Source organism: Daucus carota, chromosome 1 (genome assembly GCF_001625215.2).
Source record: "Daucus carota subsp. sativus chromosome 1, DH1 v3.0, whole genome shotgun sequence".
Classification (NCBI taxonomy): domain Eukaryota; kingdom Viridiplantae; phylum Streptophyta; class Magnoliopsida; order Apiales; family Apiaceae; genus Daucus; species Daucus carota.
In genome coordinates this window covers 50,884,821-51,027,093 of record NC_030381.2, presented here as the reverse complement: position 1 = coordinate 51,027,093, position 142,273 = coordinate 50,884,821, and the positions used below count along the sequence as shown (strand labels likewise).

The following is a 142,273-nucleotide window of genomic DNA, read 5'->3' as shown; positions in this document are numbered from 1 at the left end:
ACCCGCAACCGCTACCCTTCGGATCTCTTTGGGAGTCGAACCTGTGACCATGAGGATACATGTCCTCTCTTTAACCAGCTAAACCAACCCTTGCGGGCTATTTAAATCACACTGTAATATTTCTAATATAAAATACATTTATAAATATAATCTAATAAGAGTTGGCAATAACGTATTCCACTCAAAATATATTAAAATTTGATAGAAAGAATTTAATACTTTGGCAGGGTACATACGAGAAAAGGAATGGTTTCATTACAATAGTTTATTTGAAGCCATTAATGGCTGTGATGATGTATTTACCACAGTTCTAACTTACAAACAAATTATAATTTCGAATTTTATTTTATTATTTATAAACTAAATTTCTTCACACCATTTAAAATATATTTAAGCAATTTATAAATAATTAAAAAGCTCCCGTGCCTTGCACGGGCTATAAGCTAGTATTATAAAAAGCCAACATGGGTATAATTTGTAGTCGTACAAAATTTTGGTTTGGTACTCTCCTCTAAAACTAAAAGTCTACAACATGTAGATATCTATTAAACAGTTACATATACTAAAAACACTCCTTATATATATTAATATCTTTTTAAATATAATTTATAATTAGTTGAAAAAGGTGAAACCACTATTAATAACATATACTAATATTTAAAAAAAAATACTTATATAGATAAATGTATAACTAATTATAAATATACAATTTTGAATATCTTTTGTCTAAAATATATATAAATAATTGGAGACGCTACTTTTTAATTATAACGTATTCTACTCGAAATTTAACTCTAACGTGTTCTATTTCTTTACAAACACGAACCAATACATACCATATGAAGATATATGAAATATGAAAAATTTGATTTAAAATTAATTGAATAATATACTGTCATATATTAATATCAGAAAAATATTTATAGATATATAATAAATTGTGAAAGCCGAATTTCCGTTAGAAGATATAATCAGTTGGTTAATATAATTTAATTAAAATCCAATTCATTAATACTAAAATACTAATAATATGGTGTTAAGATTTAAATTATAATTAATAAATTACGAATTATATAACCGTCCGTGCTTTGCACGGGTTAAAGGCTAGTATTTTATAATTAGCTTACTCCCTCTAGTCCTTATTATAAGGTACAAAGATTTTTTGCATATAATTCTAGGTGCTTTGACCACCTACTTAAGATTATTTTTTTTAAAATTTTCTTTTTCTGAATTAAAATATATATTACATATTTTAATTCAGAAAAAGAAAAATTTAAAAAAAATAATTTTAAGTAGGTGGTCAAAGCACCTAAAAGTGTGTGCAAAAAGTCTTGGTGTCTTATAATAAGGACAAGAGGGAGTAATTATTATAGTACTATCTACAAAACCTCCAAATTAGTGAAAAAAATTTAGTGAAAAATATTTTATCGATTTACCGATTACATTCTGATTTGATAAAAAAAATTCGATTTATCAGAAAATATCCCAATACATCATGAATCACTAGGTCAACCGAACTATCTTTGATAGATCATGCATCAATAGGTCAACTGATTAGTTTCGAAAAATGATTTCTACGACCATGATCTGAATACGTAGATAGCAACCTTAGAAAAGAATACAGAAGCAGCAGTATTCTTTGCTTCTCAATCTCATGAAAACAAACCACTGAAATTAGTATATATCTCATTAAATACATCAAGATCAATATGTAATGTTCCAAGTTTCCGAACACATTACACAATTCACATTTTCAAAAGATTGCGGAAAAAATAAGAATGAAGCAATTACTACAAGAACCTGGGGATCATTACAAATAATACATTATGTGATATGGAAAAGCTTTCTTAATTTTAAAGTATAAATAAACTATATTTCTTTGTAAATGTTACGGCACCTTTCTTCTCTTCTCTATAGTTGATGCAGCCATTCTTCCATGATATTTATCAGTATCAATTGTATTTTGTTTGTTGGTTTATCGAGAGCTTTGTTTAGAGTACCACAGCTTCTTCTGGCAAATCAACACCTTCTCCTTTTCTACTCCGTACTCGTTGTCTTCTTGACGACAGCTCCATTTCATGCCCTTGGCCATGGTTGTAATTGCATCTGTGTAGTAGACTGACTCACGGATTATTGCATATCCGTTAGGTCGAAGAATTCTATCCATTTCTAGTAGCACAAATTTCATATCGCATCTGAACAAGTAACAACAAGCATTAGACAAAGTCAAGAAAACATAATCAAATAAACAGAGTTAATATTCAAAAAGCGCCTGAAATATCGAGGAGATAAAGGAATATGAAGACAGAGAGCTCCTACCTGTGACTTTCGAGGGTAAAGAGACTGTCAGCATGAAGCAGATCGTAAGTCCGAGGGTATGTTGAGAAAGCCTCACACCTGCAAAATAAATGATCAATGTCTCAATATCTGTATAGAGTCTTATTAAAAACTATAATCTTAGAGGGCAAGAAGTGTGCCATTATGCAGACTTTGTAAGCATTAAAAATTACCAGTCATGGTAGGTTCCAATCAGGCCCCTGTCATAGACTACTGGAAGAGTATTTTCAGCATAGGAGGAGACTACATTCATTACCCACAAGGGATCATCGATCACAGAAGCAGCAAATCCCCCGTAAAGTGTATTCATGTCCATTACATTTCTTATCTTATCTGTACCAATTGCCGGAAGCAACTTCTTGTAGTGCTTTGTTCGCACTTTCCATTTACTGTCATCATGATTAAAAGTACCATCACTTCCACCACGAACATCGGCAACACGTTCTGGTGCAGTGTGCAATCTTTCGGGCCATTTGGGAAGGGAAGGTAGTGCTAGCTTCCTCTTCTGGTTTGGAACGACAACACAAGGCCTGAGTGGGGTGTACCATGCTGAATCAGGTTCAGTGCCATCATCACATTTAGGCGGGTATACATCTGGGCTATCAAGTTTCTTATAGCAGCTATTGTCTGAAGACTTCTGCCACACAGCAATGTCATCTTTTTTGTCGAATAATTTAAAGCACATCGATTTAAGTAATTCTTGCAACTTATCATAATCAGATTTTTGGTCTGCAATAGTAGTGTTCCAACCCCTCCAACGGTTCTCGTAGTTCACTGGTGGCCCAGATAGAACCCAAAATCCTCCTGGACGAAGTATACGGTGAACTTCGAGAAGGTAAATTCCACCTAAGAAAATCACAAACATATCAGAAACAAAGAAGAAGAAAAAGAAGTAGCCAACTAATGCAATACCTATGAACGTTGCAGTATAAATGTATTCTAAAAAACAGATTACAAGTAACATACTAACAGTTGCCAATTCATAAATATAAAGCATTGTGTTCATTGTACAGCCCTAAATATTTTTTTGCAGCCGACATATAAACTTACATATGACCAACTTCATCACAAGATATTGCCGTACCAAAATCAAAACATGGAACTGAGTTTATAGTTGTCATGGATTTCTATTATAGTGGATTTTTAAATGCATATTGCAGAGAAACCAAACAAATAAGGTTCAAGATTTTACTGGCAAAGAACTGCAGAGAAATGGAAACTTGGTGATAGTAGAGCTTAGCATCATTATTAAGGAAGGGAACGTCCATTCAAGAAAGCAAGCAAGCCATGTTGTACATGCCTCCTGAATTTTATAAATTTAAGATGCAGGAGTTCACATACCAAATTCTGTCCATGGGATAAGGCATCTTGAGCAGTGAGCCATATCAAATGAGTTTGATGGGAAAGGCAGTCGCTGTGTCGAAATAATTCCCAGGATTGCAGGAATTCCACGTTCCAAAGCAAATTGGACTTGAGCCTCGTGGTTATCTCTTGGAGCAAGTGAAACTGTTAATATCCCTCGATCAAGTAAATCACCTCCCCAGCTAGCAACCTACAACACGTATTATAGTACAAATTACTAGCAAATTACAGGTAATAAATAACCATCAATTACCAGCCTATTAATCTCATCAGCTTTGTTTGCCTAAGATAAATACTAGAAGCAGAACACTGTTTTAAGCAAATTAATACATATTGAAATCCAAAGCATTTTACACATGATTAGACTTACCCCACATCCAGTATCAATGGCAGTCCGGATAGTTCCATCTTTCATTCCAGGGATTAGATCTTGCATCAAATCGACATATGCGCCAACACCATTGGGGAACATAGTGCCTCCACCAGGAAAATGAAACTTCTCCCCTTCTTTCTGCAGCCAGTGCTGATTGGACTTCTGTTTGTTAATCCAATCATATGGTACATTCCTGAAAGATCACCGAAAATTGATTACCAGGAGATTACGATAGAGACAATTAACCCAGTAACTTAACTAAGAGAAAAAAGAGATATATATTATATATATTACCTGTACCAACACTCATTTTTGCTTGTAGGCCACTTGATTGGAACCTTGTAACCATCAGGTGGGGGAACCAAACATTCCTTTCTCTCAAAAAGAGGAGGGCAGTGGCGTTCCATAAATGTAAGACGATGAACACCATACTTCCTCCATCTCTGTGCAAATGAAATTGTTATTTTAATATGTATCATCAAAAATATTCACAATATATTAGACCAAGAAGAGACCTTAACATCACTGGTTTAGTCACAAATTGTACCTTGGGATCTGTGCATGGAGTGTAATCTTGATAATCAACTCCACAATCGGGGAAGGAAACAGATTTCACTTGCATAGAAACGGGAACAACTGCCTTCGATGATGGCACTGCCTTGGCTACGTCATTAGCCACAATTCTGTCTTTCTCAGGACAATAGATTTTACCAAGATAGAAGGAGAATCCACATAACACAACCAGCAGTACTGTCAGGGGGACAATCCTGGGATTTTTGTCATGTATCAGTTTTCCATCCTTGTGCTTCATGGTCGCCCAAGTAATTAAATATCTGGAGGAAAGCAAACGAAGTGCAGAGTCAATACAGCTTCAATAGATCTCTGGAAATCAACAATTGTGATAATTGCTAAAGCTGATTGAACAAGTTTACAAATACCAAGTACTCACAATCAAATATACTACTAAAAGCTACAGAAACTGCACAAGAGACCGGATAAGAGAGGGAGGAATGACTAGACGGCACTTACAGATTCAAGCAATGGCTTATACTAATATAGTAACACCTACTAAACCAGAAAACTTACGATACTGGAATGTTAAATTCGACTAATCAAGTCTGTAGACCATTGTAAGAATACCTCAGAATATATGGAGATCTATCTAGGCACAAGTACTCATGTGTAAGAGAATAATGCAGTTCCAACCCAACCAACCATTACAATTCTCTATGTGCTCAAGTTCTCCCATATAACAACAAGATCTAGTTGCAAATATCCTATTACAATTCACATGACACTGGGCCCCAGGACTACTAGACAATGATAATCAATCGGCCTAACGGGACCCTCCTGCAAATAAGTCTAGGAGTGATGAGAGGAAATCAAAGCAATCAACTTCACTACAACAACCATGCATAAACCGAGAAAGAAACATATGTACTAAACTATTGCATATACAAGCTGGATATGTAGCTAATCACTCAAACTAATGGAAACTCATACTTCTTGCATTATCACTTACTTAGTGCTGAGTCAGCTGTTTTATTTCTCACTAATCAAATACCAATAGCACAAATAACTTAAAAAACAAACAATCCTTCTAGTTCAAGCAACAATAAAAGACCATAGTGTTAAACCAATCCCACCAAAATTATATGCCAACTAAAAGTAAAAGTGGGAAAAAAGATTATCTTTTCTAATACCCATCAACTAATCACCAATTTAACAAAAAATTACACAAACTTCAAGAAGATTGCAAGAAAAATGAATTGCATCACATACAAACTCACACAGAAACCAAAAAAGAATATAAAATCAAACAGAACATACATAGATGAGATCAGATGAAGTACCTCAGTTAAAGATTTGCAAAAGGCCTTCTTTCCAACTTCTAATCTGCAAATAAATTTATTTGTATCTACAAAAACACTCAAAATTTAAGTAGCTCTCTTCTGTAAAGCCTGCAAAGCTCAAGGGGATAATGTGAATAGAAAGAGATAGATTAGTTGGTCTCACATAGAAGCTTATACACACACATATGCAAGTGTGAATATATACAGATAGCAAGCACCTTAAAAAAAAAGTGAACTGGTTCTTTACCTTCTACCTAGCTGTCTTATTCATTGTATTTATATTTTCTTGTTTCTTTGTCTTGATAAATTACCATCTGACATCATTTCAAAGGTTCCTTCCTTGTTTCTTCCTTCTCTTCAGTTCTCTCTCCTCTGTCAAAAATATGGTTTTTATTTTTATTACAATAAAAAAAGGTGGTAATATAAGTTTGTAACTGACACACAGTTTGTAGTTTTGCAATAAATGGTATCCTTGGTTGATTGTTCTGTGCTATGTGCAGTTGTGAACGCACAAAAATAGCTGAAATATTCTTATTGTTTCACGTTTCTTTCTTAAACTAGATTAATTTGAAATATTTTTAAATAGTGTTATTATTGTGCATGTAGGGTCCAATAAAATAATAATAAATTAAATCATAATGTATGATATCTGAAATTCATTTTGAGAATAAATTCGACAATCTAGCAACTTGTTCGCATAAATATTTGATTATATACGCATAAATTGTGTGTATATATCATCGAGCAAATTTTCCATATGTTGCAAATTTGCAATTACAGAAACATTATAGTAGACCAAGTATGTCTCGCTACAAAGAAAGGTTCATTTTTTAGTATAATGGTTTTTTGTCGCCTAGGAATTGGGCAAGATAACCAAAAAATTGATGAATCATTAGTAATTATAATAAATTGGTAACAGACTTTATTTATTAAAAAAAAATTTGAAACCTGTATTCAAAGCTTAAAATCAAGTGTGACGGTGACAGAAAATTACTACAACACAAAATTTAAATACATGTGATGAAACCTTAAATTTATGATTATTTCTGAGCAAGGTAGCTACAGTGCATCAAAGAAAATTCCCACTAAAACGTTGACACCTAATGATGTGCAAAAGTTTCACAAGTCGCAACAAGTAGTATCAAATTATCAATCGGCCAAATCACCGTCAACTCAGCTGTGCATACCTATATGTATAATCTTTGTTTCACCTCTATAATTTTGGGGATTTAATCGAAATAAGAACAAGATATAATAAAATATTATAAAGAAAATATGTATGTGAATATATATGAGAATAAATTTTTTAAGATAAAATTTATAAAGGTAAGTGTGATAAAAAGTTCAAGATGAAAGTAGAAAAAGAAGTCCGAAGCATTGTTGACGGTGGAAACAAACCACGATGACCAATAAATGCATTACCGCATCATATAATATTGCAAAACTGTATGGGTTGGTGTAGTGCAACTAACTTGTTCAATTTTCTATTTCTAACATTCAATTTCAACTCTTCTACTCAACCCAATCTGTTGAATATTAGTAAATTATTTTTGACATAAACTATATAGCTGTTGTACTATGGTCAACATATTAGCTCACCATACAAATGTCAAATGTCTTTAATTCGTTCAAAAAAAAATAAAATAAAGTATAATTAAAACCAAAAATTCCGTACAACCCAAACAGGTTGCAATTTTATACTACTATCATTATATGAGGAGTAATGGAGATGAAGATCAGAAGATACAGGTCTGTTCGACAAGGGGCCGGCACCAGGTTGATGCAGATTCTTACAATATGTGCATTGCTAAGCTGCTCTGGACAATTTTGGATATTTGGATCATGATTAATGAATTGGTTAATAAGAATTGAAAATCATAAATTATATGTTAATATTTGCATTGACAAATTTATTATATGAAATGAGAATCTGATCTACATCTAGTGAGAAAATCATTTGCTTCATATTTATGAAATGTATATTTATCTTTCATTTCTATTCCTGATTTTCATTGTCACTGATGATCCAAAAATCTCTGTATTCATTTGCAGTAGCATTTACTCACTCTTTAGAAAAAAGAAAGAACCCAAAGAATGAATATACAGTAGATATTTTTAGTTTGGTTTCACCGGGTAATCCTGCACTGTTTATGAGGCTCCACTTGCTACATTCCCAGATTTTTTTTCAGTCCTTGCCATGTCCGAATTAGAAACTAAACGTGCTCTCAACTTATCGCAGCAATATATCTTCCCAAATTGGTTGGATGTCGTACAAGATCAGTCAAGCTGTGTGTAAATGGGCCCAGATACCCGATTTAAAAAATTGATAATATTCAGATTAAATTCATATTTATCATACGATGTCTTTTATTATCTAATGAATTATTTTTAAGAACTATAATTTCGACCAGATTAAAACAAGCGTCGTTGAATCATAACGCGCAAATATACAGATATAAAGATAAAAGAAGAATATGACTAAAGGATGTTGAGAGCTTAATCAAACACACCATCTCCCATCTCAATAATTGATATCATGTTCTAAATCGTGCCATATCACATGGAGATAAGACAGCGTGACTCTGATTAATAAATCTCGAAAATGAAATAAAGATTCATCGTCTAGTGATTAAATTGTGCATAAAAACACGGCATGTATATAACAAAAATACATGCACGCACGATGTCGTTTCTAAGCACCACTAGTCTCGCAGCATGCAGATATAATTTATTTCAGTATCGAAAAGGACTGGAGCACCGACAGTATAAATCGGTTTTCAAGGCTTTACTTTATTCTTTACTTGGCATTGTCATATGCAGTGCTATATATCGATTATTGGTGTATAAATATGTGTCGTGTTTGTTTGTTGTGATTAAAGAATCCAGAAAGTTAAAGTGTTTTAGATCTAGTTTTGCAAAAGCTTAACTGACAATCTACTCTTTTTAAAAGGGCCCTTCTAATACAGTATTTTTATTAAAGAGATTATTTATTGAATCATCTCCAGGAGTTGATTAAATCGATAGATTGTTCTAATTTAGCTGATAAAAAGCGATACATGACTAAACCATAATTTTGAAATTAATCTTCTATAAGAGATAAATAAATAAATTCTGCTTTACCACTTGTAAACTTAAATTTGTTATGATAAAAGCAAGTAAGCAGGGTAATCAATGGACTAAGTACAAAACATGGTTTAAATTATACTAATTGTCTGAGTGATTAAGTATCATGCCTGCTCTAGATACACATGAACTTGTACTATAAACAACAATGATGCTGCCAGTATAACAAAGAAACAGACTGTATGCAAGAAACTGTCTGAAGTAAAAAAGAAAAATTAATTTAGAATATAAGATGGTTTTCTGTGACAGCAGACTTGAAAAAATATACGATGTCTACCGACTCCGATGCTTTCTATATCAGTAACACTTGAACATAATTCTTGTGGTGAAGCAGTTCTAACATAAAGCAGCAGCAAGATGTTGCTAAAAACATCTGCCCGTTTTGCCACATTAAGAATTTAACTAAACATTCAATGTCAAGCACACAAGAAAGCCATACATCAGTAAATTTATAAACACATGTAGCAGAAAACAGATAACAAATAATGTACGGGAACACAAGTAAACAAGAAAACAAAGATCTGATCAAAGATAAAAAGGCCAACTAAGTGCCAATTACAGCAAGCTTGGTCATTATAGACAAAAGTAGTTCCAAAAATCTCCAATATCAAAGGTTTGAGCCCAGTGACCAGGATTTTATGATTAGCTGCCAACTGAAAAGCAAAAACAAGAGAAACCATTATCAGCACAATGGTATCATAAATATGATAAGGAAAGAATAAGGCTGCTACCTACAAGCAACCTTGATTTCATATTATTGACTGTTTTTGTCCTAAACTGTAAGTTAGTCTTCATATAGGGTAATATTAACAATGTTACATTATTTAGCTTGCTGATTTTCTTTCTGTATATCACAATAGCAATAGTAAACTCGTTGACACTGATCATCATACCTTTAGCTTGAACTATACTTAGCAAATAACAGGCAACTTCGATATGCAAGCAAGTATCAACAACTTTAAAATTAATAGCAGAAAAAACTTAACTTGCCACTTTCCAGGGTAACAAATGATCAATATCCAGATGTAATTATAATCTTACTAATGCTTCAGCTAATTGGCTTGTAAACAAGCCACACAACCTTTTTCATACAGGTCTTATAGTTCTAGATCTTCATTATTTATGACCTAGATTCTGCATATTAATCATATTCGGACTTTTATCTTGTTAGGTCAGATAACCCTATAACAGGCCTCAAATTAGGCAAGAAAATGGATGTGTGTGTGTGTGTGTGTCTTGAATAACAGCCTACAAGAGTATGTTCGACTATATTACCTGCATAGTCAGTAGCCACCCACATACTGCTTTGAAGCACTTCCGTATCTTCCAGACGAAACATTGCCACTTCCATAACCAGCAGTCGCACCCCCTGCACTGGGACAATCTTTTGCCCAGTGACCACTTTGATGACATTTGAAACACTCACCACCATTGCCACCACCACCAGCAGAAGCAGAAACATTGCCACTCCCATAACCAGAAGTCACACCCCCTGCACTGGGACAATCTTTTGCCCAGTGACCATTTTGATGACATTTGAAACACTCACCACCATTGCCACCACCACCAGCAGAAGTAGAAACATTGCCACTCCCATAACCTGGAAGCCCACTCCTAGCATTGGGACAATTATTAGCCCAGTGACCATGTTCATGACATTTGTAACACTGTCCACTACCACTGCCACCACCCCCAGTGCTGCCACTGCCAGCAGGAATCGTCTGATTATTGAAACCTCCACCATATGAATGCTCTTGAACATCCATAGCAGCTGGACAATTATTACTGCTGTGATCCATTCCACCACAGGTACTACACATCATATATGCATTAGTCGGCCCAGTTGATGCAAGCCTAGAACCAACATTTTGGTTCCCAAACTGACCTACTTGACTTGCTGGCAACCCAATCCCTTGACCAGCAGAACTAACATTTCCCGTATAGTTGACTTTAGGATGTGCAGACTCCTTAATCCCAAAACTACCATATGCAGCATTATTCGTTCCAGTGTTCAGAACAGAATTTTCAGACTTCAAAGCTACTGAACTTGAGTCAACCCCCTGAAGCTTATTAAGTAAATCCAAGAGACCTCTAGTCTCGGATACAAAATTTAGTTTATCTACTTTGACCACAGTGGACTTCACCCGCTGTTCATCACTAAATGTCTCCTCCTTCACTTTCAACTTGAACAAATATTTGTTGAAGAGAATCTTGCGGACGTATTCTGAAAATTTTTCATCATCTTGGTCCTCATTTTTCATCATATACAAATCTTTTGCAGGAATACCAAAAATTTCATCGCCGATTTCCTGAAATCCAGTTACCCATGTTAAGCCAGTATGGTCCTGTATCTGAAACTGGAGTATATATCTATAATCGCATTCCTCAACAGACTGATCACACCTCTCACATCGCCACGTTCCATCTCCATTGTTTATAACTTTTTTGTTGCACTGTCGTTCTCCGATCTTTAGGGGACATGCAGTATAGCAGAAATTGTCCGTTTTAAGATATGATAGAGTAGCAGCTACTGTGATCCAATCTGGCTTCTCAGAAGTCCCTAGTTTTTCGTCTTTGATTTGTGATATAGTCTTCCTAACATCTTGCCTTCCTATTGCTGTCTCCCTGGATATAGAAGATACTTGAGCATTCTTTCCATCAGTCTCCATCCAAGCTTTTAAGTTGTGAGCCTCGGGGATATCTGGCTCTATAATCACCTTACTAGTAGGTATTGTCCCTACAGCCTTCCCATTAAAGTCACTTACTTTAGCAGATTTCACAGCCAAAACAGGAAATACCCCTGAATCACAAATGTTTTGTAGTGTTTGTCCTTCTGCATTGCAAAAATCTCCCCACAAAGTTACTTCAACACTTCTTCCAGACATGTCTTTGATGTGGAGAGCCCTCTTCAGAGTTTCAGTGCCATTTTTCCTCATTATCGGGCTTGATGGACTAATAGAGCAAAGAACACCAATGACATCAATAACGGTATTATTTTCAATACCTTCAATTTCAGCTACAGACCGAAATTGAAATCTCTGTTGCGGGATTGAGTGTTCACCTTCAAAACAAGGCTCCACTGTGGAGGAGCTGTCCAACATAATTTCATGGTCATTAGGGAGATGATTAAAATTTCTTTGGGCAGGTTTCAGCGTGCCTTTAGAAATTAAATATACTTTGCCATCCTCAATCTGGTGGTAGAACTGGTCAGCTGCAGCATTAAAGCAGGTTGCACGTATCTCTCCACCATCAGAATCAAGAAGATCAAAAGAAAATACCTTCCCTTCACCCCGCTGATTACTGTAGCGTTTGAGAGCCCCTTTTGCTGTCACTCTGGCTTTGATTGTCCACCTACCTTGATATGGATTAAGAGCTGCAATAGGAATAATCCTTGGAGGTGCTCCATTTTTTGCGATTGGTCCCCTGTTTCCATACATTGGAGGTACCTGAGGATATGCTGGCTGAATAGGACGCACATGATTATTCATAGGTGATCGTGAAATTCCAGTAGCAGACTCTGTGTTTGAATATCCAAAGCCTGAAGTTGTTTGATTATATTGTCCTGATTCTGCTTTACTGCCAAGAGAGCTATTGTATAAAGGCGGACCAGAACTCCTACCTTGTCCAGGAGCCTGCATATAACTTCCGACACCTACATTTTCATTGTTAGGCATTAACCCAGCACCAACTGAATTTCCATTGTGATATTGAGGATTATTAGAATTTCCGCTGTGACTTATGTTAGAAGCCGGGGAAGGTTTTGCTGGACCGTCAACTATTGGTGGATATGGTTTTGGATCACCAATTGTCTCACACTGCTCTAGTACCAAATCCAGATTGACAATTATAATTATCCTGAATCAAAATTATTGACATCAATAACACAACATCAGAAATGAATAAAGAATTTCATATGGATTCAAATAAGTCATCAGTGATATTTGTTTAGAGGATTGAATCTTAGAGCGTCTCTGAATCAGACATAGTAATATTGAATCCACATAATTGTTTAGAAATACTCCTAGACGAGGATAAAACGATGATAAACATTACTACTCGTAATATTAAGTTTTACAAGTTCAATAAAAGCAAACTAGGGATCTTTCTTATTTAGCTGACAGTACACACATATACAGAAATTTAACAAACTGAAATTTATTTTTATATCTAGTTTTTTTCTAAAAATATAAAATCATATTTGGGTTTCATTCTCCACTTGCAATTCCAACAAAATACTGAACTTTAGCTTTGCATCAAAGTTATCCACCTACTAGTAACGTAAAACCTCAATGTTTTCTACATTTTATTACAATTCAAGTTTGGCTTCCGGTCTCTTCGACTTATTGCACCATTCAATTCCAAGTATTTATAGATCAAATACAAACACATAAGAATAACTGGCCCCGAGACTTCCACAAATAAAAAAGTAAAATAGTCCAAAAATAAGCACTGGAAAACAAGAAACCAATCTCCAAAATCCAATCTTGATGAACCCAATATCAAAAGATACTAAAACCCAAACAGTTCACACTCATAAACAAGAATCAATGTCAAATATCCAGTCTTAAAGAATCCCAATTAAAAACCCAATCAAAATCAAACAATTTCACACACAAGAACAATAACCCATTCTCTAAAATCCAAATTTAAAGAACCCCATATTATATAAAAAAAATCAAAATCAAAACCCAACATTCTCCACACAAGAACGAAAGCCAATCTCCAAAATCCAATATCGAAGAACCCCATATCGAAAACCCAACATTTCCACACAAACAACAACAACAAACCAATCTCCAAAATCCAATCCAATCTTGTAAAACCTTAAATCAAGAAAGCACCAAAAGCCCAACACTTTCACACACATAACCTAAAAAACAAGAACCCACCAAGCAAAAACACAACAAAACCCAAAAAAAACATTCAAAGAGATGAAAAGATACATACACTCGAGTCTGGATGCGATTACAAACAAACTCATTGAGCTTCACCACAGACCCTTTCACCAGCTTATTAGCCTTCACCAGATCATTGTTCTGAGTAGCAAGCATCCCCTGAACAGTGAAAACCCCATCAGACAGCAACAATCTGTACCTCTCAGAAGCTGAATTAGTGGTCTGCACAATCCTCACATCTTGAACTTGAAGTATTGGGTTGATATCCACATGCTTATCTTTGCTGTTGCATATCATATCAACTGACCCTCCTGACAAATTCACCATTTTCAGTGTTTTGATTTGTGAATAAAGATGGGGTTTTGAGAAAATGGGTCTGTTTATATTTGTGTGTTTTACTGTGTAGATGAGATTTGAAACCCTAGGAAATTGGAGAGTGTTGAGGAAGTTTTTGAGATGGGCGCGAAAATACAGGGGTTGTGGGCGGTTTTGAGTTATTTTTGAGTATTTGTATCGTAGAGTTGTGGGCAAAGAGGAAAGTGAATGGTCTTTTTGTAGCAATTAATTTCATTAAATTAAATATTAATTATTAGTAATTTATCGGTGAGGGAGATTCGGAGCTCTTAACGGCCACGTAATATTTTTCGAATTTAAATCAATATTTTTTAAAATTTAGAATAAATCTCAACGAATATGAATCGGTAATTCACCGTGATAATTCTTTCATGCAAGAAAACTTATTATCTAATCGTCGGACATGTAAAATGATCGGAGAAATTTAGACAATAAAACTTTAATATCTGAAAAAAAAACTAGTTTTCTTCCGAGAATCCTGAAAATAAAACAAAGAAAACAAGAAGAATATAAGTCAATATATGTAACAGATTATATATATCCAATAAATAATTATTATTAAAAACACGTGTATGTTGCAAGTGCAGATCAAAATATTCCCACAATCATGATAACTAACAATTGAGACAATTAAGCTCACAATTAAGCCACAATTAATAAAATATTAACTCCCTTAATTAAGACACAATTAACGTCCTCAATTAAGGCACAATTAACGCCCGGAGGCACAATTTACGCTCTTAATTAAGAGGCACAATTAACGCACTCGATTAGGAGGCACACTTAACGCGCTCAATTAAGGCACAATTAACGCCTTCCTTTCTAAAACCGGATCCATACTGATCCCATATAATCCCATATATTTAGATAATATAAAATTTAAATATCTGAAAATCAAAAAAAAAAAATCCTAAAATTAGGGTCCGTTTGGGATTATTGTTAGAAAATGTGGAGGTAAAAAAAATTTTGTTGTAAAAATTAGATACTTCCTATGTCCCAATTAATTGTATACGCTTCATGGAATATCATTTTAAAACTCTTATAAAATATAGTTATGTAATTTATTTTTAAAATTTTCTTATTTTGTATAAAAATTTAAAATCTAAAAAATAAGTTATAGAACTAGATTTTGTGAAAGTATTAAAATTTGTGTCGCATCCCATCCCCCAGTATATACTATTGGTTAGGACGGATGGAGTTTCTGATGATAATTTTTTGATATTTATTTATTTTAAATTATAATTAAAAGGTAATGTTTTCGATGATGTTTGATAGTGATATTTGCAACAATTTTGTGTAAATGAAGAGCAGTTTTTTCTAAAAATATGAGAGATTTGTTTTTTTTTAAAAACAGCTTTTCAGCTAGAAGTTACTGTTTGAAAAAATTATTTTTAGATTTTTCAAACAATTTTTCGCATGTTTTTCAGAAAAAACTGCTACAGAAGACTTATCCTAGACTTCACCTAAACAACTAAAAAGCCGTAACTTATTTCTAAAATTTAAATAAATGGAATATCATCCAGAAACTACAATCTTGCCTAGAAAATTTAGGAATTCAGAATAACAAATCCAACCGAAAAACATATTTGCAGTTGCACATCAAATAGTACTCATATAAACTGATAACTAGGTAAATCAAAAATAAAAAATGAATTTTTCAAAAAAATGTATTTTTTAATTTTCTACTCTAAAAAATGGATATAACATAAGCGAATATTTAAAATAAATAGAAATCCTATCAAATGAAAATCACTAGAAATAACAAGATAAGGATAAAAACACGAAAATCAAACAAAATTACAAATCGAATATAGTAATTCGATAGACGGTAGCCTATAAATTCAGCCTATAAATTTTCAAAGTTAATTCAAAAACACATGTGAGCGATGGATGAGACTCTGTTTCTCTCGCGTTCTCTTTCTCTCTCTCTCGTGCGGATTGGCGATGGTCAGAGATCATGAGAGAGAGAGAAAGAGAAGGGGAGAGGGAGAGAGATGGGGATGATCGATGGCCAAGAAGTGGTAAGTAACCACGTAGTTATTGTTATATTATGCGATCGAGTCTTGCATGCATGTTTAAGAAGTTTAGTATTCTTCTTGTCACTGCCTGCTTTAACACCCAAGAATCTCCAAGAACCTAGTAGTATTCTTCTTCTTTAAGGTATGGGATTTATACTACTGATTATTATTCCAGCCTTTGTTAATATTGTCTCAATTTTGATGATGTTTTATTTAAATATTTTGTGATGCAGTTGAAAGAGGGTTATGATATAGATGTTTATTCAAATACTAAGGCTTCTGAGACAGTACCCCTTATATTGAATGCCTGATCGATGGATGAGAAAGATGTCAAGATTCATCAAGACAGAGGATCTTGAAAAGCTTTCTTCAGACTTGTTCATATACGAGGTCTTTTAATTATCTGTTTTGGTTTACAAGAAAATACTGAGACGCTGATCTCAACTTTTTCCTTAAGAATACAATTCCCTTTTTTTCTTTTTCTTTTTGAATACATTGATAGTTTCTGAAGAGGTCCATATATATTGGTAAATTTCTACATCGTGTGTTCTTTTGCTAGATTTCATGTGATTTCTTGAAAGATTATATTGTTAGTTACTCATCTATGACAACAATGTACTTGTATTATCTGCGAGTCTGGCATGTTTACATAGTTTAGTGTTCTTCTTGGTACTAGCTGCCTGCTTTAACAGCACAAAACTGAATCATGTCTTTACGAGTGGGCCACAGCTCACAAGAATCTCCAAGATTACGGTGAACATAGCAGATAACTTTGATTTCTGAATTTATTTGGAAAACATCAATACTTGTCTGAAATTCACCGTTAAGATGGAGCGTCATAATCAAGAACACCCGACTTGTAATAAAGATATCTAATTTTGATGGTCCCGAAGATCTAACTTGTCTGAAATCCCTAATTCCTTGATCTCATATTGTTGTATTGGATGGGACTTATCCTTGATCTCAAATTGTCATCCGCATAGATTGCTAAAAGAAATTTCCAAACTTAGATTTATTACGCACTTCAGGCGCTAAGTTGATTACTTGATCCTTATAACATAAACATACATTAATTGTAGTATTGTTCCTTAACTATCATATGAAAGAGATTATACTTTAGAATTATTTACTTTGTTGGCTGTTGATTCATAAAATATGTCACTTTCTTACATTATAATGTATTCAACTATGTTTTAATACCTGTTATCATCAAATAAATTACTCATTTAACAGGTGTCAATACGAAAAGAAGGGCATGCCATGAAAATGAATATGATAGATCATTACCGCATCACTTGTAAAGAAATCAAAGAAGGTATAAGCCTAAATTCAGCATACAAACTGATGTTTTTAGTGCTACTGTCTTAGGAACATTTGACCCAACATAGTTGTTAAATCAAGATCGACCATTTGTTCAAGAATATGAATTCAGTCCGGTTAAACATGTCTTAATTACTTGTAGAATGCGATCCTTGTTTAGTAACTTAGTTTGAGGTAATACAAAGTGTTCTAACTAGAAATATCATGATCAAGTCTTACATCTTGCTTGTCTCCGAGTATATCCTTTCGATTTCTTCCAGAAGCCGTTCCTTTTCATTTATCAAATCCTTGTTTTGCTTCTGTAGCTCTTCTATCTGCTTTGTCTGTTCGGAGTCCTTTCTGCAATATTAATAACCAGCATTTATTTGTTACAAGTAGTTCTCTTTTGGACTCTAATCTATCAGAATAATAAGGTACTGGAAAGTTTGGTGATGAAAAGACAAGTAAATTATGTTTTTTGTCACCTATTCATAAAAGACAAGTTTAGCTTCAGTGATCGCACTTCCTTCTCAAGATTTTCGCAGCGCTTTAAAACAGACTGCATATCTGATGGAATTACTGGCGTGAGAACTCTTTCCTTTGCTTCTGCCATCCTGCATCATTCAAAAGTGATTTATGTTAACCTGTTAAAATATATACTTGATGAAAATATGAAATTTAGTTATTAACAATATTAATGAAGGAAAGAAATGGAGTAACATATGCATCTGTCATTTCTTTGCTATTCATTCAAGCAGATAAGTGAACAGAAAATGATATATCAAGATGCATCTTACTTTTAAATTAATTTATGAGCATCATGTTTTTTCCAGCTACTCTCATAGTTGTTTTGGAGTCTCCTTTAACTGATTTGATGATCATTCTGTACATTAAGTTGCAGCAGTTTTTCTTACCTAATTTAGTCTGATGTGGTTTTTCCCTAGGCATCATAGTGTTTGACAGAGCTTTCGACAACTACGTTACTTTACTCTAAGTCCAGGTTACACAATCGGACATGGGAATGGACCAATTCATTTTGGACCAAAACTTGTGTTAATTTAAAATAGAGGTAAAATATGGTTGAGTCAGACATGTGAACATTTATCCATGTCGTCATGTTGGATGTTTCCAGGCACAGGTAACATATAATGATTGAACTCTTGTGCACAAATCAAACACACACTGAACCACCTAATTTCTCTTTTTGCTTATGATTCCTTCAAATAATCAAAAAAACGCACATAAATACTGAATCCACAATAGTTAGAAGTGAATGCAATACTATACTTACTTCCGTGACCGCTCCACTCTGCGTTTCTTTGTTGGATCGGTTTTATCTGCTGCAAAATAATTAATGTTTAAAAAAAATTAAACATATGCATATACTCAGAGAAAATGCCAATGTTATACACTAGTCATAAATGGTATTGGCTGGTCTGTGCACACAATTTGTTATCCTCAGTATACAAAATTCATTTTCTTATGGCATTAAATGACTTGAATAGTATTCTTCAGTCACCTTGTACTAAAGCTACCAGTTCTATTAGGCCTTTCACTTTATGAGCTGCAGCAGGATGATAGTAAGCAAACCTTTACTTGTCTAAGTTTTAGGTTATAGTCTGCATTTGACTCATTTTCCAAGTTTATATTTTCCTCCTTTGGCAACTTTAACAAGTCTAATGTTTGTCATCTAAGAGAGATCCCTACACTTGGCCAAGGGCATGTATCTTCCTTGTAATCACATATTTAGAATTTTCCAAGTGGTTGGCTGTAATTCTGCACTGGACTCTCTTTACAAATTCTTATCTTCCTTTTGCCGTAATAACAAGCTATTGTATAATATCTAAGGAAGAGATTCCTTGAACTCTATCACGAAGGACATATGCATGATTTAGGACATTTCAACGAGATATTAATGACTATATACTACTACCTCCGTCCCTTTTTACTTGTCACTTTGACTTTTTGCACGTAACTTAAGGTGATTAAAGAACATACTTCTACTTATTATTTTAAAAATTTTCTTTTTCTGAATTAAAGTTTATAGTTTATATTTTTATTCACAGAAAGAAAATTTTAAAAATAATGAGCGGAATTATGTTTTTTACTCACCTTAAATTACGTGCAAAAAGTCAAAGTGACAAGTAAAAAGGGACGGAGGTAGTATTACATTTCTTCTTAGACCTTAAGATCACACAGAATACCAGATTTATTGCACAGAGTTATGAATGCTAGATCTCAAACAAAATTAATAACCTGAACCAGCTGATGTTACAGAGCCATATCGCACCAAACCTCCTTTTTGCTGGAAGGGAAATAAAGTGATGAAATACGAATTTAGAATAGCAGTAACAATTTAAAAAACACTGGCACTCTAAGAAATTAAAGGGCTCGTCATAAATACCTGGCGATCGTCTTTTAGGGCATTGTTTATCCGTTCTCTGACATCTGTAATGAAGATGCTTCAGTACTAGAGATATACTTGGAGAAAGAGAAATTGTAGGAGATTTTGGTAGTAGCCAACAAGGCTGCCATATAACTTTTACCAAAATTGTCCTATATTTAAAAAATAATGACCTGAACTCTTCTTCGGATCTAATGCACTCTTAGTTTAGGGGTGTGATAATCTAGTTTGCATCTCCATATATTCAAGTTCAGTGAATCGTGAGAGAGGTAAATTTGATATGAAACCAATGTAACTTTTTACAAAATTACAGGACTGCCCTGATATGCTTGTTTTTCTTTTTCATGAATATATGGTTGCTAACTTTATGATAAAAGCTAGCTAATATTACAGATAAACTTGACAGACAGTAGCTTCCAGCAGATTAAGTTAAACAGGAATATTTTAAAAAACAGTTAAATTTTGTGAGTACTTTCAGATAAGCTTGCTCGGCTGCTCTTACCTTTGGCTTTTATCCCATTTTCTGAAATATTCTCATTTCCAACTTGTTTTTTTGAGCTTTCACAGTGGCTCGGAGCCTGACCTGAGTTGCTGGGACCATCATATGCATCTAAACCAATGGAAACTGCAGGTGTAGCAGCACAAGATTCGCTCTGTGACTGTTCCCGAGATACAGTGTTTATTTGAACTTGATTTGCTGGAGCTAAGATTTCTTCTTCTATATCCATTAATCCATGAACTGTTTGCAGGACCCCAGGACCAAGAGCTTGGTGAGCATGTGTATCTTGAAAACTTCCTTGTGCCTCGTAAATATGTCTTTCTTGTTCTTGAATCAAACTAGGATCACCTACGATCTCTTGAGCATCATAATAGCCTAATGACCGATCTTCACCAGATTTTTCAATCTGGTTATCAAGGCGTTTGCGTTTCAGTGAACCTTTCAGCATGCTCACAACAGAAGACACATTATCTATCGTACCCATATGAGGGGAGTTGAAATTAGACGACGAGGAATTTGATGGAGACATGAACGTATTGAGCGGATTGGGGATGTCAGAAAATAAAGCTTTATTAAATCCATTTGAATTTGTAAGATCCTGCTGCAAATTACCAATACCATGTCCAGAAGCATTAAGATTATTCATAGCTTCGATGCCAAATGCTGTCTGCGAATTTTGTAAAGCAACATATCGTTTCCTGCAAATATTTAGTCGCAGCAAGTATATTTACTTTGCATATATGATCATCATGTGAAGGTTTTGGAAAATGAAAGCTATCACAGGAGTTTACCTTAATTCAGATGAGCGACTTCTCGTCATGGGCTGAGAACTATGGAACCATGCCTAAAAGGTCAGATATAGATATTAAAATGAGTTTCTTATTAATGTGATGCATTTGCATGGCTTAATGTAAACAGACCTTAGCCAAGTAAAGGTTACTAGCTGGTGCCCCTGTCTCCACCACACTGCTGTTAAAAAGGGGATTCATTTGGTTATTCAAGAAGGTGGGCTCATATTGTAAACAAGAAGAGAACTAAAGAGGGGATACATAGATTCAGTCAAAATTGTTGCACTGGTGAAGAATGCATGATGCAGGCCAAGAACAAGCTACCTGGTAGGATGCTGATTGAAATGGTCCAAAGATTCTTCAGCAATGCAAGCGTGTTCCAGTGTTGGGTTCTCATTGCTTCTTTTCTGTGGTATTGCTGCATTGTGCTGATTTGGCAGAATGGGCAATTCAGAGGTAATTCTGCATTATCAAAATCAAAGTCTTCATTCAGCAGTTACTAGTTATTGAAGACTATTAGATCTCCTATCCAGTAATGAAAAACATTTCAATAGAGCGAAACACATGGCACTTACAAAAAAGGGAGTAATAAGCAAACAAAAACAGAAATTTCTGTAGTATCAGAGCTATATAACACATAATCTTATGTTAGCAAATCAGAAAGATTTGAAGGGAATGTGAATGTGGTCATGAAACAGCCTAAATCAGGGGAAAAGTTGAAAACAAAATAAAACAGATAGTGTATATGTCAAGGTGTGGGGGTTTAGCACTGTGAAGGTCAAATACTCTATGCTAAGCGCTGCTGCAAAGTTCATTAAAAAAAATTCTAGACTCTCAAAGTGACAAACCTTCGTGATGCTTGCCGAGTTCGATGAGCTATGCCTGCTGAATTATTGACTTGATTCTGAAAAGGAACAGAAAACAGATCAAGGTCAGTTATGTAATCAAGATAGTCAGATAGACCAAAATATACTAAAGATAATTCAAAATGCATACTAGAGATAATTATATGCACAAGTTCTTGCCTCTCCGTTTGTAAGCCAGCTATTGAAGAGTTCCTCGCTATCTACTCTGAAGTTTTGAGAAAGATTCTTGAAACCTAGCATATCCATTGTTGGCACTGGCATACCAGATGATCCCTCCATCAAGGTCTTTATAAACAACTCTTCAGTTGAGTTTCTATATAAATCGGAGTACCTTCTGTCCTCCATATGTACTTACTAGTTAGAACACTAAAAAAGCGCGAGCTGTTCTACTAAACCCTTATTTTCTGCTGATATAAGAAGCTTATTTCCCTCTTCAAGCAACAGAATAAGGACTCTTTCTTTGCACTCAACTCCACAAGGGCACTTGATCAAGTAACCAAGAATACGGGTCAATAACGTGTGAAAGAATTTTATATTGTCATATAATTTAATCCCACAGATGTGTGTATTTCAGTTGAAATACCTACAAACTTGTTGATATATAGCATAAGATCCACTCGGGGCCTTCCTCTGACACCTTAAGGTTTAGATGGACGGGTTCTCAACATAATATCAGAGCTCTTTCTCTGACATTTTAAGGTTTTAGATGGACTGGTTCTCAACAATCAACTCTTTGGGAGTAGGTGGATTAAGAAAAAGGGAGTGATGGAAGCCATGAGAGGGACTGCTGCAATTTTTTACTTATATGTAAGATTAAATAAAGTAGCTGTTGAGAGGGAGCTTTCACCACATACACACACAAAAATGTGATGTAAGCCTTAAAAATCATTTTAGTCTTCCTATCTGTAGTGTTATTTGGTATCTACATATAAACTATAGTCCTTGCTAAAAAGTAATCCTTTGTCCTGATGTTCACGGAAATGTCATGCTGACAAGTTATGACGATCACCTCCCCTCCACAGACTCCTCAAAGATCACAGTTCACATATAACGAAGGAAAGCATTCTTTAAGGATCGCCTCCCCTCCACTTCTCTCTGTCAATTCTATTTTAAAAGGTGATCATAGGTGAAAGCTCAGGTGCAGGTTCTGGAAAAGGTCATGATGCACTGTGTATGAAATAATAATATCAAATACTAAAGTCCAACCTAACGTGGCTGTGCCGGCACTCAGTAGCAACAAAGGTATTTCTCTGTTTATAATTTCTGAATGACTTAAAATAATGCCAGTATAGTTGGCTTTCATTCCCTTCCCAACCCCAGAGACTCTACAAAAAGAACTTTCCTGCTGTCTCATTAACCTGGAAATTATCCCCATCTAACAACAAAGATCCATCAGCCATCAACAAATATTTCTGCAGACTAAGAAATGCACAAACAACGCACAACGACAACATGTATATTACATTTAGTCTTTCATGAAATTTGAATGAAATAGTAAGTTCCCGGACCCTGCAGGATCCTTGTGTATCGGGTACGAGGTTTAGCTGTCCACGAAGTGAATTTCAGCGGATACCTTTTGCAAAAACTTATGACAGACTAACAGGATGCTAAGTGGTGTGTTGGCCTGACAACATTTTAAAGTACTACTCTGCTAGTGACAACAATCCTTAGTATAGTACCATGTAAACACATCCAAATTATAATCCTTTGTTTATCATCTCAAGATTAAAAAGGCGCAGGGATCTTTGCAGGCGTCTCCACAGCTGACCTGCAGGCTCAGCATTTTAGCACGGTCTTTGCGTTTTTGTGACGCTATAAACATATACAAACATAAAAATTATTATCTATTATTATTATTAAGTCACCGGCCCTCTTAAGAAGTTAAAGACCGACACGTTAAGGCGTTAGGATAACTGTTTCTGATAGTAGACTAGAAACAGTTACTATTTAGTATTTACATGTTCAGTTTTTGCTGAAATATCTCAGTTGATATATTATTCCAGCAACACAAACTTGCAAAGTACCTACAGAATGTTGTGGAGTGACTCTGGTAAATTTACATTTTGAAACAAAAATTTACCCTCATTCTGTGGCAGGAAATTGGGATTGTGGGAGATGTGTGCAAAAAACACGAGGTAAGTCCTGGAGACAACTATTTAACATTTTTGAAAGCTTGACACTCTTGTGATGCTGCAGCAGGGGACTTCCAGGTACCAGCAGAGAAATTGAGCATCTATGGCTTCTGGACAGGTTGTTATCAACTTATCATTACCATAAATTAGTTGAGCTTTTTAATAACAAATAATTGTTTTAAGTAAAACCTGATTAAAAATGTCTGCACTGCGGCATACTGATGTAACTGTTTGTCCTGATATAGTGTTGTATTAATGGCTCTTAAGGTATATAACAAGTATATTATTTGTTGAATTCTTAATAAAATCGTTTATCATGTCCAATTCCTTTACCAGGTAGCAGTTAATAGCATTACAAGGAGCTATTGCACCAAGACCTACTGGAGACAGGGCTGGTACCAGCAAACTTGTACCTAAAGAGATTGAGACCAAGTTCAACTCCACGAGATCCTCCATTTAAATTGGGGGAGAAATGGGATATTGCTTCTGTTCTATATTTAGTTACAAACAACAGCAGAATAGTTTGTGTTGGGAGAAGTTCTAGCTGCAGGTAGTAATGACTTCAAGCAAGAGCTCTTTGATTCTTTCAATTCCTTGCATTCCGTTATCCATAACCTGAAACACAAATATTCATTAATCTAAAACATGGCGGACATTCAGCTCAAATTTGTATTAGTAATTTACTTTACTCTTCAACTAGATATACCTCTACGTGCGAAGTAAGAAGAACAGCTCCTTTTGAGGTAGTAACACTCATATCAGCTGGAACAAATCCAAGCACGGTCATGGCTTCAATTATTCTAGTAAATCCGCCTCTTGTCTTCTGGAAAAGGATCTTTATCCATAGCTTATTCGTGTCGATTTTAGACACCTTCACTTCAGGCTATGTTTTCAACAAAATCAATAACTTAGACCATCCTATTTCTATAGCTTGTGACAAGAACAATAAATATTTACTGCTAAATCCACTAGAAACTTTGTTACCTCAATCCCCCAGTTGTTCATATCTTGTGCAACATCAACCTCAGACCTCTCCATTTGTTGTTCATGCTCATTAATTGTTGCCTCCATTGCAAGAATTTGATCACTAAGCTCTTGCACACGGCTCTTCAGCTCATGAATGTAACTGATGGCATCGGTTATAATGGTTGGCTTCGTCATCTGCAAAATTAAAATCAAGCACTTCAATTTTACTAAACAAAAAAAATCAACATGTTACTGAAAGGGGAATACTTATTACATTTGTGATATTTGGGACCAAAGCTCTTAGCTCCAAGAGCCTTGAACTTAATTTTTCGCGGCGTCTCCTCTCTGCTTGAAGGTTTTTGGATTTGAAGACTTCCGTATCATCATCCGAGTCCCTGCCTCCTCCCATTTTTCTCTCAAAGTCTGCTTCTTCAGCCATTTTAAAAGTACAACAGAATTTGTTTATATAGTACTATCAGCTAGCTAACTATGTTTAATTGATGGTGTTCGTTATTTGTTTTTTTACATTTAGCTCACAAGAAAAACATTTTGCACTAGAGAGAGAGAAGATCTTTTTGTTACAGTTGACAGGCAGTCAACTTTATGCATATTCATCACAATAATTTTGAGATATAATGACATAAGTTGATCGTTTGCTGTTGTAATTCAGTTAAGTTGTTGGCTGTCAACTAGTCATGAAATGGACACTTCAATAAATTTCTTATATCCTCGTAACAATTAAGTGATGTGAATGTATTTTGGCACAAACAATTTCACAGAAGCTTTTTTCTTCAATTTGAATTACAAAAAAGACATTAAAGTGATATTTCCAATATTCTTAAGAGTAAATTATTTTCATGATAAAAAGAGAAAAATTGTATTATATATCCTAAATTTTAATTTTCCTAATTTAATATTTGCGAAAACAAGTCTAAGTAAAAACAAAAGTAAAAAAGAATGTAATAATAAACACCAATGATTATATGCTTGCTCACAAAATATACTGCATCCACATTGTATTGATTATGAGTTGCAAATAATTTAAAGACGCAGCTTTCTTCTAACAAAGGTAAAAACTGTTTCCAGATCTTTGAACAATTTCTTTTCAGAAATTACAACTTTTTTTAATGACAGACATCATGTTCACTCTCAGATTTGAAAGTGATTGACTGATTGTCTTAATTGTTACAGGTACTATAAAAGGCGAAAAGTTCAAAATAATGTATAATCTTAAACAAAATTCAGTGTACCTGCAATATAATCCCTAATATATCTCATCATCGGGAATTTCTGGAGTCAAAAATTTCTTTGGATCTTTGCTCATGTCCTCGTAGTTCAGTGTAGCTCTCACCCTATCTGGCACAGGCTCGAGTGGAATAATGCTATCTCTGTCAATAACACCATCAATTATACCATATTCAACTGCTTCCATCGGGGACATGTACCTGTCCCTATCGATGTCTTTCTGAACCTGTTCAAATGAACGACCTGTGGCTTCTGATATAATTTGTGTGACATTATTCTTGTTATGCATGATTTCATTAGCTTGGATTTCAACATCTATGGCTTGTCCACTTGCACCTCCAAGCGGCTGGTGTATCATAATTCTGGCATTGGGCATAGCTAATCTTTTACCTTTGGTGCCACCAGCAAGGATTACAGAAGCCGTTGATGCTGAGATACCGAGTGCAATAGTGGAGACATCAGCTCTCACTAGCTTTACAACGTCATAGATGGCCATTGTAGCACTGGTAGAATGTTAAGATCACAAATATTAGAAACATAAAAGGAAGCTGAAATATCAACAATGCTGCATCAAGCCAAGGATGTATGCCGATTGAGAAGAGTGCCTGAATCAATGTCTTAAAATTGATAAATCAGAAATGAAAGTAAGTATTATTAAGGATGCGTTGATAACCTAGTTGCAACAAGTCTCTCCCCCCCTCCTCCATCATCAAATTTCGAGTGTTCTAATCTCACACTTTCCTCGTTACATCGAATTAATGAATGAATAGAATTGTGGCATGCCAAGAAAATGGATAATATTTGATGTTTAACTAACTGTGGATAATCCAAATTCCAGCTTTCAGGTAAAGTTGAGGTCTAATTCAAACATTGACGCAGATAGCATAATCCATCGCCAAATTATATCAATGTTTTATCGGAGTATTAGACACAATTTAAACAACTATTTCATATATCTGAAGACACCAAGACCAACTAAAAAGAAAAATATCAAAGATACAAAAATAATGCATTAATCTGTTCTTGGCACATATTTAAATGCGTGCTAAGCACACTTCAACAGTAGCCGCATAAGTAAACAATAAGAACATAGAGGTAGGATAACTGCTAACACATGATATATGAGATAATGGTATTAAGAGATGTCTGTCATACGCAATAGCTTCCTAAGCTTAATTCATATCTAAATTTAGTTATTTATCATTTCAAAATAATCTGAAAAGTAACTGTTTGATGGATAAGCTAACAAAGGTTGCAGTTTTGTTTATGGACCAAATTCTGTGATTTGTTCCACTACTCGAACCCTCTATTTTTTTCCTCATATTCGTGTTGAGCTGACATATAATGTGGGATCCAAGACATATCTTTTAACTTGAAACTGGGCACCTCACCTTACAGTAATCCAGTTCAACATGAAATATAAGCCACCCCCACAACTTGCCTATAAAGAAAAATGTATCTCGAAGTCGTGTATTTATTTAGTCCTTGTGACTTTATGCAATGAATTTGACCTATAAAATTAGGTGTACACAATTTATGATTAGTAGGCACTATTTCATACAATGTAGAATGAACATAAGTTATATAAATTTCATTTACGCATAATTAACATGCGAGTCCTCGTACCCATGTCCAATTTCGCACTTGGATCAGAACCCGTGACAAGTGACACCCATATATGTATCCAAGTAACATAGTTACTTGTCTTCGACATGTATTATCTACTACCTTCTCCATAATTCTTTTTTTCAACTGTTGGAATCTGCAGCCACAACCAATTGGACGTGCACAGATAACCACCAAGGGCATACAATACCCTACTAACTACTTATTAGACAATAGTAATTAGTAACCCATAGTAAAATATGCATGGCTTGTCTTAACAAGATCATAGCCTTTGCCTATAATGGAACTAAAGGCTATGATCCTGAGCTTCTGAAAGCACTGTGCCTTAATATTTTGACGATGTTACAACCTGTAAATTAGTAAACTAGCTGGTAAATTAGTAACATGTATTTGCTTATTTATTTATTTATTTATTTATATGTGTATAATGTTTGATAAAATTAATTTTTAAAAAGGGATCCTTATATCGAGCCGCGAACCCAATCACGACTCCTCAGGTCGTAGCCAATTCATGCAAAGTAACACACGCAATCGACCGACCATCCATCCAACACTAGACAAGAGTTACCCATACTAAATTACGTATGGTGTGTCTTGTGAGGATCACTGCCATGGCACAGTGTTGAGCCTAACCTGTGCCTGAACAAGTACTAAATATGAGGGTAATCAAAGAAAGCTAAGGCCCTATGAAGTTTTGACAATCCAGCCTCTTGACATTATGAATGCAAGAATAAAAAGAAGAGAAACTCTAGCATCGAGAACTGTAGATAGCAATTCGTTGTTTTTAACCTTCCAGATGTTGACCATGTACTCTGAGTAAAAATACTCAAGTAAGTCCATATTACAACTTGTGATTCAAAAGACTCGCAGATTCAAACTTGTCAGCCTATTCTGAATATTAATAGTAAGAAACAAAGGAAGTTTGATTGAATTGGCAAATAATATGAAGGTGAAAAGAATGTAAAGAATTTAAGTCTTCAACCCTGATACCAGAACCTGGAGACAAGTTTTAGGATCTTGTTATCATGTTTTCAATAATTAAAGTTTTCATTTCCTCTGCAAAATTACAAGTTCCAACAAGTTGAATTATTATTCTAGTAGCAGAATTATAAAGTTGATTGCTTGTATGTAATAAATATACCAACTGCCACAAGATATGACGAAGGAAAAATAGTCATATTGGCCCTGTTTGGAAGTTAGAGGTTTGAGGAGAAATTAAAGATTTGGGTCATATTAGAGATTTGACCAAGAGAATCATCTAATTTTGGTGTTTAGTAGTTAGCAGATTGAAATAGTGGTTTAGATTCAAAAAGCTAATTTTCAAAAAGATGCAAAAAACTAAGTGAACGACTATTTACCAAACAGTTGCACACAAACCATCTAATTTAATCTGCTAGTCCAAAGAGCTACCGCAATCACCTAGTCAAAACAGCTCATTCAATCCGGTAATAGCTAACTGCTAACCGCCAATTGCCAAACATGGCCATTATGTACCAACTCTGCATTATTAATAACCAACAAACGCCAAAAAAAGCCTATTCTAGATCTCAAACTAAGATAACACTGGCTAATAAGACAACCAAATGGCATGTCAATATACCTTATAAATGTTATTCTTTATTTCTTCTCAAAATAATCCCACCTGAAAGTTGAAACCCCACCTCCTAGATCTAATGTACCAATCTAAACTTCAGACAAACTTCTTAGCTTTACTGTATTCATCCTCCATTAAAACCAACTACTATGCATTACCATCAGATACACAACCAACTCTTCAGCTTTAATTCAACAACTATCCGAATTTCTAATTCACTAGAAGTTAAGCATCTTCCAGTCTTCTTAATCTTTAGTCTTGATTAGAATTATCTTGCATATCTTACATTTTTATACTCTCATTACAATCTATAACTACTAAATTAAATAATTGATAAAGAACATGAACCTCCATAAAATTACAGGCCTTTCCCCTTTCATTCGCGTATTCAAAATATCTCGCAATCCTACATTTTATCATTGCTTAAAACTCTTCCATATCCAGATTCTTACTTTAGCACAAAGAATGTATGATCAAGAAACAAAAACCTCAATCAAATGAACACTTTTTTCAATTAAGGGTATACTTAACCTCAGAGAAACTATCAAAATTTTCCGGTCTGATGCTATAGACTCAATAAATCCATAAATATTTTACTGAAATAAATATCAAGAACATGAGATAACATCGAAAATACACAAAAACTAAATATATACCTGAGGGATCCACCAACAGAGTTAACAAAAAGCCTGATATCTTTAGTGGGGTCTTGAGCATCCAACAGAAGCAGCTGACTAATAATAGCATCAGCAACAAAGTCATCAATTTGAGAGCCCAAGAAGACAATTCTCTCTTTAAGCAAGAGGCCCATTGCATCTGTGTCTCCGCCCCTCATGGCCTGGGACGGCGGCGCTGATGCCGTGAAGTGGAGAGTGGGGTTGGGCTTGATTGTTTGGAAGCTGAGGGCGTTTGGGGGAGTGGGCTTGGAGGCTAATTGCTGAGAAGACTTGATGGGTGTGAAGGAAACGGAAGGAGATGAAATGGGTTTGAGTCTTTGGGGAGAGAGGGCGGAGAGAGAGTGAGAGGAGAGAGGGGTTGAGAGGGAGAGGAGCTCCATTGCAGAGAGAGGATAGACGAGATGTTTCTAAACTAGCACAAGAATAAGGAGGTGCTGTTGGACCTTTTTAGCACAACCGAAGCGCACAAATAAAACCAATTCAGCTATATATTTCAGAACTCATGGTACACGCCTCATTTCCAATAAGGTGCTGTTTGGAAACATGGATTTCATTTGAAATGTAGGATTTCAAATCCAGAATTTGAAATCCAGAATTTGAAATCCAAATCCATTGTTTGGGAATATTAGAATTTCAAATCCTGGATTTGAAATCCAAATCCACTGTTTGGGATATCTTAGTATTTCAAAAGCTGAATTTGAAATTTAAACAAATTTTTACGTAAAAACTTAATCATAACTCCAAATTTAATCACAAATGCGTACTTGAATATTTATCTAAATAATATTTTGAAGTTGGCGATACATGAAGATAGATATTTAATCTCATTCAAAATTACAAATAAAGTCTAAGATAAAATTCAAACAAAAATACAAAAACTTCACAGAGACATGTATAATTGATCAAACAAAAATACCAAATTCAAGAATCTCAACCTTAACACAAAAATGCTAATCAAGCACTGATAACTATACTGCAGAAACCTGAAATTATATCTGAAATGCTAGCACAATCCGGCGTTACTCACACTACACGCTAGCACAATGGCTTGTTCACCAAATCTCCGGCATTACTCACACTACACGCTAGCACAATGGCTTGTTCACCAAATCTCCGGCATTACTCACACTACACGCTAGCACAATCCCGTTCCCAAAATAGCCCTTCGGCAAGGGAGGATTCACCAATCTTGATCTTCCGTCAACAACAAATAATAGCTTGAGTTGTTGGTCTGGTTTCATCTGAAGAGCTTCAGTTCTTGCCCGCCACACCAAGGCCGTGAGGGCCACAAATGTGGAGCAGTTCTTGATGGTCCCGTCTTCCATGATCAACTTCTTTAACCTCATTAGCTTCTCTTGATCGAAGTTGAATGCTTTGTAAACCATCTCAGATTCTCTTATAACAAGTCCAACACCTTCTGTGTTCTTCTTGTCACCATCAGGCTTAAAACAATACACTGTCTGAATTATTGAAGCAATATTCTGATCGAGATTCGACAAGTAATAGTATTCTGGAATGTGCATAAAGACTTTAGCATGAGGAAAAAGACTGAGAAAGCAGAAAGATTAAAACATGGAGCAAGTATAGGAGTTTCCATCTTTCATAAATTTCCAAGATTTTGATAAAAACAAAAACCCAATAAACAGTTTCGAATTACAAGTTAATATCACAATCAAAATTCAGAAAAGATTCTACCTTATCTTTGAACAAAAAAGTATACCTGAATCAGATGATGACTTCCCAGCAGAAGAGGCCAGTAACATTCTGATTCAAGTGTTTAGGATCAAGTACACCAGACCCTCACACTTTAGATTATGAGCTGTATGTATGTAAATAAATAGAAAGAATGCTGGCATTTCTCAATCAAATGAATCCATTATAAATGCAAGCGAAAATCGTGCTGCACTTTAACATGACAACCCACAGAACCACATAGAAAAAATGTATAAAAGTCATAGAACTCCAGTCCCTCCTACTAGATATTCTTCAAACATTGTTTTGGCAAGTTGATCTCTAAATTCAGTCCACTCATTGGTAGATCGAGCAGTTGAGATGAAATCCTCTTCTTTATCTTCCACATCAATTGCTTCCATAGCTTCTAGCTCTTCTTCAACCTCTTGCATATATGTTGTTTCTTCCATGTTTTCACAGATTATATACACAAATTTAAAATTTTAAAATGAGAGCAGAAATTTAAAATGACAACTACACAGATTATATACACAAAGTTAAACCCTAATCACAAAAATGAGAGCAGTGAAATCATAAATCATAGGCAGACACATAGGCAGACTTCTAAAAATTATTCAATTCACTTTCACAGGTTTTTTATTAAATCATAAATCTTTAAGCACAAAGTCGCAACAGAAATACCACAGGTCTCAACATATTATTTATAATATAAGTCTAAATTATATACTTAGAAAAAACTTCAAATTCAGGAAGAAGGTTACAAAACGACCTAATTATACAGTTCTAGATTTAGAATTCAAAACATCTGCATATAATACAGGCATCTGATGGGCGAAGCCCTGGGGTCTTTGCCAGCCAAGGATCTTAAAGGCCTGGAAACTAAACTACAGAATGGACTTTGCAGAGTCCGCTCCAAAAAGGTCCTTATACATTCATAGAATATGCTGATTATTTCCTAATAAGAATTACTTGTTGAAGTACTGATTCAGAATATATAAACTGCAAAATGAACTTCTATTTGCTGAAATCGAATTCATGCGGAAGAGGGTTAGTGCTCATTTAATTAGTATATATTTCTCTATATTATTCCTTCATTTATTTCCAAAGTGCTCTTTATTTATGAGACTAAAGGTAAGGTTTGCGTGTACTGAGACTCCTTGGATTGTAACTAGTTCTATAGCTCAAATTCCTAATTAAACTGACCAAAAGCACAACTTTCATGTTTCTAGATTTGCCAGTATTGGATTGTATTCGAAACGGAAGGGTCTTTGGAATGGCAGGACTGGAAGGAAGATGTAATTGCTCTGGAGATGCGAAGCTTTAGTCGTTTTGCCATTACGCAAACACTTAAGCTAGCAGTGAAATGATAATTGAGAGGGGTCTATATAACATGGAGAGATGGACGTATTTATGTGAATACAGTGTATGTTACAGTAGCAGATAGTCTGAGCGAAATGTGTACAAATCGGAAATGTGTACCCGAAATATTATATCGAGGCACGCACCTAGTGAGTAGGCTATAATTGAGAATCATTACTCCTCAACTAATTCAAATTTTTACAATATATAACACCCAAACCTGATTTTACCTCGTCTACTGTATAGGCAACAGATTAGGTCTTTGTGATAGAATTCAAATCACCTGCCATCTAGCAGTTCTGGACAATATACATATACACACAGATTATATACAGAAGGTTAAACCCTAATTACAAAAATCAGAGCACTGAAATCAATTACACGCACATATATACATATAAATATCAAATTAAGCAACAAATTGATAACAATATAATCCAATACTGGCAAGAGAGACAGGGAGAAAGAGAGATACAGAGAGGGCGATAGGAAGAGAGAGAGAGGGGGAGAGAGAGGGAGAGAGAGAGAGGCAGAAAGGGAGCGAGAGGGAGCGAGAGGGAGAGGGAGAGAGAGAGGTGGAGAGAGGGAGAATTGCACCTTCGGAGACGGAAGGATGGCCGGAGCGAGCAGCAGCGTGAAAGCAGGGGAGAAGAGGAGCGAGCAGCAGAGTGGATCGGGAAGGAGGAGCTGGAGTGTGCGTTTAGTTTTTTTATTTCAAATGACATGTTTTGGAATGGCATTTCAAATTATTCTATTTTGACTTGTGTTTAAGGTACAGTTTGGGGTTGCTGTTGCAGACAGCAACAGCAGCTTTTTGCTGAAAAGCAGGTGAAAAACTGTTTGGTAAATCTAAAAGCAGCTTTCCCGAACAGCAGCTTTTAGCTGAAAAGCTGCTGTTAGAAAAAGCAGGCCGTCCCATGCTTTTAGAAAAAGCTGCTTTTCAGCTTTTGCAGAATGCTGTTATAGATTTCATTATAAAACCTCACCAAAATCATTATTACTTTTTATATTATAACTCAAAATAAGTAAATATCAAAAAATTACCAAACAGTTATCTGATTTCTACAACAGCACTTATTTTACCAGCACTTTTTCTGACAACACAGCAATTTTTAACAGCACCCCCAAACAGACCCTAAGTTTGGATGGAATTGAACAAATCCAAATTCTGAATTTTTAAAATTTGCCAAACAAGAGATTTGCACAAATCTTGGATTTGAAATCAAATCCATGTTACCAAACAGGGCATAATATGATTTCACGAGTCTGGTAAGAAGCGAGAATCGACTTAATTGGTGAAGCTATGGTGTTCGGTGATTAATTAAATTGCATTGAGATTAATTGGATGATTAATTGATCAATTGAATATTTAATCAGTTCGGTAAGTTATAGAACATGGATTAATAGTGATTAATCATTAACTTTTTGAACAGAATTCCATGATCGTTAATATTGTACTCTATAATATATTTCTATTTTCAATAGTTTATATGTTGAATTTTTGTATATATATAATTTAAATAGTTATCATATGCATATTATCAGTACTCAAATCTAAGATTTAATATACGATAAAAAAATTCATTGAATATATATTCTATTTATTCTTCTCTTGTATAATAACTTACATTAAATCTTAAAAATTTGGGATTGTTCAAAATGTGACATGTAAATATGCAATTCATAATTATTAGATTTATTAGGTGGCACATTTATTTTATAAACAAAATTAATTTTTATAAATTTTTAATTAGTATAATATTTTATATATTTTAATCAATCAATTCCTTTATTAAAATATTTTATTAACAACATAATAAATTTAATAAACTTAAATTATCTGATAAGCTGAACTTATAAAAACAAGACCCAGGGAAAAAATTATTTAACACTGGTAAAGTGTAAAACTAATTATTCCAACTTTCTTTTTCGCTTTTGTGAGAAATAAATCAGAGAACAAGTATAGAAATATGCCCAACTCTGTTCTGATTAGCTTTCACCAAAAACCCTAATTCCCATAGCTATGTTCTATCCGCGCTCCATCTCTCGCTTCTCTGTTCGGGTCGGGTCACTCAATCAAGCTTCTCGGATCCTTGGCTCCAAATCTGAGTCCACCCCTCTTCATCTCAACTCTCCTTCTCAGAACTACAGTGCTTTCTCTGGTAAGTTTATCCAACTTCATTTATATGTGAATTTTTGTATTGTGTATGTATATATCCTGTGTGTATATTTTTATGTGTAATTTTAGTTTTCTTGAATTGGGCGCGTTTTGATTTCTACCCGCATTTCGAAAGTTTGGATCTTGAACTTGTTCATGTTAATCTTGAAATATTGATTATATTTTCAAGTTTTAGCTATGTGCGTGTCTTTGTAGATGGATATAAGAGTTAAGGGCCTTTTAGATGACCCCTTGAAGCCGAAATATCGAGATTTTGAGTGTTGTGAAATATGTATGTGGACAGGTTTTAATCACATGAAATGAAGTTGAAATTGATTAGATTTGTCCATGTGGACTAGTGTGGTGAGATGAGTGTAAATATGGCTTGTCTTTGAATTATATTTCTTGTTAGCAAACGGAGGCTTATAGTGTTAAGCTTAGCTAACCCTGCAGTGTAACTGGGATGCCTTTCTATTATAGTGGTCTGTACTCTGTAGGTACTGGTTATTTACCTAAGTTTTGGCTTCAATGGTGAGAACTGAGAACTTAAAGAGTAAGAAGAAATTAATTCGATGTCTATCAATTTTGTGAATATGCAACTCTTACTTTGATGGGTATTTACAGGTTTTGCGGTTCGCTTGAATATTTATTTTAATTTTATTAAACTATAAATAAGTAATGTATAATTTATGGTCAACTTAAATATAATTATTAACTTTTAAAGTTTTTATACCACACTATTTTTGACAGAGAGAGTATTAAATTTTTTTTAATAAAACTAGTAAATTATAAGATTTATTTGCATGATAGATATATAATTAAGACTTGATCAAAATATTTAATAACCGTCATAATTTATCAATGTCGTCATTTATTTGACTTTTTTTAGTCTTATAGGAGTATTGATTTGTTAAATAAAATGTCTTCAGGAACCGTTGAGCTTCACACATATTTGATTCAATAAAATAGTTTTTATTCAACTGCAAATCTGAAAGTCGACGCAAGTTTTTGGGTTTTTGGGTAATGACGGCTCCTGAAGGCTGAATACTTGGAACATTTTTAATTTTTTATTTCCTTTGGACAGGAATATTTAGTTGTCAGTTAGTCAACTCCTGACTTAGCCAGCAATAATGAATGGATAATGACGATTACACTGAATATAGCGCAGAATTAAACCAAGTAGGCGACTAAAATGAAAAATCATTCTCTTTTCTAACAAAGACAAAACATAGTACTTGCTTGAGAATTGACGTGTGACATATAGACTTTAAGAAAGCAGAGGTCTTAAATGTTAAACCTATAGTCTTTATTCTATCTTGTTGTTTGTAGCAAATAAATATATGTGGTTTCACAGGTTCAAGGAATTCCAAAGATCATGCCCGTACTCTGGCCAATGCATCACCCAACTTCTTGGGATCCTTGGGCATGAAGTGGGGTTTTCTTAAAGTGAATGATAATGCATCTCTACCCAGTGCTTTAAACTTTAGAAGTTACATACATTCTGCTTCTCCAAAGGAGTTTGAGTCGGGGGATGATCCGAGACCAATGAACTTTGCCAGAGGAGTTACTAATGAAAATAGGCCAAATGAGTTTGAGATGGGAAGAAATTTGAGACCGATGAACTTTTTCAGAGGAGTTATGAATGAAAATAGAGCAACTGAGTTTGAGACGGGAAGGCCTTCAAGACCGATGAGCTTTGTCAGAGGAGTTACGAATGAAGGTAGACCAAATGAGTTTGAGTTAGGGAGAGACTCGAGACCTATGAACTTTGTGAGAGGAGTTATGAATGAAAATAGAAGCAATGGATTCCGAGGCCCTCAGTTTTCTCATCAAGAAGTTGAGAAAGAAACTGCTGATATTGTGCATATTAAATTGATTCGAAACAATGCTTTTGTTACTGTAACAGACTCTAAGGGTAACAAAAAAATAGGGGCTTCGTCAGGATCTCTGGGAGGTAAATTTACTCAATATTCTGCTGATACAGCTGCAGAGCATGTCGGGCGACTTGCCAAGAATATGGGATTGAAATCATTCGTGGTTAAAGTGAATGGATCTACCTTTTTCAAGAAAAAGAAGCAAGCAATTTTGAGCTTCAGAGATGGTTATACGAATTCTCGCAATGATCAAAATCCAATTGTCTATATCGAAGATACAACTCGAAAAGCTCATAATGGATGCAGACTTCGAAAGCAGCGTCGTATATGATGATAGCATGATTGCAAGTCAATGCAGGCAATATTGCTTGTGGTGGGGATGAGGCACAGTGTCCGATGGTTCATGAAGAAACTAAACTTTGACAAGGCAGAATGGCAGATGTTGATGCAAATTGATGGCTTGGTATTATTTTGAACAGAATATTAATATTGTACCTGTTGAATTTTTTAAGATAAAGAGGCTACTTAGAACTTGCATTAATATGTTAATGTTTCTTGATATGTTGCTGGTTATATTTTTCTGTGTTCTGTCTACCTGGTGAATTAATGTTTCATGTGATCTTTTTTCACAAGGGAAGCAGCTGCCATGGTATTGATGATACCATCATGTAAAAGTTTCTTGGTAAACTAACTCTAAATGATATTGATCCTTACATTATTATATCCAATCTTGATCTCCAAGATGATATGCAGCACCCTGAGATCTTTTATGCTGAAAACTCGATGAAAATGCTACTTGCAGACTAATTTCAGGTTTATTATTCCCTTTGAGCATAATATTAAACATTATCAGCATGCATGCAGCAATAGCAAGTGTGTTTCCAGTTTTCTGAGAAATAAAGTGAAGCCCCGGAATTGCAGTTCTTGGAGGACAAGCTAATACTTCATACTGGACATATGACTCCAGGATTTTGGAATTTATACACAAATTAACAATTTATAATTAGTATTAGAAATGGACCAACTTGAGGGGGAAACAAACACCTTCGTCAGGATTTTGGAAGCCATGTCAACATCTGACTTAAAGTTGAAACCAGCTCGCACCCAAACTTTAGTGCCCATTCCTTTCTAGTTTCTACCATATCCATTATCCAGTCCAAGATTTCACAATCTCCTGTTCACAAGTCGACGTTTATCCCAAATTATATCCGCCTAATTCTTTAGTTTCGTTATATACTCTGATTTCGTTAAATATTGTAGTCCAAATTAATAAATGAGATATCAAAGTCTTTGCAAGGCAAATTTCAAAACTGAATTTTCTTATTATATTCCTCTGCAAATTCTCATCAAGACTACATTGCAGCAAAGTTGTAGTAATAACTTTGAGAATTTCTAATATAAGATTTGAAATATATATTTTGAAAGAAGGAAACAATTAAGAAATTCCGATAATTTCTGATAACAAATCTTGTTCATGTCGATAAACATGTCGATTTCGGGTTAAGCTAAAATCAATTAAAATTGAATAAAACTAAAATTTGAGTATTTATGTCATTTTTAGATGATTTTTGGATAATTTAGATTTTGTCTCACTAAATTGAATTGCAGAATTGGGCCGTGTCCGGTACAGGACACCTAATCCTCCGGGTATCACAGCAAGTCTACAATTTTTTTTTCTTGAATTCAATATGAACTCGTACAATAAGGTACTGTTCTATATTCATTTCACCAAACTTTTAACAACTTGCAACTTCTTAGATGTCAACTCTGTGGAGAACCTTATAAAAACCCCTTCATACTAAAATTATTTAAATCACCTCTCCTCTCTTTATTTTCTACACTAAACTCTTCAAACTCCCACATCTACATATTCAAAAAGAATGAATCATCTCAAACTCTTCTTTTTCAATGTTCTCTTAGCAACAATATGTACAACATTTACACATGCATCATCAGATCAGACCCATTCGCATAATGTCACCGCGAAAATATCTGATGCCGATGACACTATCATACTACCCGATCTCCACGAGACTACCATGAGTTCCTCCTTACGTAGATCCAGACGCTTTCGAGGAAATAAGCGTCTGCCATCTAGTTACACTTGCAACAAATTCCCAAGAGTCTGTCGAGTGAAGGGCAGTGCCGGGCCGGATTGTTGCAAGAAAAAATGTGTAAATGTCAAGGAGGACAGGCTAAACTGTGGAATGTGTGGGCAAAAATGCAAGTACAGTGAAATATGTTGTAATGGGAAATGTGTAAATGCGTCGTTTGATAGAAAGCATTGTGGTGGGTGTCATAACAAGTGCAAGAAGGGAGATGTTTGTGTGTTTGGAATGTGTAGTTATGCATGAATTCATGCTTTTCGACCGGCAATTTCGAACGTAATTATTTTCGACCGTATACTAGTTGGTCCGCATTATTTTTGTTCGAACTCTAAACGGTTAAATATTGTATTTTGAACTAGTTTTGGGGATCAAAAATAACTATTTTTTTTAATAATGGAAATAGCTAATTGCATGGTCAATATTTCGGGAGAACGTAAATGCTGCATAAAAATACAAAAGAGTCGACATGCTTGTAGATTGTAGAGTGAGATTTAATTGTGTTGATTGTTTGTAGTTATAAGTAATCATATTAACTAATCAACGATTCATTTTAAGCCGAGTTCTTTTCAACACTATAAATTAATGTACCACTAGACACTAGACAGTAGCAAGCTGTACCCGATTTCAAAGAACATTGTTTTATGGCTTAAAAATATATTTAAAATTAAACTATATACACAACTTATTATTAGTTTTATATACGTGAGCTATAAGATTTCAAGTTAGTGGGAGCCAACTAAGTTTACAGCAAAACAAATTAAATCAATATCATACAACACAATCGGATAACTCAAAGTGGTGGGTTTATCTTTCGTTACCCCGGTACACCTAGGTTCGACTTTGACTCACTCCGGGAATTATTAAAATAATAAGGTTGAGCAATCAATGGCTTTTTATTTCTGAGGTTATTAATTTGGATTGTAAAATATATTTCCTCCATTCTTATCGAGTAATAAGGTTGAGCAATCAACGACTTTTTATTTCTGAGGTCATTAATTTGGATTGTAAAATATATTTCCTCCGTTCTAAAATAATATGCACGTTGAATTTTTACCCGTAATTTGAGATGTAAAAAGTATATTCTTATATATTATATATCGATATTATTATTCAATATTCTTTTTATAAAATATTGAGGTTAAAATCTTATTCAAAAAAATAAATCTGAAAAATAATATATAAAAATTTGTGTTTTCTAAATATAAAGCGAACCCTATTTTAAAATGAAAGAAGCATGTTATGCTACCATTGAGTTCTAGGATTATATTCACATTTTGTGTTTGATTAGAAACATGAAAATAAGAAGATGTTGAGTATCAATTAAACTTCAGTGGAAGTATTGTAAACGTAGATATTTATCGTTTATCTCTGTAAAAAAATTATTAACCCGTGACGGAATATGATTGCGACGCTATGAGCTATACGAAATTACGAAAATTTCCGATAATTGCTCAATATTCAAAGACTGTGCATTATATTGGAAATAAACCAAATATTAACAGGACTATATATATACTCGTTGACAAAGATATGGTCAAACGGCCAAATGCTGCAGTCAGGAGAAACGTGAACGCTAGTCGCTTACTACTCCGTAGTATTTTCGTTGGCAACACTGCTTCAGTGCTTATGTAACTGATTCGGGTGGGAATTTTATAATCGACGAAGAAATATGCAAATATGTTAAAGAAGCAAGTCAATGTTTTCTTTATATTATAACGCGGGGTTTAAGAGTTGGTGAACCTAAATTCACAATTATAAATTCCGGCACCTGGGTTCTTAGAGCAAGTCCAACTGCCCTATTTGGTGTCTTAAATCATAATATAGGGCATTTTATGAAAAAATTTGATCCAACAATGTCCTAGTGATGCCCTATATCACTAGGACAACCCATTCAAATCCTATTTTTGAGGCACTCTCTCTCCTTGCCCTATCCCATATTTTATAATAAATTTTTACCAACACTCTCTTTCTCTCTCTATTTTATATTATGTTTTAATGATGAAAGTGAACTTTTAATATTAAAATATTAAACATATAGTGAAAATAAGACATATTGTTGGAGTTGAAGTTAGTTGAATATGTCCTAAACTATTAGGACATAATTTTTTATATTATATTTAGGGTTCCAACTAGAACACTGTTGGACTTGCTCTTAGTCGCACATGACCAGATTGCAAAAAGTTCATCCTCCTCACGGCAGAGGTTTTGAACACCTTTCTTCAATAATAATAAAGCTTAGGTTAATTCTGGACTGTTTTGTTTAATTTAAAAAAGTGCTTCATGTGAAAATGAAATTATAATTTATGTGTTTGGATAAATTTTTTGATATTCAGGTATAAAAGTTATTAATTAAATAATTAAATATCTTTTAAAGTCATCTTATATATTATAAAATCAAAATTTTAAATTTTTAAAATTTTCAATCCTTGGAATTTTTGAATTTTAATTAATATTTGATTAATTAGTCATGAGTGACCAGAAGACCAGTAGTATCAAGACTTTACCTTTTGACAGACAGAACTACAATTTATGAAGGAAAAAAAAATAACTTGCTTGGGATCCAATATATATAGGAATTTTTCAGAATGGTCCATTTATTCTAATGAAAATAGTTCCGGAAACAGCTATTACAGCTGGTAGTAGCTAGGATTCTTCAAAGGTCTACTCCCGCCAAATATACAGAGCCTAAGAAAAAATGATGAGATTGAATATGGGCTTTCGACTCATTATAGTGGAATCGATAGATAATGACATGAGCCATCAAATTATAGGTTGCCAACTATTTATAGAAGAAACGGAGGAGGTTATGGAAAACAGATTGTACATGCTAACTTCTCAGTATGAGACATTCAAGTCTAATCCAGATGAGACTTTAACATCAGTATTTGAAAGATACACTTAACCGTCGAATAGTGTTAAATAAACTGAGACTCAATTTTGGATATTCTCTTAGCAATTTATCTTTCTCACTTCTGTTTTGGTTCTACCTTGCCTTTTTCGTTGAAGGTAGTCTTACCTTTTTTCTTCGATTTTGATGCTTGGGTGACACTACTATTGATTAGTTTTCCAATATCTTCAGCCCATTTTTCATCTGATCCTTGGTGAACTTAAAATCAACATTAAGCTTATCTCTTTTTCCTCACATGCTTTTTTCTCTACTGCTTCCTTAATTGCAAGTTCTTCTGCTATGTTCGAGATGTCATAGTGAAACCCTACAGTTATACTTACTCTGGAAAAAAAAAATGTATTCCCAGTAAAAAAGAATGTTTCCAGCTACATATATTACAATGGTCGGTTATGTGATACTCGGTCGGTTTTCTAGCATTATTTATCATAACCATGGTCGGTTATGATTATTGTCGGTTGGTTTTCTGGAAAATGAAACGGTATACACGGTCGTTTATGACTTAGTCGGTCGATTTTCTGGATTTCCTTAACAAAAAAAAAACTCTGTTAGTTTCTATTTATTGTCCCTACCCGCGACCAACAACCAACAAACCAAATTAAACAAAAACACAAGAACAATAATTCAAAACTAATCTAGTGAAAACGTGTGTCGGAATTTTTTACCGTTTCACAACATTATGTTATTATGTAAAATTAAGGAAAAAATTTAAGGGGGTTCGACTAACCCCTAAATGCATATGGATTGATTATGCATAATATCTGGTGGTCCATACATGAATAATTACGCAAAATAGTTGTAAATCAACATATATAAAAGTTAACATAGACTCTTTAACACACAAAGTAAAAATAATATGTAAATCAAATCAAAAATTGGATGCAAATCAAATCAAATATACAATTAATTCTTTTGTAACACTGAAATAAAAGTCCTCTCTTCTTCTTATGACTAGTTGTACTTAAGATATCTTTTTATTTTTGTTTGAAAGACATTTACTCTCAAAGTGATATTGAAGTATTTCTTCGGAGCTTTTTTCCTATGAGCTGTGTGGATTTGTATGTTGGACTTTATGTTTATACAGTAACTGTGCGTTATAGGTGATTGACCCCGAATTTATTAATTTACACTCTATACTTAATGTCATAGTACTTTATATTCATTTGCGTTAGACTAGATAATTCGTTCATTTATCAAATTCACCAAATCTCAACTTAACAAAGTTTGGTTAAGTTCGTATATTGTTCCGAAGGTAAATATTCAAAATTATCTTTGTTATTTATTTTTGATATAACATGTTTCTTTCTTGGTAATTTCAAATATATGTTGGTATGGGTATACAATTTCCTCTAGAACCTCTAGTTTTGCTAATTCATACACTATTATAAATTTTAAGAATGAGAAGCTACATCATTTCCTCAAAATAGTTCATTTTCTAATATTTTTAGCATTTTTCATTAATATGATTATGTTTACTTCTTGTTTGAAACTCTAAAGTTGTCAAGATCGCAATAGAATGAATTAGTCACAATTTGAAATATTTTAATACTCGCTATTTTTCAAAAGTAAAAAAGTCTTTATATTGTACTACTCATCACACACTAGAAGACTATTATGTTTATGTCATCTTGATAAAGTTTGCTTGAGATAGGTTCATCAATAGAGTCCTATCGATAGTCATCTGCCTTGAACATTCACTGTCCAGAATCCATATGACCCTCTTTTGCTTTATGTCCTGGAAACAAAGTAAATTAAATTTTTTTTGATATCCAAATAAGGTTGGGTCAAGATGACGTTGAAGCATTTGAAATCTTACCTGTTTGGGAATGGAGACAAATTTATTGCACATTATATTTATTTAAGTAAGTTAATATAAATATTTCAAGATGTATTGACAATTGTCAGTGAATCTACTATCCTTAAAAGAATACCAGACGCTATGAGCCTGTTACTGATAAGTTATAAAATTAAGCTAGTTAAATATCAACGGTTGAGCAAGTTTGATTTTCACATTAACTGCTAAGCTAATTAAATATCAACCGTCGAGCAAGTTTGATTTTCATATTAACGGCTCTAAACTCTCGGTACCTTTAAATTTCTTTACAGTTTTCTTCAACTGCTTGACACGTAGTTTGACGTGTATATAAAATATAATTTCATAAATTTTTCTATTAATTTTTTTTTATAAAAAATATTTAAATATTAAACTTTTATTGAAAAATAATATAAAATAAATTTATCAAACTATATTTAGAAAATATTAAAACACGTCGAATTCTCATTCCGTAATATAAACAGGAACATAAGAAATATTATTTTCCAATTTTCCTTTGATTAAAACATAGAAAGATTGAGCGATTGGATAGCTCAAATGGTGGGCTTATCCTCTATTGTCTCGGCAGACCCGGGTTCGACTCTAACCCATCAAAAAAGTACTGCCTGCATTGTAAAATAAAAAACACAGATAGATTAACCCGCACGCCGCCAATGCACCGCAAGTTCGCAATATTGAGTTAATCTAGATTTATGATTCTTCTCCTCTGCCCCATATTCTCCGGCCTTTCTGCCCCACATTTGTACTTCAAATGAGACCTAAAATGTAGTAATTCTTAATCTATTGCCCAACTTCCCTTTACTTGCATGTAACACTGACTTTGACTACCATTATAAGACAGGTAAGGTTGCACCAAATTCTTACAGTTTATGTACCTGTTTTCTTCTATAAATACCCTCACCATTTACCTCAGAGAGCATTCAAATTAAACCAGCTGCTACATTAATATTTTCTTCTATAAATACCCGCACCAAAGCATCTGCAGGTCTTTAAAAATAACTAATGGAGTTGTCTAAGATCATCTTCATCTTTCTGGTAATGATGGCCGCCACAATTTTTGCCTCCACGACCACCGAAGATGATAATTTAGACCTTGATGTTGCCATAAGTCCTAATGAACCATCATCTTTTCTCCGACAAACGGGTCGTTTTCTGGCTAACAAACCCCGGGCATGGAGGACATGCGACAAGTACCCTAGGGTTTGTGACAACAAGGGAAGCGCTGGTCCAGACTGTTGCAAGAAGCAATGCGTGAATGTGATGAGCGACGAGGCTAATTGTGGCAGGTGCGGGAAGAAATGCAGATATAATGAAACGTGCTGCAAAGGTAAGTGTGTGAATACTTCAAGAGACGAGAAGAACTGCGGCGGCTGCAAAAAGAGGTGCAAGAGAGGAAGTTCATGCGTGTATGGGATGTGTAGCTATGCCTGATCCAAAATGTACTATACAATATGTATAGTATTTGTCCAGAAGATCATGAAGATGTGTAAGAGTGTATCAGTTAAGAAAGTATATATATAGTCAGGATATTTGTTGATTGTTGTATGAAAAATAAAGGGTGTTCGCATCCGGAGTGTGTGTAATTCTTACCACGTACTAAAAACACGGTTTTTCTATGGTGTGCCCATGGGCACACACTAAGCACCAAAATTTATGAATTTGAATGATTTCTATTGGCTTACCTTCTTTCATAGTGATGATTGATTGCTTTTTGAAAGAGTCAGATTGTAATTATACATCCAAAATTACGTTTCTGATGAACAGCCTTTTCGATTCACAGCCAAGGCGTCGAGATCGGTGACATAAAAGTATTTATGTTATTAGGCGTCGATTGTGGTTGGTATATCGATCAAAAATACTTCATTCGTGGTTATGATAAACAGACATGACTGACTGTACAACCCAATTCACTGGATAGGATTATAGGAAGAGTTTAGATAAACAGAATATCCGAATTCGACTCTTACTCTTCAAAGATAGGAATAGTTTGGACAAACAGAATTTTCGAGCTAAAGAGTACAGGCAAATAACTACTGTATACCAATTTGCTAGCATTTTTGGGCCAACTTATGGTGAGTTGTTGAATCCGGTATGCATCTAGTTGTTTGCTTGCGATGTTATAATTATCGTCAACGATGTATACAATCACTGATACATTCATGTGCATCTGAGATTCCATACAACTTATATGTAACAATTCTAATCGACTACTTGATATCCCTTGTAACTAATTAACCACTGAGGGAACTAGTACAGGTGCATTGCTTCTAGTACAAGTAGATTTGCATGAGTGAACTTCGATTATCAGAACATGCTGAGCTGCTTTATTCACTCTGATAAACTGCACCACTGCAAATGGTAAGTTCCTCATCGCCACAACTTAACTTGAATTTTCATTCTCTTTCTTATCTTCCACGCATATCCAGAACAATGAACAGATACAGTTGCAGAGATTTTCAGTCCTGCAGGTTCATAATGAAAAGGACAGAGAATTCGGCATGCATTATATAAAACACTATTTAAGCAGAAAAAAAACATCAAATTTATCGTTCGGCAGCAAACTTACACTTTAATGTTCAATCCCCAGAGTTTTTACAGTATCAAATATAGTTATCTCTCTATTTGTTGCTTTGTTTACGATTTTAGCTTAACTTTCATTTAATTTCTCTGCATTGACGAAAACTTTGAAAAAAAGTAAAAGAAGTATTTAGCGATACTAGCTTCTCACCAAATTCACAGCAACGCATTAAACTCAAAACTGCTTGCAGTACTGGAACTAAACCAAACTTTAACAGTTGACGAAGGTATGGTCAAACTATATGGAGGCAGTAAAGACGTGAACGCTATACCATCTTAACTTTCGTAATTACACAGAGCTGGTAGAGTGCTAATGTAACAGATTTGATTTTAAATTCATAAGAAAACTATGAAAAGAAAAAGGTCCGAGTCAGTACGGTCGACTGAATTTGAATTGTATGGTCAAGTTGCAGAAAGTACACCAAGCATTAGGTTTTTTTTTTTTTTAAAATATCTTACTCCCTCCGTCCCACCCAATTCTTTACATTGGGTTTGGGCACGGAGGTTAAGAAATATGTATAAAGTAGTGGAAAAGAGAAGGAAAAGTAGGTGAAATGGTGGGACCTATTGATTTTTAATATATAAAAGGGAGTTGGTGGAGTAAAAGTAGTGTGAAAAGGAAGAAAAAGTGGGAAAGTGGTGGGACCCATTAACTATTTTAGGAAAGTTTTGTGATGTAAAGAAATAGATGGGACGGCCAAATAAGGAAACTGTAAAGAATCTGGTGGGACGGAGGGAGTATTAGACAAGCAATTTGTAGAATAAGATCCTGTTCGTATGATATACTCCTATGTTCGGATTTAATAGTCGCTTGACTTTTGCACGTTTTGACCGTACTAATAAAATTATTATTTTTAAACTTTTTCTTTTGTGAATAAAAATATGTCATTGATATTTTTATTCACAAAAAAAAAATTTAAAAATAACAATTTTAAGTGTGCGGTCAAAACTCTTAAAAGTATATGCAAAAAAGTCAAGAGACTAATATATCCAAAATATAATTATAATTATAATAGCACTTTCTCCATTATATATATACAACTTATCCATCTGGCATGGCATAAACACATCCCATTATTTGTATTCCTTTTTTAATCAAATCGAAAGTTAAAATTTATTCCGCAATGATCAATTATGCCCAAGGTTTTTTAAAATTTGACCTGAATCGGTGGCCGTCTTAAAATTCAAATAAATCATTTTAAAAAATTTTTGCTTGAAGAAGGCGGTAAAATTTCCGTCCAGAAATCAATTTCGACGGACTATATTTTCGACCAAAACAGTGAGTGGGAAATTTTTGGTATGGACAACCCATTAAATCCCGGTGAAAATTAATTATATTTTCGATCAATTTTACGTTTAACTGTTTTTTTATAGAAAATAATCACGATGAAGATTGTCGATCAAAAATAATCCTTTTTGTAATATTTATTTATCTGCGTATAAATAAATCAAAAGGAGAAATACCAAGAAACGGAGGAATTGAGTACCGAGGAAGATGAATTCGGAGCATGATCCCAACCGCAAGTTTTCACATTAACACCGCATGGCGCATATCATCTATACCATTGATTCAAGAACAATCATCTGAAACCGTAAGCGAGTTTTTCACTACAACCAAAATCCTAACCAAGACCTAATTAAGAACAATATGATACATATACTATGTACCGCATGCAATATTGACCTCATGTAAATCGTAATGCTTCTCCTATTGCCCACTTTTCAAGGTCAATTTGCCCCCACATTTGTACTTCACACGAGCCTTGAAGCATAATTTAATCTATTGCCCAATTTCACTTTACTTGCATGTAACACTGATTAGGACTAGCATTATAAGATAGGTAAGGTGGCACCAAAATTATCTACTTAATTTCTCCTATAAATACCCTCACAACATCCCTTACCTAGCATCCACAAACCACTGCTACCATATATCCAACAAAACATATATATCGTTAGCCATCTTCAAGCAATATTAGAAATGGCATGGTCTAAGATCTTCATCTTGTTTGCAATAGTGGCCACAGCTACTACCATTTTCGCCGACTCGGTTATGGAAGATGGTAATTTAGACCTTGATGTTCCTATAACAACCTCTGAACCTTCTTCTTTTTCGGGACAAATGGGCCGGTTTTTGGCTGACAGACCACGAGCATGGAGGACATGTGACAAGTACCCTAGGGTTTGTAGCAACAAGGGCAGCCCTGGTCCGGACTGCTGCAAGAAGCAATGTGTGAATGTGATGAGCGACGAGGCTAATTGTGGCAGGTGTGGGAAGAAATGCAGATATCATGAGACGTGTTGCAAAGGTAGGTGTGTGAATACTTCAAGAGACGAGAAGAACTGCGGCGGCTGCAAAAAGAGGTGCAAGAGAGGAAGTTCGTGCGTGTATGGGATGTGTCATGATCCAAATCTATACTATACTGTACGGAGTATTGTCCAAAACATCGTGAAGACATGTATGGGTGTATTAGTTAAGAAAGTATATATAGTCAGGTATTAATTTGTTGATGGTTGATTGGTTGTATGAAAAATAAATGGTATTGGATATATGAAGCAACTACACTAAGATGTTTATTTTACTAAAGTAATTAATATCTGTGAAGGCTGTAAGTAAATGTTTATTTTACTAAATGTTTATTTATATATATCCGCACACAGCCGTGTGTCATTTTTAAACAATTCATCTCTTCATCTTATAACTAAAATTTTGACCTTGAAATGAAAATTCACTTGAATTAATTGCTCGAAAATATGTAGTCATTATTCAACACTACTAATATATTATTTTATACTTAATTTATCTGGATATTAAAAATTCACAATATTAAAATCACTCATAAAGTTAACAGCAGTGTTGTATTGAGGACGAATCCTCCCATTTCTTTATAGTCAATAATTTGTATATATTAACTAACAATATAATTATTATTTAAATATATAAATTAAAGTTTACAAAATTAATATCCATTCATTGTAAGCTAAACGCTACATATATTTTCTTAATGTGACTAGCGTTACACTTCAGATACCTATTTTTGAGTGTTTCGGATTGGGTTTTTTGTGATATATTTCTTCGTCGGAATCACAGCTGTTTGATTATGAACAGAATAATTGTGGCTCATGAATACGTGTGTATTTTTGTTTAAGTTTATAAATATTTAAAAAGTACAAACTTAAAAAGGCCGTTCACTTAAATGCTTTCATGTATAAAATTACATATAGCAGCACAACGAGTCGGTTCAAATTGTTTATAAGTTGAAGTCAACTGCTGCCGAATAGCTAAAAGTAATCTCCATTTTAAAATTATATATGTTGACTTCCCTCTCAGACGAGTATACTTCCACACGTTCGATGTTCGCCGGCGTGCTTGCTTGAATCAAAAGGAAACAGATGAAGTTAGGGTCTCTATGGAGCAAAGCTAGTACAAAAGTCTACTATCAGTACACAGTACTACTAAATTAATCTCGTGCAAGCACGTCTATATGTCAACCAACGTGTGTAAAATATGTAGAGATAGTATGGCATATAAAGACATGTACATTCTTTGTAATCTTTCAATTTAAGTATCTTAGCTCAAATCTTACAATTCATTAGTAATGGCCTCTAAAACTTTCCTCTTATTAGCTTTCACTCTCCTAACCTGCTTTACACTAACCTTGCAAGATAGCTACTCTACACAACCTTACACCAACACACCCAAAAAAAGCATGAACACAATAGACTCATGCTGGCGAGCCAAGGCCAATTGGGCTGCCAACAGGCGAGCCTTGGCTGATTGCGCTGTGGGATATGGAAAAGATGCCATTGGAGGAAAGTTTCACTACTACAAATATGGACTTAGAAAACGCTACTTACATAGCGTTTTTCTGTATATGCTATGCAAGTTGGGTTCTTGTATAACGTTTTGAAAAAAAACGCTTTGTAAGGTGTTATTGAAAAAATTGAAAATAAATAAAATAAAATATATTACTTGGACAACGTTCTTCTTGAAAGCGCTCTCTAAGTTAAAAGTTGTATAGCATTCTCTGAAACGCTATCCAAGTTTGTGTATTTTAAGTAATTATTATATATATTTTTATTTAATTTGACGCACTAACATAGCCCTGGGGTCTTGCATCCTTTTTCATTTCAGCATCGCTGTTCTCTCCGTACTGCTCTATCGAACAAACTCAATCAAGCAAAGTTGGGTGTCTCTCAGTAACCACCGTTTTATGGGTCTCTCTGATTAACTTCACGTCAGCTTCGTCAGGATCTTTAGGGGGTAAATTTACTCAATATTCTGCTGATACAGCTGCAGAGCATGTCGGGCGACTTGCCAAGAATACGGGATTGAAATCATTCGTGGTTAAAGTGAATGGATCTACCTTTTTCAAGAAAAAGAAGCAAGCAATTTTGAGCTTCAGAGATGGTTATACGAATTCTCGCAATGATCAAAATCCAATTGTCTATATCGAAGATACAACTCGAAAAGCTCATAATGGATGCAGACTTCGAAAGCAGCGTCGTATATGATGATAGCATGATTGCAAGTCAATGCAAGCAATATTGCTTGTGGAGGTCGTATACTTTCAAAAAAGGCCTCTCCAGCTTTCCAAACTTTCACCCAATAACTACCTTAATCCAATATTAGGTGAATCATATGAGCTCCCCACATAAGAATACCTATTAATTAATAACAGACATAAACTTATTACAAATTGTTGTATATCACACTAATGATTCTACATGAAGACGTTAACGACAATACGATCGCGTCCAAGACTTTTGAGGAACCAAGACCAAGAGTACTGTATCTTGAAAATGAATGCGTATGAAAACTTTACTCTAGTGCGGAAATCAGTTACCTGATGCATGTGCTTTCTTTTGATTCTTGAAAATTGTCTCAACACTTTTACCACGATCCACGTCCATTTCTTTTCACACCTGCAGAAACAAAAATTTACGATTATAATCGAGGATTTCGATACCGCAACATTATCATAAAAAGGATTGCAAAACCTGTTGACGACGTTGAATCCGTCTTCATGCTAAAAAAACACGACCACCGTTATCACTGCAATATAAAATAAATGTTACTACCATACACTCTACAAATCGAGAGAGAAAAAAATGATCAAATGATTACAGATGCAAGCAGATAATAAGAATTTCGAATTTTAAATAAAAAATAGCAGAGAGCATAATGGAGGAGGAAGAGATTGATTTAGATAAATAAGCACGGATTTGTTATGATTAATTATCATGTTTGAATTTGAAATCAATTAGACGTGGTAATGAGTGCCATGATTGGAGGAACCGAATTCAATGCCTTTTTCAAATTCTCATATGTTTGGAAGATGCTATCAGATCCAAAAAGCTCAATGAGTGGCTTGATCAATGGAACAGCAATAAATGCCACGCTCCTGATATGGCAGGAACTTGCTGCACGCCTAGTGGAAATCGGGTGGGTCGCATAAAAACCCGGAATATTCTTTTATAGTGTTAAGTTGAATGAGAAAGCTGCCGGGTCGATCCGAAGCTTAATGGGTTGATCCAAGAGAAAGTGAAATTACCAAAGCAGCCTTAAAAAATGACTCATGCTTTAAGAATTATATAGATATCTCCATAATTTCAATTTTCAAGGCTTGAATTATTTAAAATTTGGTTGAATTCATGTTTTCAAGACATAAAGTAGGGGTATTCCACTATTTTCAAGATATTAATTAGAGGTATTTAATGAAAAAGTTCATACAATCAATTATTCCTTGGTATGCGTTTTTTTTCCCAAAATGGACAGATAAAAAGGGACGGAGGGAGTATTAAAATATATACACAACTTATTATTAGTTTTAACTTCTATATACGTGAGCTATAGATTTCAAGTTAGTAGGAGCCAACAAAGTTTCCAGCAAAACAAATTAAATGAACATCGCAATACGTGCATATTTTATCTAGAACTTTGGCAAACAAAATTCTGAATTGGTAATATAAACTCACGGAATAATAAGGTTGAGCAATTAATGGCTTTTTATTTCTGAGGTCATCAATTTGGATCGTAAAATATATTTCCTTCATTCTAAAATAATATCCACTTTGACTTTTTGCACGTAATTTCAGGCGTGAAAAAATATATTTTTATTTATTATATTTCATTGATGTAAAAATCTTATTCAGAATATATAAATCTGAAAAATAATATATAAAAATTTGTGTTTTCTAAATATAAAGCGACTCCTATTTTAAAATGAAAGAAGCATGTTATGCTACCATTGAGTTTCAGGATTATATTCACATTTTGTGTTTGATTAGAAACATGAAAATAAAAAGATGTTGAGTATTAATTAAACTTCAGAGGAAGTATTGTAAACGTAGATATTTATAGTTTATCTCTGTAAAAATATTATTAACCCGTGACGGCATATGATTGCGACGCTATGAGCTATACGAAATTACGAAAATTTCCGATAATTGCTCAATATTTAAAGACTATGCATTATATTGGAAATAAACCAAATATTAACAGGACTATATATATACTCGTTGACAAAGATATGGTCAAACGGCCAAATACTGCGGTCAGGAGAAACGTGAACGCTAGTCGCTTACTACTACGTAGTATTTTCGTTGGCAACACTGCTTCGGTGCTAATGTAACTGATTCGGGTGGGAATTTTATAATCGACGAAGAAATATGCAAATATGTTAAAGAAGCAAGTCAAAGTTTTCTTTATATTATAACGCGGGGTTTAAGAGTTGGTGAACCTAAATTCAGAATTATAAATTCCGGCACCTGGGTTTTTAGTCACACATGAGTACATGACCAGATTGCAAAAAGTTTATCCTCCTCATGGCAGAGGTTTTGAATATCTTTCTTAAATAATAATAAAGCTAGAATTACATTTTATTGCAAAATATTATAAAGAAACGATTAGGTTAATTTTGGACTGTTTTGTTTAATTTAAAAAAGTGCTACATGTGGAAATTAAATTATAATTTATGTGTTTGGATAAATTTTTTGATATTCAGGTATAAACGTAATTAATCAAATAATTAAATATCTTTTAAAGTCGTCTTATATATTATAAAATCAAATTTCAAAAAATAAAATAAGTCATTTGAAACAGTTAAAAATTTTAAAATTTTAAAATTTTCAATCCTAGGAATTTTTGAATTTTAATTAATATTTGATTAATTAGTCATGAGTGCCCAGAAGACTAGTAGTATTAAGACTTTACCCTTTGACAGACAGAACTACAATTTATGGGAAAAAAAAAAAGATAACTCGCTTGGGATCCAATGTATATAGGAATTTTTCAGAATGGTCCATTTATTCCAATGAAAATAGTTCCGGAAACAGCTATTACAACTAGTGGTAGCTAGGATTCCTCAAATGTCTACTCCAAAGAATCCCGCCAAATACAGAGCCTAAAAAAAATAATGAGAAAGAAATGATGTGAACTATTGATGGAAGAAACGGAGGAGGTTATGGAAAACATGTTGTATATGCTAACTTCTCAGTATGAGACATTCAAGTCTAATTCAGATAAGACTTTTAACATCAGTATTTGAAAGATACACCAAACCGTCAAATGAACTAAGATTCTATGAAAAAACCTATCAGAAACCAACAAGATTCACAACTGTTAAATGAACTGAGACTTAATTTTGGATATTCTACTTAGCAATTTATCTTTTTCACTTCTGTTTTGGTTCTGCCTTGCCTTTTTCCTTGAAGCTAGTCTTGCCTTTTTTCTTGGATTTCGATGCTTGGGTGACACTACTATTGATTAGTTTTTCAATATCTTCAGCCTATTTTTCATCTGATCCTTGGTGAACTTCACCAATATAAGAAGTAAAATCAACATAAAGCTTATCTATTTTTCCTTCCATGTTTTTTTTCTCTAGTGCTTCCTTAATTGCAAGTTCTTCTAATTGCAACTTTACAAATCGTATATCATCTTTTTTTTCTCTAGTGCTTCCTTAATTGCAAGTTCTTCTAATTGCAACTTTACAAATCGTATATCATCTTCTACCTGCTGCTCTGTTCGAGATGTCATAGTGAAACCCTACAGTTATACTTACTCTCGAAAAAAATGCATTTCTAGTAAACAAGAATCTAGATACTTGGTCGGTTTTCTGGAGAATGCAACGGTATACACGGTCGTTTATGACTTAGTCGGTCGGTCGGTTTTCTGGGTTTTCTTAACAAAAACACAAGAACAATAACAATTATCATATAATTAACATTCACACAAACTAAACAAACAGATCAAATGATAAATGTTTAACAAGAGCAAATCAAACGTCCGTGGCAGTCAAAATCGAAAGTCCATAGAAACCAAAATTCAAAACTAATCTAGTAAAAGCGTGTGTCGGAATTTTTTACCGTTGCACAACATTATGGTATTATGTAAAATTAAGGATAAAATGGATTGATTATGCATAATATCCAGTGGTCCATAATGAATAATTACGCAAAATAGTTGTAAATCAACATATATAAAAGTTAACATAGACTCTTTAACACACAAAGTAAAAATAATATGTAAATCAAATCAAAGCAAAAACTGGATGCAAATCAAATCAAATATACAATTAATTCTCTTTTCTTCTTATGACTAGTTGTACCTATGATATCTTATTATTTTTGTTTCAAAGACACTTTACTCTCAAAGTGATATTGAAGTATTTCTTCGGAGCTTTTTTCCTATTAGCTGTGTGGATTTGTATGTTGGACTTTATGTTTATACAATAACTGTGCGTTATAGGTGATTGATGATGTGCTCGAAACTATATCTTATAAAATCGCAAGCGCACGATCACCGTTTTAATATTTATGATTCGTTCCACAGGGATTAAATTTTATTCTCGCAACCTTAAATTAATAATCTAGGCGAATTAGAACAATTTGATTTTGTGGAAAAAGGATTTTTCTAAATTAAGTCTAAAATTATCAAGTCAAACAACAAAGAAAAAGGAAAAGAAACTAATTAACCTAAATAATTGTCAACTAATTAATTAATCCAATTATCTCCAGAAAGCTATTTAACAAAACGAAGCCAATTGATTTGTTTATGGAGAGTTTTTGGCACAATGTAGACATGATTAAATATGACTAGCCAAATCAACAAGTCAATAAACAAAACATAAAGAAAACCACACCTGGTGCTCGATAAAAACAAACCTACTTGGCTGGACTCAAAATCAAACTCAACATTTCAAAACTAATTAAATCGCAGCACAAACCCTGTCTATACTATCACCTAAACATACTCTGTAAACTCGGCCGCATTACAAACCAGCAGAAATAGAAAAATCACTCACAAACTCGACACTGACTCAGCAACTCAACACCAGAACTATAACTCAGCCATAAACTCAGTACTCGAAATCTCAATCAACAAACAGAAAGGAACTAAAACGCAGGCTCAGAAACTCAGCTACTCGGCGACATCTAACCCAAAACACAGCAAAAACAGACTAACTACAAATCAACACAACTGCAAATCGGCAAAATACAACCCAAAGCGACTCTGAGCGAGCATAGTACAAAACCAGAACTAAAAACTGACTCAAACAATCGACAAGCAATGACTCGAGAATACTCAGCTACAACTACAGTATGAACTCGACGTTACTCGACTTAGAACAAAACCCAACAACGCGATAAAACCAGCACACAAACTACTCAGATTAACGACTCAAAGAAACTGATTCAGAGACGAAAACAGCTCAAACTCATAAATCGAACTCAAGAACAACTCGGCACAGTCGCTAAACAAACCCAGCTAAACACAAAGCAACCAGCAAAACGAAACAGAACAAGAAAATCGAAACACTGAAAACAGCAGGACTCGATGACTCAGTAAAACGAAGTGACAAACTCGGTGAAGAACTCGGAAATTAGAAAACTACAGCTCAGCTGTGACTCGCCAAAACAGCAAGACAGAACTCAAAATGGAAATCAAAATCTCAACAAAAACAGGTGTCAACATAACTCGGTTGAAACTCGACAAACAGAAATCGCGACTATGAATCTAACTAAACAAAACTCTGACTAAAGAACAGAACACAGCTTATGCAGATACAAAACTTCGAAACCCAGACGGAACTAAATAACCCAAGCAGCGACTCGACACAGAGAAGATTTGAGTATGAAACGACCGGGAACAGGGGAAGGGGTTTGTATATATTAATTAAGAAAAGGAGATCGTTTAGTAAAATAAACGAAACAAGGGAGTTGATTTTTAATTTAACACTTGCACTTAGATTAATAAAGCTAGTAATATGATGAATTTGGGGTTTTAGACTTAAACCCTAACACAAATTGATTTTGTGCTAGAATTTTAAGCTTCTTCCAAAAATTAAATCTAAATAGAGATCTACACTAATCACAAGCTCAATGACTTCTTTTTTTCCCAAAAAGCAATTAAGCATATGGTGGTACTAAGAAGCAACATTTCACTTGGAGAACATAAATTAAGAAGACAATACAAGATTAAATAAAAGAGATTTGCATAGAAATTGAAAAGTGTATACAAGCTTGGAAAGGAAATTGGGGCTAGCAAAATGTAAATCTATCTAAGATACTAACTATAGAAATGACTAGGTAGAAAAGGAGAGTAGGTGGCTAGGTTTTCTAGGTTGGTAGGTTGGTGATTACAAGTAAAAGAAGAGGGGTATTTATAACTAAAGAATTAGGGTTTAGGGGTAGGGTGGCTCAATCTTGACCATCCATGTGCCTTGTGTGTTGGGAAGATTGTGGCCTTCCATGTGTCCCTTAGTTGCCAACTCTTTTTTTCTTCTTTTCTTTTCCCTTTTCTTCTTTTTCTTGCATTTTCTCTTCTTTCTTTATTTATCTACAATTTCCTGAAATAAAATAAATAAGCGATTAATACTACGAAAATAAACAAAAAATAGGCACTTAAATATGCAAAAATATGGACTAATCAATTGACCCCGAATTTATTAATTTACACTCTATACTTAATGTTATAGTACTTTATATTCGTTTGCGTTAGACTTGATAATTCGTTCATTTATCAAATTCACCAAATCTCAACTTAACAAAGTTTGTTTAAGTTTTTATATTGCTCCGAAGGTAAATATTCAAAATTATCTTTGTTATTTATTTTAGATAGAACATGTTTCTTTCTTGGTAATTTCAAATATATGTTGGTATGAGTATACAATTTCTTTTAGAACCTCTAGTTTTTCTAATCCATATATGTTCGCACAAAATCACGCAAGTATACGTGGTCACAAGTAATATAGAATATAATTCAAGTTCGTACCCACAGAGACTGGTGTATTCAGAAATATGCACTTATGCACCAATGTATGATTATTATTCAATGCTTAGACAAATATCAAATTGGGGTTGGTTTTCTATTTACTAATCCTATTTGAATTATGAAACTAAGAATTATCAACTAAGAGAATAACGATTTACTAATGAGAATAAAACATGGGATTCTAGCTTCATTAACAACTTCATTCATAGTTCTACCTTATTCGATTGTAATGGTTGATAACTAATCAGATAACACGAAACTGATACACGCTAACTGTCGTTATACGTGCACCATACTGCTACACATCCACAACTACGATAGAAGGTAAACAGACACCAATTATGCTTAGACCCTATATGTCTATAGAATTTGAAAACATAATGGTTGAAGAGCAAGTTATCTATCAAGATTACATAGGGCGATGCAAGATGGTTAAAATCACATCACAAGTCATGTTATCGAACACGAAACCTATGCTCGCATGGCAAGTTCTAAATCAATATATCCACTGTCGCTTCAATAAAGATTAACAAGCAATCTTAGATGTTAGCTACGCATCCAAGACGAATAAGCACAACCAATACGAGGAAATCAAACCATCACATATGAACAAGGCAAATTAACTACTGAAATTCATCGATAAATCCGCTAAAATCCCATGATAATGATTAGTTCATAATCGAACTTCTCATCATCATGGGTTTGAATGTAAACATGGTACTGAATAAGAAAAACAAACTAAAAGTACTAGAATAAGAGTTAAGAAACAAATCCGAAACGAGCATCCAAAGTTACGCCTACTTCGAAGAATTACAAAAGTAAAAGCTATGAAATTTGATCTTGATCTTCTCCGTAGCCGTCACGTGCTCCTTGGAATGATTCTAGGTTATGTTTTTAATCCCCCAAAGCCTTTCTTAAACTTCCCCAGCGAACGGGCCTTGCAACGGATCAGAAACGGTCCAATGGCTTAATTTTCGCTGCCAGTTTGGGGCGGGTGCCCCAGATTTGGGGCGGGTGCCCCAATTCCGCAGCCCACTTCTTTGTCCATAACTTTTGACTCGCGCATCCGATTGCTTCGCCGTTTTTTTTCACTGAAAGCTATGAATCTCCTCTTCGTTCTCCTCCAAAGAAACCTGCACAACATTACACTAAAACATATCAAAAATATCAAAAGCTTGAGGCCAAATCATCCATTTAAGTCAAAACGAAGGCTTCCAAGTGGATATAAAATCCACTTATCACACCCCCAAACTTAAACCGATGCTTGTCCTCAAGCATAGACACACACACAATTTCTAATAATACAATGCATGAATGCAACTAAATGCCTACATCTAAGTGAATCATGAAGTGTAATCCTTGTTAACATAGCATCCTCAAAATATGCAACATTCTCGGCATTCATCTCTTTCACACATTAGCCATGTCCTCTTCCACTACTAGTGTGAAGTGCATCGTGTGTGCTAACATGCTCTCTAACGAAACAAAACAAAGACTATCAAACTTCAACAGAGTCCTCACTATGAGCCGTTAATCAGAATCAGGCTTAAACACTTCTTTACTAAAGAGTCAACTAACACTTAGGGTCATTAAAGAATTCCTATGCCTCTCCTATTTTTCTATTTTTTTTCTTTTTCTTGCTAAGTCTAAGGTTGGGACGCTTCTCAGTGTAAGTGAGTCACGACCGCCATTCGACTTCTCTTTTCTATTTTTTCTTTCCCTTTTTTTTTTTAATCAAGTAATTCTCCAGTAATCAAAGGTTGTGAAAGGTCACCAAGAATTTGCTTATTCTAATACATTTGCACTTAATACCAGCACAAGTACATGGATCGTCCCTTTCACATGGCATTGCATTCTACCTATTGATCTCAAAGGAGTACCTGATATTTTTTTTCTTCTTTTTTTCTTTTTTTTTTTTTTTTTAGAAAGGCATATTCATTCCTTAACTCCCCCAAACTTAAGATTTACAAACTCTAATTTCAAAAAGGGAATACTCCAAACTCTACGCCCGACTCAACGCAAGGACTCAAGAAATAAGTTAGTCTAAGTCTTATCTCTAGAGCATAAGTGTAATTACAATTTCCACACAAGCAGTTTTCAAGTAACACGGCATCACATATGATCGAAACTACTAGCCAAGAAATTATGCACATAAACTCATCATAGGAAATTAACTTGGAAGACAACTTTCATGATTCATGCAACGCAACTATATGAAACTACTAACACATACTAACTATTCAAACAATATGAGATAATATTCTAAACTATATGCCACATGCAACCTATATGCACACACTATATACTATATACTAGTCCTTAGATTACCACCCCCAAACTTAAAATCTTCAATGTCCTCATTGAAGGTGATAAAAAGGATCGAATGTACCTATAAGGAGTCAGAACGATCACTCTCCTCACCCCCATCGGGTGAAGAGTCAGCTGGAGGATAAATCATATCTGCACCGAACACAGGCCACTCCACGTCTACGCCCGTAGCACGAAAAGCAGTCCCCAACGCCTGTGTCAAATCCCTCGCAAAACGGCTATGCATATCATGCATAGTATCCATACGCCTCGCGAGCCGCCTAAACTGTGAATCACTGAAACCACGGCGCCCCGTACCAGAGCTCTCCACGAGCTCAGAAGGCCCCGCAATCTCTCGAACTGGTGAAACTGGAGGTGGTGCTCTCATCCGTCTACCATCGGCATCTCTATATCCCAATCCTCGAAGGCTGGCGTGACCACCCGGCCACTCAGGTAGCCGCTCTATAAGAGCATGATCAATAGCGGCACCCGGCATCTGCAACTGCTCATCTGCTGACCACCGAACACCCACTGCAGTACATAACTTGGTCACTATCGTCGCGTGAGGTATAGCCACTCCAGTGCGACTCCTCAAAAATCTCATAATGTTCTGGTGGATGACGTATGCAATATCGACATACTTCCCACTCAGAATCCCATACAACAATATAGCCCGATCGACAGTGACATCGTGGTGGTGTCCCGATGGCATAATACTATGGCAAATAAACAGGTTCCAAGCTCGAGCATACCTGTTCATAGTAGAGGCAGGGAAAGTGGCTCTCACAGTAGTAGACGGATTACGCTTCCACGTAGTACCCGGAATGCATAGCTCATAGACAATTTGATCTAAATCAATGTTCCGTTTGTCCTTTCTCACCCAATCATCCTGAGTGGACTCCATCTCAGTGCCCCCAATAAGCTCTTGGATTGTCTCCAAGGTATAATCCACAGTCAACCCCCTAACAACCGAATACCCGTTTTGATCCGCTCGGGCATTAGCATAAAACTCCCGCACAATACTCATCGGCACCGGTGCCGGTGCCTCACAAAAAGACTCCCACCCCCTATTCCGAATCATCTGCACCAACTCACCATCAGCCGGTGACGGTAAGAACCCCCTCTCCTTAGCAATAGGCTTCCCCAAAAGCCGAGTAAACTCCTCTCGAGCCTCCGGAGTTGTAAACTTAGCAACCTCAACCCCCAAACTCGATGAATCCGTAGATGTGGCTCGCACACTACTACCTTCGGCTCTCCTCGCTCTTTTGGGTGCCATGGGTTTGAATGTGTGTAGTGGGTGTAGAGATTTTAGGAAGATTTAGATAAAAGAGAGGAAGTAGTGTAGGATTGTGTAAATTGGTGAATGTATAAGGATGTAGTAGTTGAATTGGATTAGGAAGAAGTGTGTTTGAATAAAGAGATGAGATTGTGCTTGTGGGTGTGTATGGATTTGTAAGTATATGTATGTATAGATGTGGAGATGGAAGGGTATGGAGTTGGGGTTGAGTTGGGGGAGGTTAGGGGCTTAAACTAGGTTTTTGGAATAGGATATGAGTGCTGGGATTACCAAAAAACGAGCTGGGAAGGCCAAAAAACGAGCAGAAAATTTTTTTTTTTTTTTTTTATAAGTGCCCAGGAGCCACACTGCCGAAGCAGCGCAGGCGCCCCGGCCACGGCGCAGGCGCGCCGCTCGCGCGGGTGCGCTGCGCGTGGCGCGGGTGCGCGAGATTGGCAGCCCCAGGCGCGAATCCGCTGGCCTTTTGGCGCGGGTGCCCCGATTTTTGGCGCACCTGCCCCATTCGGTCAGTGGTATTTCGCCCAAAAATTTTTCTAACTCCAAATTTTTTTTTTTTTTTTCTAAAAAAATTAAAACAGTAAAACGCGTGGGTTGCCTCCCACGAAGCGCTTGTTTACCGTCATTAGCTTGACGTGAAGTCCCAAGAATTAAATAATAGTGAGGATGGTGCTTACCGACTCGCGATTCACCGGTCCTCCGAAATATGGCTTCAATCTTTGTCCATTCACTTTAAATGATTCCTCCGGTGTTGTTTCATATATTTCAATTACTCCATGTGGAAACACCGTCTTTATTGTGAAAGGACCCGACCATCTAGACTTCAACTTTCCCGGGAATAGCCTTAGACGAGAGTTAAAAAGTAACACTTGTTGGCCAATGAAAAAGTCCTTTTGCACCAACTTCCTATCATGCCATCTCTTCACTTTTTCCTTGTAGAGTTTATTGTTTTCGTACGCCTGAAGCCTAAACTCGTCGAGTTCATTAATTTGAAGCATTCTTTTCTCACCAGCAGCTGTCATATCAAAATTTAATTTCTTTAAAGCCCAATATGCTTTGTGCTCTAACTCCGCGGGCAAATGACATGCTTTTCCATAGACCAACTGAAAAGGTGACATCCCCAATGGAGTCTTATACGCCGTTCTATAGGCCCAGACGGCCTCATCAAGCTTCAACGCCCAATCTTTCCTTGAAGGACTTACAACTTTCTCTAGGATTCGCTTGATTTCACGATTAGATACCTCAGCTTGCCCATTCGTTTGAGGATGATAGGCTGTGGCAACTCTATGATTGATACCAAACCGTTCCATCAGCGCTGTGAACTTGCGATTGCAAAAGTGTGATCCTTCATCACTGATTATCACTCGAGGAGTACCAAAACGAGTGAATATGTTCTTCTGAAGAAAACTGATGACTACCGCAGCGGTGTTGGTTGGTAAAGCTTTGACTTCAACCCATTTAGACACGTAATCCACAGCGAGAAGAATGTAGAGATTATTGCAAGACGAGATGAAGGGTCCCATGAAGTCAATACCCCACACATCGAAGATTTCAACCTCAAGAAGTACATTGAGAGGCATTTCGTCCCTTCTAGAGATATTACCAACCCTTTGGCAACGATCACACTTCAACACAAACTGATGAGCGTCTTTAAAGAGAGTAGGCCAGAAGAACCCCGCCTGCAGAATACGAGCAGCTGTCTTCTGTCCTCCATAGTGTCCCCCATAAGTAGAGTCGTGGTAAGCTTGCAAAATTCCTTCAATCTCACTGTATGGAATGCACCTTCTGATAATCTGATCTGAACCTTGTCGAAACAAGAATGGCTCATCCCAACGATACCACTTCGCCTCATGAAGAAACTTTTTCCTTTGAGCATACGACAAATCGGGAGGGATGACATTACTCACCAGATAATTCACTATATCCGCAAACCATGGCTCTTCTTCTTGGACCCCAAATAATTGTTCATCAGGAAACGACTCATTAATTAGAGTGGTGTCTTTGGATGTTCGCGCTTCGTCTTCCAAACGAGAGAGATGATCAGCCACCTGATTTTCAGTGCCCTTTCTATCCTTGATCTCCAACTCGAATTCCTGAAGCAAAAGAACCCATCGAATCAACCGTGGTTTCGAGTCTTTCTTCGATACCAGATACCGAATAGCAGCATGATCAGTGTAGACAAACACCTTTGTTCCAAGCAAATAAGATCTGAATTTCTCAAATCCATAAACAATAGCTAGTAGTTCCTTCTCCGTGGTAGTGTAATTCAACTGAGCACCATTAAGAGTTTTGCTAGCATAGTAAATCACATGAAAGATGTTATTCTTTCTCTGACCAAGCACAGCTCCCACCGCATAGTCACTAGCATCACACATCATCTCGAAAGGCTCATTCCAATCAGGTGCAGTAATAACAGGTGCTGTGGTTAATTTCTTCTTTAGAGTTTCAAACGCAACCAAGCACTCTCCATCAAATTTGAAGGGCACATCCTTCTCTAACAAGTTGCACAAGGGTTTGGTGATTTTAGAGAAATCCTTGATGAACCGTCGATAGAAACCCGCGTGACCAAGAAAACTCCGAATTCCCTTTACTGAAATTGGTGGAGGAAGATTTTCAATTGTCTCCACCTTAGCTTTATCCACCTCAAGACCCTTGTTCGAAACTTTATGTCCAAGGATTATGCCTTCTTGAACCATGAAGTGGCATTTTTCCCAATTAAGAACGAGATTAGTTTCCACACATCTTTTCAGCACCATCGTCAAGTTGTTCAAGCATTCATCATAAGAAGTACCGAACACAGAAAAATCATCCATGAACACCTCAACATTGGTACCAATCATCTCGGAGAAAATAGCCATCATGCATCTCTGAAAAGTTGCTGGTGCACCACAAAGTCCAAAAGATAGACGACGGAAAGCAAATGTGCCAAAAGGGCAAGTGAAAGTAGTCTTCTCCTGATCCTCTGGTGCGATACAAATTTGATTGTACCCTGAATACCCATCAAGAAGACAATAGTACTCGTGACCAGCCAACCTATCAAGCATCTGATCAATGAAAGGTAATGGAAAGTGATCTTTTCTGGTGGCTTTATTGAGTTTCCGATAATCCATGCATATTCTCCATCCTGTGACTGTTCGAGTTGGAATGAGCTCATTCTTCTCATTAGCTACCACGGTCATGCCTCCTTTCTTAGGCACACATTGAACAGGGCTCACCCAAGAACTATCCGAGATTGGATAAATAATGCCGGCATCAAGCCACTTAAGAATCTCCTTCTTCACCACTTCTTTCATAATTGGGTTAAGTCTTCTTTGATGCTCAACAGTGGGTTTACTACCCTCCTCGATCAGAATTTTATGTTGACAATAAGAAGGGCTGATTCCCTTGATATCTGCAATAGTCCATCCAATGGCTGATTTGAACTCCCTAAGAATTCTCAAAAGCTTTTCTTCCTCGATACCTGAAAGGTTAGATGCAATAATTACAGGTAATGTAGAAGCTTCGCCAAGAAACGCATACCTTAGGTGTTCGGGAAGTTGCTTAAGCTCGAGTTTAGGAGCTTCGACAATAGATGGTTTCATCTTTTCATGAGAGTCCTTCAACTCCGATAACCCAAGAGATTCAATTGGAGGATCCATCCGTCTTCTCCAAGGAGAAGCATTTAAGTATTGAAGGTGCTCTTCTTCCTCCTCATCTCCGAATTCTGAGTCACCCGATAGAACCCTTTCCAAGATGTCAGTTTTCAGCCTGTTATCGATTTCCGAATGAGCTGCAGCTTCGAGCATATCCACCTTAAAGCATTCTTCCTCATCTGATGGAAGTTTAATGGCATTAAACACATTGAAAGTGACCATCTGATCTTGAACTCTCATTGTGAGTTCACCCTTTTGAACATCAATCAAAGTCCGCCCCGTTGCAAGGAATGGTCTCCCCAAGATGATGGGAATCTTCTTATCTTCCTCAAAATCGAGAATGACAAAATCAGCAGGGAAGATTAGCTTATCTACCTTTACCAACACATCTTCAACTATTCCCCTTGGGTATGTAATCGAACGATCAGCCAGTTGCAAAGACATATTAGTAGGTTTCAGCTCCGGAAGACCAAGTTGCAAGAAAATAGACAAGGGCATCAGATTTATGCTAGCTCCCAAATCACACAAGCACTTGTCGAACGACAATTGCCCAATAGTACACGGGATGGTGAAACTTCCCGGATCTTTCAGCTTCGGGGGCAATTTCTGTTGCAACACAGCACTACACTCCTCGGTCAAAGCCACAGTCTCCAATTCCTCAAGTTTAAGTTTTCGAGATAGAATACCTTTCATGAATTTAGCATAACTCGGCATTTGTTCTAGAGCCTCCGCAAAAGGTATGTTGATTTGTAATTTCTTGAAGACCTCTAGAAATTTGGCGAATTGTTTGTCGAGCTTATGCTTTTGCAGTCTCTTCGGAAAAGGTGGAGGTGGATATACTTGCTTGACCCCAGTATCAGTTTTCGGGCTAGATTTTTCGGTTGATTCCTTGCTTGCTTCCTCGTTGACCTTATTCTTGTCAGCCTCAACAACAGTTTTTCCACTATCAGACTCAGATGAGAGCACGGGTGTTTCAACCTGTTGATCACTCTCTTCCTTGTTTCGCTCTGTTGCTGATTCTTTATCCTTCGTAACCTTTCCGGACCTCAAGGTGACAGCCTGTACCTGTTCCTTCACTTCCTTCTTGCCCGGATTGGCCTCAGTATCACTAGGAAGAGTTCCTTGTGGTCTATTAATCAACGCATTAGCAATTTGCCCAATCTGATTCTCCAAAGTTTTGATTGACACCGATTGGCTTTTCACCATTAATCTTAATTCTTCCAATTCTGATCTTTCATTGGAAGACTGTCCAGCCACCCCATGATTTTGTTGCTGGAATCCGGGTGGATGGAATTGCTGTCTCGGTGCAAACTGTTGTTGAAAACCAGAAGGGTTAAAAGGTCTAGATCCTTGCTGCTGAAACTGTTGCTGCTGTTGTGGCATGTAATTCTGATTATTGCTCCAACTGAAATTCGGATGATTCCGATTATTAGGATGATAAGTGGCCGGAGCTGGCTGTTGTGACCTCTGAAAGTTGCTCACAAACTGAGCGGATTCGCTCGATATAGCACACTGATCCGAAGAATGTGCTCCAGCACAGAGCTCGCAGACTGAAGGTGGCTGCTGATTTCCTAGATTTGCCAAAGAATCCACCTTCATAGTAAGAGCCTTAAGCTGAGCAGCTATGGCTGTAGTAGCATCAACATCTAGAATTCCTGCTGCTTTGCCCTGATGAAGACGCTGAGTAGGATTCTGATATTCATTCGCAGCCATCATCTCGATCAACTCATAAGCCTCATCATAGCTCTTAGCCCATAGAGCTCCACCTGATGCAGCATCGAGCATTGGCCTCGATTGAGGACCCAACCCATTGTAAAAACAATTTATCACCATCCAATCAGGCATCCCATGATGTGGGCACTTTCGAAGCATCTCCTTGTAGCGTTCCCAAGCTTCACATAAAGTTTCACCAGACAACTGAGAGAATTGAGTGATAGCATTCCTGATTGCAGCGGTTTTAGCCATAGGGAAGAACTTAGTAAGAAATTTCTGAGCCAGATCCTCCCATGTCGTAATAGATCCTGCAGGAAGAGAATGCAACCATCCTTTAGCCTTATCCCTCAGAGAAAATGGGAACAACCTCAATCTGATGGCATCGTCCGTAACACCATTGAACTTGAAAGTGTCGCAGATCTCAATGAAGTCCCGAATATGAGTATTAGGATCCTCAGTCGGAGAACCCCCAAACTGCACTGAGTTCTGTACCATCTGAATAGTGCTCGGTTTGATCTCGAAAGTGTTGGCCTGAATTGCTGGCCTGACAATGCTCGATTGAATGTCATTGATTTTAGGCTCAGAGAAAGCCTTCAGAGCCTTAGGAATATTCACAGCTGGTGGTTGATCACCCATCGTATCAATTTCTTCCAATTCTTCCTTAATTAATGCTTCCTTACGAGCCTGAGAACGTGTTCGCATACACGTCCCTTAAGTACCTGAAACACACACAACGAACTAAAGTGAGAAAAGAATCCAAGTCACTGAACTTTAACGACCACTAATGACAAGCACATAAACTAAAATAAACACCGAGTCCCCGGCAGCGGCGCCAAAAACTTGTTCGCACAAAATCACGCAAGTATACGTGGTCACAAGTAATATAGAATATAATTCAAGTTCGTACCCACAGAGACTGGTGTATTCAGAAATATGCACTTATGCACCAATGTATGATTATTATTCAATGCTTAGACAAATATCAAATTGGGGTTGGTTTTCTATTTACTAATCCTATTTGAATTATGAAACTAAGAATTATCAACTAAGAGAATAACGATTTACTAATGAGAATAAAACATGGGATTCTAGCTTCATTAACAACTTCATTCATAGTTCTACCTTATTCGATTGTAATGGTTGATAACTAATCAGATAACACGAAACTGATACACGCTAACTGTCGTTATACGTGCACCATACTGCTACACATCCACAACTACGATAGAAGGTAAACAGACACCAATTATGCTTAGACCCTATATGTCTATAGAATTTGAAAACATAATGGTTGAAGAGCAAGTTATCTATCAAGATTACATAGGGCGATGCAAGATGGTTAAAATCACATCACAAGTCATGTTATCGAACACGAAACCTATGCTCGCATGGCAAGTTCTAAATCAATATATCCACTGTCGCTTCAATAAAGATTAACAAGCAATCTTAGATGTTAGCTACGCATCCAAGACGAATAAGCACAACCAATACGAGGAAATCAAACCATCACATATGAACAAGGCAAATTAACTACTGAAATTCATCGATAAATCCGCTAAAATCCCATGATAATGATTAGTTCATAATCGAACTTCTCATCATCATGGGTTTGAATGTAAACATGGTACTGAATAAGAAAAACAAACTAAAAGTACTAGAATAAGAGTTAAGAAACAAATCCGAAACGAGCATCCAAAGTTACGCCTACTTCGAAGAATTACAAAAGTAAAAGCTATGAAATTTGATCTTGATCTTCTCCGTAGCCGTCACGTGCTCCTTGGAATGATTCTAGGTTATGTTTTTAATCCCCCAAATCCTTTCTTAAACTTCCCCAGCGAACGGGCCTTGCAACGGATCAGAAACGGTCCAATGGCTTAATTTTCGCTGCCAGTTTGGGGCGGGTGCCCCAGATTTGGGGCGGGTGCCCCAATTCCGCAGCCCACTTCTTTGTCCATAACTTTTGACTCGCGCATCCGATTGCTTCGCCGTTTTTTTTCACTGAAAGCTATGAATCTCCTCTTCGTTCTCCTCCAAAGAAACCTGCACAACATTACACTAAAACATATCAAAAATATCAAAAGCTTGAGGCCAAATCATCCATTTAAGTCAAAACGAAGGCTTCCAAGTGGATATAAAATCCACTTATCAATATACTATTATAAATTTTAAGAATGGGGAGCTACATCATTTCCTCAAAATAGTTCATTTTCTAATATTTTTAGCATTTTTCATTAATATGATTATGTTTACTTTTTGTTTGAAACTCTAAACTTATCAAGATCGTAATAGCATGAATTAGTCACAATTTGAAATATTTTAATACTCGCTATCTTTCAAAGGTAAAAAGTCTTTATATTGTACTACTCATCACACACTAGAAGACTATTATGTTTATGTTATCTTGACAAAGTTTGCTTGAGATAGGTTTATATGATCTTGTTTTGACAATAGAGTCCTATCGATACCTGTCTTGAACATTCACTGTCCAGAATCCATATGACCCTCTTTTGCTTTATGTCCTGAAAACAAAATAATTAAGTTTTCTTTGATATCCAAATAAGGTTGGGCCAAGATGACGTTGAAGCATTTGAATATCTTACATGTTTGTTCACAGATTTAGGGGCCGTTTGATTCGACTCAGGGAAACAGAATGGAATCAAGAAAGGGAAATGAAAAGAAAGGAAAAGAATGATGCTGAATTGTATTACTTGTTTGGTTCTGATCCGGAAACGGAATGGAAAATTATATGATTATCCCTATATTTGATTTTCAAATATTTTAATATCAAAAATTTCAAATATATTTACATATTTAATAATATAGTTCATTTATATTTTATAATTTGATATATTTAATTATTTAAAAATATTATTAATTTTATATTAAAATTATTTTTAATATATAAAAATTAAATTAAAATTTATTTTTGATTTTCAAAAATATTTTACATATTACTTTTGATATTAATGACATCTGAAATAAATTATAAATGATAATAAAATAAGAATCGGGAAAGGGAAAAGAAATACCCAGGGGAGGGTGGGGAATGGATAATGAGGGATTTGGGGTAAACTTAAAACTAAAAGAAGAGAAAGGGAATGACGATTTTTGTAAAACAAACAACAACAAAGAAAATGAAACTGGTTGTTTCCCTTCCTTTTGTTAACTACTCCCAACCAAACGGCCCCTTAGTAGTAAGGGAATGGAGACAAATTTATTGCACATTATATTTATTTAAGTAAGATAATATAAATATTTCAAGATGTATTGACACTTGTCGGTGAATCTACTATCCTTAAAAGAATAGCAGAACACTATGAGCATGTTACTGATAAGTTAAAACTAATCAGCATGCATAAAATTAAGCTAGTTAAATATCAACGGTTGAGAAGTTTGATTTTCACATTAACTGTTAAGCTAATTAAATATCAACCAGCGAGCAAGTTTGATTTTCATATTAACGGCTCTAAACTCTCAGTATCTTTAAATTTTTTTACAATTTTCTTCAACTGCTTGACACATAGTTTGACGTCTATATAAAATATAATTTCATAATTTTTCTACTAATTTTTTTTATTTTATAAAAAATGTTTAAATATTAAATTTTTATTCAAAAATAATATAAAATAAATTTATCAAACTATATTTAGAAAATATTAAAACACGTCGAATTCTCATTCCGTAATATAAACAGGGAAGACAAGAAATATTATTTTCCAATTTTCCTTTGATTAAAACACAGAAAGATTAACCTGCACGCCGCCAATGCACCGCAAGTTCGCAATATCGACTTAATCTAGATTCATGATTCTTCTCCTCTGCCCCATATTCTCCGGCCTTTCTGCCCCACATTTGTACTTCAAATGAGACCTAGAATGTAGTAATTCTTAATCTATTGCCCAACTTCCCTTTACTTGCATGTAACACTGACTTTGACTACCATTATAAGACAGGTAAGGTTGCACCAAATTCTTACAATCTATGTACATGTTTCCTTCTATAAATACCCTCACCATTTATCTCAGAGAGCATTCAAATTAAACCAGCTGCTACATTTATAATTTCTTCTATAAATACCCTCACCAAAGCATCTGCAAGTCATTAAAAATAACTAATGGAGTTGTCTAAGATCATCTTCATCTTTCTGGTCATGATGGTCGCCACAATTTTCGCCACCACGACCACCGAAGATGATAATTTAGACCTTGATGTTGCCATAAGTCCTAATGAACCATCATCTTTTCTCCGACAAACGGGTCGTTTTTTGGCTAACAAACCCCGGGCATGGAGGACATGCGACAAGTACCCTAGGGTTTGTGACAACAAGGGAAGCACTGGTCCAGACTGTTGCAAGAAGCAATGCGTGAATGTGATGAGCGACGAGGCTAATTGTGGCAAGTGCGGGAAGAAATGCAGATATAATGAAACGTGCTGCAAAGGTAAGTGTGTGAATACTTCAAGAGACGAGAAGAATTGCGGCGGCTGCAAAAAGAGGTGCAAGAGAGGAAGTTCATGCGTGTATGGGATGTGTAGCTATGCCTGATCCAAAATGTACTATACAGTATGTATAGTATTTGTCCAGAAGATCATGAAGATATGTAAGAGTGTATCAGTTAAGAAAGTATATATATAGTCAGGATATTTGTTGATGGTTGTATGAAAAATAAAGGGTGTTCGCATCAGGAGTATATAATATTGATGATTGATTGCTTTTTGAAAGAGTCAGATTGTAACTATACATCCAAAATTACGTTTCTGATGAACAGCCTGTTCGATTCACAGCCAAGGCGTTGAGATCAGTGACATAAAAGTATTTAAGTTGTTAGCTAGGCGTCGATTGTGGTTGGTATATCGATCAAAATTACTTCATTCGTGGTTATAATAAACAGACGTGACTGATTGTACAACCCAAATTCACTGGATAGGAGGAGTTTAGATAAACAGAATATCCGAGTTCGACTCTTACTCTTCAAAGATAAGAATAGTTTGGACAAACAGAATTTTCGAATTTATGCTACCCAAACCAGTGTTTATGTCTAACTTTTAATTTCTAAGTTTGAACAAACAGATTTTTCGAATTTGACTCTATACTACCCAAAAACGGGACTTGTATCTGATTTTTAATTTAAAAATGGGTTTTCAAATGTATAAGAGTATTAGATATAAGGATCGTGATAAAAAAAAGAAGAAAAGAATTCTCTAATATTTTCAAGTTTAAGAACTTAATTAGCACTCAGCGTTAACCTATGTGTAACATTATCGTCTACGATGTATACAATCACTGATACATTCATGTGCATCTAAGATTCCATACAACTTATATGTAACAATTCTAATCGACTACTTGATATCCCTGTAACTAATTAACCACTGAGGGAACTAGTACAGGTGCATTGCTTCTAGTACAAGTAGATTTGCATGAGTGAACTGTGATTATCAGAACATGCTGAGCTGCTTTATTCACTCTGATAAACTGCACCACTGCAAATGGTAAGTTCCTCATCGCCACAACTGGACTTGAATTTTCATTCTCTTTTTTATCTTCCACGCAGATCCAGAACAATTAACAGATACAGTTGCAAAGATTTTCAGTTAAACACAGATTCTTTTTACGGTTTTTCTAGTGTGTGCCCATGGGCAAATGCTAAGCGTGGAATTTTACAAGTTTGAGATATTTTGATTGGCTCTCATATCTTAATAATGGTAGACTCTCTGCAAATACAACAATCACACCAATCAAAATTTCTCAAACATATTAATGTTCAATCCCCACAGTACGTTTACAGAGTATCAAATATAGTTATCTCTCTATTTGTTGCTTTGTTATTACGAATTTAGCTTAACTTTCATTTAATTTCTCTGCATTATTGACGAAAACTTTTTAAAAAAAAGTAAAGAAGTATTTAGCTATACTAGCTTCTCACCAAATTCACAGCAACGCATTAAACTCAAAACTGCTTGCAGTACTGGAACTAAACCAAACTTTAACAGTTGACGAAGGTATGGTCAAACTATATTGAGGCAGTAAAGACGTGAACGCTATACCATCTTAACTTTCGTAATTACACAGAGCTGGTAGAGTGCTAATGTAACAGATTTGATTTTAAATTCATAAGAAAACTATGAAAAGAAAAAGGTCCGAGTCAGTACGGTCGACTGAATTTGAATTGTATGGTCAAGTTGCAGAAAGTTCACCAAGCATTAGGTTTTTTTAAAATATCTTATTAGATAAGCAGTTTGTAGAATAAGATCTTATTCATATGATATACTTGTATGTTTAGATTTAATAGTGGCTTGAATTTTTTGCACATACTTTTAAGAGTTTTGACCGCACTAATAAAATTATTTTTTTTAAAGTTTTTCTTTTGTAAATAAAAATATGTCACTGATATTTTTATTCACGAAAAGAAAATTTAAAAATAACAATTTTTAAATTAGGATTTAAAATAATCACGGTCTAGATTAGGATTTTATGTTTAACTGTTTTTTTATACTCCCTCCGTTTCAAATTACATGTCCATTTTTAAAAAATCACATAGTTTAAGAAAAGTGGATTTTGAAAGAAAAGAGGTGTATTAAGTCATTAATTAAACTTCATATGTGGGTGTATGGTTGATCTTGGAAATATCAATTTCAAATATGTGAAGAAGGGTTGATTTTGGAAAAATAAATTTATATTGAAAGTTGAAGTGGGCAGGTATTTTGAAACATATATTTTTTTTAAGGTGGACATATATTTTGAAACGAAGGGAGTAGAAAAATAATCACGGTCAAGATTGTCACATCAAAAATAATCCTTTTTGTAATATTTATTTATCTGCGTATAAATAAATCAAAAGGAGAAATACCAAGAAACAGAGGAATTGAGTACCAAGGGAGATGAATTCGGAGCATGAAATTTATAATTGTTTCGCACACATATTAACCCGTACGCAAGTTTTCACATTAACACCGCATGGCGCATATCATCTATACCATTGATTCAAGAACAATCATATGAAACCGTAAGCGAGTTTTTCACTACAATCAAAATCCTAATCTAGACCTCAGAACAGTATGATGCATAACAATGCTATGTACCGCATGCAATATTGACCTAATTTAAATCGTAATTCTTCTCCTATTGCCCACTTTTCAAGGTCAATTTGCCCCCACATTTGTACTTCATATGAGACTTGAAATATAATTCTTAATCTATTGCCCAACTTCACTTTACTTGCATGTAACACTGATTAAGACTGCCATTATAAGATAGGTAAGGTGGCACCATAATTATCTACTAAATTTCTTCTATAAATACCCAAACAACATCCCTTACTTAGCATCCACAAATTAACCACTGCTATCAAATATCCAACAAACTATATATAATCGTTAGCCATCTTCAAGCAATATTAGAAATGGCATGGTCTAAGATCTTCATCTTCCTTGCAATAGTGGCCACAACTACTACCATTTTCGCCAACTCGGTTATGGAAGATGGTAATTTGGACCTTGATGTTCCTATAACAACCTCTGAACCGTCTTCTTCTTCGGGACAAATGGGCCGGTTTTTGGCTGACAGACCCCGGGCATGGAGGACATGTGACAAGTACCCTAGGGTTTGCAACAACAAGGGCAGCCCTGGTCCGGACTGCTGCAAGAAGAAATGCGTGAATGTGATGAGCGATGAGGCTAATTGTGGCAAGTGTGGGAAGAAATGCAGATATAATGAGACGTGCTGCAAAGGTAGGTGTGTGAATACTTCAAGAGACGAGAAGAACTGCGGCAGCTGCAAAAAGAGGTGCAAGAGAGGAAGTTCGTGCGTGTATGGGATGTGTAGCTATGCCTGATCAAAATCTACAACACATTACGTAGAATTGTCCAAACAATCATGAAGATATGTAAGAGTGTATATTAGTTAAGAAAGTACATATAGTAAGGATATTTGTTGATAGTTGTATGAAAAATAAAGGGTGTCCGCATTCGGAGCGTGTAACTAGAAAAAGTTGTTTTCCAGCATTGTCACATATTTTATTATCGAACAGCATCACATTTTTACGAACAGTTTTGAACGGTACTTCCGAACAAGCCTTTTAATTTCATTCTTTAACTCATTCTTTTCCATTCAAGCACAATTTTTCAGTTTTAAGATAACTATTTACTTAATTCAATATCAGAGTTTAGAGTATACAAGTTCAACTCCCAGCTACTCAAAAGTGGGACAGTTTGGAGTCTTTCGACATATAAAATACTCGACTCTCTGCTGGCCAGAAATGGTGTTTGTATCTAATGTTCAATTCAGAAATGCATGGGATTTCAAGTGTAAAGCAGCAGTATATATAAGCATCGTGAAAAAAAGAACTCTCTAATATTTTTAAGTTGAAGAAGAACTTAATTAGCACTAGGCATGAATCTATATATGGTTAAAGTCAATTATTATAAATAAATTCATCGTCAACAATGTATATAATCAGCGATACATTCATGTACATCTGACATTGTATACAAATTATATGTAACAGTTCTAATCGATTTGCATGAGTGAACTGTGAATATCAGAACATGTTGAGCTGCTTTATTCACTCTGATAAACTGCACCACTGCACATGGTAAGTTCCTCATCGCCACAACTTGACTTGAATGTTTCAGAAAATTGAACAGACACAATAGCAGAATAATGTTTAAGATAAACACAGATTCTGTTTGATATTTGTGTGCTACTCATGTTCCTCAAAATTCTGAATTAATGAGATGGACACGCTGACATGTATTTTAAAACTCCTATAAAATACTATTTAAGCAGAAAATACATGAAATTTATTATTCGGTAGCAAACTTAATTTCTTTAATGAGCAATCCCCGAAAGCTTCAGAGTATCAAATTAATTAGTTATCTCTTTATTTGTTTTTATTTTCAGTTGTCCTAAGCTCTAGCATCATTGCTTTGTTTACGAGTCTAGCTTAATTAACTTTCAATATTTAATTTCTCTGCATTAATGTAAACGTATAAATTTTTGTGTTAGCTACTAGCTGCTTCGCACCAAATTCACACCAGAGCATTAAATTCAAAACTGCTTGCGGTACTGGAACTAAACCAAACTTTAACAGTTGACGAAGGCATGGTCAAATTATATAGAGGCAGCAAAGACGTGAACGCTATACCATCTTAATTTTCGTAATTACCAATAAACACAGATGGCTAGCTAGAATGCTGATATAACAGATTTGATTTCTAAATTAATAAGAAGAATATAGAAGAACAAGGTATGAGTCAGTAGTGCGGTCGACTGAATTTGAATTGTATGGCCAAGTAGCAGAAAGTTCACCAAGCATTAGGGTTTTTTAAATATTTTTTATATCTTATTAATAAGCAGTTTGTATCATAAGATCTTGTTCGTCAAATATATATAATTATAATTATAACAGTACTACTTTCTCCTCGAAATATAAATTGTCCATTTTGCATAGACACGTGTCATTATTTGTATTTCTTTTGTAATCGAATTAGAAGTTAAAAAATTATTTAATGATAAAATTTGACATGAAATGGTCGCCGTCTTAAAATTGACATAAATTATTTTGAAATTTATTTGCTCGGAGAAGGCCGTAAAAGTTCCGTCCGTAAATTAATTTTAACGGGCTACGTACATTTCCGATCAAAACAGTGAGCGGAAATTAACTTTATGTGGTGGATAATTTCGATCAACACATCCATGTCAAAATTAATTATATTTTTGACTGTTTAATTTTGATTGAATTATATCTATGATCTCTTTTGGTTATATTTTCCTACTTATCGTATATCATCGACTGATTTCAAGTTTGACTGTTTTTTTTTATCAAAATAGTCCCCTGTCAAAACTGACGGTAATAAATAATCACCTTTTTTGTAATATTTATTTATCTATATATAAGTAAATCAAAAAGAGAGAAATACCGAAAAACGAAGGAATTGAGTAGCAAGCGATGAATACGGAGCATGATACTGTATTTATAATTGTTTCGCACACATATTAACCCGTACGCAAGTTTTCACATTAACACCGCATTCCATATGTACCATTGATTCAAGAACAATCATATGAAACCGTAAGCGAGTTTTTCACTACAATCAAAATCCTAATCTAGACCTAAGAATAGCATGATACATAACAATTCTATGTACCGCATGCAATATTGACCTAATGTAAATCGTAATGCTTCTCCTATTGCCCACTTTCAAGGTCAATTTGCCCCCACATTTGTACTTCATACGAGACTTGAAGCATAATTCTTAATCTATTGCCCAATTTCACTTTACTTGCATGTAACACTGATTAAGACTAGCATTACAAGATAGGTAAGGTGGCACCAAAATTATCTACTTAGTAATAGTTTCTCCTATAAATACCCTCACAACATCCCTTACTTAGCATCCACAAACCACTGCTACCAAATATTCAACAAAACATATATAATCGTTAGCCATCTTGAAGCAATATTATTAGAAATGGCATTGTCTAAGATGTTCATCTTCCTTGCAATAGTGGCCACAACTACTACCATTTTCGCCACCTCGGTTATGGAAGATGGTAATTTAGACCTTGATGTTCCTATAACAACCTCTGAACCTTCTTCTTTTTCGGGACAAATGGGCCGGTTTTTGACTGACAGACCACGGGCATGGAGGACATGTGACAAGTACCCTAGGGTTTGTAACAATAAGGGCAGCCCTGGTCCGGACTGTTGCAAGAAGCAATGTGTGAATGTGATGAGCGACGAGGCTAATTGTGGCAAGTGTGGGAAGAAATGCAGATATAATGAGACGTGCTGCAAAGGTAGGTGTGTGAATACTTCAAGGGACGAGAAGAACTGTGGAGGCTGCAAAAAGAGGTGCAAGAGAGGAAGTTCGTGCGTGTATGGGATGTGTAGTTATGCATGATCCAAATCTATACTATACAGTACGGAGTATTGTCCAAAACATATGAAGACATGTAAGAGGGTGTATTAGTTAAGAAAGTATATATGGTCAGGTATTTGTTGATGGTTGATTGGTTGTATGAAAGATAAATGGTATTCGATATATGAAGAAACCACAATAAAATTGTTTATATATTTTACTAAAGTAATTAATATTTGTGATGGTTGTAAGTAAATTTACTAAATGTTTATTTTTATATAGCCGCACACAGTTGTGTGTCATTTTTAAACAATACACCTCATAACTAAAATTTTGAACTTGAAATGAAATTTCACTTGAATTAATTGCTCGAAAATATGTAGTCATTATTCAACACTATTGATATATTATTTTATATTTAATTTATCTGGATGTTATAAATTCACAATATCATAATCACTCATAAAGTTAACAGCAGTGTTGTCTTGAGTAGAGCTGTTCACGAACCGAGCCGAGCCGAGTTTTGACCGAACCGAGCCGAGCTTTAATTTTTTTTCTGACGAGCCGAGCCGAGCCGAGCTTTTTAATCGAACAAAAATTGTGTTCAAGCTCGGCTCGTTAACTAACGAGCCGAACACGAGCTTGTTCGCGAACAAATACGAGCCGAGCCGAGTCGAGTCGAGTCGAGCCGAGCCAGAAAAAAATAAGGACAAACCGCTAGTTGACTCTTAAAATAGCTAACCTAATAATTTCAATTTTTTTGAAACTTTGTTTATATCACTAAAATGTATATATGTTAACATTCATACAGTTGGATCGGTAAAAAATATTTTTTAAAATATTGAAACACTAAATTAGGATTAAACACTAGTTAGCGGTACTAGTCAAACTTCTACTTGCCTGTTAAAAACCAAATAAAATTATTATTTCCTAAAATTTTGTTTACATCACTAAAATATATATATATATATATATATATATATATATATATATATATATATATATTATGTTGAATTCTGAGTCCAATAACATATATAAATTATAAAAAAAAACCCGAAAATATTACATTTTTTCGAGCTTTAACGAGCCGAACTCGAGCCGAACGAGCTCGAGCCGAGCTCGAGCCGAGCTCGAGCCGAACATACTAAAAGCTCGGCTCGAGCTCGTTTACTTAACGAACAATTTTTTGTGTTCGAGCTCGAGCTCGTTAACTTAACGAGCCGAGCCGAACGAGCTCTTAACGAGCCGAGCTCGAGCTTGTTCGCGAACAGCTCGGTTCGTTAAACAGCCCTAGTCTTGAGGACGAATCCTCTTTCCATTTCTTTATAGTCCATAACTTGTATATATTGACTAATAATATAATTATTATTTAAATATATAAATTAAAGTTTACAAAATTAATATCAATTCATTGTAAGCTAACCGCTATATATGTTTTCTTAATGTGACTAGCGTTACACTTCAGATACCTATTTTTGAGTGTTTCGAATTGGTCTTTTGTGATTGCTTAATTCGTCGGAATCACAGCTGTTTGATTTTGAGCAGAATAATTGTGGCTTATATGAATATGTGAGTATTTTTGTTTAAGTTCATAAATATATATTTAAAAAGTACAAACTTAAAAAGGCCGTTCACTTGAATGCTTTCATGTATAATTACATAGAGTAGTGCTAGGTGCACATAATTGTGTACAGAAAATTTGTACATAATGATGTGGCAAGTGATGTGGTGGGTTTTAATTGGGGTGGTTGATGTAAATGCAGAGGGGCCATCCAATTAAAATCCGTCACATGTCATTATGTACATGTTTTTGTACACAATTATGTGCACCAAGCATTTTCCAATTACATATAGCAGCACAAGGAGTCGGTTCAAATTGTTTATTGTTGCAGTCAGCTGCTGGCCGAATAGCTAAAAGTAATCTCCATTTTAAAATTATATATGTTGACTTCCCTCTCAGACGAGTATACTTCCACACGTTCGATGTTCGCAGGCCTGCTTGCTTGAATCAAAAGGTATGTTACATGTCATCTCCTGCAGGAATCAGATGAAGTTAGGGTCTCTAGAGAGCAAAGCTAGTACAAAAGTCTACTATCACTAAATCTCGTGCAAGCACGTCTATTCCGATCACTAGCTCAAATCAATAATAATAAGAACCGCCGCTAATATGTCAACCAACGTGTGTAAAATATGTAGAGATAGTATGGCTCTATATAAAGACATGTACATTCTTTGTTATCTTTCAATTTAAGTATCTTAGCTTAAATCTTACAATTCATTAGTAATGGCCTCTAAATCTTCTCTCTTATTAGCTTTCACTCTCCTAACCTGCTTCACACTAACCTTGCAAGATAGCTACTCTACACAACCTTACACCAACACACCCAAAAAAGCCATGAACACAATAGACTCGTGTTGGCGTCGCAAGGCCAATTGGGCTGCCAACCGGCGAGCCTTGGCTGATTGCGCCGTGGGATATGGAAAAGACGCCATTGGAGGAAAGTTTGGTGCATATTATGTAGTCACAAATCCGTCTGATGACCCGATTAACCCTAAGCCCGGAACACTCCGCTATGGAATTATCCAGGCCAACCCTCTTTGGATCACATTCGCGAAGAACATGGTGATCACACTCAAGAATGAGCTGATCATGAATAGTTATAAGACTATTGATGGAAGAGGAGCCAAGGTTGAAATCGCCTATGGACCGTGTATAACGATACAAGGTGTTAGCCATGTTATTATACATGGGATTAGCATTCATGATTGTAAGCCTGGAAAATCTGGCCTTGTTATAAGCACTCCACTCCACGTTGGACATCGTCTTGGCTGTGATGGAGATGGCATTTCTATATTTGCATCTTCGAATGTTTGGATTGATCATTGCTCCCTCTCGAGAAGTAGTGATGGTCTCATTGATGTCATCCATGCTTCCACTGCTGTCACAATCTCCAACAATCATTTCTCCCAACATGACAAGGTAATTAGGAACTTAATCCACGCGTATCATGCAGGATTATCATATATTTTAAGTCGTGATCAGTAATTTAGAACGAACATTCATTGTACTAAACAGAAGCTAATATTGTCTCTTTCTTATGCAGGTTATGTTATTAGGGCATGATGATAAGTTTTCAGCAGATAAAATAATGAAAGTTACCATTATATATAACCATTTCGGCCCTGGTCTAGTACAAAGAATGCCAAGGTAAAAAAATAGTACAAACTTTTAAATATTGCTTAACTGCTTGATTAAATTATGTAGCATGATTACGAAGTATCTGAATTTGATTGCAGAGTGAGGCTAGGCTATGCGCATGTAGCCAACAACATGTACGAAGCATGGCAGCTGTACGCGATTGGCGGTAGCTCAAACCCAACCATCTACAGCCAAGGGAATTACTTCAATGCACCCAATTATCTCGAACACAAACAGGTAACCAAGAGAGAGGTGAACAATGGTTGGAAGAATTGGAAATGGAGGTCATCTATGGACAGATTTATGAACGGAGCGTACTTTGTTCAGTCTGGATACGGTAGCTGCTCTCCAAACTACTCAAAATCTCAGTCGTTTACTGTGGTTGATGGATCCATGGTTCCAGCAATAACATCTGATGCTGGTCCATTGTTCTGCAATGTTAACAAACCATGCTAGCTGGTAGATTATCCGACCGTGTCTTCTTCGTTTGGTGAACAAAATGATCTCTGTCCCTTCATCAGTTAAGTCTTTTGCATCTCGGAACACGCACATACAAGAATTTGTGCAGCAATAATTTTGTAAGTCCTATCTGCTAGTTTTCAAGTTTTGCCGATGTTTAGGTAGGCAAATAGCAAGCTAGCCTTCCGCCTTTTTGGTGTGTTATTTACAAACTAGTACCCTAAGCCAGCACTTGCATTAATGGAGTAAGCATTAATGGATCATCAAGCTAGCTAATGGAGTCTGCGTTAATTGTAACATAATGTACAGAGGCACTTGCGTAGGTGCTTCACTTTATGCCCGTGTGTTACAATTTCAATTCATTAGAGAATTTTTGCCTCTGGTGAATATATGTTGCATTGGTGATCAGCCCAAAAATTATGTAATTGTTAAAATAGACTTAAAAGTTGTTTTATATAGTTTACGGTGATAAAATCTCAGAAATTATATATATTTTATAAAAATATTATAAAAATATATTAATATTCAAAATACACTATACTTAATTACGATATATATAGTTTCAGATATATTTAAAATGTATAGTGGTTTTCATATAGTTTGGACCAATATATAAAATTAAAATTTTTGGAAAATATATGAAGTGTGAATAAAAATTAGTAAAAAGGACAAAAAAAGTAAAGTGTCTCGGAGCCACTACAGAGGTCCCTGACTTTTTATTTGAGTTGGTCCAATGCAATTTTAGCCGGCCATTTCCTTATTGAGAATCTTCAAGCGTGAAGTGTCCCCCCATTGGGGATGCTCTAAGTGACACAATTAATGAACCGCATATATTTCAATTCAGACAGCATTTTATCACCTCAACTGTACAAAGAAAACATACCAATCAAATTTGCATATATGAGTACTAATAATTTTAGCAATTGCAAGATATGAGAAACCACTCTAGTATATTAAAAGAAAAGAATGGCAATTTTGATGTAACAAGTCGGCCTGTGAAAGAATAATGGTAACTTGAATTTTGACAAAAGAGCTGCCAATATTATAGCATGCAAGGTACTTTTTTTCCCAATCCAAAATGAAATTACTTATAAAGTCTTTATACTGATTCTCGCAGATCGCGCCTCTGCTGCAAATGTATATACTATGATTTAGTGTTCATCTTTATAATTACTTAACTCCTGGGAAAATTTGCAATGTCTACCATCTGATAATCAATATGTATAATTTTCCTGTCACTTATTCAATACTATTTCCTAATTATACTATTTAACCAGTTATCTATGTAGTTGGTGTCGATTACACATGTTGGAGTTGTGCCTGTAAGCTTGAACTAGTGTTGAAGTTCTAATATATAGAGGATTTCAGATGATTGTTGACTAGTGTCATATCGTTGTAGCTGATGTGGTTATAAATTTATAATCACGCAGGAGGAGGACAAGCTCAGACAGCTATTATGGCAGAGTAAGGGACTGGTGTATAAGTCTGATCCGCCAGAGCCAGAGGTTGTTATGCCACTGTTGATATTATATATGCACTTCCAATAAGCTTTTAATCTGAAGCTATAACTGATTATCTTGCTTGAACTTGCAGTCGAAAAAGGAGCTCAGGCGCACGGATTCAGTAGCGTTCTTCTGGTTTGGAAATTTAAGATCATGCTCTGGCAGGTAATTCAAGTTCACACCATAATAAAAAAGTTAAAAGAAGTTGCTTATGCATGTTTTTCATCAGATGTCTCCTTTCGTGAGAGTTTGTTGTTTCCTTAATCCTGTCAGCAAATCCAGTTGGTCTGTTGTTTAGTAGAGAATTGCGCTTATTTCCCTTTCTGAACTTTGTGATTTGTCACACCTTCCAATAATTCTTAGTTGATTTGAAGTGTGGAACTGTTATGTTGTGTTTGGTTGGGGTGAATGATTCCGGAAGGAATGGAATGAAAAATGAACTATATTATGGATGATTTTTAAGAAATTTCATTCCTTCCTCCATTCCATTCCCTACATCATATGCTAGATATCACCCCTTCCATTTGAGATGGAATGCTCCATTCTCTCCCATCCTCAATTTCTTCTCAAATCTCATCATAGCAATTTTGCACTCCTTCAAATTTTTTCTAAACTTTCTTTCTATCTCTATTAGTTTCAAGCATTTTTTACTCATTTAATTCCATTCCATTCCATTCTCCCCAACCAAACACAACATTACTTTCTTAAGTTTAACTATATATATTCTGCTCAGCATCTTACCATGCTGGTGTGGGAGCTTCATAACATCATCATCCATGCCTAGGTTCTTACAAATCCTGTACAAGTTCCACCATGGATTTCATATAATCTGCTTAGTCTGGTTAGCTGAAGTTTAATCCCGAACTCAACCTCTTGAAACTTTCACGAGATAGGATGTCATAGTGTCTTTCTAAACTTTTTTTCTACTTAGTGGTGATCATTTTGTTTTGGGCTCGACTAAAATTAGACAACTGAATTAGAGTTTTCCCATACGATCTGCTTGTGGATGGAAAACTTTTAGAGAGGCCCTTGAACCAGTTTCAAAAAAATAAAAATTAATCTAGTCTTTCCTTTTAATAGTTGTTCCTTTTATTCTTAGCGTGTTGCTAAGAAAGAATGAAAGATTAGAAACGAATGAAGTAATGTGCTTTGGCTTTATTGTAACAAGTGGGAGATCATTGAGGATTCACAAGTTTCATACCATGTGTTGCAAATAAAGCATGGTAATGTAACTAATATCCTTCTAGTAATAAGAAACTGCGTGTTTTCCAAAAAGTATCAGTATGATTATCAACTTAAAAATACATAAAACACAATAAACTAGCAGTCTAGTACAGAACAATATAAGCAAAGTAGAAAGAAAATAGATTCCTGAAGTTTCTTTGTATGTGGTCTGTGCATATATTACTCAAAAGAGTCTGTTCTCATTGCTCTGAACCCCATGTGTTACTGGAGCTTTTGCCCTCACTTTCTTCCAGAACCATATTCCAGCTCCAACTCCTATAGCTCCAGCAACTGAAACAGCACTCACTGTCCCTGCAATTTATATGTTCGGAACCAATATTAGGAACAGTTTGTTTATTCCTCCTTAAAAACGTAAAGAAAAACATATAAGCGATATTTATCATGTGTTTGTGGATATGATATACTAGTTTTCACCTGCAACTACTCCCCTGTTGCTATGCTCCTGAGAAACATCATGATCTGGAAAAATTAAGAACAAAAGAACAACATTTTAAATTCTTGAAGATTTTGATATAATTAATTAGGATTTAACAAAAATCAGGGGGTAGCTAGGAATGTACCTTTGCAGTAAGTAGTAACATTTCCTTTATCACATAAGCATAAAAACTCCTGTGTTTTAGTATCAAAGCCACACATTCCACCTCCCTTGGCAACATCCTGACAATGTAGGCACCTTGTAGTGACCGGAATATCAAAATCAACCCGAATCCCATATTCAGGAACCTGATTATCCGGCTGTATTGCACCAACATTTCTCCAATACACACTAGCATAACTAGCACAATACTTAAGCATCAGCCTCAGAGAGTCAGTAGCTTTCGGATAATATGAACAACATGAACTCCCACGCAATGCAGAAGCACATTCAGGCAAATGCCTGCAAAGATAACTAGCACTGTCACATGTTGAATCACACTGATCTGGAAACCGTTCACAAAAAATCGGTTTAGGCTCCATGATCACATGCTCTTCACTACAATTGAAGAAAAGGTAGTCATTCTGTCGAGACAAAGAAAAATGTGTGCTACTGTCTAGGCTAAACGGTCTAGTGGGGCGAAAATTGTCACCATCTTGACAATTCCACATGAACGGATCACTTACCAAAATGTGAGGATCCGAATATGATACATTCCTCACAGGATATCTGCCTGAAGGAGTTCTTAGCTCAAGACTTCCGGAGTCTGAACATACAAGTATATGTCGATAATATGGACTACCACAACCATCATCTATGCCGAAAGGATAGTAGATTGGTATGTCACCGCAAGATGTTCTGCATTGAGATGATTGAGCTTTTATCAAGCCTGGAAAAATAAGGATACTAAGTAGTAGTGCAACATGAACAAACAAGGCATGTATTATATTGTTGCATAATGTGGATGTTATTTGGAGGAGTTGAGAAGCCATGGAAGATATTGTGATATGAGTAAGATGGTAGCATGTCTGAAGTAAGGGATTTGAGAAATTAGTATAATTAAAGTTGAAGCTTAGTGTAAAGATCTGAATGTTTTGATTTTGCTTTTTAGCTTTTCCTTTATGCTTTATCTTTGTTGTTCTTTTGTTGGTGACTAAAAATCTAAAATATATTGTTGATGCAAGTAGTTAAATAAAATACTGTCGGCCCATATGAAAAAACAATTTACATTTTTTAAATCTTTGTCCTCCAGCCCAACCCTCCAATTTATGGCCTTTAGACAGCCCAGCAAATCAGTTTTATGGCCTGTGGTCTTGTTTTGTTGATGTTATCAGCTTGGTTGTAATGGATAATTATATTTGACTTTTTCAATTGTAAATTTATATAAATATTATTATATTTATATATATATATATATATATATATATATTTGCATATGAAAATAACAGACTGTCTATTAATTTCTTTTGTGCATTAAAATATTCTCTTGTGCATGCATATACGATATATCCAGATAAATCTTTAAATGACTATTAGAAATTTCAATAATTATATATTTTAGAAAGTTTTATATATTTTTTCCTACTAAGATTCTTGTAGGTGTCATGATTGTCAGGATATATAGGACGTTTTATATGAATAATTTTGTTCAATAAACTCTTGTTGTGGCACTAAATATATAAATAATATAATACACATAGACTTGGAGTTGCACATACGTTTTGGAAACTTTATCCTGAAATAACATCATTATGACCTAACATGCACGTATAAAACGCTAAACACCAATTAAACATTAGTTAGTGATTCAAAAGCTTAGTTAAACCTAAACTTGACGAAAAGGTTGTAGTGGATAGAGAACATCCAAAAGAAAGAGACTTATTTAAGACTTCTAATTGACCACTAATCAAGATTACAAAACGTTTTAGCCTTGCAAATCTAATACTAAATGAAAACAACTTTGAAGAGACTAATTAATTGACCCTAATCCAAATCATAAACCATATGAAGCCCAACTACCCAGTTAAACTATAATAGTTTCATGTTACAAGGGTCCCCATGGAGCTTGCTCGTACAGATTAAGCTTCTTCTACTATTCCACAAAAGGGTTCTAGTACAAATTGAAGGGTTTAATTCAGTATAACCAAACTTTCCGTCGTCTTATTAGTTGTCCTACCATAGTCAAAAGTAGACGGAAGAATCATGTTAGATTGCATGCATGCATGCAAGTTTAAGCTGCCTTTTTATTACCATTCTATTTACACTTTTCTTTATGAGAAAACTATACTCCACGAGTAGGAACCTGTCGTAACGTTATAAACAAAACTAGCTAGGGAGGCACCTAAACTATAAGCATAATTAATAATTAATTTACTTCACCTCAATTTGATTAAAATGTATTAAAGAGTATTATAAAGAGCCTTAATTTTTTTTAATTGTTAGAAATCCTCTGCCGTCTTCTAATTTAATTTTTGGATGGTCAAAGCTATAAAAGTTTGAAAAAGAAACACACATGTGTATATAAAAATTGATAATCGGAACTGTTGATCTACTGATTTATGAAAAAAATTTAGACAAATTGAAATTAACCAGAAAATATTTTATAAATATTAATTGAGGATTGTTCAATAATTGAAAATTTTTACAACAATAAATATAAATTTATATATATATATATATATATATATATATATATTTGTATTTGCTGAACATATATAATATCCGAAATCTTCAATAAAATACAATATTCATACAATTTTTTCTATATATACAGTCATATAGAGTTCCATAATAAATACAGTAAAAAACAAAATCATAAAACTTTATCTTCCAGGTATCATTAAAAATTATACAGTATCTAGACATTATTCTACAATAGAATTATATGATCATAAATTCAGGTACTATAAAACTAAATTTGAAAATCAAAATTTTTATCTGAAATTTGAGTGCTAAATTATATATATCGATTCTTCAATAAACTCGCATTATATATATATTATATAATATTAATCTAAAATTTATTATAAGTATTGCTCTAAAATTTATTCTTTCAATATTGTCAATTTCATCAGCTAATTTCTCAAATAATTAATGGTGTACTCATTTTAACATTTCTCATCCAGATCTGAACGCTCGACTAGTGTGGATGTTCTTTCATCAATACTTACACAAGTAGAGCTTTTTACAGCTGGGAAAGAAGGAAAAATCAAAGAACTGATAGGCGATATTGAAATGAACGATACGCGTCATAACAGTGTCTTGGATGTATTTGTCAACGTTCTTTCAAATTCGTGGGTGGAAAAGGATGGTTTTGTCGGTCTTAAAATAGGTGTTGAAAGTAGCAGAAACTTGTTTGAATGACTCAGAAGGTAACTACATGCATAAGAGCATCTCCAATAAGAGCATCTCCAATAGTCTCTTAAAGTGACTCTTAAAATCAAAAATAAAGAGGATAATAAAAAATAGAGCTCCAATAGGCTCTTAGTGGCTCTTAAAAACACTAGGAGCACCTTCTCTCTCCTCTCTTTTAAGAGCCACTACATGGCTCTTAACTTGTTTTTTGTAATATAATATTCACTCTCACCCATGTGACTTTGCACTTTTATCATGGTGGAGTTCAAATAATAATAAAATATAATGTTAGGAGTGAGTATAGAGAGCATTATTGGAGTTTAAGCTCCTAATAACGTACTAACTTCCTAAGAGCTTAATATTTTATATTATATGTATGAGCCAACTAAGAGACTATTGGAGATGCTCTAACCTCTTAAAGTGGCTCTTAAAACCAAAAGTAAAGAGGATAAGAGAAAATAGAGCTCCAATAGGCTCCTAATGGCTCTTAAAAATACTAAGAGGCCCTTCTCTCTCCTCTCTTTTAGGAGTCACTGCAAGGCTCTTAACTTGTTTTTTGTAATATAATATTCACTATCACCCATGTGACTTTGTACTTTTATCATAGTGGAGTTCAAATAATAATAAAATATAATGTTAAGAGTGAGTATAAAGAGCATTATTGGAGTTCAAACTCCTAACAATGTACTAACTTACTAGGAGCTTAATATTTTATATTATACATAGGAGCCAACTAAGAGACTATTGGAGATGCTCTAAGGCTAAATAGTTAGTAGAAATCGGTAGAAAATATAATAAAGTTTGTTTGACTGAAGAACAAAGACCATCTAAAAAGTTGCCTTTTCTGTAGGTGTTACGATCAACCAGCCAAACACTCCATGAAAATTTGCATGAATCGTGTGAAAATACACGGGAGAGATAGTAAAACCTCAGGCCGCACGGTGGCTAGCTCTACCTTAACTTTCTCCTATGTTTGAAATTTGTGTAATGACACGGAGAAAAGATGCTGGGATGTTTGCATAAATTTGAAAAAGTATGTTTTTTGTTTAAAATAAAGAAGTAGATTAAGATTGAAAAATAAATTAAAATTTATAAGTGGTTAAACTGTTTAGAAAAGAAACAAGTCCTCAAACAAAAATTAGCATTGTCAACTCTTTTAAGTGTACTTGGCTTTTAACACATACGAGTCAAGTAGAAAATGTTCGAAAAAAAAGGGGAAGTCGTCTTGCCTAAACAGGTCAAGTAGAAACCGTTCGGAAAAAGCCGGAAATCGTCTTGCCTAAACAGACACGTAGATGCATGTCCATATATTCATTAATTACTCTTCTACTCCCTCCAATCCAATTTAGATAAGTCTTTTGCTCATTTCACACATATTAAGGCGTATTAAATGACTTTTCTTTTCCATCTCTACTCATATTTATCGTGTTGATTTTCTATAATATTAGCTAGATGATACATTAGAAATGATAAATAAAAAAAAGTAAAAATGAAAAGAGAGAGACTCAACTATTTTGAGATAAAAAAATTTCATAAAAAGATCATCTAATTTGAATGGAAGGAGTATAATACAAAGCAAATCATATCAAAATATGATAAATGGATTATGGAGTTGCTTGATTTTTATAGTTATTTGGTTGTCCCCAACAATTATATTTTAATTTATAATACATGCTCTATATATTTATATTAGTCTCAATAGTTTTTCTTTTTTTGAAATCTTATATCAGTCTCAATAGTTAAAATATTTCAACACCATAATTTCATTTTATAAGAAATTTGCATTCTTAATTTATAATACTCTCTCCGTCTCAATTTATAGGTCCATTTTGGAAAAAAAAATTGTCCCAAAACATTTGTCCCTCTCTTCTTTCAATACAAATTTATCTGCATATTAATTGTGACTTTTTTGAAACTCAACATTATTTTTATTTCTCAATGCACTAAATCCCTATATGTATTGTGATTTTTTTGAAACCCAACTATATTCTCACTTATCAATTTACTAATTAATGATACATGAGATAAATTCTATCTAACCAACTTTTTTCTTAATATGCGTGTTTATTCCAAAATAGACCTATAAATTGAGACGGAGGGAGTATAACACAAATCTTTAAAAAGCATAAACCGTTTGTTATTAATATTAATAGATTATAAATATCCGTTAAGAAAGTGCAGAATTCAAACTCGATCCTCAACACAGCTAATATTGCAATATTTCTCTTAAACTAACACTGTCTTTCTGTATACATAATATATTATTCCCAATTTAAAATTGTCTAGAATTTTGGTGATAACAAATGATGAATATAAACAAGAAAAACGGAGGAGTACAAAAATACATAGGAGTATTAAACTCTCAATTTTGACGACTACCCGGGAGACTTTCACAAACTACCATAAGTTCAATCACGTGCCGTACATTATTCGTTTCAAGTTAAATTTGCAAGAAAGTAAGGCACGAAATTAGTTGGGAAAATTCATTGCATTTCAAGGTTCGCTAGTTGCTATTGCCACTAGTATGTGTTTGAAATTGTTGCACTCGGAGCCAATCTAACATAAATACTTACATACCGGACTAATCTAAGTTTCGAGGTTATGTCGAGGACACGTTGTCTTTATTTTAAAGTCGACATATATCTCTAGTCAACTCTTTGTCTTTAAACTTCAAGTTGTGTGACTTGAATTGATCTATTGATTGGTTCATTTCATTTGAAAATACCGCCTTAATATTTGACATTATTCACACTTGTCATTTTCAGCACGTCTCTAAGCAATACAATATTTTGTGACCAAGTATTTTCCTCAAACAAATTATTTTCTAAGAGCTCTTAGAATAATTTATCTTTAGCACGTTACCGTTACTTGGCAACTTCTAAAAAGTTGAATAAAATTTCCTTAATGACCTAAAACAACATAAATACTACAGTAGAAGACTATGAGCAAGTCCAATAAATAAATTATATCATGTTCTTAGATTATAATTTAAAATATTTTATAAGAAAAATTGATCTAACAATATATTGGTGATGTCTTATATTATTAGAATAATTTTTGAAAGCTCATCTTATAAGACACTTTTTTTCTTACTCTATCTTCTATTTTATAATTAATTATGATACTCACTCTCTTTTTTTCTATTTTATATTACACTTTAATTAAAAAAAGAAATTTTTCAATAATAATTATCAATATAAAGTGATGGTGACTCTTTTTTTTTTCTCTATTTCATATTATACTTCAATAAAAAAAAGAAAATTTTAATGATAAATATCAATATAAAGTGATGATAAGTCACATTGTTAGAATTGAAGTTAGTTGAATATGTTCTGAATTACCAGAACATAATTTTTTAAATTATATTTAAATCTTGAGTCAGGAATCTAAGTTTATTTAATAAATCTTATATTTTCAAAAGTAATTATTAAAGTATTTTCATACACACGTATTATTGAACTTTACTCATCTCCATTGAATGTCCGTAATTAAAATATTTGATCTCAAATTTCTAACTAATGTGATAAAATATTCATAAAATATCTGTTATTTGATAAGAAATGCAAGAATCAAACTGATTATAACATACATAAATTTTATTTTCTTTCTGTCAAGAATTAATATGAATAATTTGTACTATTAAACAAGGATTTTAGTACTACAATGAATAATTTATACAGTACTACTAAACCAGGATTTCAGTACTACAATCGAAAAGATGTGTACTGCTTGACTGTTTCGTAGTATGTACTTTAGTATGAACCCCCTAATACGATACTAAAGAATATTCTTTCAAGTCAACTTTCTTTCGCTTAATCAAGTTAAATTAATATAGATCTAAGTATTAACTTATATAATTGATCCAAAAGTCTTAATTGACATCGTATTCATATGATATTTCATTATTATAATATTACACCTTCACCTTCGTCTAACTTAGCTGAAAAGATAACATATTTTTTTAATTTTGACACAATTAAGATAGATAAATTATTGAGATGTTCGAAATCTAAGTTCCTACGTAATATGACTTTGATTTAACGCAGCGAATAACGGTGTTATAATAATAACAAGGTTGGCGCCCTGGCGGATTATCAACACGTTGCATCCCCGTTCTAATAAAGAAGAAAACACATGTTAGTCTACCTTAATTATATACGATACTCGTTCCTGTTTTATGTTATTTTTTACATAAATTTTAAAATAATTTACACGTATATATTTCAAAATAGTTTTTTTTTAAAAAAATATTTCTGAATAAAAATATAAGATACATAAATAATAAATAATTGTTTGAAATATTCGGTCAAATTTAATACTTTGCGGTGCATAAAAAAATATTATATTAACAAAAAAATGGAGGAAATAGGGTAATTCAAAGCTGCCAAAGTTTATGTTGTGTGAAACTTCGTTTTTCTCCCCGAGAGTAGAGATGGATCAAATAGCGAACAAAAGGGATAGCAGCAAAATGAGACCAAATGGGGCCATTAACAAGAAGATATATACAAAGAAATGTCGCTTATCGTGGACGTAGACTCGCCGATTAAATGGCTCCACCAAGGAAAATACTACTACAAACACTTGACCAAACAATCTCACTTTTCATTATCGAACATGGAACCTCAGTACCTCACACACACACAGAGTCGAATTTAGCTCGTTTTCAATAGTACATGTACCTTCTACATATAACTTGTTTTTTATTCGTTATATCTTAAATAGGATATGAGTTTAGAAGGAAAAAATATATATTTAAATGTTTAACTGTTATTTTTATATTTTTGATATATAGGTTCCAGGCCAACAATAAATGTACATAATTATTATTTTTCAATATTAAATGATTCATAACATTATTATCATATAAATCTCAAATTAATAACATCAATTTTATTGATATAAAATATTATAATAATGAATCACTAAGAAAATATTTTTAGATTCCAAGACCTGATTAGAAACATGACATGAGAAATGGAGTACTTTACCATATAAATTATTACAAATTCATAAAATTGATTAACGACTTTTTTTTTTGACAAAATTAACGACTTTTCAAATCTACAAAAATCTAAAATACATGACTTAGTTCATATCGTTCAAACGGCTTTTTAAAGTTATTGTTTTCTTAAGTTTTAAGAAAAATTTAGCTAGGATAAGTTTTAAGACAAATTCGTCATCCACTGAAGCGAATACGAGTATACGACGAATAGCTGAAAATATGTGAAAGGAGCAAATTAATTACCAAACAAATAAAGTTAATATCAATATCCATGGAAAACGAAAACCTCCTAATATAATTACTGATCTTTTTGTCTAATAATTTATATTTGTGTAGATGCTTTTAATAATCCAAAATCTGCTTAGCTTGCTATATACTTGTATATATGTGAAATGAGGTATATATCAAGTCCTTCCTGACAGCTGCAAGCGCCGAAAGGTCATACTCACCCAGCTGCAATTTACATATTTTACGATACAAATGTCGAATTGTATGACATGAGACTTTTTAAACTTTGGTCTTGAGAGTCTGCAGAGAACAGTGTAATTAGTATTAATCGGAAATGATAATTTACAAAAAAAAAAAAAAAGGTTAAGAATAGAGATAATTAGTTAAGTCTCGATTTGTTATTTCACATGATAGAGTTCAGCTTACAGTAACACGCGCTATAATAAATACCAGAGTAAATAATTGCAAGACAATTGTAAACGATTTTGTTAGAATTTGAATCATGCTCTTTGGAATCAAAGGTAAAACCCTAAAGTGGACAAGAAGTGACTGGAAATGAATCAACTACCCATAAATGTCTCGAACAACATCATTGTTGTAGATTATGAACAAAACATGTCTTTTTCCATGTAAGCTGCTTTTGAAATGGAAATCTAGCTATATGCAAGGTAATTTTTTCTTTTGTTTATAGTTCACTTTTGTTGTGGTTCAAATTGTGTGGACCGGAAGGATTGCTTGATTAATTCCAAAGTCCAACCGCTTACTCCTCTTTTCTTGGAATATTAATAAGTCACGTTAAGTCAGAAAAAATCTCTGACAGTGTTTTTGAAAGGTTCCCTTAATATATAATAAATAATTCAAATTCTAAATAATAGAGATCCTGCATTGATTGACAACTCCAACAATGATCCCTATTTGTCTTTCTTATTGTTATAATATTAAATTCAAATTCTTTTAACAAAAAGATAACAAAAAAAATGTGTGGGAAAGTGTGCAAAAAGTGAGAGTTGAATATAAGGGGCCGTTTGGGCAAGCTTAAAAAAAGTGATTCCGTACTTAAAGTAAAGAAATGGATTAGAAGTGAGAAGTTAATAAGTTAATAAAGTGTTTGGAAAATAAGCAGAAGTTCTGAGACAGAAGCTAGCATTCTCAGTTTTTTAAAAGTGCTTCGACTTCTTTAAATAAACGGGTCAAGAAAAGCAGAAGTCAGAAGCAGCTCCGGCTTCTGCTAAACAAACATGCACTTAATCATTAAAAATGAAATGAGGAATGGGAATGGAAATTGGATCTTAATATTTAGGGAACGTAGAGACTCCGCTGGAGTGAATTTTTGTGCATATTCCTTATAATAATAACTTAGGATTTCATATAACTAGTCTGCTGGAGATGCTCTAAGTAATGTTAAATCATAAGTTCAACCAAACGAGTTCATAGAAATTAGAATTTTGTTTCTAGATTCCGAATCTAAGGAAATATACAATATCACCTTAAATGATAATTTGTAATAGATTATTATTAATTATTAAGAATAAATAATTTATATACCTAACAAGTTGTAAATATGAAAAAATATCTAGATATATAAATTAAATATTATTTTTTCGTTTATATATAATTCGTCATTTATAGATAATAAATAATTCTCTTAAATTAAGACAAATAACCAGAATATCAAAACTCAAAAGTTGGTGAAATTTTCTTTTTGATTGTTCCCCGATAGGAAAGAATAGCAACAAATAAATATATATTTACTCGTATTCAATAAAATCAAATTATTATATATATATATATATATATTGTCCTATTATATATATAAATCAATCAATGATTATTATTATTAGCTATATAGTGATCTATAATTATGAAAAAAATGAGAAAAAGGTTTAAACACAAGAAAAGAATAATAAAAAACGTAGAAATAAAATTAGATGAAAGGCTTGGGGTGAAAAGGTATGTCCAGGTGCAGTGGTCCCTGTGGTTGCGGAAAAGGCAGTCAATACAATCAAGCAGATCCCAGACGTAATTACTACAATAATCTTTCTACATAAGTGGGCCCATAATAGTCACCACGTCACCGCCTAGCCGTCAAATTCGTTGACTTTAAAATCTTCTTTCCTTGAATTTCATTTTCTCACGTGGAACGCGCCGCACCGCTCGGGGACAAAAAGTATATAAAAATCGGGGTGATAAAATGGTTAATATTAATTTATTTGTTACAGCTATTTCCTTTAAAATCGAGTTTTATTTTATTTGTGCCATAATTTTTTTACTTTCCGCAATACTAAATTATGTGCTTATGGTTTATGATAAATTTTAAATAACACACTTTATATCTAAAAAAAACTATGCAAGTTAAACTAGTCATACTCCATTGACATGTATTCTAAAACTTCTATAAAATATAATTTTATAATTTAATTAAAAATAATTTATTTCTTGAATAAAAATAAAACATAAATTTATTCAAAAAAAATATAATTTATTAAATTATTTTTATAAAAATTTTAGAATATATGCCGAGTCCTACCTAAATATGTACAACCCAATATTATCGAGAGATCCTAATTTTTATTAACGAAAAGAATAGGATAACATTACTCTTTAAAATGTCAGAAAATTAATATGGCTGATATGTGTTTAAATAAAGTATTGATTTAATCTTGAATTTGTGATCCAACGGCATTATGAATGTTAGTTAAAGGAACCCTTGACTACGTGTAGATGAAAGTTTAATTTCAGAGTACTTTTAGTAATGATACTTAATTATGTGTAAACTAAACATAATTTCAGTTTTACACTTTAATCTAACTCTCTTATGTGACCACCCTTCCCTATTTGTCTTGCACGAAATCTCCTAATCTAGGGAGACCCTAATCTCGTTGCCGTCAGTCACCACCACTGACGCACCACCTTACGTATCTTTATCAAAACTCCCCCTTTTTCAACTCTCACATACCATACACGTCAATATACACACACTCTTTGTCTTAGTCTTAAGTCTTCTCTTCCTTCTCCTCATCTTCTTTTTATATCCCTTCCCATTGCACCTCTCCAAGACTTCAACCTTCAAAACCTCCCTCTCCCCCATCTCTCCCAAATCTCTCCCTCTCTCTCTCCCAAATCTCTCTCTCTCTCTCCTCTTTTTGGTTTTGATATTTTATGGACAGAGGATGGGGACTTACCTTGGATAATTGCGATCAGTCAGCTGGATTTTTCTTGAACAACAACAAGCCGTCGTCAGCTGGATTTTGTTTGACTCCGAGAAGACCTAATATTTCTGTCAACATGTTTTCGATGAATAACACCGGGAAGGACTCTCCGGCTTCTTCACCTTCCGGTGATAACCGAAAGGCGGTTCCGGGAGAACTGGATTTCTTCGCTAGCAAGCCAACTAACTATGATCATCATGATAACAGTGTTAATTATCCTGTTATGAACAGCAGCAGTATTGTTGTGAAGCAGGAGAAATCACACGGTGAAGCCAGTCAAATGGATGTAAATGTAAGTCTTACAAATAATTATTTAATTTTTTTAGTCGGCCCCATCTGATTCCGTCACTGCAGTTTCACGAGGTGAAATTTATTGTATTTTCTTTCCATCTAAAAACAGACAGGGTTGCATCTTCTAACTGCTAACGCTGGAAGTGATCAATCAATGGTGGATGATGGGGTGTCGTCAAATGTGGTAGATAAGCGAGCTAAAAATGAGGTAATAAACTTGTTCTCCAGCTTCGATTAAATATAATTTTGATAAAATTTAATTAGTGAGTGTGTCTAATTATTTGTTTATGTTTGATCAGTTAGTACAAATACAATCTGAGCTTGAACGGATGAACATTGAAAATCAAAGGTTGAGAGGGATGCTTAGTCAAGTTACCAATAATTATGCTGCACTTCAGATGCATCTTGCCACAATTATGGAACAACAAAATGCACGAGCTGGAAGAACACAAGAACATGACCAGGTAGACTTCAATTTTCATTATATATATAAAAAAAAAAGAAGAATAGTTATTATCTTGTAGTTGGTAATTTTATACTTATTTATTTTAAAAAATAAATGTTCAGATTGCCGAAGAGAAATTAGAAGAGAAAACGGATGATCGGAGTGGTGATCAAGGACAAATAGTACCAAGACAATTTCTTGATTTGGGACCGAGCAATCAAGCTCATTCTTCGTCTGAAGAAAGAACGCAATCCGAATCGGGGATTAATAATGTTGAATTGTCACACAATGGGAATAGAATCAACTCTATGGGTAAAAGATTAGGCAGAGATGATAGTCCGGAATCAGAAAGCTGGAATCCGAATAAAACTCCTAAATTGGCTGCTGCTGCTGCTTCGAATTCTAATTCCAAGGCTATTGAACAAGCTACGGAAGCTACAATGAGAAAAGCTCGTGTATCGGTTCGAGCTCGATCGGAAGCTCCGATGATTACTGATGGATGCCAATGGCGCAAGTATGGTCAGAAAATGGCTAAAGGAAATCCTTGCCCACGAGCCTATTATCGTTGCACCATGGCTGTTGGTTGCCCCGTTCGCAAACAGGTCTGTTACTCTGAACTCTAACATGAAACGTTGAACTCTATATCACTTTGTGGACTAATTTGAAATTTTAATATTTAACAGGTTCAAAGATGTGCCGAGGATAGAACAATCCTGATAACAACCTATGAAGGCACACACAACCATCCCCTTCCTCCAGCTGCCATGGCGATGGCCTCGACGACCTCTGCTGCCGCGAACATGCTCCTATCTGGCTCCATGTCAAGCGCAGACGGAATCCTAAACCCAAACATCCTAGCCAGAGCAATTCTCCCCGTATCATCCTCAAGCATGGCAACAATCTCAGCCTCAGCCCCATTCCCCACTGTCACACTAGACCTGACTCACTCTCCAAACCCTCTCCAATACCAAAGACCCCCCTCCCAATTCCAGCTCCCATTCCAGGCTCCCCAAAGCTTCGTAGGCCTCCCCCCAACTCCGCAAATATACGGCCACCCGATCCACAACCAATCCAAATTCTCAGGCCTGCATGTTTCGTCTCAGGACATGGAATCAAGCCAGGCTCATCAGGCGCCACCGCAGTTTCACCAGGCGCAGCCACAGACCTCATTCGCTGACACCCTCAGCGCCGCCACGGCTGCCATCACTGCTGACCCCAACTTCACCGCGGCACTAGCGGCCGCGATCTCGTCCATCATGGGTGGCAATTCTAGTCATCAGAACAACAACAACAATCAATAATAACAGGATTTTTCTAGGGGAGTCATGCACAGCTAGTACATACTACATCATGTCTGTACTTAAAATTTTCTTTCATTTGTATCAAAATTACTCATACTTATCTGTTAATTATCATCCTTTTTTTCCTTCTTAAGGTTGTGTACTTGTAACATTTTGTTGTTTCCATGTGTACCAAGAGAATACACGTTCATATGTAGAAAAACATAGAACTCCATAGTTCTTTTATTTATTTATGAATTCGAATTATTAGCTCCGTTAAATTTTAAATTAATTTTTTTTTGTTGTTCCAATCTCCTTGCAAATGACTCCATTTCTTTGGGTCAGAGCTGGATTTGTCTAGAAACGACGTGAGAAGAAATGGATAGATATCTTAAGGAGGAAGAGAAGAAAAAATAAAAAATCAAAATAAAAAAGTATATTTCGTGGTTATAAAGTCATAGTCGTCTGACTCTAAGAAGAAGTAGTCAACAACTACGGCCAAAGTCGCCAGTGCATTAACTCATTCTGCTTTGACACGTAACTGTGTTGATGTATACGGTATATCTATCTCTAACACATACTACATGCGGAGAGATTATTTTAGTCGATAAGGTTGGCTCCAAGAGTAGACCAAAGGAGACTTCAAGGCAACTTCTTTTGATTCCTTATTTGACGAAATCAAGTTTACTATTCACACACAAAGATATTATTGTTGTTGTTCAGACTGGACTTGTTCATTTATTGCAAAATGGAAATAAATCTACAGAACCAAAAGTCTGATAAACACATGCAGAGGTAATAAATTTCAACCAGACCACGTTACAATATCGAATAATATTAAAAATTAAATAATTTTTTTTTGAATAAAATGAGTAGTTGGCGGTGTGACTAAACAAGGAGTTGGTGAGAGGAATAATTAATACAGATTGGACAAGCGAGATACGTAATTGACTAGAGTGGTGCCAATTTAGTCATCGGATTACTGGCGTTCCAGTCGTGCACTGCATGTGTTTATAAAATTACTCGCACTGTATTCAGAACATGTGACTCTACGTGGACGTAGGGCCTTGCCGTCGCCGACAACCGTACTCACCGTACATCATAACATATTTACACGTAAATCATACGGTAACATATTTACACGGGTTTAGAAAAAATAAACAGAGGTTGGTTTTCATCTCGGGTCCAGAATAACTACATTCTTAAACATTTCCGCAACCTGCTTTCCACGATAAAATGATAAGGGTCTTTCTAGTGTGTGCCCATGGGCACACACTAACAACTACTTTTTGGTGAGGTGGGGGATTTTTACTGGTCATGCTTTTTGTGCATTTGCAGGGGGTCATGATTATTAATGAGTCTTAACCAATAGAAATCCTCCACCTACTTAAAAAGTGGTTGTTAGTGTGTGCCCATGGGCACACACTAGAAAATCCGAAATGATAATTGATAAATATGATTAATAAGTTAACGATTCTCTCGGTAAATTTGAACTTCGTCAAAATATTTAGGAAATTTAATATAAAGACACTGAGCATCACAGAGACGACTCTAAATTTCTTAATTAATTGAAATATAACAAATGTCCTGAGCCTCTATTTAAATAGGACAAAGAGACCCTGTTTTTCATTCTTTTCGAAATGGGATGATTTTTTTATAATAAAAAATTATGTTTGTGCTACTCTCTACTTGGTACATAACTTAACGGGCATTTTAAAGAGTCAGTTTCAGGTCATTCATTTTAAAGAATTAGTTTCGGATTATCAGTTCTCAATCACTCTTTATTGTTTTTGACCATGTAAAATATGTGTTGGAATTCTGTCATAGAGGAGATACAGTCCAATCAAAACACATCACTAAAACATGGAGGAGATACGATCCAACAAAAATATATCACCATTTAAAAAAAAACATGATGTATTTCATTCAAATTGAATCTCAAAATAATTTGCAACTTAGTCCAAAACACTATGTTGTGTTCGGTTGGGATGAATGAAAATGGAGAGAATAAAATGAGATTTGAACTATAATTTAGTTGAATGTATAATAATTTCATTCCTTCCATCATTCTATTCCCATCACCTTTAACTAGAGTTTAAACCCTCTATTTTGTGAAGGAATGCTCCATTCCTTGTCATACCTATTTTCTAGGTAAATCTTCCCATACAAAATTTGCACTTACTCATTTTTTCAAAGTCTTCCCTTCTATCCTCTATTATTTTCTTTTATTTATACTCATTGATAGGGTATATATTTATATATATTTTAGATGATTTTATTCCTCATATTTATAATATTTTGCATTTAATTGGATATTTATTTAATAGATTTTAATGTTTTATTGTAGGAAGCAAGGAGTTCCTAAACTTGTGAGGAATTGGAATAAAGAGCTTAATTTGGAGATTAATTTGAAGAAAATTCGGATTTATTGGATTGCTTGCACTTGAATCACTGTTTGGGCCATATCTTGAGTTCTAGAAGTCAGAATTGGGTCATCTTACGGCCCACACGAAGCTTAGAAAATTTTCTTTTATTCAAAGATGGTCCAATATCCAAAATCCAACAGAATCAGCCCATAAAAAGGACAGAATAATCTGCTGCGAATTTTTCTTGGAGAAACCAATTCCGTTTGGGAAACTGTTTTGTATTTCCTTGTAAGCATTAAAATCATATATATATTAGGAGAATAGACATTAGAGGGAGGATTGTATTGTATAATTAGATTAGATTAAAACACTTTGTCTCTTCTTCTTCAAGACTTCGGGGTTGAAGAATCCATTGTATAATCCATCTTTGCTTTTCTTTTATTTTATTATGCTAGAGTAGATTTTATTCTGGGATTGAGTTGAACCCTAGTTGTGGTTGATGCATGATTTTTGATGATCTCTAGTTGATTATGTTAATTGCTCTTGCTTATTGAGTTGTGCTGATTAACAATAACAGGTCATACGTGATTATGTGTATTGTTTGAACCGATATCTATCTACCATCGGAAGTTGGATTTAGATGGTTGTGATTTATCCAATATGGACATGAACTTCTCCATGGAAATAGGTAGAAGGAATTGTTTGGAAGTTAGGATGCTGTGTTTAATGTCTCTAAACTGCATGATACCATGGAAATAGGCTTGATTGTATTTTAGAGAAGCCATTAATACTCGGAAGAGGTTACTGGTATTTTATAGGGCGCATCTTTCCTCTTGGGTGATTTATCTGATTAATTGGGGGAGAAAATCGTAATTGCATTAATTCATGCTAGTGGGGATACTTGATTCTAGATATTTTTATTTAATTATTTTCTAGATTTTATTTGTATTAGTATAATATTAGTTTAATAATCTCCATATTTTTATTGTGTTACTTGTTAGTTGGATTAAATCGAGAATAACTAGTGTTTGATACGTTTGTCTCTGTTGGAACGACTCTGACTTACCCTACTACATAGTTAGGAGGTTTGTTAGATATATTATTATTTGATAGGAACGCGACAGCCTTGTCACTCATTCCATTCCATTCCATTCAATTCCATTCACCCCAACCAAACACAACATAAGTATTTCTAACACATTTTGCACATTATATTTGCTCCAACTTTCTTAGTATATAAATTATATGATAAAGAGCATTAAGGAAAATTTTTATTGTGATTACGAAAATCATTTATCTAAAAATTAAGCCAACCTCATGATATTGACCGTAATTATTAAATCTCTAAAAATATTTATGAGAATTTCACATAATCTATTATCGTTAAAAAATATATTTTAAACTAATAATTAGAATAATAATATATTATTTTAAAAATATATTCCACCATTATAACTTATACTCCCTCCGTTTTGAAATATAGGTCGCTTGACTTTTTGGCACACATTTTTAGGTGTTTTGACCGCATAGCTAAAATTATTATTTTTCAAATTTTCTTTTTTCGAATTATAGTATTAATCATATTTTTATATTTAGAAAATAAAAAATTTAAAAATAATGATTTTAACTATGCGATCAAAAGACGTAAAAATGTGTGCCAAAAAATCAAACTTACTTATAATTCAAAAGAGTGGGGACTTATATCATAGGATAATGCCTTTATCAAGTTTTACACAAACTATATTTTGGGGCCGTGCCTTTTATAGCTGGAGCCCATTTATCTGTAGCCACTAGCCAGTTAAGGAGTGTTATGAAATGCAATAGTACAAAGGAGTAACAGGCCGACTTTTTTCAACTTTAACTAGAAAAGGCCCAAAATTCAAAGGATTTAGTCTTCCAGTTTTAGATCCGCACTTGGGCCTCTCAGTGGACTGGTCTTGCAGACGAGGGGGCAAGAAAGTAGGGTATTCCCCGGATTTCTTTAAGCACGCTCTATTTTTATTTTAATCAATTTATTTAAGTGATATGTGTTGGTGAAATACACATTAATAAAGTTAGAAGTAATTGATTTAAAAATAAAATTAAAACTTACAATCTCTTCCGATTTAAATCACTAATTTATCAAAATTAGGTTTTGTCGTTGGTAAAAATTAATTGCTTTTCCACTGTAACAATTGCGATTGAGGTTGCATAGATGATTATATTATATTTTTGGGAAAAAAATAATTTGACTATTTTTGAAAAAAATTTCTTATTTTTTATTAATTATATTATATATCTGATAAATTAGGATTTATTCACATAAGATATCGATAAATTAAAGTCATAATCTGGATCAACACATAATAAATTTTATTCGGATAAACAATATTTTAGTAATAAATGTATTAAATTAAATTGATTTATATGTATATATGTGGTAGTTAAACATGAAAATTTAAATTTAAGAGATATATTTTGAAAAAATATTATTTTGAAACAAGAAACGAGACAAAAATTTTGAAATAAATTTTTTCCTAAAAAAACGGAGAAAATATAAATGTCCACTCGAAAATAAAATTGACAAGCACTCGCTAGTCGCTAGTCATGTGTCACTTCTGCGCCTAAGCAACGTGGATTGTGAAGCCGAGACGCAATCACTTTTCCTTTTTCAGTTACAACACGCACACACTGCAACACTCTTGCTATCCTTTTCTTTCGCAACCTTACCCATTTCTCAATCCTCACCGTCCATCAATAATCAAAAGCCTCATCACCAACAACACATCTACGTCTGCGTACCCGCGAAGCATCCGAACATTATTATTCACCGGGCCCCACTTTCCTTCGCCCCGATAAAAACGTGAAAGCAACGCCTTTATCTAGTCCCCAACGGCTCAGATCATCTCATCAAATAATCAACGGTCACGATCAGAACTTGGAGTTAGGGAGTGGGGACTGTGGTGGGTCTTATACACACACACAAGTGACTGTGTCTATATATTTGTAACTAAATCGTCGAAGCTTACTCATCTGTTTTGCAAATAGCTTGATCATTCTTCAGGTATGTAATGTTGAGTTTATCGTTATTTATTTATTTTAAATTTTATTTATATTTCAGTGATGCTTTAACTTTTTATTGTGATATTGTGCAGTGAAGTTTGATCGATTTATGTTGATTTAATTGTTACTATATTTTGTGGTGATTAATATGTATGAACAGTTTTGAATTACTGTTATTATGTTGAATTTATTGTTATATTTATTTAATTTATGTGCTTGTGCTTTTGGTAACTGTGTGTTTAATTGATGGAGTGAAACATATCGTTTTCATAGAAAACTATAACATCTGGATTTGACTCCTAATAATTAATAGCAATACTTGCGGAGAATTTAATTAATATGTCCAGAGTAATTTATAGCTTATGATAGCTCAGGCACCGGCAAATAGAGTATTATTAATTTATCGAATTTGAAAATATAAGATATGTGTTTTTTTGTAGCTTACGGTTCGGAGAATATTATTAATTTATCGAGTTTGAAGAATACGCGTTGTATATTGGTGCTCAGAATCAAGAATATTATGATATATTAAAGTTATTTATCGAGTTTGAAGAATACACAGTATATGTTATGATAGCTTCAAGATTGGTGAATATTGTTAATTTGTCATAGTTGTAAGAATTTACAGTGTAAGAAATGAACATTTAGACGTGTTACTTTAATTTAGAATTTTAATTATCTGACTTGTAATGAGGATACTGGAAAATTTAATCTGTTAATTAGTGTCTGTGTTGTAATATACGTGTTCGGTGAACTCATTACTTTAATTGACGTTTACGGATTTTCTCGTTCTCAGTTTGATTACTTAAAGTCTTAGATGAAGAAAATACTTGTATTATTGTATTAGTTATTATCATTAAGCAATGCCTAGAGTCATAAAATGTAGAATCATGACTTAATTAGGAAATAATTGAGTCTTGTATGTAACTATGTTTTGTATTATTAGTTTGATTGCAGATGAATTTGGAGAAGTTATAATTTTGATAAATTTGTGGAAGTGGGGACGTTAGTAATTTCATGATAATATGATGTGGAAAAAGAAAAGGTCGTTCTCAATAATGTAATCTGGGGATGTTAAAACCTGAAATCCTTGCTAGTTTTGCTGAGAGATCTGGAATGATTAGTTTCCTAAATTAAGAAGTTTAAAACAAAGGTTAGACGATGAAAATAAACCTATTGCCAGTGAAATCCTTGTAATATCTTTTTTACACTGATTCTGGTTGTGTGATATTTGTTGGGGTGTGGAAAAGGAAAGGCTGTCTAGCCTTGTTTAAGTATAATGTTTTCGAGCTATCATATTTAAATTAACCTCTGTTTTTCAAGTGCAATTGAAGCCTTTGGAAGTAGTTTTGGGTTTTTAAATATGTAAAATATGCTGTTTTTGTTCACATCCAGCTGAAATAGAATGAAATGTATACTCTCATTTAATATGTTTGATGGTGGAGGCGAAGTGTTCTTTCACATGTAGGCAGTGATGCTGTTGATTGACAAAATAATATAATTTGCCTCTTGACCATGTCTTACAATCAATTTTTACCCTTTTACTTCAATAATAGCCGAGTTTAGGTGCTGTGACACCAGTACGTATCTGTTATGTATATATACATATTTACAAAAGTCTGATTGAGCTAAATGTGTTGCCCACATTACATCTGAAACTTTGATATCTTTCTGTATAATAGATAATCATGGGAACTGTTTTGAAAACCATTGGAGTAGCTCTGTTCTTTTCGTTCTTCTTGTTCCCAATTGTGTTCTCAGAATCAAAAGATGGGTTGGTGAGAATTGGACTAAAGAAAATTAAACATGATCAAAACAACCGCCTTGCGTCTCGGCTTGACCCCAAGGCTATGGAGTCTTTGAAGGCTTCCATCAACAAGTATTATCTCGGCAGTACACTTGGAGCCTCTGAGGATACTGATATCGTAGCTTTAAAGAACTACATGGATGCTCAATACTTTGGTGAAATTGGTGTTGGTACCCCCCCTCAGAAGTTCACTGTGATTTTTGACACCGGAAGTTCTAATCTTTGGGTGCCATCAGCAAAGTGTTACTTCTCTGTAAGTTATAGCCTATTTAACTAGAAATGAGAACATGGTGAATTTTCCTGTCTAAAAGTGTGAAAAAATGTCATAAGTAAATTTTGGCGCAGGTGGCATGCTTCTTTCATTCAAAGTACAAGGCAAGCCAATCAAGTACCTACAAGGCAAATGGTTTGTATATATATCCTATTCCCCTTTTCATTCCACTAGAAGAATATCTGAATTGTAGAGTTCTAAATTGGCTATACATATTGAATATGTCCACTGATATATTATTATGCTCATTATAAACTATTTGCTAAAACATGTTTGACATCATCCATCTTTTAGGAACATCTGCTGCAATTCAATATGGTACTGGAGCTATATCTGGTTTTTTCAGTCAGGACAATGTTAAAGTTGGCGATCTAGTTGTCAAGAATCAGGTACCATCTGCAAGATTTTCCATATGGGATATCTAATTTGTTGTTTGCTCATATGGTGGGAGCTTGTCAGGATTTCATCGAGGCCACAAAGGAGCCTGGTGTGACATTCGTGGCAGCCAAATTTGATGGTATTCTAGGGCTTGGATTCCAAGAAATTTCTGTCGGCCGTTCAGTCCCGGTTTGGTAATGAAGTTTTAGTACCTTGAACTTGGCATGCATAATGTTACGGCTTATATAGGAGTAAAAAGAACATATAGAGCATTAGAAAGCATTTGTTAAGGTAAAACAAATTTAAGATAGATTTATGATGCTGCAGGTATAACATGGTAAAACAAGGTCTTGTCAAGGAACCAGTCTTTTCATTTTGGCTAAACAGAGACCCTAAGGCGGATGTAGGGGGAGAGATTGTGTTTGGCGGGGTTGATCCTACACATTTTACAGGGGTACACACTTACGTGCCTGTGACACGTAAAGGCTACTGGCAGGTTGGTTTATTGTTTTCTTTTCATGTGAAGTTTCTGGTATAAGTTTGATTTGTTCTTCATTATCTAAAAAACTCTCTGTTCTTTTGTTTGTAGTTCGGTATGGGCGAGGTTCTGATTGATGGGAAAGAAACTGGTATGTTATTTTTTTGTTTGTTATTACCACACATGGCAACATTCTTGAAGTGAAGAAAAAATAGCTCTGTATTTAAAAAGAAAAGGGAAAAGGAAGGAATGGCTTTGTCAGCTAGCCTTCATTTTTGTTTAATTCGATTGTCAGAGGTTGGTTACCTGTGTTACTTTCCTGTCTGATATTTACAGGTTTTTGTGAAAAAGGATGCTCTGCAATCGCAGATTCTGGAACTTCTTTGCTAGCTGGTCCAACGGTATAGTTTAGATTAGTTTTATCTTTTGGCATTCAGTATTTCATTAAATTAATTTACTTCATTACTTTAGCTTCAACTAAAAATATATGATTTTGTGTACAACAGTTTGCTATAATGTGAATCTGGTGTTCATAGATTTTGATCTTTGCATTTTATAATGAAAAGAGGTTTATTCCCTTCTGCTTGTCACTCTCTATCTTACTGAATTTTAACTTCCTATTCTTTCCAACTTCTGCAGACTGTGATCACAATGATTAATCATGCAATTGGAGCATCTGGTGTTGTTAGCAAGGAATGCAAGACCGTGGTTCAACAGTATGGGCGGACAATTATGGAAATGCTTTCTACAGGGGTAATTAATTGATACTGCTTGTTTCATACTTGAAATACATCCTTGGGTTGTAAAGGAAAGTCATCTCATTTGTGCTTGGAATTGCTCTCTCATAATGAGTTCATTCAAATGCAGGTACAACCTAAGAAGATATGCTCCCAAATTGGCCTTTGCACCTTTGATGGAACTCATGGTGTCAGGTTAGGCTGTTATCTTTGCACTCCAATATTTTCCTTCAATTGCAGCTGCTGGCCTAATATGCTTTTAATATAGTTGATTCTTATCATTTTTTTTTTAATTTTATTATTAGGAAGGCTTTTTATATAGACTGACATGTAAAATATTGTTTTGAGCTTCTGAATTGGTATTTACAGTATTGGCATAGAGAGTGTAGTAGATGAGAGTAGTGGCAGATCATCTGGACTTGGTGATGCTATGTGCTCTACTTGTGAAATGACAGTGGTGTGGATGCAGCATCAGCTTAGGGAAAACCAGACACAAGAGCGTATATTGAATTATGTCAATGAGGTATGTATAATGTACATTGTATTGTGCATTCTTACAGTATAATCATATTTTACTCAATTGTGGTATGGAAGAAGCAAAGGAGATTGCATCAGTTAATTTGTTATTTTCACGATTTATCTGGAAAAATTGTAGTTGTGTGATCGTTTGCCTAGTCCAATGGGGGAGTCTGGTGTTGACTGTGCAAAGGTTTCTTCCATGCCTAGTGTCTCCTTTTCTATCGGCGGCAAAGTTTTCTCTCTTCCTCCTGAGCAGGTATCTTTTAGCTTAATTTTATAGGTGTTTGTGTGCACTTCTTCCCTGAAATAGTACCTCGAAGCTTTGTTTGGCCATGTAGTTTGTCCAACACCATTTGTCTCATAGGTTACTAAACTCCATTGCTTGTTTGTGCTACTAGTTAAATGCACTTTTACGATTGTGATCTTCACAGCATCTAGAGGTCTCTTGATTATAGAATTTCAATTTGTTTTTGGTCCTATGCATTACTTTTTCAGTTATTAGTAATAGCCTAAATCAGGCTATTACTAAGAAAGACTTGCATGATATGTTTTTCTTCAAAGAACTTGACCAGCAAGGCTGCAACTACTAAAACAAGATGTATGTTAAGCCAGAGTCAAACTCAGCACTCGACAGTCCATTTATGTCTCCAGTTTATTTGGCGTGCAAAGTTTTGAATCTAATATTTACTGTTAGGTATATGCAATATGCACTTTGGTCAATTTATCCAATCACACAGTTTTAAAGCACATTTAACCATAATGTATTACTATTTTGATGTGTGTTGGCTTATGTTGCTAACTTGCTATCATAGTCCAACTGGATTCTTGCTGCTCTATGACATAACATCACATTGAAATTTTATATTCACCATCTTGCCTCCTCTTCAGTACATACTCAAGGTGGGCGAGGGATCGGCTGCTCAGTGTATTAGTGGATTTACTGCTATGGATATTGCCCCTCCTCTGGGACCACTCTGGTATGGTTCTTCATGTTATACATATTTTCGCAATTTTGGATTTGCAAACTTTCAGGGTTTCTGTGGCGGTGTTTCATTGTTCTAATTGAACTGGCAATCTGGTTATGCAGGATCCTGGGAGACATCTTTATGGGTTACTACCACACTATATTTGATTTTGGCAAGGCAAGGGTTGGATTCGCAAATGCTGCATAAATCAATGTGTCCGTTCGGCATCTAGCATCTAGCATCTAGCATTAATTCGCTCTTTCTCCCTCTCTCTTTGTATTAGCACAGTAGTACCACTGCGAATCAAGCTTTAAAATGATATGAAACCCTTTAAGCATGGCATGTATATATATATCTGAGTATGTTCTGTTATTAAGTGTTATCTTCTGTGAAAGGATGTAGGTGTCTATGAACTAGGTTTTCGTCTATGTTTTGTACATATGATTGCCCCCGTCTTTTGGCCTTCCTATTATCAGAATACAAAAAGCGAAATAGAGGGCTCTAGCTTTTCATGTTGGTGGTGGTTGATATTGTAGGAGTATTTTTTTATAGCAAGGCAGAAAACGCATTGAAAACTTTAAAGAAATAAGCTTTTCATCGGACAATTTCTTTCCTGATCTACCAAATTTCGTTCGAACATTATCTACCCAAAAATCAGTTAAACATTCTTCATATCATTTACATATTTAACAATGTAGTTGCATGGAATCTGATCCTCACTCTCTTGGACGAGTTAATCATTTTGTAACTATATTTTCAAATATGTGATCATTTGTATTCCTGTTAATTCCTGTTATCAATTCCCCATTCCTGATCCTCATTCCGATAAACAACCCCAACACAAGCTTAGCGATTTAAATGGCAGAAGGCAAGATAAGGGTACTATTGCAAATTGCAATGTGAATGCAGGTAGATTACGATAAGAGAGGGGAAATGGGTGTAACCAGGAAAACTCCTGGTTGATGCATGACCGAGTCTGTAGAAAGTCGATGCCCAAAAGGCCAAAACTGCTTAGACATCATGTCCTCCATTGGTCAAGACTATAGTCAATAACAGTTAACAGAGGCGTCCTTACCGCGTCAAACTCCACGGGTCAAGGCCTGACTCCATTGGACTCCCGATTGTACCAACTTCAAAGCGTCAGTTGCTCAAAATCGCGCCGAGGGGTTGTTTATGCATCATTAATTAATGCATCAACAGTATCAGTAGAAGCTGAGCTCGATGGGCGTTTGGATGGTAGCTCGATGGCGTTTGGATGGTAGATGAGAGGGTATGTGAAGAAAGTTTACGAGAATGAGTGTATCTCAATGGCGTGGAAGAGATAATTTACCTATCAAGTATGGATGGGGTTCCCATTCCAGACTACAAAGTGATTAATCAAACATTGACTTCAAGATTCCGATTTCCGTTAACCGGACTCATTAAATATGAACCAAACACTTTTTGCAGGCGTTTGGATTAAGGTTAAAAATGAGAACCAAGAATGAAAATAAAGGGTATGGGAGTGGCGTTAACGGAAATGAGGATGGTATGGAAATCCGGGGATGTGAAGGATATGATTTAACCACCCAAAAAAGGATTAAGTTCCCATACTGTACAACTAAATAACTAATCCAAACACTTATGCATGAGATTGAGTTTCTGATTCCGATTCCCATTAACCGACCTCATTAACCATGAACCAAACACTCCCTCGGTCTTACTTCTAGTTGATAATCGAACAACAAATATCCTAGCTATTTACAAGGCAGTTTTATTCCATTCATAAAGGCTAAAGGCACTACAGGAGTACAAGACCGCGTCTTTTTCGTCTTAGTCGGAGCAGATGTCTGCGCGCTACTACACTAACCAGGTTTTTACAACAAGAAAAAACAACTCCTCAGTACTAAAGTAACATGTAATAAACAAACGCAACTGTCTCTAATGCTAATTTGTTCAGTTAAACCCAAGGGTGAGCTCGAGAGAGATATCATCCGCATCTCTAGTTGTTACCGACATGTCCGAACCTCTCGAATTCGAAGACGAAGCTGAGCAACCACCATCACCAGCCACTGTGTCCAGCAGCATTTTCTCTTTCCCATTACCACAAAAACCCTAAAAAAAACACACAGTTATGCTCATTTCACATATTATGTTAATTAATCCGAAACATAATTATCTCATAAAAATAGGTGAAAAGAGCATACACGAACACTTTCTCCATTGAAATGAAACGCTGGTTCACTTGCGCAAGACTCATTCCAGTTAGCCTCGTACATATTTATCCTGCAATCAAACACAAATATTACAATGAGTTTATCATAATATACACATAAAATTATATTAAGAAAAAAATCAAAACGCTGAATTACCAAGCTGGCGGCGTAAGGAAATTCTCAGCCATCGAATTGGCGACCTTTTTATCAGAAGCATCGCTGTAATTAAAGTAGTTTGTTCCTGGGGCGGCTTGCCTCCTAGCTTCCACTTCCGCTGCTGCATGTGTGTACATATGTTACTACTCACTATATTATGTACTAATAAAATCATTTATTTTCTAATTATTAATGCCCCTGTATATTTAAATAAATTTTTCAAAATAATAAATTTCTCGGTCCAAGGCAGTATGGTCATTCGGAAAGAAGAAAGAAGAGAGAAAGGACAGGTGTAAGACATGCAGAACCACAAGTAGACACGTATCAAATTCTTTTCGGCGGCTGACCTAATATTCTATCCAGAAGTGTCCAAAACCATGCTCATGCAGTTCATATTGAATTTTCAACTTCAACAAACGCATGTCACCAATTCATTTGTAATTTCTATCTCTCTGATAATATTGGTTTAGTTGCAGTTAATTATTTTGCTTTCAGCTCCAGATCTATAACCATTGAAATACTATAAGATCCATTTGGGTCATTACTCTAACACCTTAAAGTATTAGAAAAATGCCCCAGATAAATATGCCGCAGAGCAGCTCTTAAAACTCATGGTCACAATAGAAAAAATTGAAAGTATGGTGGCTAAAATAAGGTTTCAGAAAGAAAGAAATGAGTTCCACACAGCAGTTAATTAAAAAAAACGTATCCAGAAAGAGAACAAATATATGCCCAGAAAAACAGTGAGAAATGTGGAGACTGAGGTCACAGATCCATATAATCTGGGTGTATGTTCGAGGCTACATACCGTGAATCATCTGTTCATGCTTCATGCTCCTGTACATCTGTTCATACACACAAAACGCACGTTCAACAAACTGTTACAAGAACAAACGAATCCAAATCGATTTAATCTTTTTTGCGGAAAAAGAACGAACCTGAAGGTGACTCTTTACATGAGAGATGGTAACTCCTTTAACATCCATCAGTTGCAGTATCATCTTTGGTGTAGCTCCTATACACATGATAAACCCAAAAGTTACAAAAAGATTTCCAAAATTAAACATGCTATTTAATTATGCTTATAAGTTAAAAAAACAAGTACTTTGACAAATAAAAAAGATTTGTGCAGAGGGAGAGAGAGCTTACGATCTTCTCCGCCGAGACGCTCAACTGCAAGAACAAAAGATTTGTGAAGCTCCTCGCTCCACCTTAGTCTAGGGTTCTTCGATCGCACATACGGCCGGATTCGAGTAGCCGAAACGATGTAGTTTTGTGAGGATGACATCATTTCCTCCAGTTGTTCACGATATGCTGTATATATGCAAATAGAATTTGGTGAAATCTTGAGAGCTGTACGGAGAGTATGAACGATATGGAAGGATAGAGTTTCGGTATATATAGGTAGCAGGAGAAGAGGTACACAAATAATACACACTTATTTTTAATAACAGAAAATAGAATCCACACCGAATGAAAGCAGACCGAGTCTGATAATTATTAATGCTCCACTTCGAAATTCAAGATATGAACTAAAATTTATGTGTGTGTAGAATAATATTGCCATAATTAATATTATGAAGAGGAAATTGATCAATAAGCTACTTATGCTATTATTTAACTCAATCTGCATATATTATATTACTATCCATAAATCATAAATAATTCTATCACTTTTCTTATATATGACTATGTAATATATAATAAAATGGATTTTAAATTGTAAAGTTTATTTGTAGTTCTGCTCAGATGAATAGTATTTAGAAAATACAAAGTCATATGGAGCTTAAATAATAAATAATTTTTTGATCAACTTCCGCATTTAAATTGTACACCATTCATTTCAAATTACATGTAATGTTTTCATTTATTGTGAATAAAATGATGAGTAAATTTTGACAGAAATTTATATAGATTGTATAATAAATTGTTTTAAAAATATATCATTAAAAATATAAATTTACTATAGGATATCTATATGTTTTGCATTTTTGAAATTAAATAAAAATAATATATATTAATCAGTCAAAATTAGGAAATTTGATCTTGTAAAAGTCAAACTGGATATGTAATTCGAAATGGAGCTAGTATTTGAAAATATTATTAACATTTGGATCTAGTTTAAAAATAAAATCCATCCAACTATACATAAAACATTTAAGTTTTATAATTAAGTTAGGCTCATATATATGTTAAATATATATTATGATACTATTCTGGATAAGATAAGCAAGAGTTGAACCAAATTATTCCGGAATAACAGATGATAAACTACTGCTTGGATTATTCAATCATGCATGCTCAAGATAGTTTAGTAGATTCGATGAGCTAGAATGTAAGTTCAAATTATTACTAAAAGAAAATGATTATGTGTATATATAAATACTTACACAAAATAAATTAGTTAATAAGTTGCGGTAATTACTATTTACTTAAAATTCTTAGATAACCTAAATTTTTAAGAAGGCTGTAATAACAAGGTTTATTACACTATTGCTAACAGGGACAGAGCATGTGTATCATTTCATAAGCTAAACTTAAGTTTGACAGGAAATTTTGTGTATATATCAAAATATGTGGACTAAATAAATTAATTTTGTATTCAGTCCTTATCTAGTTGACTCTTCATTGATTTTCTCATCTACCAGAACTGATATATACTACTTTATTTAGAGAATTGATTATGTAAACCAAAAATAATTCATAGTAGCTAATTGGTATTGCAGATATATGATAATCCAGAAATCAGGCTTACAAGTTACAGATCGGAATGATAGAACAAAGATAAAGCCCATAGAGGCTGACATATGCGATTGTGATAATGTCCATATCCAGGAAACATACCATCACCTTCTAAACCAGAGAGACCTTAATTCCGGGTCCATATTATACGCACGGATTTCATAACCCCTAACAATAATGCTTTGAAAAGTTTTCATTCCTGCCTCATCTAACCTTGGTGTTCTGAACAAGAATCGGACCGAACTAAATTGATCGAGAATTGAGATAATTTTTTCAATGATACCTAAATTTGTAACAGAAACTAGATGGAATCGAATATGAATAATTCAGTTCAGTTCTATCCAAAAAGACCAATCTTTATTTTTATAAAAAAAACGCAAATTATACACACATACAAAATAAAAAAATAATGACTTATCAAAAAAAAAATGATGAGTTAACCGTTGATTCACCCGTTCGATGATCATATATAACTAGAGAGTATAATTACATAATATTGAAAGACGCAAACTTATAAATGCACATATATAATTATAAATTATAGTAATAATTTATATATTATATAATATATGATATAAAAATTATTACATATAAGATATCATTCAGTCTATTTGATCTGGAGCTAATATGTTTTAAGAAAGTTGTTAAGGGTTTAGATGGAATATTCTCAACATGGTATCAGAGTAAGGTTTGGCATAGGTCTCAAGTTCGACTCTCCATCACCTCCAATATTTTCACAATTTAATATGGACACGGAGGCATTAATTGCTCCAAAGATGAGCGCTCTTATTCACTCTTCAACCCAAAAATGGGATTTTGAGTGAGGAGAAATGTTGAAATATAACATAGGATCCATTTGGAGCATTCCTCTAATACCTTATGATTTTAGATGGATTGCTTCTCAACACAAGTGGACTGAACTAATATTTCGATTTATTCATCAGTCTAGATCGAATAAACAAATTTTCAAAAAATTAGAACCGCACCGACCGAATTAACACAATCCACTTCCGTTTTTCGGTTGTGGTTTGGTCTTCCCCCACCTTATCTATGACGACAATTACAAGTTTGATATGTTATCACGCCCATAATAATTAAAAGATAAAACGAGTAATCGATAACACTTAGATCTACTATAGCTTTAGCCAAACAAAAAATTTACACACATATAATTGAATGAAGAGCATAATAGCATTTATAAGTAAATAAAATAAATTTGCAAATTGTATCGAGAACTTAGAAAATCCCAAATCATATATATCGAAAACCCCCTAAAATTTCATCAAATCAATATTGCACAACAAGAGGCAATTGAAATTGATATTAGAAGATTACCTAATTGAATATTGTAGAGATCAGGAGATTTGTAGAGTAGACTACAATATCATGTATGAATCGTGAAGCAGGAGATGAGTTGCGAACGAGAGATAATCAGAGACCACAACTTATTTTACTCAAGAGATGAAGAAGCAGAGAATATAAAATAAATAGACCGGTGACTGAGATTCACAAAAAATAATTTTTATTTAATGTTTATGTGGACACGTGTCCCGGGTGTCGATATGTGCCACCGCCTCAGATTACCGACATTTAAAGTTATTTTTGTAAAGATTTCAAACTAAATTTATATATTTTTGTTTCTAAAACAAAATTTAAGATATGAAGAAAAATTTATTTATTTATTTATTTATTAAATGATTCAATTTTGATTCTAAAACATGCATCTTATAGTGAATCTAAAATTAAACATTCTCAATATAATTTTCGAAAGAAAAGTAAAAATTAAATTAATTAAATAGTCGGGTCGGGTGGGTATAATTGTATTAGGTAATGTAATCTATGTCATTCTTTTAATATTTTTAAATTTATAAGATCGAAAAATAGTACTCAAACAAACTCAAAAATGAATGAACAATATATACATATAAATACATACATACATATGTATGTATGTATATAAAGTCAATTAACACTAATACGAGAATTCATATAACTCGTATATTGACTAAAACTAAAACTAAAACTAATCAATCAGATAAAATTATGTTTAATTTCTTATCTGTTAGCTCACATCTCTTTTTTAATATATAAATTGGTCCTGTTTAGGAATTAGCAGTTAACTGACAGTAGATTGAATCAGGTGTTTTGGTTAGCTGATTGAAATAAATATTTTGACTAGCGGATTGAATTAGCTGTTTCTCGTAAAACTGTTAGGTAAAGAGCTGATTGATTAGTTTTTTCTGACATAAACCAAAACAGCTAACCTAAAAAACTCCTCAAAATAGCTTTTTGGATTCAAATATCTATTTCAAACCGCTCGTATTATAAACCGAACCGCACCAATAATGTTTGGTTTGGTTTCGGTTTTCAATTTTAGAAACCACACCAATGTGGTTCCGGTTGCGGTTTTAAGTGGAAACCGCACCATGCACATCCCTACTAACTACCAAACACTAATTTTAACGGATTCTAATGGTCAAACCACTAATACATCTCAAACCTCTAATTTTGCTCCAAACCTCAAACTCCCAAACAGCACCATTGATTTAAAACTTTGAACATACTTTTCCACATAGAGCAGATAGAATCAGCACTTTTGTCTGTATAACCCGGAGGAAGTACGGTGGAATGAGAAACCCCTTGAAAGACAAATCAATTTGTTGTAGTCGCCGAATATAAGGTCATCTTTAGCACTACAAGATAAGAAGATGATGCCACAACTTCTTATACTAACATTTTCTTCGAGGTGACAAATAAACAAAACAATGAACTAATACAAACCGGAAAAAGAGATAGAAATTCAAACTGAGTGGGCTTTCCAGGATCCTGGAATCTTCATGACCATATTTCAAGCTTCTTGACGAGGTCTTTTCCCCCGCATTAATTTCTTCTGGTCCTGGAAGTAGTCAAGTACCTGCATGAATGACAATAATTATACAAAGAATGATTTTTATATTTTATTTCTATATTTTATTAAAGTTGCATATAAGATAGAGATAATACCCGGCCAATACACGTTTGGCTTTCATCATATTTGTAACAACTTCTGCAAATTTTAGAGGTACTTATCAGTATTCATGATATCTTCAATCTTTATTCCTCGATCACCAATAATATATATTCATATGTTAGTTGTTAGATTTGTGGATGTATTTCGATAGATATGTTTTTATTGTATTTATTAAAAATTAAGGCCGTTTTAATTAGGATTGAGTAAATCTATTAAAATATGTTTTAGAATTTTTAACAATTTATATTAGTATATTTTTATTATCATCTTAAAATAAATAAGGTTGTTAAGAGATTTAAATACTAATAACTGTACAAATTTGAGTATGAATTTCAATATTTAATTATGTGTATTAAATAAAATTTATATAATATCATAAAATAAAAAAACTCTTCCATCAATACAGGGTATAGGATGGACTTCGGTCCTTCTATACGCCATAATAAAATGTGACCGGCTCAACTCAGGAAACACTGGTCAGCACAGACAAGAGTACGCAATAAATATTATCACAATCCTATGTTATTCATGTTACTACGACGTTTGATTAATTTTCTCAAACTTATCTACGTTTGTTTGATTTTCTCAAACTTATCTAATAGAATTCTCAAACTTATCCAACAGATGTCTGGTGCAAAATTACTCAATTTTATTTTAAAAATAATACGTTATCATTATTTTAAATTATCATAAATAAAATATATATCATTTTATGATAATTAATTTTTTTATTAGTCTCTCGTAGATTCGACAAATATAGTTAATGATACGAGCAAATGACTTGACACATGAACAATGAGTCGTTTTGCATAGAATGAAGAATGATATTAGGGAAGAGCATATGTCCTATCACCAGATCCCGATATGGTTGTTCTCCAAACAAATTGCATGACAAAAACTTAAGCAACTTCCAAGTTAAGGGCTCGCCTTATGGGTAGTAGATATGAAGTTGAAGTAGAAGTTGAATTAGAAAGATGAAGTCATAATTTTTTTGAAGTCTTTATGAATCTTTACATGAAGAAAGAAACCTGAATCTCGAAAACAAGAAATTTGCAAAAATACGGATAAAATGAACTACAACCGAGAACTGAGTATAGCTACTATAGGATGACAAACCAATTACAAAACAGTGTTTATATGGAGTGCTTTCAGCAGTGAGGTTGCCATCTGCTTCACCAAAACTTGGCCACCAGAACTCTGGCCATCTCGACGTTCCTCGATCAAGTTCTGAAGCTTTTGAGGCAAGTCATTCTCCACAATCATTTGCTTCGGACGTGGATGGTGCTCATACACAGCCTGACACATAGTTAAATGTATGAGAACAAAGTTCCAGCTTCACTATAAATGTAATGACCGGTAATGTTAAAGGAGTATAATCTTTATGCAACACCTTTGTGCTTTTAGAAAATTCGGTACTAAACATGATAGTAATCAAAAATTGGACTTGACGCTAGGACCAAAAAGGGACGTATCATCAAGTGATTCATTCTTCAAACCAAAGATGGATTTCGAATGAGGGGATATTAAATATATGATCTTGGTAAGTTTTTTACATAGCACCTTTATACTTGCGTTGATTGAGATTGAATGAAGTTTTACCATAACTTAAATCTTAAAAAACAGCATAACATTAACATGCAATGTGCCTTCTGAATTGGATGCTAATAACATAATCTGTCATTTTTCCAACAAGAAGTGCACTTGTGGGTTACTACAGATATCTACAATTATTATTTATATTATTATTATATTACAGTATAAAGTTGAAGGCATTGCCGAAGATAATCCCAAGTTCACAATATCCAAAACCCAGGACATAACTGTATTATTAATTATATCAACACGACTCTAATATCAAGGAGTTGCTCAGAGTCACATGGAAAAATATATAAAGTGAAACTTCGAACCTTAATAAGTTTGAGCAGATTGAGTCGAGTAATAGCATCCTGGTGTTCAAGCCTTAAAATAAGTAACGGTGTCAAGCCATTGACAGCCAGAGTTGTATTTATTCGGGAAGATTTCCTGCAGAAAGAGGAAAAAAGAGTGTACAATGTCCATGATAAGCTTAAAAAGCATTCATTAACAAAGTAAACTAAACCCTATGGGAATCCATATATATCCTAATATGCATATGCATCATATTCATAGTAAGTTTAAGAGACCTTCCAAAAAAAATGGTTAGTTTTTGAAAGATATTTGTCAGGCAATGCCAAATATACCAGTCATTAGGATTCAGTGGTGAGATGTCAATTTAGCAACCAACAGATGTGGAGTCATGATGATTTAGGAATTTATGCATGTCAGTTAAATTTCGAAAAACAAAAGTGTTTCACACATTATGTGTTCTCTCTAGTCATTTAGGACTTTGGATTCAATGTTTTCTTTGTGTGTATATATTTTGGAGAGGACTTACGTGATGATTTTTAAGAATGGCTCTAATATATGCAGAAAATGTTGTTCTGGACAACCCCGGAAAAAGTTAACCAGTTTCTGAACAGCCTCTTTTTTCAATAAAGATTGCTCCACTCTCTTATTGTCATTGTCATGAGCCAGACATATGGCAATAGAGTCTAATGCTGTGACAGACCAAAGTTCATCATCAAGTAGGCTTAGGTACACATCTAAACCCCCATGAGATATTAACTGCTCCCTTGCGTTACGTGATGCATGGGCCATATCACAGAGTAGTGGCAATGCATATTGCTTTAACGGAGACGCTGACATGATAAAATACATCAGGTGTGGGATGACCCCATTTTCTGCTGCTTGTTCTTGCCTCCTCTTGTTTATCTTGCAGAGATTGAATAAAGCATTGAGTACCTTCAGTGAACAAGATCACTTAGTGAATATCCAAAGGTAGCAAATAAAATTAAAATTTAAACATTGCATATCATAGAGATTTCATCTATATGCATCAAAACAACATATACAGCAACACCTGTAAATTAGACTTGCTCTGCATATTAAATTAAGCTGTAAGCCTGTAACATGTAGTTGCAGCAATATAGATGAGCAAAACTATCAATACAAACATAATATAAGATATTATTACAGATGTACAGAAAATAGATAAAACTATCAAGCTTATACCACTAGCAATAGGTCACCTTAAAGTTAAGCCCTCAAGAGCAAGATGGTTTATGATGCTAATATAAAGTTCTAAACCCAGTAGCTTTCATGTTTCAAGGCACGAGTCTTTCACTTCCAAATCCACTTACTCAAATGCCAGAAACCTATGAAGCGTATTTACTGCACAAGGAATGGTATACGAAAATACGCCACCTTTAAGGAGCAACTATATTTCAAAGAAACATAATAGATATGGAAACTTAATCAACTACTGGTACAGGTACTTACCTAACAATTAAAAATTTGTAACACAATAACAGTACTTAAAACCACTCTTGATGGATCCTTTCAAAGTTAGGCCCTCCAGAGCAAGATGGTTTATGGTACTAATATACATCTGCTACACAATGTAACCCATAAAAATAACTAGGCAAATCAAGACCCTTCATTCGCGTCATCTACTTTTGGCATGTCATTCTTTAAATGGAAGGAGCAGCTATATTTCAACAAAACGTAATAAAGATGGAAAATTAATCAACTGGTACATGCAAGTAGCTAACAATTAAAGTTTTCTAACACTGTAACAGTAGATAGATCAAAGAGTCTAGTGTTGAAGACATCCTTCACATTCATTGGCAAATTTACCTATCAACAAACCCAGAAAAAAATATTTTGATCGCACTTCTGCCTCTGCATATAATGATACCATTTAAAAACACTATCCAATTATATAAATTAAATATCCAAAGAAGATAGATATTAATATGCACACAAAAAAATATGTTGGCATGCATGACAAAATATATATAACAATGTGCATACAGGAACAAGTTATACATGCATCTTCTAACATAACATTCATGAATTGTGCACATATGCAAGTTGAAAGGTTCACCTCATGGTGAATCTGAGACACGAGAGGACCTTCTTTGAATTCAAGGTTTGGAATTAGATATCTGATTGCATCTGCTCGCTGAAGATTCTCCAAGCAGTGTGGGTCAGTCGAAAGGTGATTAACGCACTTCAATAACTATATAAAACAATATAATGGTGTGAGAAATGAGTCGAAAATAATGGAGCTTAAGTTCAGAGCTAAAGTAAATTAACACGTACCTTTAAAAGAATAGCAGGTTCTATCTTATTGAAAATCAGAAAAAGACGAGTGAGCAAGCTTTGACTACACATGTAAGACTTCACAGCTGTGTCAGATCCAGCAAACTCAAGTAGCAGGTCTGCTACCTTCTCTACATATTCCCAAGTAACATCAGCACTCCAAGGTGGCTGCGAAAGTAATCCAGATGAACTTGCACTCCCTGGTCTGGCATTAAGAACCCCAGAACCTGATAGGACACCAGAAATTGTCTGGGAAGCAAGTTCAGATGTAGAAGCAGCGGTTCCCTCATCTGCAATCTTTGGTGGACTTTTGACAGTAGATTCAAGGTTTGCATGTTCTCTTCCATGTCCTGTAACTTCTATAAAGTGATTAAAATAGCAATTACAATGTCATCTATATGCATGCTTTTTGAAACTTATCAAATTGAAAGAATCATCTTTTGTCAGAGAACATGCGATATAAACACTTGAAAAGAGGATATGCAATTATTGAAATAACATAGGTGGGAGGAATACTAAACACTTATCTACACACCTGCAAAGTCACCTATCAAATCAAGACTGTTTGTTTTTTTCTCATTAGATAGTCGAACATTATCTTGCTGAGGTTGTGTGACAAAGTGCCCATTTGATTCACCATCAGTCGATGTTGGGGTCCTGTCTGTTGAAGTTCTATGTGCAAGTTTGTTAAAAGAGCTTAACTCATGTAATTTTGTAGTGATGGGACCATCCATAGAGGCTGTACTTGACTGAGGTCTATCACTATCCAGAGGAAAAGATCTGGAGTCGGAAGAACGAGAATCTGAGGCTCGTGAAGAGTCATGAGTACCAGATGACAATGGATCATCAACTACTCCATGCTTAACCTTGAGATAATCAGGATGGTCTCCATAAGCTTGTGCCACATTTTGAACAAAAGTAGGATTTCCTGGATCCAACTGATTAGACCGCGGCCATAAAGTTATGCCATCAAGTGCAATCTCACCTCCGCTAGATACCAAAGCCAACCGAGTTGCCTCGTTTAAGCTATATAGAGTGTTTGTGAGCCTAGGCAGTATCCCGTTCTTTGCCGCTATACGACAAAAATCATTCCTAGGGGACCGCTGAAGTTTAAGCACCTTCCAAATTCCATCAATTGCAAGATGAACCATTTCCCTGTCAGTCATGGATCCTTAGATTAGAAACCAAATGAACTACACGTGCAAAGATATATAACAAAATCTACCGAGAAAGTGCATCTGAATTAGCATTTTACAAAATTTAGAGCAGTTGATGAACTGCTAATGAGACATTACAAGCCGATACAACATAATAGGCTATATATACAACATCTTACCAGCACATCTAAACATCAGCAAAATGATGAGAGGACATAGATCTTATGAAATATTATGTACCTTCACCATGGCATTGACTACAGAAGCCATATTCTTCTTGACATACAATTTATAATGCTTGGTACAAGATGATATGCGAATACCCATTCAACTAGCCCTGCAAGTTTTTTATTTTTTTCATTCTGTCACCAATGGGTACAACTTGAGTGCACTTACCCTCCGAGGCTTGAACCCTCAACCTATTGTTACAAAGAGGAAAGGGTATCCAATAGATTGCACAGCAAGGAATTACTACACAGACACTTGTTCCTAAAAGTGGTAACCTCTCCTAAGCGAAGTGACCCTATCAAATTATTGTGGCATGTAAAGGGAATCAATTGCTCACATATATTTCCTTCCAATTCTAGATATCAAAGTAACAGAATAGTAACGTTCTTATCATCATCAACATAATTTTGTTCTTACATCACTTTTATCATATTGGTCACATGTCCTCAACACCATCAAACAAAACTTGCTCACACTACTTTATATCATGTCAAAGCCACTTTTTCCCTCCCCTTTGATAAAGTTCAGCCCTAACCAACGCTTGAATGCAGTATAATCTGTGCCACAACGATAATTTAGACAAAATCCTGGAAAGGAGTGCATCTATTTGAGGTTCGAGAGATTAGTAATAAGTGCAACATCCGAAGTGATCCTTGTTTTTATTTTTCTGGATAATTTAAACCAGGATTTCTTGCATATTGATTCCAGAGCAACATGAAGGAAGCACTACAATTTGGCACGTCAAAGTATAACTGATTCACTCAAACCACAGACAACAACCTACCTGTATTTTGCATAATCAGCTTCAAGAAAACCCACAAGAACCGGAATTCCGCGGCAAGCAATAAACATGTGCATGTTCAAGGAACTGCATGGAGAATTCATTGTAATCAATCTTTATTCATGAAATTTAAGTATATACAAATTTCTCCTGGAAGCAGCAAAATATTATATACCTTGAATGACACAACTGCTGCAAGAAATAAGCTGCTTCCATTCGAATCTCACGAGGATGATCTGGTTCAGCAAAGCTCATTACAACTGGAACCTGTGTCGAAAACAAAAATCTAACTAGCTGATAGTTTTTATTTCAACCGAACCAATACAGGAATATATCTCATGAGACTATTGGTGATTTGATTTAACGATCAGAAAACCCATCTCCAACATACTGCATTATTCTAGTAGACTAAAGATACGAGTCTCCATATAATGTATATTTTGGACACACTTATTACATCAAATTGCAGTCTTATGGAACTTGTCAAATTGAGGAACTGCACTAAAACAACACAAAACTTACAAACCCAACAAGACATGCATTTTCCAGATGATCAGTGTTATCTTTGATTATCTGATTTAGAACTTGAAGCACCGCAAACATAACCTGCATTCAAATTAAACATATTAAATTTGTACAATTACTTTAAGCAGTTCACTTTAAAACTTAAAATACTATAAATGACTTGTAGTATGAGTGTATGACATACACCAGGTCTGGGAACTTCAAGCAACTCCATCAAAGGGAGTAAACCATGCTGAGTAATGAATACATATTTTTGGTCAGGGCGTTGGTCGAAAAAAGTATTTAACTTCTGGCAAGCAGATACAACCACATCTTCAGGTTCATCGGGCCTCAATGATGATACCAATTTGCTAAATTCTACAGCCTACAGGCAAAGTAAATCGTAAGTCTGCTTGTGTACAAACCAGTGCATTAAGTGTAAAGCTCGGATTCTTGTGTTGCTCGGAAACATCAACATCCATAGCCACAGAAAAATGTTTTAACATTTTAATTGTATTCACACCCAAACATATTTTAAATTGCTGTACATGTAGCAAAAACAATTACAATTGCGCTCATATTTCATTATTTGTCAAATCTGGGCCTTGGCGCGAAGAAGAGAGGCCAGGGGAACATAGATAGTTGGTTTTCTTTACACTGCAAATAAGCATGGCAATGTGAATACCTGTAGGTGAAAAAGATTATCTGCCGGCATTTGATCATCAAAGCCCTGACAATTTAATGCATGAACAATGTCAAGCAATAAATTGTTATTCGTTCATTTCTTTAAATAATTACAGATATAAATAAAAATCATTATTTATGACAGTAACAATCCGCCCTATTACCAATCTTACCAAACCATCAGTATTAGTAGCATCTTCCTTCAAAACACCCATCATTATACGGAGCAAGTCACCACCACTTGTTCGCCCCGACTCATGTTCCATTCGCTTTTTTGCAATTGCTGCCCTCAACTTTGTTGCCAGTACATTTCTCCCTTCATCTACAGATAAGGCATTGCCTTGATCTACTTTAGAAGAGGATGCAAATGTTGAGGCTTCAGCTGCATGATCCTCCAGAGTTTTATCCAATGGCCGGAATAAGTCTTCCAAAGAAGCATCACCAGGAGTATCACTAAATTTGCTCAGCTCATTACCTCCAGAGGTTATTAATGCCTTAGGTACCTTAACATACAGGTCATTCGAGCATATATTGAATTTCGTAACAAAACCAACTTTGCTTTAAGATTGTCAAATAACCAACATATTGATAGCATCCAAAACAGTAGGAATATATGTTGACTATATTTATGTCTTTGTAGAATGGAAATTTTTCTCCTTAATGCATAGAACATATAGATATATATGAAGTACAATATCTAAAAGAAAAGCAAACAAAATTATATAGTAGATTCAATATGCAAGGGCCTAGCCAGTTTAAAGTAGTCTGTATTGCTATATAAATTCATTGTTTTCAAGTAACAAACAGCAATTATTTGTGACATTTACCTTTTTAGGATTGTAATCTTGGCTCTTTGGTGCAGAAGTTGAAGACCCATTCTCAACTTGAGAACTTCTCACTTCAGCTTTCCTGGTAACAATATTTTTCTTCCTAGGATTAGGTGATCCCAACTCACCATTAATTGGCATGTTCTCCTGGTTACGTGACTGAGATGGCTCATGAAGCTCTGGTGACATGGCCGCTTCAGAATTAGAACTAGATTTTACAGGTAACTTCTCTTGGAGTGTCAAGGTAGGCACTTGATCAGACAAAATATCATCTCCAGAGCCAGCAACACTTTTTTCAGCAGGATCATGTTTGGCATTGTTATCTTCACTAGAATTGTCAATTTCGGCATTAGCTTCTTGAGATAACAAATCTGTTTGGTTATCCTGAATATAGAAAAATCAACAATATGAAACTCTGGGAAACCATGCTATTAAAGTATGATCTTTCCTGATCATAGCAACATACAACTATTAAAGACTAATAAAAACCATATTTGACTGATATAACTAAGATTTAGAGACAACATTTCCCTTCATTCTATAACACACTTGGTGAAAGAATAATGTTACACTTACATTACTGGCATGGAAGAGAACAAACAACAATACAACTGCCGATGTAATGCTGAAACATCTCTCCCACCATTTCTGACGGGATTGCTGGCCTAAGGACGATCTCAGGGTCACAAAAACCATTATAAAAAGGGCTATGTATTTACAGATTTACCTTTAAATTTAACTTAAAGATAGTCGAACCTCATGTAAGCTTGTTGAGGGCATCCTCAGGCCATTATTCTCATTCTAGATGCTCTTAATTGATTGATGGACTACTTGTGATAAAAGCGATATGAACAATATTAAACAAATCCCAAAAACATATCCGTGCGGGCAATATCAGACTAATGTGGAGTTAAGGGGTGTTGTGCAGCCCAACAATTTGAACCACGGAAAAAGAGTTAGTGGAGGTTATGAAGTGTTGCTGGTTAATATTTGGTTGTAATAATCTTAAACAATATGCTATAAATGGTTGTAATAAACTTAATAATATGCTAAAAATGGAAGGTTCATTTTTTTTGGACATCTGGAAAAGGAAAGTGGTTCACATAAAGTGGGACGAAGGGAGTACAATTCATTGACCTCAAAGTCCAGTTAATTTCAAATTGCGAGTTCATTTATATAACTTTCGTGGATCTAAAATTTAAAATAATGATTAAAGGTGGATGAGAAGGTGACATCCAAGAAAAGCTCATAATATATATAGTCTCAACTGAGAGAACACATACTTTAGCTTTTAGGGTGCTAGTGTCTTCATCATTTCTCTGATCATCTTCATTTGTTGTCCCAGTATTGATAGAACCATTTTCCTCATTTCTGTAAAACATACAAGTAATAATGGTTATAATAGAAAACTCTATCTTAACCATGCCCAAAACTGGTGACTAAGTTGTTGAGTAGCTAACTAGCAGTTGCGATGGAAAAACATATAATAGAAAATAATATACTAGCTTATTTCTATCCAATTGAAAGACTATTTTTAACATTTGTTATGTTATTATTTGTAGTTTTCTATTTATCATTTGCATGTACTATTGTTTTAAATAGGCGTTTAAATTAGAATAGTGTCTTAATTTGAATAGATTTTCTAGTCACTCCGTTTCAATTTATATATGTCCACTTTGAAAAGAAAAAATGTTTCAAATTAGTTTGTCCACTTCGACTTTCATATAGTATAGTTGATTATTTGTATATTCAATATAAACTTCATACCACATATTTCTAATATATATTTTCAAGATCAACTATATTTCACAAATTTGGTCAATACAATAAATATAACTACAATTGAATGTTTTCAATAAAAATTAAAAATTAACATTTAATTTGAAATGGAGGGAGTGATAATTATAATAGTTAAAATAGGTTTTAAAACAAGTAGCTCATAAAGATGAAAACTTTTATGTGTGTTTTAGTCAAAGAAGGTTTTTACATAGTTAAATTAGGTGTGTTTTATATAGTTTTTTATATAGTTAAGTTCATTAAAACACATTTATAAAAATTAGGTTCATCTGAATATGTTTAGGATAAGGCAAAAAAAAAGAACACCAAAAGACACTATCACAATAATTTATTTTTTCATAAAAAATGATTTGGTATGATAATCAAAAAGTTAAAAAAAAAGTTAATCAAAATTAAGCTTAACATATCAAATCTATCATTGAATCTCATTTAAATTATTAAAATTAAATGTTATAAAAGCTTGCATAAATCCCAAAATAGGATCTTATATATAATTTGTGCATGATGAACTTTACATAAAATCATACTCCTTCCATACCGCATGATTGTTTACATACACAGTTTGCACGCATTTTAAAGCTCTTGTAAAGTATAGTTCTATAACGTGTTTTTTATTTTCTCTTTTTTTTTGAAAAAAAGTTTAAACGTCAAAGTTTTTTCCAGAAATTTTTAAAAAAATAATATATTATTTTTTATAGGAGTCTCAAAATACGTGCCAAAAAGTAACGTTAAAAATCTGGTGGGACAGAGGGAGTATATGTTTCATAAAGATTTATTGTTAAACCATGTTAGATACTTTTATTAATCGTAGTGAAAACTTAATGGCTTAAAATTACAATCTATATTAAATTTTAGATTAGATTCAATACTGTTATTTCTTGTTCTTTTGTTAAAGTGTTCTTTTTGGAGCAATTGCTTATTTGCACATACTCTGCACATACTCAGCTAGTCCCCCCCCCCCCCCCCCACACACACACACGGGTAGTAATTATTATAAAATGTATGATTTGGTCAAAAAGTTAGGTAATTAGTTATCAAAAATGATAGGACTTGTATAACAAGTATATAATTCTTTGTGTCTAAGTTTGAGATAACTATATATACATGGTTATATTACGTATGCAGAGAAGCACCATGTGAGGTGATATCGATTGCATTGTTGATAAATGGTTTCTGATTAGTGGTAAAGGTTTAGAAGTACCATGAGTTGTGATTTAGTGATTGCAAATTGATAAATGTTTTGATTAATAATACACATTGGGATGTGTTTCCTGCATTAACAACAATATTGTGTTGCCATTTATTGTTTGACATCTTCATTTAAGACACTAAGAAGGATTTCGTACGAATAAATCAATAATAAGGATAGAAATACATATTTGTATAGAGTGCTGAAAATATATATCAAGGTGACAAAGTAACACACAACGTTATACAACCAGTTGCAATATATAACAAGAAAAAACTTTGATAACAAAAGTATTTTTGATGGCTAACCACAACAATTTCTTGAAGGCATGAATTAATAAAACAACATGTTTTTCAATTTAGCGAACTTTATATTATAGTCCTCTTCAACGACAAAAATAATGATTGATTAATAGATTTTGTACAGATACAATGTTGAAGCACATACCAACCAATGCATGTCACACTTAACATCCGCATAATAATGCTGATGCTTTTCTTGGGGTGGAACCAGAATTGGAAACAGAAAAAGAAAATGCATATACCTCAATGTTCCACTATGCCGAAGTGAAGACTGTAAAACACGTCTTGAGTTTTGTATCCAAGGGTGTGAGAGCAGTGTCCTGGCATCAGCCCTCTGCCTAGCATCCTGAACATACTACTTAGTGTAAAATATTTGCAATAGAAAATTTAGAGATACACGATACAAGTATTGTGTTAGGAGAACCAGAATTTTATCCACTCTACACAAATCAATTCAACATTACTGCATGGAGATAGGGAAGACTAATTGTGTAATAAACAGTTCCCTTTCTCACTTAAAAATTATACATGCAATCGTCATCACTTATTCTTCATTTCCTTTCCAATCCCTTCTCTCTTCATGTGATAACACATAAACAACAATTTCTAAAACTAAAATATGGAAAGGGAAAATGAATAAATAGGAACTCATTCTACCAGTATAGTGATATAGTATCATATTATATATAATTTTAGAAACCAAATCATATGCCAAGATTGTGAAATTTTATATGCATAACCTTTTTAAAACACTGACACAGAAAATCCGTCATTGCTGGAGAAAGACTATCTGGTATCGGAGGACGCTCATCCTGAATACAATAAAAAGATGTTCAGTACCCTTGCTCTTTTAGGGACACAAATTAACAATTACGTTATTCTAACAGAACTTGTTAAACAAAATCATAGTCAGTATTTAATAAAAAGAACAAAGTAGTTTAAACACGTTTATGACGTCTGTGATTAAAGTCATTGAATATTAAAAGAACTAAAAATTAGCTTGTTTAATTTATTAACACTAGCATATCACCATCAAAAGAAAACTACTTCACTGTAGGTTTGGATATGATATTGACAAGCGAGAAACACATTTTCTTCAAAATCATTTTTCTCTTCTCTTCTTTCCCTGTCTCCAATCAGGATAGGTCATGGGCAGTTATTAATATAATTAATGAATGAAAGAAAACAAAATAATATTATGATAGACCTATTGATACAGACTTCACCTGGTAATCATAGATTACTAAAGAAAGTACTAGTATTTCATCACCACATTTTAAACTATAACATTTATTTTAGTGAACCTGCACAATCCTAAAGAGAGCTGGCATCGGCTGAAGTTCATAATATGGAGGTACACATGTAAGAAGCTCAATGACAGTGCAACCCACACTCCATATGTCAGATGCAGCACAAACTCCAGACATTTCAATCACCTGAAACATAAAGAATACTGAAAATAAGGACATCCATTAGAGTAGGATGATGTCTGTTCCTAAAACTTTGTACCAGATACAAGTGACTAAACCAAATAATGAATGAGCAACATCAAATATTTATATGCTTAATAGTAAAAAGAGAGATAATTAGATAACTGATTTGTATATTAAAAAAAGAGATAACTGATTTAGCATAAAAAGATAGATGACTCAATCACTGGCTACATCATTACAAGAGAAGTACCTCAGGGGCCATCCAATAAGGTGTTCCGACAACACAATGTGCATCTGTCGTGCTAGCATCTGCCTCTGTCAATTTCGTCGCCACTCCAAAATCTGCTAATTTCACAAGACCCTGAAATCATATCAAGCATATAGTTTAAGAAAACAAATCCGGATACATGGACCAGTGTGGCCTTATACAACAAAATGATGGAGGAAATCCCCTGTAATCCCTTTGAAGGATCTTTTAATTCCTTCTGGAAAATGTTATTAATGCATCACCAAATAAAGGCAAATTGGAGATATATGCAATACAAGATGATATACATTGCTTATGATGCCTATCCCGTAATTACTGCTTCACGAAAGCAACACTAGTCTTACTATCTACATGTAATAAAATGATACAATTCAAGTATTTATTTAAAATGTGATCTAAGTCTTGAATGCTCCTTGTTACAATAATAGTAGAGAGAAATCAAGAAGACATTATATGACTGATTCCAACTTCCATTATTTAAGAAGTCAACTCATTTCCATATATAACATACATGTAAATGAGAGACCAATGTAGGCTATAAACATTATATTTGTATACATGCTTCACAAAAAATGTATAATTAATAAAGTACCTCTTTAGTTAACAATATATTAGCGCCCTTAATATCACGATGAATCACACCTTGCTCGTGCAGATAAACTAATCCTTCCAAAACCTATACCAGAATAAAGAGTGAAAATATAAGTAGAGACACATACCCATACAAAAAAAGAGTCTGTACACAAACCTGAGCTATGTACACAGCGACCAGAGATTCTGGAAATGGTCCAAACTTAGTAGGCTTAATAATGTTTGCAAGTGAACCGTTCTCCACATACCTACACCAAACAATTCATAAAAGTAAACATTTAGCAAAGAAAAGCCAAAACACATACAAGATATTTTAATTGTATTTTTGAGATACTCGAGTGCAAGAGTATGAACCCACACACCCATGCCTCCACCAAGGCTTGAACACTAGATCTCTTAATTACTGTTAAGTAATCAAATCTCCTGAACACTAAGGTGAGAGTATAGGACAATAAGTGGATTATATAATATCAAGAGAGGTTTCATAGTAGCCAGTAGTTTATTACAGACATCCTGATCATGACTTTAGCATGTCATAAGTTCATATGGCCAGAATAGTACACAGTTCCGACATACTTACTCAAGGATTATATGGAGATGGCTCTTTGTCTTTGAAGATCCTAGATATTTCACAATGTTTTTGTGCCTCAAATTCTATGACAGAACAAAGAAAGGAAAATGAATTTGGTTAGTAGTTAGTATATCTATATGTTCATAAAACTAGTGAAAGCATTTTAGTATTGCTCCAATATCAATATGTTATGCCAAGAATAGTGCTTTGTAAAATAAAAAAGTGCATTAGAAACACTTCCATATATCATGACTAATTCTGGTTTCTATTGTATAGAAAACTCATATATTTAGAAGATGTTAGAGTTTATGTACCGGAGGCGAATTATCTAATGTGATAGATGCCATTATGACTTGATTGAATAAATGGTTATTTAATTGTATTTTTCTAATAGTGTTGACATAATAAAATTCTCACAGTAGTGATATGAATGATATGGCTCATGTGACTTGAACATAAGATCATATGATTATAAATAATATGAACTGGTGCTTTTAGATATCTTTGTCAATCAGAAAACAATAATACACATCAACACTAGTATGTCTGTTGATTGATGACCAATCTCATTGGTTATAGAAATATGGGATACCTAGTCGATAGATAGGTGCATGCTATAAAACAGCTAGACTTACTTACCATCAAACTACAGCTCAACTATAACTGGCACTCAAGACAACTAATTACAACTAACATTCCAAAACAGAGAAATATCTGTTATCAACTTTGTACAAGTGAAAACCAAGATCATAGGAGGACTATGGTTAAAGAAATTACCTTCAGCAGGTCGATTTCTTGCTGAAACATTTGTGTCCCACCGATGATGAGATAATCCATAATAAACAATCACCAGGTTAGGCATATAATAAATACTTTTTATATACTTTAACAATACACACTTGAAGTTAAATTAACAAGTATTGACAACAATACTCAAAACATGCAATCCTTCATCATGAGATACATATGCGAAATGTAAAGAAACCGTTAGAAAATCAATAGAAGTCGTATAGCGCTTTATTATTTTGTCATGAACAATTGAATATATTTTAAAACTACATTCTTGTGTTATTATAACAAGCAACAACCCAAACGGTATGATCTTTATACAGTAGTAACTATCATATGTATTTCAGTTGGAGTTGAAGCACCCAACAATTACAACTACATTAGAGCATGTATCAAAGACAACAGACAACAAATATGTGGATGCACAGCATATTATTGTACCATTCGTGCCTGTTGTGTTGCTACATCACATATGCACACGCCCCAAAATTCAAAAAAAAAAAACTAAAATAACTTGGTGATAGAGATATAATATTATAAATCATGGAAAGTTTTAAGAGTTCTTCAAATTATTATTCATGACCATATCCGTTGACACGTTTCAAAAGAACTGACAAGCAAGCACAATGAGAAATAATTTAAACTATCTCCCATTTATTCATTTTGTGTTTCTATTGTAATGTATATATGCACGGATTGTGGAGGAATTTTTACACAATAAGAAATAAAGTACCATGATAATGTTTAGATCCTCCTGAGCTATATTTTCTAGAGAAACTTGTTTTATTGCAACGAAATCTCCGTTTTCCAAATCCAAACCCTTATAAACTCGACCATAAGCTCCTTTTCCAATTTCATCACCGAGCATCTAACAAAAATGTCATATCAAGAAATTAATCATAAATAAAATTTAACAATGTTGTTATAATAGCAATTTTATGACCATCACAAAGAGCATAAATGACAATTTGATTATATATATATAAACATCACTATAATTACACATGTAAATGAAATTAAAAGTTTAATTCTACACAATTTGTGTGTGTGTACGAAAAAGATATGGTTAGAATCATACATATTTGTTGTCAAGAGTCTTGGATTTTGGAACCGCGGAGGTAGTACACTGGCGAGACATCTCGTGCGACTTGAAATCTTAGAAAGATTATTTTATTTCAAGGCGGCGTAAAGTCATCTGACAGTAGGCAGGGCGGACCCAGGGTTTTCAATTTCTACATGGGCTGGACTAAAAATCCGCCATGATTTTTAATTTCTACCTGGGCTGGACTACAAATTTATTTATTTTTATGAGAACTCGATAAAAAGAAATAAATGAACAAAATAGAGTAAAAAAAATAATATTAAAATCATAATTCACCATACTATTAATATTAAAAGGATTAGCACTACAAGTAGTTGTAGTTGTAGGAGCAGAACCACTGATAATAGCAAAATAGGAGAACATTTTCTTCTTGTTTCGATGGTGATGATGACTCCTGCAAGTTAAATTCAATTAACTTAAAAATGCAAGTGATACTACAAAGTTAATTTTAGATAATTAATTACAACCACAACATAAAGTCCCCATAAAAAATAATTATAACATGTCACAATTGCAAAAGGATGGGTCACCTGCAAAGGATGATCCAATAATCAGTGGCAAACAAAAATTATGCATATGCCAACATGATAAATTATAGTCCCTCTCGTTTCTTTACAGTTTTTTTCCACTATTTGACACGCAATTCAAGGTGTAGATAAAGTATAATTTCATAACTGTTATAATATGATCCTGGTAAGCCCTCCTCCTAACACCTTTAGGTTTTAGGAGAATTGATAACTTAACATGGTATCCGAGCTTAGGCTCGCGGGAGACTCGAGTTCGACTCCCTGTGACCCCCAATATTCTCAGAATTTGTTAAGGACACGAAGGCAATGTTATGCCCGAAAAGATGGGCTCCCGATCCACTCTCGACCCATAAATGGGGGCTTTCGAGGGAGGGGGAATGTTAGAATATGATCCTGGTAAGCCCTCCTCCTAACACCTTTAGGAGAATTCGTCACTTAACAATAACTTATTTTTAATATTTTATCTTTTTTAAATCAGAAGGAAAAAAAAGGGTTTAAAACCCAATTCAAAGAACCAAGGAGGACGGAGGTAGTATTGATTTTTGTTATATATACATATTCATGTAACAAAAAATTTCCCCGTCCCACAAATTTCTTGTTCCGTTCTGCAAAATCACTTTCTTTTCTTAGGTGATCACATACAGACAGATCATATGCTTCTTTGGAATCCACTTACACATTGATTAGTATAGACAATTACATACTACACACAACGTAGATATATGACCATTAATCAATTTCGTAAATCACATATGCAATCCATGAAAACAAAAAACAAATTAAGGAAATGCTTACATGGTACCGTAAGTTGGAAACGGAGAGTCACAGAGCCAGGCGCTAATAAAGTGGAGACGCGAGTTTAGCCGTATTATTATGCATGTTTTTGATTTAGGTATGTTTACGTTACTGTTATTGGGCTATTTGGCTGCTAATTTCAAACTTCTTAAATTGGGTTTTCATATTATCCGGGCTCTAATAAAATTATTAAATTTTAACTATAATCAAATGTATGTATGTTTTTACAGTCTAGTGACAAAAAAAAAAGTATGCTCTGCTTATCTGATCATGGATTTCAATTTAGATACGATATTGAGCTTTATAGAAATTATATGTTTATCTTAAACTCTTAATTGATTTTTTTATTTTATAATATATATTTATTTATTATTTATGTATCAAATACACATACACATCTCATATATTATGCTGGGGGTTTTCGGCGAAAGAGTTCGAACATATCTGTGTACATCCTTCAAACATATTTATGTACATCCTTCGACAGATCAGATATACCTATTAGATTTAGTTTAATTTAATTTAAATATTTATTTGTGTTAAAATTAAAAATTATAATTCTATAAATTAACTAGCCATTAATATATCCGTCAAAATATAATATGAACCGATCCAAACTAATCACCCGAAAATTTGAATGTTTATTACTTTAATTTACAGCATAGAGATAGGTGAATGGCCCAAAGTCTAGCAAAGGTCCCTTCGCTTGAAAATCTCTCCATAGACGGTGTATGTTCCCTTTTTCTTACCACATTTTATGTTTGCAGTGTTCTCATGTTTGGTGTACATAATTGTGTACAAAAATTTGTACATGATGATATGAAGTGAGTTTAATGGGAATGACGGGAATGACTCCTTGTATTACATCAACAACTTAAATTAAACCCACCAAATCAATTGATTATGTTGATCAATTAATTATGTTGTAGAAAAATTCTGTACACAATTTTGTCCACCTAACATCACTCTTAGGATTATTACTGCTAACAACTGCTACATGAAACTTCACACAAACACTATCCTCCATACCAAAATTTTAAAATGAAAATAATTGCACAGCTCTTAAGTCTTTTAAATGCATGTAATAGCAGACATGAAGATCATTTTGGATGAAAGAAGTAATGTATAGATGATTTATGTTAATAGTAGATTCAACTACATACAAGGTATAGTCAGAAATAAAATTAAACTTACATTTATGGGATGATCCGTTGTCATCCACCTCAGTGCTTGAGATGGATCAACTCCATATCCAAAGAGCAACCAAATCAATAACCTACAATTTCAGGCCAAACTACTTATAATCTGTTTCTTTCTGCCCAAAAATATGGAAAAAGAAGCTAACAAGAACAGAAATAATAACATGGGTATTTAATTTTAGAGACCAAGTTACTTTTCAACACAAAAAGTCTCTTTTCCTCCGCAAATTAAAGCCTTGAAACAAGAATACCATCCCCTCCTTCCTTCATTTAACATCCAAACAAGAGAAGACACCCTTTATTGCTTATAAGCTATACATATAATCATAATTCATGGGCATGCATACTGTGTGTTGTGTGTGTGGTTCGAGATTGAGAGGGAATAAAAGTGAACCCGCATGACAAAATGGAGGCTTTAGAGGAAAGGAGTATGAATTTTTGTGTTTTTATTTCTGTTTGTGTAGTTTCTTGAACAAATTTCAGAGAGAAGGTGAGAGAGAGAGCAATGGTAGTAAAGTTTGTGTATTATCTTGAATAGATTTATGAGAGAGTAATGGTAGTAAAGTTTTGTTTTAGGAATTCTGTAATGAGGCTATAAAGACGTCCTGCCACTTAAATATTGGTTGCATTATCAGCCATTTGATCATTTTTCATCTCATTGAGGTTGATTTATGCCTCTCACTGCTGACTCTTACAGTCATTTCAGCCCAAGCAGGACTCGTAAATGGTTTCAGAATTTGTTAAAAATGTCAATTAAATTTACGTGGGATGATATAATCCTTGTTATATTAAGTAATTAGTTTTATAGTCCATCCTCTAAAATCACTTTTCCTTGTCGATTATGGATGTCACACATCTATATTCTAAAATCACTTTTCCTCTTTTCCATATCGATTCCGCTACAGCTCGCATTTGAAAGTAACAAATATTTCCTTTTCTTGCTTTTTCAAATTCTGCAGCAACTCGAGCAAATTTATATCTTTTATTAGCTACTGTATTAATTTCGTAGCTTCGAATGTTCTCCCCCTGTGTGAGAGAATAATTCACAGTTACTGCAGAGTGCTGAGGGAAAGAAAGAGAATACCATAACACAACAAACAATGTTGATTTAAAATAGTACTCTAGTGATTAGAGCAGAAATATCAGAAAACTGTGGATGCCAAATAAAGAGAGTAAAACCTCCTGAAGTATGTCTGTGCCCCCCAGAAGATAAACAACAGAAAATTCCGGGTGTTTTTCGAGATGCTAATCTTAAACCCTCAGGGTTATACATTTTTACAGACTTTCAGTATCTCTGTTGTGGGCATTTCAATATATAAATTTAGTTTTTTAAATTGATATTCTTGTTAAAAGAATCAAAATTCTTAGTTGGGCAAAGTAGTTCAACAGCTTTAGCTACAATTGAATGACTGATTCCTCCTCCTGCAATAAACCTAAAGGATATAGGTCCGTGTGGCAATAGGTTTATTTCTAGGACTATGTTGGGCTTTAAGTATCTCTCAGAGGATCAAGGTGCAAGCTTGTTTTTCATTGTTTTCTGTAGAAGTCTACATATTTTTTCCCGAAATTTTAATTTAGTGAATCAGAAAAGCATGATCAGATTATTCATTTGGTTCAAGATTATTAAAAAGTGTTGACTCCTTCTATGACCTCTAAAGCCGTTGGGAAGGTCCAGGCTCCATTAACCTGACATGAGTATGTGCCCTGAATAGCCATGATTTGAAAGTATGAAGTAGTCAGCTGCTTAAGTTCCGGGTGCTGGATGGTGAATTTGGTTGTCCAGTATGGTCCATGATGCTGAGCCTGGGCCATAATTTTTGATGATATAGTTAGCGCAAGTTTCCTTTTTAGAAATGGCAAATATTTGGTGAGTGTAGTTACCTGCTATCAGGAGTAATGAAATTGCGTCCACCCGTGGCACAATAATATTTGTTTCCACTTGTTGAGATAACCTTCGCACTTTGCAGGCAAGACACGAGCCAGTATGGCGGCAACTGTGAAGAAGAATGTCAGTGATTGTGACATTGCAACAGAACATATATGTTTCTATATATGAAGTGTTTGACGATATAGATGGGGTGATTACCCTGCTGTCAATTGAAGTTAGATTGACCCTGGTTCTTTATATCGTCAACATCTGTGATCACTCCACCTATATCTGAAAAGGTACCAAAAAGAACTAGTTTTGAAAATGGAGGAGCTGAGTTGATGCAGTAAAGCCCAAGTACAGAATTACTTTGCGTCTCCAAATTCTCCAACACAGTGCCTTCACAGGCTCTAGGATCGTAAGCTGCTGTCGAAGCTCTAGTTTCGTTATCATTTTAGGCAGATTCACTTGCATCTGGACCGTGTGGGAGTAATAGGCCATCAAATTTTGGAACGCCCTCACCTGTGCTTGCAGGGCCCGGATGGATGTACTGTTTCATCTGCACAGGAGATGAAACTCTTAGGTTTTGGAATGTTTCTGGAACTCCTGCAATGGAGAAACCTGCACTTAGAGCATCCCCAGAGCCATTTACTCATTTGAATCACAGCATCCAGTGATGTGAAGCTGTTTCTGTTTATGATCAGACACTTCTAACCATTGTGGCAATGACTCAAATTTTCTTTTAACTTTCCATCATGACCATAAGCTTTTGTTTTTGGTGTAATGAATGATAATTCATGGACATCAATAGCATGAATTTAACCCAAATCGTTTGAATGAATTAAAAAGTTCATTTTTACAGTTTTACTTAATTCGAGTGAAACAATTTAACAATCTTGATCAACAAGACCAGTCTTATTCTCGTAAGAAATGGAAAATGAGGTCCAGATATCTGAAGCAAATGAGATGGTCTCCTGATTATACAATTAACTACAACAAACTCTCATAAATTGACTTGCGCTGCACAGAAAATAATAAGCGTAGAATGAATATGAAGAGAAACTTTTTGCATCATTACATTAAGAAAAGTTAAAATTTTGCATCATTACAAATTCGATTGGAATCGTCTAGAACTGATAAAAAGTGACAGGTTGCATCACCCTAGAGTAAAAAAGATATCAAACTATTTGTTCCCTCGAATAGGTGTTCTCATAAACATCTACCGCACTCTGTGACCTCTGTTGAGGAATCTGAGCTTGTCCCATGGCAGTGCCAGATTGTTGAGGAAGCTGGACTTGTCCCATGGAAATGCCAGGTTGTCCAGGGGCAGCAGGTGGAGTCCAACTATCAAACATGTTCTTTGCTCTTTCCGCCTTTATATATGAAAGGATTCCAAGAGCAACAGTTACAAGGGACAATACGGCAGCTATCGCGAATACTCCTCTCTTTACAACATAGCAAGAATAGTCTCCATAGTATAAGGACTCTTCACCATGTTTATAATTGAGTGCTGCGCCAATTAGAAACAAAAGGAAAGCGGCTGAAAATGTGAACCTGCAATATGTTTCACATACAAAATTCAGACACCTTTTTGGGCAAAGTTAATTGCATAAATATAAATATTAAAAAATAACTAAAGAGAGCGGCAGGACTAAAGATTACAGGTTAAATCTAACAATAAATCATATGTTCTGGGCTGGTGGTTCAAGTCACAAGATCATACATGCCTAGTTTTCATGAGCTTTTCCAGGTTACGGAGGAGATGGAGTCATTCAACGCCTATTCCAAATTTATACAGAACGTACAAAGGTATAGGAGTCATCTTGGTGCTAGATTAAATTCAGCTGCAGAGGCTTAGAAGGAACAGAAGAAGTAAAGTGTTCTACTGTTCCAGCTTAAATGATTGTTATCACTCAAGATACTGAATTTGATCAACAGACTTGCTTGAATATCTTAGGACATCTTTTCATATCATATAAGTGATGTAGGTTTTATGCGTGCATTTGTTTGTTACAATTTATATATGAAAGTTTTGAAGACTTATATATGTTTAATTATCAGAGGGTTTTACACTATAGATCGAATCAGTACCATTTGACTTCAGGAAAACGTTGTACAGCTTCCATTTTGCCTTGAAAGTGGAAAAAACAGATGAATCAATTTGTAGCAAGTTTCCTTTTTAAGCATCAAGTTAACTTTTCTAAGAAAAAGTACCAAATTAACATCTTCGAATGCTATGATCAAAGCTAAGAGTAACTGCATTGGTAGTTTACCTATTTCATGTACATATCTTCACTTTGTTCTTATTTCTCAGCCTCCTATTTTTACATTTCTCAGACATTAGTATTCGAAGTGCTACAACGAATAATCTAATATACTAAGAGGCAACTGAATTACATGTCTCTAAGCTTGACATAATATCTTCACCAGGCTTCTACGTCCCAACGGTTGCCCAAAACAATACCCATCTTTCTAAGAGGTCTCAGTCCCAACCATGAGTATCATCCCCTTTTATATGCATAATAGTCTATCTAACTGTACAGATGCCTGTAGATATATCTATATCTGTATCCCTTAAGAGTTGTATCTTTACCACTAAACTAGTATTTTAACAGAAAAATGATTCTGCTATCCTAAAGAAAGGCTAACATAGTAACATATCAATTAAGTTACAGTGTAATAAACAAGCAGAAATGGAATATCCTCCAAGCTAAAGAAGATATGCATGATTACCACGACATTGAAGAACAAAATACAGCCGCTATCAGTCTAGAGTTAAACCGAAATTGTTCACTGTGGCAACACAGACATCCAGTTGTAATATTGATTAGAGTCTGAGCAATTATAAGCGCCACCGCTGCTGTCAATCCCATAGGCATAGCTGGACTACTCGGAAATTTACATTGAGATGTAGCCATGTCATTTATCTGAGTTGTCTGCCATGTTATTCATCAATAAACATGTTGTCAACTATCAACAGAATGTACAATGTTTAATATGTACTTACAGTAAAGAACCATACATTTCCAGGTGAATGGATTTACAAACAGGTTTTGGTAAAACATAAAAGACACCAGAGACCTTTTCCCCAGCCCATGCTAATACCAGTTCAATTGAGGGATGTGACAGAATTTAATCAGCAAATCTTTAATTCAAATAAATTTTAGAGATCAATAAGAAATTTAGAAACAACATGCACTTAATTTTGTACATAAATACCAGAGGACACCTCAAATACATGTACCTAAAGGTGGATAATCAATATACAAGTATGTACTAGTGAAAAAATAGTCGAGCAACAAAAGAGAATTAAATGAAAAATCAACAATTTACCTTAACTCTTTTAGCCTCAGCTGCAAAGCCCAAAGCAGCGGCTAGACATCCTAAAAATCCTGCTATTAAGCATATTATTGTAACCTTTTTCTCCATTTCGGTGATCTATCCTGCTATTTTCTCTCGTATTCTTATCTGGTCTCTGTGTGATTTGTGTCGGATTTTTGATATTTACCACATTCTTTACACGTGTAAATCTCTTTATAAAATACACTTATAACAAACAAGAGGATCCTTTACGCGTGCAAATCCCTTTATAAAATACATTTATAACAAGAGGGTAACTAAGACACGTGTATTTACTTTAGATTTATACATTTATAACAAGAGGGTAACTAAGACATGTGTATTTACTTTAGATTTTTAACTTTCACCGTCACTGTTTGTTTCTTCTTTGACGTTGTAAACAAGTCCGGAAGTCCCTGTACATTTACGAGTCCCTTATAAAAAATATATTTATAATTATAAAAAGCAAGAGATTGTGTATATATTTTAAATTTTCACTTTTACATACCCAACTTCATTTACATGTATAATATTTAATTAAAAATAGATATGAAAGATATATTAAAAAAATTTAGGATCGAACCATCTATAATATGTTTAATTAAAGATATATTGACAATTTAAGAGCTTATTATATTTAAAATATATTTTAATGTGCTTATTATATTTTAATGAAAACACACCTTTACTTGTATTATTTATCTTCTTAATTTATAATAAGTTTTAATAAAACTAATTTATTTTAATTAAAATACATTCTTGCTAAACTATTAATAAAAATTTACGAGTTCTTTTCTTTCTTAAGCTTATTTTAACATACTTATTATATATTAAATAATCATTATAC

General features: G+C 34.3%; 19 protein-coding genes and 1 non-coding gene across 35 annotated transcripts; 10 read left to right on the top strand and 10 right to left on the bottom strand.

Annotated features, from left to right (window-relative positions):
• Positions 1–1,652: 1,652 nt before the first annotated feature.
• LOC108204629 (probable methyltransferase PMT21) lies at positions 1,653–6,241 on the bottom strand. Of its 4 annotated transcripts, none has more exons than XM_017374162.2 (8): positions 5,926–6,241; positions 4,620–4,905; positions 4,367–4,515; positions 4,070–4,265; positions 3,679–3,889; positions 2,511–3,183; positions 2,320–2,397; positions 1,653–2,195 (listed from the first exon to the last, which is right to left on the bottom strand). In XM_017374162.2, the coding sequence occupies exons 2-8, from the start codon at positions 4,881–4,883 to the stop codon at positions 1,976–1,978; spliced, it is 1,791 nt and encodes a 596-aa protein (XP_017229651.1). In that variant the 5' UTR covers positions 4,884–4,905; positions 5,926–6,241; the 3' UTR covers positions 1,653–1,975. The 4 variants fall into 4 exon arrangements, with proteins under 4 accessions (XP_017229651.1, XP_017229652.1, XP_017229653.1 ...); XM_017374163.2 differs by lacking the exon at positions 5,926–6,241 and adding an exon at positions 5,213–5,353; XM_017374164.2 differs by lacking the exon at positions 5,926–6,241 and adding an exon at positions 5,102–5,221.
• Positions 6,242–9,464: 3,223 nt separating this feature from the next.
• On the bottom strand, positions 9,465–14,417 carry LOC108205410 (replication protein A 70 kDa DNA-binding subunit A). Its single transcript, XM_064085988.1, has 3 exons — positions 13,996–14,417; positions 10,324–12,903; positions 9,465–9,701 (listed from the first exon to the last, which is right to left on the bottom strand). The coding sequence occupies exons 1-2, from the start codon at positions 14,268–14,270 to the stop codon at positions 10,332–10,334; spliced, it is 2,847 nt and encodes a 948-aa protein (XP_063942058.1). The 5' UTR covers positions 14,271–14,417; the 3' UTR covers positions 9,465–9,701; positions 10,324–10,331.
• Positions 14,418–17,576: 3,159 nt separating this feature from the next.
• LOC108200674 (protein CYCLOPS-like) lies at positions 17,577–22,719 on the bottom strand. 4 transcript variants are annotated; one of them, XM_017368912.2, is made up of 11 exons: positions 22,331–22,715; positions 22,154–22,209; positions 21,630–21,767; positions 21,438–21,486; positions 21,309–21,361; positions 20,521–21,215; positions 20,019–20,062; positions 19,871–19,919; positions 18,906–18,954; positions 18,100–18,228; positions 17,577–17,974 (listed from the first exon to the last, which is right to left on the bottom strand). In XM_017368912.2, the coding sequence occupies exons 1-11, from the start codon at positions 22,514–22,516 to the stop codon at positions 17,851–17,853; spliced, it is 1,572 nt and encodes a 523-aa protein (XP_017224401.1). In that variant the 5' UTR covers positions 22,517–22,715; the 3' UTR covers positions 17,577–17,850. The 4 variants fall into 4 exon arrangements, 3 of the variants coding, with proteins under 3 accessions (XP_017224401.1, XP_017224418.1, XP_017224409.1); XM_017368929.2 differs by having other exon boundaries at positions 18,906–18,951; XM_017368920.2 differs by having other exon boundaries at positions 21,438–21,483.
• Positions 22,720–24,647: 1,928 nt separating this feature from the next.
• On the bottom strand, positions 24,648–26,165 carry LOC108224875 (transcription factor DYT1-like). Its single transcript, XM_017399654.2, has 4 exons — positions 25,544–26,165; positions 25,288–25,464; positions 25,010–25,186; positions 24,648–24,918 (listed from the first exon to the last, which is right to left on the bottom strand). The coding sequence occupies exons 1-4, from the start codon at positions 25,706–25,708 to the stop codon at positions 24,844–24,846; spliced, it is 594 nt and encodes a 197-aa protein (XP_017255143.1). The 5' UTR covers positions 25,709–26,165; the 3' UTR covers positions 24,648–24,843.
• A 141-nt stretch (positions 26,166–26,306) lies between these two features.
• Positions 26,307–30,869, bottom strand: LOC108224785 (ATP-dependent Clp protease proteolytic subunit 4, chloroplastic). The gene is made up of 2 exons (XM_017399546.2): positions 30,391–30,869; positions 26,307–27,017 (listed from the first exon to the last, which is right to left on the bottom strand). Exons 1-2 carry the CDS (start codon positions 30,789–30,791, stop codon positions 26,534–26,536), a joined length of 885 nt encoding a protein of 294 aa, XP_017255035.1. The 5' UTR covers positions 30,792–30,869; the 3' UTR covers positions 26,307–26,533.
• A 343-nt stretch (positions 30,870–31,212) lies between these two features.
• LOC108225416 (omega-hydroxypalmitate O-feruloyl transferase) lies at positions 31,213–34,200 on the bottom strand. Of its 4 annotated transcripts, none has more exons than XM_064085986.1 (4): positions 34,060–34,200; positions 33,693–33,761; positions 32,132–32,646; positions 31,213–31,921 (listed from the first exon to the last, which is right to left on the bottom strand). In XM_064085986.1, the coding sequence occupies exons 3-4, from the start codon at positions 32,172–32,174 to the stop codon at positions 31,497–31,499; spliced, it is 468 nt and encodes a 155-aa protein (XP_063942056.1). In that variant the 5' UTR covers positions 32,175–32,646; positions 33,693–33,761; positions 34,060–34,200; the 3' UTR covers positions 31,213–31,496. The 4 variants fall into 4 exon arrangements, with proteins under 4 accessions (XP_063942056.1, XP_017221636.1, XP_017228187.1 ...); XM_017366147.2 differs by having other exon boundaries at positions 32,132–32,545; XM_017372698.2 differs by lacking the exon at positions 33,693–33,761 and having other exon boundaries at positions 32,132–32,545; positions 34,060–34,199.
• A 1,180-nt stretch (positions 34,201–35,380) lies between these two features.
• Positions 35,381–38,082, top strand: LOC108225478 (uncharacterized). Its single transcript, XM_017400384.2, has 2 exons — positions 35,381–35,624; positions 36,975–38,082. Exons 1-2 carry the CDS (start codon positions 35,486–35,488, stop codon positions 37,823–37,825), a joined length of 990 nt encoding a protein of 329 aa, XP_017255873.2. The 5' UTR covers positions 35,381–35,485; the 3' UTR covers positions 37,826–38,082.
• Positions 38,083–39,322: 1,240 nt separating this feature from the next.
• Positions 39,323–39,962, top strand: LOC108200257 (stigma-specific STIG1-like protein 1). The gene has a single exon (XM_017368356.2). It carries the CDS (start codon positions 39,375–39,377, stop codon positions 39,846–39,848), a length of 474 nt encoding a protein of 157 aa, XP_017223845.1. The 5' UTR covers positions 39,323–39,374; the 3' UTR covers positions 39,849–39,962.
• Positions 39,963–45,382: 5,420 nt separating this feature from the next.
• Positions 45,383–45,772, top strand: LOC108196065 (stigma-specific STIG1-like protein 1). The gene has a single exon (XM_064087062.1). It carries the CDS (start codon positions 45,383–45,385, stop codon positions 45,770–45,772), a length of 390 nt encoding a protein of 129 aa, XP_063943132.1.
• A 21,497-nt stretch (positions 45,773–67,269) lies between these two features.
• On the top strand, positions 67,270–67,376 carry LOC135150006 (small nucleolar RNA R71). Its single transcript, XR_010288361.1, has one exon. It is a non-coding gene; the product is annotated as a small nucleolar RNA R71 (small nucleolar RNA).
• A 3,877-nt stretch (positions 67,377–71,253) lies between these two features.
• Positions 71,254–71,682, top strand: LOC108224285 (stigma-specific STIG1-like protein 1). Its single transcript, XM_017398820.1, has one exon. It carries the CDS (start codon positions 71,254–71,256, stop codon positions 71,680–71,682), a length of 429 nt encoding a protein of 142 aa, XP_017254309.1.
• Positions 71,683–74,539: 2,857 nt separating this feature from the next.
• LOC108197939 (stigma-specific STIG1-like protein 1) lies at positions 74,540–74,971 on the top strand. The gene has a single exon (XM_017365680.2). It carries the CDS (start codon positions 74,540–74,542, stop codon positions 74,969–74,971), a length of 432 nt encoding a protein of 143 aa, XP_017221169.1.
• Positions 74,972–77,609: 2,638 nt separating this feature from the next.
• Positions 77,610–78,041, top strand: LOC108198671 (stigma-specific STIG1-like protein 1). The gene has a single exon (XM_017366450.2). The coding sequence runs from the start codon at positions 77,610–77,612 to the stop codon at positions 78,039–78,041; it is 432 nt and encodes a 143-aa protein (XP_017221939.1).
• A 2,224-nt stretch (positions 78,042–80,265) lies between these two features.
• On the top strand, positions 80,266–82,063 carry LOC108224278 (putative pectate lyase 2). The gene is made up of 3 exons (XM_017398809.2): positions 80,266–80,979; positions 81,104–81,207; positions 81,297–82,063. The coding sequence occupies exons 1-3, from the start codon at positions 80,284–80,286 to the stop codon at positions 81,652–81,654; spliced, it is 1,158 nt and encodes a 385-aa protein (XP_017254298.1). The 5' UTR covers positions 80,266–80,283; the 3' UTR covers positions 81,655–82,063.
• Positions 82,064–84,366: 2,303 nt separating this feature from the next.
• Positions 84,367–85,889, bottom strand: LOC108196205 (uncharacterized). Its single transcript, XM_017363383.2, has 3 exons — positions 84,965–85,889; positions 84,819–84,863; positions 84,367–84,695 (listed from the first exon to the last, which is right to left on the bottom strand). Exons 1-3 carry the CDS (start codon positions 85,809–85,811, stop codon positions 84,568–84,570), a joined length of 1,020 nt encoding a protein of 339 aa, XP_017218872.1. The 5' UTR covers positions 85,812–85,889; the 3' UTR covers positions 84,367–84,567.
• A 10,471-nt stretch (positions 85,890–96,360) lies between these two features.
• Positions 96,361–98,902, top strand: LOC108205320 (probable WRKY transcription factor 31). Its single transcript, XM_017375241.2, has 5 exons — positions 96,361–96,904; positions 97,013–97,111; positions 97,203–97,367; positions 97,471–97,950; positions 98,032–98,902. Exons 1-5 carry the CDS (start codon positions 96,563–96,565, stop codon positions 98,647–98,649), a joined length of 1,704 nt encoding a protein of 567 aa, XP_017230730.1. The 5' UTR covers positions 96,361–96,562; the 3' UTR covers positions 98,650–98,902.
• Positions 98,903–103,895: 4,993 nt separating this feature from the next.
• LOC108204900 (aspartic proteinase A1) lies at positions 103,896–109,567 on the top strand. The gene is made up of 14 exons (XM_017374572.2): positions 103,896–104,037; positions 105,719–106,096; positions 106,189–106,249; positions 106,409–106,503; positions 106,574–106,686; positions 106,820–106,988; positions 107,082–107,121; positions 107,307–107,371; positions 107,610–107,723; positions 107,838–107,902; positions 108,077–108,230; positions 108,363–108,482; positions 109,115–109,203; positions 109,314–109,567. Exons 2-14 carry the CDS (start codon positions 105,725–105,727, stop codon positions 109,396–109,398), a joined length of 1,542 nt encoding a protein of 513 aa, XP_017230061.1. The 5' UTR covers positions 103,896–104,037; positions 105,719–105,724; the 3' UTR covers positions 109,399–109,567.
• A 2,731-nt stretch (positions 109,568–112,298) lies between these two features.
• LOC108200194 (putative Myb family transcription factor At1g14600) lies at positions 112,299–112,888 on the bottom strand. Its single transcript, XM_017368255.2, has 3 exons — positions 112,692–112,888; positions 112,481–112,557; positions 112,299–112,387 (listed from the first exon to the last, which is right to left on the bottom strand). The coding sequence occupies exons 1-3, from the start codon at positions 112,831–112,833 to the stop codon at positions 112,343–112,345; spliced, it is 264 nt and encodes an 87-aa protein (XP_017223744.2). The 5' UTR covers positions 112,834–112,888; the 3' UTR covers positions 112,299–112,342.
• A 5,368-nt stretch (positions 112,889–118,256) lies between these two features.
• LOC108208885 (MAP3K epsilon protein kinase 1-like) lies at positions 118,257–135,137 on the bottom strand. Of its 7 annotated transcripts, none has more exons than XM_017379473.2 (26): positions 135,022–135,137; positions 133,981–134,093; positions 133,676–133,884; positions 133,331–133,465; positions 132,586–132,606; positions 131,818–131,891; positions 131,395–131,485; positions 131,239–131,322; positions 130,629–130,739; positions 130,250–130,381; positions 129,686–129,757; positions 129,188–129,291; positions 126,941–127,028; positions 125,658–126,041; positions 124,995–125,333; positions 124,832–124,876; positions 124,352–124,531; positions 124,165–124,248; positions 123,818–123,909; positions 123,646–123,729; positions 122,012–122,631; positions 121,477–121,835; positions 121,259–121,393; positions 119,708–120,114; positions 119,202–119,316; positions 118,257–118,590 (listed from the first exon to the last, which is right to left on the bottom strand). In XM_017379473.2, the coding sequence occupies exons 3-26, from the start codon at positions 133,733–133,735 to the stop codon at positions 118,414–118,416; spliced, it is 3,993 nt and encodes a 1,330-aa protein (XP_017234962.1). In that variant the 5' UTR covers positions 133,736–133,884; positions 133,981–134,093; positions 135,022–135,137; the 3' UTR covers positions 118,257–118,413. The 7 variants fall into 7 exon arrangements, with proteins under 7 accessions (XP_017234962.1, XP_017234987.1, XP_017235006.1 ...); XM_017379498.2 differs by having other exon boundaries at positions 121,477–121,832; XM_017379517.2 differs by having other exon boundaries at positions 121,477–121,826.
• Positions 135,138–139,125: 3,988 nt separating this feature from the next.
• On the bottom strand, positions 139,126–141,352 carry LOC108224271 (protein VASCULATURE COMPLEXITY AND CONNECTIVITY-like). The gene is made up of 2 exons (XM_017398797.2): positions 140,821–141,352; positions 139,126–139,641 (listed from the first exon to the last, which is right to left on the bottom strand). The coding sequence occupies exons 1-2, from the start codon at positions 141,003–141,005 to the stop codon at positions 139,266–139,268; spliced, it is 561 nt and encodes a 186-aa protein (XP_017254286.2). The 5' UTR covers positions 141,006–141,352; the 3' UTR covers positions 139,126–139,265.
• Positions 141,353–142,273: the final 921 nt, after the last annotated feature.

Bases quoted from the DNA above. Each gene is read 5' to 3' on its own strand.
- LOC108204629 (XM_017374162.2), bottom strand. From the start codon at position 4,883: ATGAAGCACAAGGATGGAAAACTGATACATGACAAAAATCCCAGGATT. The intron at 4,516-4,619 runs GTACAATTTGTG...TCATTTGCACAG, and splicing joins CTCCATGCACAGATCCCAAG to AGATGGAGGAAGTATGGTGT. The intron at 2,398-2,510 runs GTAATTTTTAAT...TTTATTTTGCAG, and splicing joins ATTGGAACCTACCATGACTG to GTGTGAGGCTTTCTCAACAT.
- LOC108205410 (XM_064085988.1), bottom strand. From the start codon at position 14,270: ATGGTGAATTTGTCAGGAGGGTCAGTTGATATGATATGCAACAGCAAA. The intron at 12,904-13,995 runs GTATGTATCTTT...ATTTTGATTCAG, and splicing joins AATCGCATCCAGACTCGAGT to GATAATTATAATTGTCAATC.
- LOC108200674 (XM_017368912.2), bottom strand. From the start codon at position 22,516: ATGGAGGACAGAAGGTACTCCGATTTATATAGAAACTCAACTGAAGAG. The intron at 22,210-22,330 runs GCAAGAACTTGT...GTTCCTTTTCAG, and splicing joins GCTGGCTTACAAACGGAGAG to AATCAAGTCAATAATTCAGC. The intron at 21,216-21,308 runs GTAAACTCCTGT...AAATATTTGCAG, and splicing joins AGTCGCTCATCTGAATTAAG to GAAACGATATGTTGCTTTAC.
- LOC108224875 (XM_017399654.2), bottom strand. From the start codon at position 25,708: ATGGCTGAAGAAGCAGACTTTGAGAGAAAAATGGGAGGAGGCAGGGAC. The intron at 25,465-25,543 runs GTAATAAGTATT...TTAATTTTGCAG, and splicing joins TGGTCCCAAATATCACAAAT to ATGACGAAGCCAACCATTAT. The intron at 24,919-25,009 runs GTATATCTAGTT...TTTGTGTTTCAG, and splicing joins TTCTTACTTCGCACGTAGAG to GTTATGGATAACGGAATGCA.
- LOC108224785 (XM_017399546.2), bottom strand. From the start codon at position 30,791: ATGGAGCTCCTCTCCCTCTCAACCCCTCTCTCCTCTCACTCTCTCTCC. The intron at 27,018-30,390 runs GTATATATTTAG...ACATTCTACCAG, and splicing joins TCTGTTGGTGGATCCCTCAG to TGCTACAATGGCCATCTATG.
- LOC108225416 (XM_064085986.1), bottom strand. From the start codon at position 32,174: ATGTTACTGGCCTCTTCTGCTGGGAAGTCATCATCTGATTCAG. The intron at 31,922-32,131 runs GTATACTTTTTT...TGCACATTCCAG, and splicing joins GAAGTCATCATCTGATTCAG to AATACTATTACTTGTCGAAT.
- LOC108225478 (XM_017400384.2), top strand. From the start codon at position 35,486: ATGTTCTATCCGCGCTCCATCTCTCGCTTCTCTGTTCGGGTCGGGTCA. The intron at 35,625-36,974 runs GTAAGTTTATCC...GTGGTTTCACAG, and splicing joins GAACTACAGTGCTTTCTCTG to GTTCAAGGAATTCCAAAGAT.
- LOC108200257 (XM_017368356.2), top strand. From the start codon at position 39,375: ATGAATCATCTCAAACTCTTCTTTTTCAATGTTCTCTTAGCAACAATA.
- LOC108196065 (XM_064087062.1), top strand. From the start codon at position 45,383: ATGGCCGCCACAATTTTTGCCTCCACGACCACCGAAGATGATAATTTA.
- LOC108224285 (XM_017398820.1), top strand. From the start codon at position 71,254: ATGGAGTTGTCTAAGATCATCTTCATCTTTCTGGTCATGATGGTCGCC.
- LOC108197939 (XM_017365680.2), top strand. From the start codon at position 74,540: ATGGCATGGTCTAAGATCTTCATCTTCCTTGCAATAGTGGCCACAACT.
- LOC108198671 (XM_017366450.2), top strand. From the start codon at position 77,610: ATGGCATTGTCTAAGATGTTCATCTTCCTTGCAATAGTGGCCACAACT.
- LOC108224278 (XM_017398809.2), top strand. From the start codon at position 80,284: ATGGCCTCTAAATCTTCTCTCTTATTAGCTTTCACTCTCCTAACCTGC. The intron at 80,980-81,103 runs GTAATTAGGAAC...TTTCTTATGCAG, and splicing joins ATTTCTCCCAACATGACAAG to GTTATGTTATTAGGGCATGA. The intron at 81,208-81,296 runs GTAAAAAAATAG...ATTTGATTGCAG, and splicing joins CTAGTACAAAGAATGCCAAG to AGTGAGGCTAGGCTATGCGC.
- LOC108196205 (XM_017363383.2), bottom strand. From the start codon at position 85,811: ATGGCTTCTCAACTCCTCCAAATAACATCCACATTATGCAACAATATA. The intron at 84,864-84,964 runs GTACATTCCTAG...TAATTTTTCCAG, and splicing joins TGTTACTACTTACTGCAAAG to ATCATGATGTTTCTCAGGAG. The intron at 84,696-84,818 runs GTGAAAACTAGT...TATAAATTGCAG, and splicing joins CAACAGGGGAGTAGTTGCAG to GGACAGTGAGTGCTGTTTCA.
- LOC108205320 (XM_017375241.2), top strand. From the start codon at position 96,563: ATGGACAGAGGATGGGGACTTACCTTGGATAATTGCGATCAGTCAGCT. The intron at 97,112-97,202 runs GTAATAAACTTG...ATGTTTGATCAG, and splicing joins ATAAGCGAGCTAAAAATGAG to TTAGTACAAATACAATCTGA. The intron at 97,368-97,470 runs GTAGACTTCAAT...ATAAATGTTCAG, and splicing joins GAACACAAGAACATGACCAG to ATTGCCGAAGAGAAATTAGA.
- LOC108204900 (XM_017374572.2), top strand. From the start codon at position 105,725: ATGGGAACTGTTTTGAAAACCATTGGAGTAGCTCTGTTCTTTTCGTTC. The intron at 106,504-106,573 runs GTACCATCTGCA...GGAGCTTGTCAG, and splicing joins ATCTAGTTGTCAAGAATCAG to GATTTCATCGAGGCCACAAA. The intron at 107,122-107,306 runs GTATGTTATTTT...TGATATTTACAG, and splicing joins GATTGATGGGAAAGAAACTG to GTTTTTGTGAAAAAGGATGC.
- LOC108200194 (XM_017368255.2), bottom strand. From the start codon at position 112,833: ATGATGTCATCCTCACAAAACTACATCGTTTCGGCTACTCGAATCCGG. The intron at 112,558-112,691 runs GTAAGCTCTCTC...TCATGTGTATAG, and splicing joins GCGTCTCGGCGGAGAAGATC to GAGCTACACCAAAGATGATA. The intron at 112,388-112,480 runs GTTCGTTCTTTT...GTGTATGAACAG, and splicing joins ATGTAAAGAGTCACCTTCAG to ATGTACAGGAGCATGAAGCA.
- LOC108208885 (XM_017379473.2), bottom strand. From the start codon at position 133,735: ATGTCTCGCCAGTGTACTACCTCCGCGGTTCCAAAATCCAAGACTCTT. The intron at 129,292-129,685 runs GTTATGCATATA...TAGTATGTTCAG, and splicing joins TGTGTCAGTGTTTTAAAAAG to GATGCTAGGCAGAGGGCTGA. The intron at 121,394-121,476 runs GTACGTGTTAAT...TGTTTTATATAG, and splicing joins AACCTGCTATTCTTTTAAAG to TTATTGAAGTGCGTTAATCA.
- LOC108224271 (XM_017398797.2), bottom strand. From the start codon at position 141,005: ATGGCTACATCTCAATGTAAATTTCCGAGTAGTCCAGCTATGCCTATG. The intron at 139,642-140,820 runs GTAATCATGCAT...AACATATTGCAG, and splicing joins TTTTGTTCTTCAATGTCGTG to GTTCACATTTTCAGCCGCTT.